Raw genomic sequence first — 143,122 nt, forward strand, 5'->3', positions numbered from 1 at the left:
AAAGCGTCAGCCAAATGCATAAAAAATGCAAATGCAAATGGACATTGTATTTTATATGTAACAATGATCAAATTGCAAAAACCCTACATTAAAAGTACTATAGTATACTATAGTTTTTACAATAGTAAGGTTCAAAACCACTAAACTGTAGTATATATAATATAAGTATTTACTATAGTAATGTTTAAAAAATACTGTGAATTTTACTAGTTTACTGTATTATTTTTTAATGTGGGTGTAGAGCACACTGTATCAGTGTAGCATATAATATTTTTGTTTATGGTATGGTTATAGTATGGTTTTGGTGTGTATTCAATCTGTTTTGTTTGCATAGCTCCCATTCTCTTCTTTTTGAAATGATTTGTCAGCGATAAATGAATAAATTGTAATCGGATTGAATGTTTGTATGTGCATATGGGTTTTAATTTTTTAACTATTAGGTTTCATGTAATTAAGTGATGACTTAACAGACTGATTCTTGTGGTTGTTGAAATTATGCCACCTGCTGGTGAAAGTGTGTGTAAATAAAACGGCAACTTGTTTGAAGTAAAATAGATGCACGCCTTTCTAAAGGAATGCAGTGGTCTTTAAATGTCATTGTTTTAAATGTGTTTGTTTCAAAGTGTTGCTGACGAAGCTTGATTAAGGCCTTATCAAACGCGAGCCAGAATGGGTGGCTGGATGCACACACACGGGTATGAATGTGCGTGTTGCTGGGGGAGGGAAGTAATTCTTCGGCCCTCGTTGTCATGGCAACGAAAAAAGGTGGAGCGTTCTTAACAGAGGGGTTGGATTGTTTGTAAGTTGAGGTCACGTGACGTGCCGCTGGGGTACGGGGGCACTTCCTGTTTTACTCTACTGAGACTTGAGCTGCTGTTGTCAGTTTCAACAAAATGGCTGCTGGAGCGCCGCGAACGAAAATCCAGTGAACGCTTCGTGTCAGCGCAGTATCATTTTAAATGGATGTATTGGAATTTCCATACCATCTATCCATCTGGAGCACTTGCTCGTGGACTCGTTTACATGCGTGTTAGCGAACTAAAAAAAGCATGCTGAAAATTTTCCCTTTACGCACTTTATACAGTATATATGTGACTTTCTTGATGTGAAAACGTCATTCATAGAAGCTCAAACTGCCCGTGTGCGCGCGCGTGTGTCTAAATCGCCGAAATGTTACAAATCATCAACGTGAAGCTTTCTAGCTGATGAGCAAAATCGTCCTTTTCACTGTTTGCACTGGCATTTTTAGAGATATTTTTGGCCTCCGGATAAATTCTTGCATATTGAGAGGTGAATTCCTCAACTGGAAAGTCAGGCTCGCCATTGCAGCTTTACTGCAAGAGTGACTGCGACTGAATACATCTGAACTGTATCAGTACGGGTATCGACAACATCCACCATGCAGCTCATGCATCCGATCTGAACAGCAGACTGCATTGGTTTCGTGTGCGAAATAAAGGTAAGATGTGACATTTTGAAACGGTTATAAATTTGGGTTTAATTTTAGCATGCATTGTCTTTATATGATGGTCTTTTGTGCTGTTTTGTTTCTGACGGTCTGTGACATTGAAAGGGTGCACAGACTGAGGAAAATAACTAAACCCTAACGTTTGTCACAAGATAACAGACGACAGTTTATGCGTCGGTGTTTCTATGTTATTGTTTTTGTCACGTTTATTCTGTTTTGATGGCTAGACATAGCTTGCGTGTGCAAATGTTTACCCCCCACCCCCCGACAAGAACATTGCCCCATTTACCAAACAGGCGCAAGTTTTGTGTATTTTAAGATTGCGGTGAGCAGGTTGAATGCTTTTAACGCCTGACAATGTGAGCGATATGCAGTCTGTAGAGATATCCTTACTGGATTTAAAGACCTGGCGCTTGAAAGACGTGTTCTGTATTTTAAGGGAGTCCCGTCATGTCCTTTGCATCTAGGAAGGCGCGTAAGATGCTCACAATGTTGTCTACTCGGTGCGATTTGAGACCCATTCCTAGTGTTTAATTCGGTGGTTGAAATTGATCAGATTGGTACTATGCCACATCCTGTCTTCATATCGAGCCTTATCTTAATTCTTTTCATCGGCAATGGCAGAAATAAAGTGGACGATATAGAGGAAACTCGATCATTAACTCTCTCCTTGAGCTTTTACGAGTTTTTATGTGGATGAAATCAGTGCAACTATAGCTTGTTAAAATCTGATGTAACTACTGTATATTTATAGATTGAACTAATTAATATGTTAATAATTAGTTAGCATATCTCATTTAAACATTGCCAGAAAGAACCAGATTTTTTCTATCATTAGCTAACAATCATATTTTTAATTGCCAGTTAATATAAAGTTTTAATGTAAGTTAGTCATAATGCAACTGTAACTGTAGCTGCTATAGTTTTAAAGCTTTTCGGCTATGCAGGATATTGGTAACCCGCTTACTTCTTGGGACGGCACCAGTGTCAGACGTCCTCTGCCCGTAACTGTTCATGTGGTGCAGTTGCTAATTTGGCAGGGAGAGCTTTTGCATCCCTCACTGGGTCAGGGGCCCCGTGCAAGACCTTTCAAAGGGCAGTGTGTTCTCTAGAAGTGAAAAAGAGGCCACTTAATGCTCAGATTACCATAAAACTTAGGTCACATTGCCCCTCTCAGCTCGTTCTGATGTATCCTTACTAGCATAAGCTGTGGCTGGGGATTTGCACCACGTGGTTTTATATTTAGGCGTATGTAGCTGTTGGTTATTGGATTGGACCGATTCTGGAGTGTGATCCTTTATGAAACTTGACCTCAGTTCCTGTATAGTAACCATAGTTGAATTTGTCAAGACCACAGTGACCACAAAAATGTGGATGTATCTAATTATATTATAACTATTAACTATGAGATTTTTTTTAAATAGCCAAAGAAATATTTGGAAAGCAAAAAATGAAGTAGATTGTCAAACATCACAAATGTATTCTACAAATTATATTCCGTAATATCACAAGTTAGATTATAGACTGCTATTGGTTGTAGTCTATATCAGTGGCCGGGGCCCCCAGGGGGGCAGCGAGATGGTGCCAGGGGGTCTCAGTTTTATAACATTTTATGAAATACATTAATTACACAGAATTCATGATAAATTAAACCTAAAAACAAGGCTACTAACCAAAAGCACTACTTTTTTATATATAATTTATATAAATAATAATAAGAATTTTTTTAGAACAGTTTTTTGTCACAAATTTTCTTTGGGGGGCCGCGAAGGAATGCACCGTACACAAGGGGGGCCGCACGCTGAAAAGGTTTTGGAACCACTGGTCTATATAATGAGACTAATCTATTATACACATTTGATTTTGACTGTCTTTAATAGATTGTTCTGTGCACACAAACAATGTTGATCTGATATTGAATGAGTCTCATGGTTCATCAATAGCACACATCATTTTATTTATTTGGACACAAGAAACTAACAACTTTCACTTCACTTAATTTAGATTAATGTTAATCTTTAATTGTCTGTGTCAACAAGATCTGCATCCCTCTGACCCTCATTAAACTGGTTTATCATGATAGATAATCATAATAGGGCCGGTTGTCCTCCTCAGGAATAAGATTAGGTTTTTATTTACTCATAGAAAGCTGTAATGAACTCTTTGTGTTTTGATTGTTTATGTATTGATTTTAAGTTTGCATTCCTCTCCTGTTAGATTTTTAGCCCTCGAATTGCGTTTTTGGCATAAGGTTTACATTCTTCTGGGGTTTGTTGTAAACTGTGGTCCAAAGGGCCACTCAGGCTGGTCTTGTAAAAGCAAGATTCCCATGCTGCCATGACACACTAAAGCCGTTCTCTGTCTGAATTCATTAACCTTTTTGAAAAAGCCATGATTTATTCTTGGATTGCCACATTTAACCTGATTGGTTGGATGCAAAATGCCTCTTAGTTGATGTAAAGGATAATAGTTCTTACTTGGGGGATATAGTCTATAACTTGATATAAGGTTCAGTAGTCATAAAGGTAAACATAAAGGTATTTGATGAGCTAATCTTGCTGCTTGTGCTTAATTCCTGCCTATCCTGCCTTTATCTAAAAAAAACTTTTTTACAAATTTGTTTAAACTGTCTTTATATACGAATACATAATTTAAATGTAAGTACTCTGAAAAAGAGAGTATAAAACTTGAGTGTCTGTAGACCTCTCACGGCTGTTTTAAGCACAGCTAATTATTTCCATTCGGGATGAAACAAATGATTGGCTTGCGCGACTATCACTCTCTCTCGCGACCATGACACCACCCCTGTTGCTACGGGATCTGCCCACACATGCGCACACCGATTGATTTGAACGTGCATGAGGCACTCTAGGAAGAGCAAAAGTAAGGCAGAGAAAGAGCATTCAGAACTCACAGTACCTGCATATCCAGTCAGCGCAGACAAACAAGGCAAAAAAAGGAATAAACGAAGAAATCAAACGAGAGTAAATATCGCGTGGCTTTTCCTCGAGTTGATGTTGCGGTAGCGGTATTGTCTCCGGAGTGTAGTCCTCATCAGAGTCAACAATGCTTTCATCACGGAAACGCTTACATGCAAAACATCTTCCACGAAATTCACCTTCATCACAGTGTAACTGATGGTAATAAAAAACATGTATCAATGCAATCTGTTTTTAGCTTTGTCTTATAAATATAACTAGCTCGTTTGTTACCGAATCAAACAAAATATATTTTAAACTTTTCCAGTATCAATATTAGGGGTGTGCATTGGCACTGCCCTCACAATTCGATTCAATTACGATTCACCAGGTAACGATTCGATTCGATTCTACGATGCATTGCGATGCATCAGAATTCTACTGTACACTACAAGGCAAGTGCAACTGTTCTCAACAAAAACGGAAGCTTAGCAGCTTCAAGACAATGACAATTATATACCTGAGATGAGAATTTACACACACGCGTAAGTCTTGTCTAGTTTCCCATTAACTTTGTAGAATCAGAAATGTGCCCATATGTCCACTTTCCATGGAAAAGGGTTCGTTTTTATTTACCCATCTATCACTGTCATCTCTTTCCGCCTCAGCCATCTTGATTGTTGTTGTTATGCCCCCGGAAGTAATTGAAACTTCACAACTTTATTGTCCACTCGAGGCCAGAAAATAAACAGTGACATAATCGATTATGGCACTTTGCTGCATCGATGCTGAATCGTGCATGTGCGCATTGCGATGCTTTGCCGAATCGATTATTGTTGACACCCCTAATCAATATGCTAGCTTGATAGTGAGTACTAAAAGCCATCCTATTTAATATTCATAGTGATAAAGTTGGTTGTATTATTACATGTGATTGTGACATGATGTTACTACATGCACCGCGCTCCTTCCTCTCTGCTCGTCTTGTAAATGCTTCTCCCAGCAGAGACGGTCGGCGTCACGCGTTCATGTGTTTTGGGGGCGTGGCTTAAGAAGAAACCCAGAAGGGATGAGGTGGAGTGAATGGAGAGGTCAACAGACACTCAATTTTTATACTCTCTTTTTCAGAGTACTTACATTTTACTTATGTATTGGTATATAAAGACAGTTTAAACAAATTTGTTAAAAAGTTTTTTAGATAATTCCTGCCTATACTGCCTTTAAAGGCAGAATAGGCAGGAATTATCTAAAAAAGCTTTTTTGCAAATTTGTTTAGACTGGCTTTGTGTATCAATACATAAGCAAAATGTAAGTACTCTGAAAAAGAGAGCACAAAAATCGAGTGTCTGTATACCTCTCTGCACTGTTTTAAACACAGCTAACTTTTCCATTCACTCCACCCCCTCCCTTCTGGGTTTCTTCTTAAGCCACGCCCCCAAAACACATGAACGCGCGAATTACCTCAGACAAGCGGAGAGGAAGGAGCGCGGTGCATGTAATAACATCAAGTCACAATCACATGTAATAATACACCTAACTTTATCACTAGGAATATAAACAGATTGCTTTTATAAACGGATGGCTTTTAGTACTCACTCAGCCAGTGTTTTGCATGGAAGAGTTTCTGTGATGAAAGCATTGTTGACTCTGACGAGGACTACACTCCGCAGACAATACTGCTACTGCATCATCGACTCGAGGAAAAGCCACGCGATATTTCCTCTCGTTTGATTGCTTCATTTATTCCTTTTTTGCCTTCGCTGACTGGATATGCAGGTACTGTAAGATGTGAATGCAGTTTCTGTGAGTTGTTAGTGCTATTTCTCTGCTGTACTATTGCTCTTCGTATTGCCTCGTGCACGTTCAAATCAATCGGGTGTGCGCATGTCTGGGCAGATCCCATAGCACCGGGTGGAGCCATGGTCGCGAGAGAGAGTGATATTTGAGCAAGCTAATCATATGTTTCGTCCCGGATGGAAATAATTAACTGTGTTTAACACAGTCGTGAGAGGTCTACAGACACTCGAGTTTTATACTCTCTTTTTTAGAGTACTTACATTTTAATTATGCATTTGTATATAAAGACAGTTTAGACAAACTTGTAAAAAAGTTTTTTAGATAATTCCTGCCTATACTGCCTTAAAGTAGCTCAAACAAAGCATACAAAGTATATCAATCTGGTATATTTATCACAAAGTTATGTGCCAGATTGTAAAAAGCCATCCATTCGGATGCCCGAAATTTGCATTGTTGATTGTGGTCTTATCCGAGGACAAAAGCTGTTGCCACACTTGTGTGATGTTTATGATTCTTAAAGTAAGAACTGATTGTTGTTTCAGACTTCAATAGATTTCCTTTTATCTATGTTCAGCCTAAACCACTATGAAGACCACAAGAATGAAAGGCCAAGTGCTGTTTTTAGTGTTTATTGTAATTTTGCTAAAGTTCAAACTCACGCTTTTTCCCCTTGGTGCATCAATAATAACCTTCGAACTGATCACTCTCCATTTAGCCCACGTTACATGAGTTTCCTCTTATGCTGAGTCCATTAGTCTGCTGAACTGTTGGATATTTTGCATTTTATTGAGACCAATGTGCAATTGCCAAAAGACCTGCGTGATTTGAGTATAATGACAGGGGTCTTTATGGAAGGCATTTGTGTGATCTATTAGGGCAATAAATTGTCAGTAGAGCTTGTGAAAGTGCTTTCATTAGTGACTTTGCAGGGAGATGAAAGTCATTGGGACCGCTGTGACAGCCGAGTCAATCCACCACAGCTATTTTTAGAGGCTGTTTGCCCGCTGCTAGCTAACAATATGAAAAATCACCTTTCACTCTTTTCATTGTCATTCAGAATGGCAAAAAGTTTTCTTGCGGTTGGATTGTAAATATGCCTGCGCGCATGTGGTCTGGAATTCACGCTTCACTGTTTTTCGCACAGTTTATATTCGCCCTCGGAAATGAAGTCAGACTTGAAAGTTTTTTCAACAGCGTGTTTTGTCTGCGTTAGCTGCTTGTCTAGAGGAGATTTTTGTTATCCAGCGGTTTACTGGCATGTCAGCCCTGGTCTTCTCAAATGGCTCGGAAGTATGGGTTCCTAAAGCACGATTGTGTCGGATGGAGGGGCTGCAGATTTCTTCCTCTGTGTGCTGCTGTTGCTAGCCAGCGGATTCCCGAGGGCTCGCAGCGCTCTTGTTTGTCTTGCAGCTCTGACATTTTTTGGCTTTGTGCCCAGAGAGCATCTAGCCCCCCTTCCACTGTACCTCCACAGTCTCTTCAGCTTGCTTCGTTTGGTCCCACCTCCTCCACCCACCACTGTTTCCTACTGTACGTCACACTGGCTGTTACTTGGATGGCATTGTATATAAATAAAGATTAAACCTGTAAAGAAAGCGGTTTTGTTGTGGGTTGTGCATCTGACACTTTCCTCTGTTTGTCAAAGGTATACATCTCCTGTACTGGGCCTGTAAGTTTGTGTTATTATTTATTGGTAGGTTTCAGAGTAATCTTGTGGGTGATGATATATTTTCGTTGTGTACATGCTTCTGTTAGTTGACAGTAGGGATGCTAAACAATTAATCGCGATTAATCGTTAGCAGAATAAAAGTTTTTGTTTACATCACATATGTGTGTAAACTGTGTATAATAAATATGTATATATATATAAATATGAACACATTCATGTATAATTTTAAGAAAAAAAAAGTATATATTAAGTATTTATATTTATATATAATATAAATTATACATAAATATACAAATGTATATACACATGTAAACATTTCTAAAACATATACATGCATGTGTGTACATTTATTTATACAAAGTTATTATACACAGTTCACACACATATATGATGTAGACAAAAACTTTTATTCTGCTAACGATTAATCGCGATTAATCGTTAAGCATCCCTAGTTGACAGCAACATATCTACTTGGGTGGAATGAAAATAAAAATTTATGATATTGTGATATTTTAATTTGCGATACTGTATCAATACTATAGCCAGAAATCAATACGTTTATGGACAGTCCATTCAGAAATCCGGTGCAATGTGAGGTTTCTGCCGATTTTCACCACTGACTTGGATACTAGTGGTTCATGATGTATTTGTTTATCTCTAGCTGTTGCCCACTTAAACCTAAAAAGTTTTATTAAACAAGGCAGAAAAGAATAAACAAAGGTTAAAGTTAAAGTTTTATTCCTAAACAAACTGACCATCTAAGTCCCAAGAACACCTTTTTTAAATATTCTTTTTTTATTAAAATAAACCTAAAAATACTACAAAACTATGTTCACTGATGACTTTTTAAACTGGACAATGTTGAATTATTTTTTTTAGCAAGGCCTGGTTTAAATGAGTGATTCTGGCTTATTTTGGCTGCAGGCAGAATGGCCTGTATTATGTAATGAATGAGTTGGTGGGATAAGTTCATCTATTTTAGGTTTGTTTGGTATTTCATCTAACACAAAAGGATGGGGTGGCTTTTTCAAATGTATTTATTTCTGTGGTCCAATCTTATTATATTATATAAACCAGACTTCATTTTAATCTTTAAAGCTTGAAACATTAACATTAAACATTAGCGTAAAAGCAAAGTAGGTAATGTTATCAATTTGTCAGGAATTATTATGTTTTATTTTTATTAGAGATCGACCGATATATCTGTTTTCCGATATTTCCCCCGATATTTGAGCATTTTCCGATGATCGGATATCGGGTTTGTAATATCGGATTGACCGATAAACGAGAGAATTAAGGATTGCGCGCGCTGGACGCATCTGAGGAAAGGAGCAGCAGCGTGCACAGCAAATATGACGGCAGAGTGACGCGACTTCATTAAAAGGACGTTGAGTATACTTACTTTGCATCTGAGGCATTTATAACACATCTTATTTGTGCATTAATGTATGTTATGTTAAATAAGTTGATATATTAAAAGCAATGTATGCAGTTTGTCCAAGAATAGAGACGAACTCACAAAATCACGTGCTGATCACTTACCGGGGTTGAAGGCTGAAGCTTTTAACAAGATTTACCCTAAGTTATATTAAAATTTACCAGATAAACATTATTTTGCTAAAATATCTATATAAATGTCTGTGGATATGAATTAATTATTTATTACCTCCGCAAGCGGTCACAGTTTGATACAGTTAATGCGTGAGTAAATGCATAGATAACAGCGCTGTCAACAGCCATTTCATAAGCTATAACAACAAAATATTAATTATTCTGACATCAAATAACATTACCAGTTAAGAAATTCAGTGATATATAAGCCGTTTTGTTTGTTACTTTACTGAATGTAGTATTCCAGTCAGTGATATTATTTGTAAAACCTCTTAGCTAACTACTTGTTTTACTGCTGAAGGCTACATGTTGCTGGTCAAAACAACCATATTATTCCAAAAAAGGCACTTAATCCACCTGTTTTACTCTATAAACTATGTATAACAAGCAGCCAACTCCGCTATACTTTTCTCTCTCTCCCGCTGCCAACCGCAGCTGCGAACTTTGGATCAGTCCATTTCTGACTAAATGATAGGGGTGTTTGGAATGGTCCATGTATTAGGAATATAGTTTCTACATTATTCATTAAATTAATATTATTCTTCACTCTTTCAGACCCCTCTATTTATTACTTTGTATGCAAAGAGGGAGTGATTGTGATGATGATTATTATTATAAGGGTTTGTTCAGTTCAGTAGTGTTGTAGTAATTATTATGTCAAAAACAGAAGTATAACAGTAAATAAAAATCGGTTCAGCATATCGGTTATCGGGCACATAAGCATCCAAATATTTGTTATTGGCATCGGTTTAAAAAAATTAGTATCGGTCGATCTCTAATTTTTATATTTGTTTTATATTGTTTTATATGCATACATATAAGTTAAATTCTGTTAAAAAATCTTTATTGATTTTCGTAAAGTAAACATTGGTTGTATTTATAATGTGTAATTCTTAAATAGAATGCATTTGTGCTATTTCCTTATTTCGTGTATAATTAATTCCTTTGCTGAATTTGGCTTTATTTTATGGGTAATGTGTAAGCAGTAAGGCACAAGAGACTGTGCTGTATCCTGAATAAGTCACGGCTTAAGGGCATTGTTAGGCACAATGCAGATACAAATACAAAAAAAATATGTATTAATGCAAGAAATAAAATCATAGAAAAAGCCTTCTTTCTGCTGGGAAAAAATAGTCCCTGACCGACTGTGAGTGTGAACAGCAACAGAATGTTTCACATATGTCCACGTTTCTATGGGTGCTGTGCACTGATTCCCAGAATAGTTGGGTGCAGCGGTTTAATTGTTAATAAAACACTGCTATTTGTCAGAATCAGGACAGGAACTAACATTATAGATTACCAAATGAGTGTTCTGCATTAAATCATAATCTTCAAATATCTGATAAATCATATAATCTCTGAAAAATAATATTTTTCAATCATCTTCATATTTCAATTAAATAAATAAACCAATGATAAAATAATTCATAATCTTAGAGCTTTGGTTTATGAATGCATTGCATTAGAAATGACGGCTTAATAACCGTTTCATTTCTATGACACCAATGCGTTCAACTATATGAATATTAAAACTTATCAAGCAAAAATATGAGTGGATGAATTTTCTATTAATGACCAGTGTTTGGGTAAGTAACGCGTATACGTAATAATATTACTTTTATGAAGTAACGAGTAAAGTAAGTTAACGCATTAGTTTTTAAATGTACACATTAATATTTGTTTAACTTTTTTAAAAATAGTAATGCGAGTTATTTTCAGTTTAATTTATTTGATAAAAAAATTATGTACTGAATTAAACTACACGTAGTGATGTAGAATTACACATTCTATGTGCGCGCACCAGTTTGAGTCAGAAACGGGTAGGCCAGAGCTTGACATTTTTGTGATGGAAATATGCAGAACCTCATAAAAAACACCTGAAAGGCCTGAAAGAGATAAAACCTTAGCCAAGTAAGAAAAAGTAGCGCAAAAGTAACGTAAGCATTACTTTCCATGAAAAGTAACTAAGTAATGCAATTAGATATTAAAATTGTAATGGATTACTTTTAAAAGTAACTTTCCCCAACACTGTTAATGACAGACTATTTTTTAAAACTATACTGTCCTTAATGTCCTTAACTCAACACATATTATTTTAGGAACAACACACTTTATGTTGTTTTAACACATATTACACATTGTGTTGTCCCTTTTATTTATTTAAACTCAAAATCAACACGAAATGACACATAATGTGTTAAAATAACACATAATGTGTTAAATAGGATAACACAAAACAATGTGTTAAAATTAACACATCATTTCTTAGAGTGTATAGACTAATGGAGAACATAAAGTCAACCCTTTGTTTGGGTGCAGCTAGTGCAGGTGCATTTAAATACCATATAGTGAAATCTGTGCTATGAAATGCATTAATCCTTAAAATTAGTGTAGGTATGACATTTAGTTGTTTTATTGTTTTTGTATAATGCCTTGGTATGATCTCGTGTAATGCTTTGTCTTATTGGGTGAAACTCTAATTTTACATATGCCTTGGCTTAGAGATACTTAGTCATTTAGCTGTGTTTAGCTGTATTTGATTTATACAGGGACCAAGATTACTGACAGCTTATGCTCTTTTATAGCCTTGGGACAAAACAGGAGACAGAAGAGGAGAACCATTTGATGGAAGAAAAGAAAAAGAAAAAGCAAGACGAAAAGAAAAAGAAGGAAGCTGCTCAGAAAAAGGTTAGCATTTTTTTTCTCCGACCCACAAGCATTCACTTTGAATGCTTTGCTTGCGTCCTTATAAAAGCTGCTTAACGGACACCTCACTGGGTCTGTCATAAGCCTCTGAGATCTTTACAGGCTCGTAACTGCGAATGTCAAACTGAAATGGCCTTTATAACGTCCAGCCAAGATCTGTGTAAACACAGCGTGTACAGGATAGATGTCTATCTGTAGCAGCTTTTATAGTCAATTGTCATTAAAATTAACAATCAATTATCTGGACAATCATTAAGTTTAATACTTCAGACAATGTGGAGTTGAAATAGTATATTAAACAGTATATAAGTCTAATATATAGTGTGGTGTTCTGTACAGTATTTAGTAGTGCAAAAGGTCATGGGTTCGAACCCAGTTAACACGCATACTGATTTAAAAACCGTTTACCTTGTAATGCACTTTAAGTCGCTTTGGATAAAAGCGATCTTCAAATGCATAAATATAAAATGTAAAAATACAATTAATTAATAAATAATTAACAAAATGAATATGTTGCTCACTCACATTTTAAACACTACCTGCATAAGTTGAACTGGGCATGCCATTTATGAGCATATCATTTATCATATAAGACTTTATTTATTTATTAAGATTTTCAATTCATTGTCAATATACAGTTGTTTTTGTAGAAGACTTTTCAGGGCCGAGAAATATCCATTGTCAAAAAAACTTTTTGTATGTATATCTCCATTTTAATTTTGTTTTTCCTTTACAGGCTGCTGAACAGAAAACCAAAGGTCAGTAATGATTCCCTTTCCATTATTTATTTCTTAAAGGTTTCTTGCATGCAAAAATTTTTACATACACTGTGCCAAAGCTTGTTGCGTATACTTGAGTTAAGAGTAAAGATGAGGAGTGAGTAAAGATATCAGTAAAGGTGAGTTGTCTGTCAACTTTGAATTGTCTAAAAGCCAAGCTATTACTTGAATCAGTATTTATGGCCACAGAAGTCAGTCAATAGACAAAATGAGCCAGTTTACTCTCCAGTGTAGATAACTGCACTTACTGTGTGACTGTGTATTCATCTTAGTTCAGCACAGTATGTGTCGCTGCAGGGGTGGGTGACATAATACCATTTGCTATAGTGCCAGTTTCAGCACATTGGATCAGTACCATTATTTGTGTGGTGTGTATGAATGACTGGCACAAAAAATATATAAAGGCAACAGTTGGGAGTGATGGTCCGACCATCTTTGGTGACTCCTGAAGGATTCAGAAGTTTGTGTTGGGGGTTCTCAATGAACGTTAACTTTAAAATTAACTTTAGGGACTCAATGTGTAGCAGCCTACCTTTCAAAAACTTCAGCAGTTGATTCAAGTTCAAATTGCTGTTTGTACTAAACATGTATAACTAAACGCGTCAGTCACTACTAAGAAATGTACCATTTTGTCAATAATTTGAAACTTTGCAATGCATTGTTTATGGTTGTTTTAATTCACCATTGGCAGGTGTGGCAAAAACTTATTTTGGACCTAGACTAACTTGGTGTCTAACGTCACTGAATGCTTTAAAAGCAAACCCAAGACACAAAGATTATAAAGAGAGCAAGTGAGTTGAAAACCCAGTTAAGACTCTGAGATCAGGGGGTGTGTGCTGACGTGGTTGGATCTGGACTCCTTGCTTACTGAGGAACGGGTTACGCCCTCTTCATTAAGATAGGCTGAGGTATGAGGCAGTAAACCTCAGACAGCAGAGTCTCCTTAAGAGTTGCAACAGAGCCGTCGTAGGGCAGATGGGAGAGGGCTTTATGTCATGTTAAGGATAGATGGTCATAAATCTCATTAGAGCATCTGCTAATGCTGGAGCTCTCAAACACCAGACTCTGGAGGGAATGCTGACCTGCTTTGTGCAGACATATTTTAGCGCTGAACACAAGAGGAACTTCCCTTGTAGAATATTCTGGAAAATTGAGATGCAAAGCTCTCTCTTTGTCTCTATTGCACTTTAATCCTTTGAATTTTTGTATCTTTCTATGAGTCAAACTGCAGGTTCTTTATTCTTTTTATTTAGATTCCCATTTTTTATCAGATAACTTTTTTATTTAGGCCACATCCACACGAAGCCAGTGCTCCCCCATCCGTTCATTTTTTAGCCAATATTTTTTCCTACGTAAACATGGAGTTGTCTCATGAAATGTTTATGGTGTTAACAAATGGAAGAAACAATTTCTTAAGAGGTGTGTCACAGTGTGGCATCGCAACAAGTTACATTTCAACTTTTTACATAGGGTTTTATATACAGATCAACATTCACGACAAGAAATGTGTGAAAACTGGAATAATCCAGAGATCAGGGAGCTCCTTACTCACTGTCTGTGCTAAAACGAAGGTCAATCGCCAGGTTCATAGAACAGCACGTGTCATGCGCAAGTTCATGATCAGATCAGATACGCACGTGGTTTCTCCAGAGAGAAATAGCGGATGATAAGTAAACTTATGTTTCAATGTATTTTCCGTTATGTCGAGTTCAGACTCTGCACGATTTTAGCCCTAATTTGACTGGCCGATAGGTTTTGAGAAATCGGCAGTAAAGGCAAGAAATCAGAGGCTCGTTCATGAGAGTTGTTTCCTTGCCACTTCTTGCGTGCTTTTGGTTGGGAAACGTAGTTTGCGGACCGGGACAATGTTGCCGGCGATTCTTCCTATGGTGAAGTCGAGGTCTGGGTATCGATTCAGATGTTTCAGATCGTTTCGATTTCCATTCACATGCTATCAAATCGATTCCGATTCTTGGGTCGGTTTTTATACTCGATTCAAATCAATGAATGTAGATTTAATACACATACTACATTTATAAAAAAGAACAGAAGTTTACAAGTGCATAAATAATAAAAAGAAATTAAAAGCCACAACACTATCGTCGTCGTCTTGCTTGCAAAATCTAAAATGCTTCCATACCTCTGACTTTTTATGTGAAAGTGGCATCGACGAAGCACCTGAACCGCCATTTTAAGCACTGAATAAATGAATGACAGGGCTCGCCTCTCGCTCCTTGATTACATCGTGCAAGGCAAAAAAGAGGGTGACATCTAATGGAGAAGACTATTAATTAAATTAACGTTAATCTTATGTTCAATGTTTCAGAAATAAATATGGAAAAAAATGATTTGTGGCCTTTGAGAATCGATTTTGAATCGATTAAAAATTTTAGTTTTTCTGCCCAGCCATAGTAAAGTCATGCAGTGTGAAACCCCCTGTTGCCGATCCATCGGCTTTATACAAAAGGGGTGAAATATACGGATTAGCTGTACACGAAGACACAAGGGTGTCGGTTTCAGATTTATCTACTCTTGATCCATCTCTTAGATTCCCGTTTTTATTTTCGATCGTACATATTTTATTATTGTTAGTTTGTTATTTTATTAATACTTATTTTTCAATTGTTTATTACTAGCGCAGGCTGAAAACTGACCAGATTTACATTTCACTCCAAGTTGACCCTCGTGTATAATTGGGTATGTGATGACGAACAAATTGAATTGAATTAATCTTTGTGTAATGGAGCTATTGCAGAGTTTGCCTAATTGTATCAAATTTGTTTTGGCTTTGGTTTTTGTCTCTCTATCCTCCCCTGAACCATACCTAAAGATGCATTCCATCCGCATCTAGTCCTTTCACGTTTAGCCTTTTAATCTAAATTTTTGTGCTTGAAAGTTTACGTTGTGGACCTGCAAAGCTGTGTTTTCAGTCATTGGCAAAGCCGTGCATATGATTTGCATGATAATTAAAATATTATTATTTAGCATTGTATATGGCATATGTGAATTAGCAGGTCACCTAAACAGCATCTGTATGGTAGGAGAAATGTGAAGGTCAACTCAAAAATGACTTCTGAGTGAGCAATGCAGAGAGCAGCAGGGGACTGTAAGACTACCCAGCTTTCCTTTTCAAAAGAGGCCCGGGAGGCCCTACACAGGGCTACAAACACACACAGGGCAGTGCTTTTGCTAAACCGAGGGAGTATTTCCGTGAAATGAGGGAAAAAGGGACAGACAGGGAAAAAAAATTTGATGGGAACCGACTGTAGGTCTCTGTAGCCGTGTAAATTGATGAAGGGAGCTATGGAGGTATGTGAAAGGAAGATCGAAAACCTGCTTGAGTTTCCTGTTAGCGCGAATCTCTTGGTTTTGGCCGCAGAGAACCTCAAAGGCCTGAGAAGGTTTTAAGACGACTGACAAAACAACCATCCCCCTCACCTCTCCTGTTCTTTCCTAGTCTCTTTCTGTTTCGCTTTCTTGCACATTCTCTTAAAGGGAAAGTTCACCCAAGTCTGTTCAGTATGTCTGTCAGGTGCAGTTCTGGATGGGTCCATTACCCAGCATGCCTTGGAAGCAAGCATTAGGCGGAATAGTTCACACAGGTTATTTGTTAATTAACACCTGTTCTGCTTTAAGGACGGCTCATTGCAGCACATTTCTAAGCCATATTTCGGAATTAGGACATTGTTAATTACTGCTAATGACTCAGGCTGGCTGTTTGTCCTTGAGATTCTTTGTTGGTAAAAACGAGTTTGATCCCCAGAGGATCTCTACAGGATTTTGCTGTAGAGCAGAACACGGGATGCTACTGTGTTTTGAGTCTTTACCTAGACAGCCTATCTGAGAGGGCAGACATGACCCACTGTGTGCATGCATGTGCGTGCAGAGGACCGAATGAAAGATGATTCATGGCCTAGTGGAACATGTTTTTCATTATAGTTTTTTTTTAAGGAGGTGCTCAACTCGCCTTTGAGAATTTTAGTACCTTTAGAAGAACATAGTTGTTTTTTAAGACATTTTATTTTCAGAACTTGTAAGTGTTATAAGCTGTGACCCTGGTGTCTTTTCATATCCCCTGGGTCCCAAATTGAAAGTCTTACTCTTACACCCACTGACACCTACGTCCGCATGTTACTATATTTTGGAAATAGCATTCTTTTAGAGCAAGGTATTTATATTGGCTTTCAAAAGAAATCGCTTTGTAATGTTTTGTGAGTCATTTTAATAACAGATTAGGTTTTTCTCATTAGTTAATTATACCAACACTTCATGTAAGGTTTGGTAAATTGCTGCCTCATATGCCCTCATCAACAGGAGCGGAAGAGACCAGATGGGTTTAGGATAGAAACAGAGTAGTATATTCTGAATGAATAGTGGTTAATTCCATTAATTTCATCCTGAACAGCAAAATCTAGATGAGCAATAACCCCTGAAGTAAAGGCGAGGCAGTCCTTGAAATATTGCATGATGGTGGGTGTAGCCATTAGAAGAGGTAATGAGGTCTGCTTTTCATGACTGAAAACTTTTCTGTCACTTTGTTTGCTATCAGCGACTTTCTATGCATAAAGCAAAAGTTTGATCTTTGTGAGACTTTTCAGCATTAAAGGGTGGTTATAGAGTTGTTTCCCCATGCTAAACATATGCAAAGTGTCAAAAAAGTAGTTTGATGTGTTACAGAGTCTTTCTGTGCCGAATGCACTTCGACAGAGTTCGTACAAGTTTCAGAAAGTTTTTTTCGAATACAGTTCCAGCTGACGTTTCAGGGGTACGCTATACGTATCACTTCTTTTTATGGGCACTCCCCCTGGGAAACCACGCCCACATGTCAATCAGCGAATAGAGCGAGAGTTGAGGACGCTAAGTTACAGGCATCACTGCTTATACCGCTTTGTTTTATATAAAACTCAACAATGGCACGAAAGAAAAAGTGTGTTTTTGGATGTAAGGAGAAGAAAGCCAGCCTTATGGAAACGATGAATATAGTTTATTATCCGGGGAAGCAGCAGAGTTTTGCGTGTGTGTTTGTTTAACGCTGGATTTCATTGAAAAGTCCCAACCGAGTCATGAGTTGCATGCGGTAATGCTGGCTACACACCACAAGATTTTTTACATCTTATAAGATTTTCAAAATGTGATAGATCACAAACATGAGGATAATTTTTTTTGATTTAACTGTTTTGCTCCTATTGTGTGTGGTGTGCCATGATGTATCAAATACAGCACACCATACACGAAAAGAGTCTCATCTGTGAACACATGAAATCTCGCGAGACTTTAGAATAAGCATGGCGGACGATATGCAGGAAGAAATTTCAATGATAGTATTTGGAATGATTTTCACAGAAAATTCAAGAAAAAAAAGAAAAGGGTTCTGGTGAAGTCGTGGAGACAGCAGGAAAATTGTCCAATTTCTGCTGTCCACATCCATTTTACTTTGTGCTGCACCGTGACTGCTTCCATTTTCCATCATCTTGCTTTCTGATTGGATATTGTTTCGTTTCACGTGATAATCTCAAGAGCCTACATTGATAAAAATTATTCATTGAATTTAATACATTTTTTTAAGGTAAGTGGTTGCAATCAATTTATTTAAGCTACATTTAAACAAAAGTTTTATATTTTATTTTACTTTACTAATCTTTTTTGTTTAAATGCAGCTTAAATAAATTGATTGCAACTACTTACCTTAAAAAAATTGATTAAATTCAATGAATCCTTTTTTTCAGTGTACAGGCGTTTGTCCTTGGGGTCCCCCCCACACATCAGGAGTTCTGATCGTAAAAATTAAAAATCATGGCTCTGATGTTCTTCAGATCAGATTCTGACACTCTTAACACACCTCCCACTTAGGGAAAATCTGATCAGATAATCTGTAGAACCATCAAGGTAATCGGGACACAGCTAGGATTGTCAGAAGGGGGTAAATCCCCAAAATCAGACCAATTATCTTTTGGTGTGTACCCAGCATTAGTAAGACTTCTGTGTTATGTAAGGAATAATTGACGATGGGCCATTGAATTATTAGAAAATAATGCACACCAAGGGGGTGTTACACCGCGGGTGTGCATTATTTTCAAATGGTTCAGGGGACCGGAGTCAATTATTCCGCTTATACCACGGTTACCACAAACATTGCTCTGGTGCCTATTTTTAAGCCATTTGACAAGTTAGGTGTGCGGTTTACAGAAAAATAATAAATAACACCCATGGAACATTTCTCGGCCAATCAGAATGCAGCATTCAACAGACCCGTGGTATAAGTTGGAAATAGGCATGTAAGTGCATATTATATAAACAATACGAACATGTAGTGAATCATAAGTTATCCAGTCAGTATTGTATAAAGTGTTGACTCATGACTCGCTCCTCCCGCCGTTCGAAACTCCTCCTGAATTTTTCGTACGTTATCGGAAAAGAATCTGTAAAGCTATTCTGTCTTTTATAAATCTGATAAAACTAAAAACTGTTTGGAGATTTGAAGGATGTAATACTACTCTATTGGTACTCCAGATTATCATCAGATATGCAAAAACAGCGTGTGTTATGGACGCTTTAAGGAACTTGTACAAATGTTGGCCGGTTCATATAAGTGAGTCAGCACAGCCCTGCAGGATAATCAGTGTTTCTCTGAAAGAAGTAGCAGGGCTCCCAGGAGATTCCATTCATTTGCATAGAGAACCAAACATGCTGTGGTTAAAGGGCTGTGCATTTAAGTTGCTAACTATTTCGTCCTACAAAACCTGATGCAAATGATGATTTAGGCTAATTTGCTTTTTCGTGACTAACGTCCAAAGAATTACACATTCCAGTGTGAACAATGTACCATCACCACCTACACGATTAGGAAAACTCGCCTTCATGCCATGTATTTGTTTTATTGGATTCTGAAATTATTCAACAAAAGGCGGTAAGTTCACAACTATAAATAACTTTTGCAACAATTAAAAATATATGTCATAAAGGCATCAACATAAAATTATATAAAAGTCAGATGAGAAGCTGTGAACATTGCCAAGGTTAAATATATGATGTTCAGATCATAACCATTACTCCCTGTCTAAAGAGCTATGGTTGACTAAGCACTGTTGTGTTTTCTCTTGCACAGCGATGCATTCCACTTACATCGCACGTCATTAAGGAAACAAAATATTTGTAGTGGCACTGAAAACATAAACAGAAGAGAGTAAGAGATGCTGCTGTTGTTGAACTGCTTACATGGTCAAATATAGGCTTTGGTGGGTTTCTGATTTAAAGAAAGTGTTTATTAGTGATGCATGTGTTTGAATTGCAGGAGGTGGTGCATGGAAAGAGAAAGAAAGAAAAAGCGAGAGCATGGGGAGAAGCGTTCTCTGACTGGGTCAGTATTTATAGCCTCCCTCAGGCTGTGCAGCCTACCGCCATCTTGTCTTTTCGCCTGCCTAGTGTGTGTATGCCGCGTATTCACACTAACTCAATCACTCTTTAAAGCTCGTCCTTATCAGCGAGCCGCCCTTGTGTGTGTGTTATTTGAAATGTGGCTGTGTCTTTCTGGGTAATAGCCCCTCCATGGCAGTAATGGGAAAATGAAAGGATGGTGGGCAAAGGCGAGAACAGCTTATAATAGAGCTGTCTGTCTTCATAACGTTACCGTATGAATGTCATAGTTTGGTGGAACGCGGAGCAGGTTAAGATAACCAGTTGTGTACCGGTAATGCAAGTCAGGTCAGGTGAGCCGAGCTCTGGAATCATAGGCTACACCTACTCATCTCTACATTTAATGGCACAGTTCGCTCTCTCTCACAAAATCAGCATCTGGACTAATTCCAACATTTGGTGTTAGACACTGCGGGTCAACGTGTGGTTCCCCTGCGTGTAGCCGTTAGCGGTGTATCAGACCTGATTAGAAGCTTTGCAAATTGTTTTGGTCTAAAAGTGGCCTCGGTCCAGATGTACCTCTGTAAAATAAGTGAGATCTTTATGACACAGTGGTTAATAAGTGGATCTGCATGGCCAATATACTTTAAAGGGACAGTAAGTAGGGGTTTAAGTGTTTTATTAATCAAAAATCAATGTCTTTATTCATAAATATGTCCTCGTTGGTGTCAAATGACCTCTGGCAGTGATCTAACTTTTTTTTGTAAGCTTAGAATTTCTTCTCTTTACTTACATTAAACGGGTAAGTCCAATGAGGCTTCCATATCGTTCCGCCATACTGATAAACTATAATAGCAGGGAGGGACAAAAAGCACTAGCCTACCAACACGTTTCCACAACGCTTTTTTATTTATAACACGTGAACCAGCTGAAACGGACAAGGAGATCAGTGATAACATAACGGCTACCGTAGTTGCAACACGCTTTTGTAAAAGCGAGGCGCTAGAGAGCACTATTCGTTTGAATGCAAAATACAATTTCACCACTAGATGGGGATAAACCCTACTTATTGTCCCTTTAACACAATTTGAAAAGATGTACAACATCTTGGTTATCAACCGATGCCAATTACTATGTCTGGCTGATATATTTGTCCATCACTAATGAGAAAATGTTTGTAGAGCAGTGCTACAGTCATGTTTTCATTTCTCTTATTTTTTATATATTTTTTAGGACCTTTTATGCCTTTATTTGGATAGGATTGTAGTAGAGAGTAGAAAGAAAAGTGTTGGGTGGATATAGGGGTGCGGGATCGGCAAAGGACCGTAGAGATGGGAATCAAACTCGGGTCGCCGTGAGCGCATTGACGCTATATCCAGACGCTATATCCAGACGTTTTCATTTCTCTTTACTGCGTCTTGGCTCATTTGCCTTAAAATATTAGTTAGTCCTATAAAGAAGTGTGTTTAATTGAGGGTGACTATGGTAAGGATTCATTTCTGTTCTCCGCTCATCCCATGAGGTGCGTCCCCAGTCGCTCCAGTTTTCATGTAGAGCAGTTCCCCTTTCACTCTTTTCATTTCTTTGCGAAAAACGCAGGCTTTAAATACAGCTGCATATTTAAACGCTGCTAATTAAGATCTCCAGATTTCTTTCATTCCTGCGAGGTTAAACATGGAAAACGATGAGATTAGCATGATAGGCAAGCATTATGGTGATTTTAAAGCAGTGAGTTTGTGGACTCGTTTTTGATTGTTATACTGTAGTTGGATCACAAATCACACTTTATCTGATGGCTTGGCTGTGTTGTATCGACCTCACCACAGGTTGGGTATTTTATGTGGCATGTTGGGTTTGCTTGCTGTAGATATAAAAATATGGTGTTTAATTACTATTTTGGGCCGTCATTGTTGTAAACCTGCTTGCAATGCAGATGTCATGAAGAAATTTTCTCTTACCTGTGCTCTGTTGTCTCTCTGTTTATTACATTTTGTCAGTCATATATGAGTTTGGCCGAGTTTATGATGTTTGTGTTGTGAGGAAGTGACAGATGCTCTGCTCTGATGGGAGGTGTGGAGAATAATAACAAGTGCACGGTGTGTGTCCCCATAGCAACAACCGTAATTTGGGACCCAGGGCTGCACAGGGCATCACAAGGTGTCTGTGTAAGTGTTACCCTGAGGAGATGTGCTCCAGAGGGCGTGGTGTGCACATGGGGTGCCATGTATTCACCTCTGTAGATGGCTGCTAATGTGTGCCATTGGGCGATGTTGAATTATATCAACCTTTAAAGTTTCTGTGGGGTCTAATTCACATCTCCTCATCACCGTGCCTTTCTTTCCTCTTGAAAATGGGGCCAAAAAGTGCTTTTGATCAAAATATACCCACTCAGCGTTTTTCTGTTTGAAGTTACAGTCCATCTCGGAAAGCCTGTCATTAGGACTTAGCAGCATGTGCAAGTGTATTTACAATGGGAGGTGCTTTCAGTGTGTTCTGTAATTAGGTTTAAGGTGTTTCCTCTGTACTTAGACTGAGCTCACGTCTTGTAATTTTAGTCTGCTGGGACGTGTTACACTATTCTTTTACCTGTAGTCTGTTTATCAGCTCGCTAAAGTCGAAGAGTTAATTCAGGATTTAATTTCTAAGCAGTCAATTACTTTCTTTGGGAAAGTGAGTGCAGGAGATCTGTTGTATAATGTGAGATGGGAATATTCTGCAGGCCAATATAGAAAATTGGTTTGTTTCTGATTAAATGCCTCTTAATTTGTTGAGCTGTTCAGCAAAAACTTTAATATGTAATATAGCAGATGTTTGTATTTTCTTTTCAAATCCCTCTAGAACAGTGCTTGGGTTTTTAGTGTTTTTTATTTTTTGGTAAAATCATATTTAAGAATGAATGAAACTTCGCCTCCCAACTCGAGTGGCATTTAGTTGCACAAATGTATTCATTGAAAAAGTATTTCAGATTGGTGGCATATTACCAAACATTATTTGAACTGGGACTGCTATTCTAGGTAGATGAAGTTGTTATGTGGATGAATCAGCTATTCTTCACTAAATCATTCTTTTATTTAGATTTTTTTTATTTAAAAAGTAATTTTGTATCTTTTAACCAGGTATGCCTCATAAGTCTTGAAAAGTGAAGCCTCTGGCTCTTTGATCGCCCCCTGGTGGCTAGCTGCAGTACAAGTCATAAACCCCGCCCTCTCCGTTCAAACGAATGTGACTCTGCTTTAAATAAAAAAGTATTTAAACTTCCAATAAAAGTTTCCGAAAAATGGTTTTGGTCCTTTCAGGTAGTTGATATCACGCTGATATATGTTCAAGTGTTCATATCTGTGATAAGTTTCATTTTAGCTAGTAATTTGACGCTATAGAAACATGGCGTGTTGTTATGATTGGCGTGGTTTAATTGGGCGGCTGAGCGTTTGGGCGGAAGTTTGATACCGCGGCTCTGCCTCTGGCTCCACGGATGATTCCTTCTGCGCATGCCTTGGCTCCAAACTGACGTTTTTACGTAACATGGCGGTGACCGCGGTCGGACATTTTTGGCTTTAATTCATGACATTGGAGGGAGGCGACGACACGTCGTCCATCTTTTTTTACAGTCTATGGCTTTATTAACATATTAGGCTTTGGTTATAGATACAAGATGAGTTGTAATATTAGTTTTATTTTTGATCAGCAAAGGTCAATTTTACTTATTTTTGTCTATTATTACACATCATAAGTCGTATAAACTCCTTGTGGCTTTTATTTTGATACTTTGTGTAATCTGTGTACTATTATGTCTTATATTTTCATTGCTGAGGAGCAAGACAATATTATATTCTGTGGTTATTAACCTTATACCACAAATGTGGTCGATATAGCTTAACTTGAAATACATCTGTAACATTCACATAACATTCACCACCTTCTGTCCGGGTCGTTGGCCTAGCAAGTCCCTTAATTCTTTCACTCATGAGAGTGTGTATTAGGCAACAAAGCTTTAAAATAAGCCCAGGCAAAGTGGTTGGCAATTAAAGCGTTTCAGTTCACACAGATCTCATAACGGCATAATTGGTCGAGGATTTGCGGTGTGTATCTGTGTCCAATGTTCAGAGAGCTGGATTTAGATACACTCTCTCTGTATTTCAACTCTCCCCCTCCCTTCCTCTACCATTCGAGGTCTTGTCGCATCTCCCTCCCCTTGCACTCTAAAACCGCCCCTCACAAATTCTGCACTATGATTGGAAGAGCTCTGGCTTCACAGTTTCCACAGAAGCTTCTAGAAAGCCCTTCATCAAAAGGCCCTGACTGCAGCCATTTCTCACAGCCCCAGGGTAGAAGTGTTAAAGGCAGAACGTGCAGGTAGTTCCGCTATAATCACAAGAAATTGGCTATCCATTTAGGGGTCCATATGCTTCCTGCAACACATCTATAACCAGCCATAACAATAGGCCGACTCAGACACGCAGATGAGAGAAGGGGGGGGGGGGGGGGGGGGGTTCTGTTGTGATTGGCCACCTCAATTTAATCAGGAGATTGACGTCAGCAGTTCCAGCTTAGCACTGCGACTGCGCTGGAGTGTCTGTGCTGCAAACATGCCATGAAGGAGAGCAAGGGGCCGTGAGTGGGGGAAAGATGTGTGTTTGAGGGAGAGAGAGAAAGGGAAAAATTGAAAAGACAGATTTATTTTTTCACCTAACGTTCAGGATTCGTCACATTGGGACTCTCCATTGCGTAATCAATAGTGTATGTGAGCGTTGTTATTGGCCAATATGAAAGAGGCAGTGGATTGTGAGGAATGCAGTTAACCTAATTACCGCAAACGTTGTTTGCCACATAATACATTCTTTCATAAAGACAACTTTGGTCTGTCTCCAAGTTAAATAAATCCACATTAAAAAATTGCGTACAATAATTTTAACTATTTTCCCGCCACCGTTTTTTTTTTAAGTTGCCAGCCACAAAAGTTTAATGCCTTTCAGAAAATGTTCTTAAAATATATAAACATACAATATATCAAATAAAAGAACAGATTCTGTGCTTTTGAACAAAAAAGTTTCATCCTTTCTTCATTTGTTTTCTTTTATCACCTCTCAAATATGGGTAGGTTTCTTTAAAAACACCAAAATTTGAGCAAAAATCTAAGATAATTCAATTTTTGTGAAGGACTTTGATATAGATCAGATGCAGAGCGATCGTCAAAAGTTACACGGACATACAGCTGTTTGCCCTAGGGCCATACTTGCAGGTTTTATAAGATGCGAAAGAGCGACACCTGGTTGATAATAGCGGTATTGCGGAATGCCGGAAATACTCGTCAATGGCAGGGAAGCATTTTCTCTTAAAGGTAGGGTATCACATTTTGAAAAATTCTAACTTTAGCCGCCTAGCAATGAAATCACGATCCTACCCTCCAGTCAAATCGCCATCCAAAGTCACGCCTCTTTCAAAACACATGAACACGCACAGATCAGACGGTCACATCTCATGTCTTATTCACCAGTGAGAAAACTTTGCAGTACAAAGTGAATAACATTTCCAAAATAATCAACATAAACAACGTGTTTACATTAGAATTAGTTTAAGCACACTTTCGGTTGTGTAGACGTAGTAACTATATCGTTACGCTAATCCGTAAACGAACACAAATTTCATCAAAGTAGAATATCTGAATCCATCTCAATACAAACATATCGCGTACTACCTACCTTACCAAAATAAACAGTGCAACGACCCTTTCAGACCTTTTGTCTCCTGCAGCTGTTTGCATCTTGTGGTAAAGCAGTTAAGTTACCGATGTTAATTTGGGTTCTTGCTCTAGCTGATCCAGACAGTTTTTGCTGTTGTTGTTATAAAACATGTTTCGTTTTGTAGCTCCTGTGCAGGTTGTCAATTCAGCATTCATTAATTCACAATAGATAATAAAAATAATACAAAACACTGTACTTTACTTGGTACAAAGTAAATACAACAGCATTTTTTTATTTGGGATATCTTAGTCTTAATTAGTACATTGCATCCAATATATGTGTTTGCTATGTTTTTGTGTGTGCACTACTTAACAGCATGCAAAATATGGTAGTATACTTACTAGCAAAGTGTAGTAAGTTATAAAATACTACATTATACTGCAATTTATTGTAAGTACACTACAGTATTTTTACAGTAATTAGTTTAGTGTACGCAGTGTTACTATTTATTTATTTGTGTGTGCTTAGCAGCATGCTAATGTGTATCTTTACTGAAATTTGTTGCGCTTTAAGGGTGCTTTCACACATACACTTTTTAGGTCGGCCCAAATGACGTGTCGATCCAAGTACGGTTCGTTTGGGTCAGTGTGAACACAACAGCCACGCACCCGTTTAGCCGCTCTAAACGGGTGGTCTCGGAGCGGCTCTCGACAAACTCTTGTGCGACCCATCTGTGGTGTGAATGCTGCTCGACCTCGGGCCGAGCCAAATACAGGAAGTTCTCCACATGTTTGAGCCACTGGGCTTCCGTTGTGACGTGAGCTGGGTGTTATATTGTGGGTTACCACAAACAAGGGTTGGTCCGTGACCGAGATTTGCTGTCTCCTGGACGTTTGAGCTGATGATTTTATAAATGCACGGCTGTCCTCCACACCAAAAAATAGTTATGGTTCCATGAGAAGGGCTTTTAATAGAACAGTTGCGCAATTTCACGTTAAAGCAAATCAACTTTGCAAAGACGTGCATCGTTTATTTCCATATCTTGCTAGCTTCACTCTTCCTGTCAGGCTGGTTGTCGTGGAAACATGGGGGGTGGTCATGATTGGTAAGAGCTGTCAAAGACCAATGACAGCGCTGACCGTTGTCACATGGTGTACGGTGCGTCGTTTCGAGTACGGTAAAAACACCATAATGTAAACACGGACCGCACTAACTTAAAAAATATACAATGTAATTTGGTGCGCACCAACATGTGTGAAAACGCCCTAAGTCTCCATGTTGAGTAATATAAGTGTGTTGCACTATGTGCTGGTTATGCTTTTTATTTAGTAACCAAGTTGTCATGGTTAGTATGCATCCGTAGAGATATCAGGACAGGTCACTAGGTTTTAGATCAAAGCTTCAAATGTTTCATATTAAGACTTTTACATGCATGACCAAAATGTATCTTTTATCTATTTTGCCCTTAGTCTCTTTGCCTAAACAATCGAAAGTTCCCTCTTCTGTTACAAAGCCAGACGGTGGTTTATCCCCCAGCAGAATAGGCATCTCCTCGTCTGTGAGTTAGGAGTATGTTACATAAGTCCAGCACTTATTCACTCAGACGTTTCTGCTCCCTCTGCTTCATCTTTGCCTCTGCTTCAGGCTGAGATCTGGCTCTCTGATGGCTAATTGTGTAACTGTTTGTACTTCCTCCACAACACACATGGGGTAACAGGGGTATTAAGCAGTTGAACCAAAAATACAAATTCTGTTCATTATTTACTCACTCTTATGTTGTTCCAAACCATTGCCTTTCTTCTGGGGAGCACACAGGATTTTGAAGTGTTGTACTGATTGCTGTTTTCTATTCTATTTTTGTGCTTCTTACAGCATAAACCTTGGACCTTATAAAAACGGTTCATACAGCCTGTATCAGAGCTATATGTGATAGCCCTCTTTATTATAGTTATTTTAAATTTCGCCTTTCCTTCCATGAATAAGTCATGATTTTAAAAGCTCATGAGGAGGATGAGAAAATGGTGACAGTGTTTTTTTTTTTTAGGTAAAGTGTTAGATATTCAGTATAAGTTGTATAAGTATTCAATTAATTTTCTACTCCAAGAGTTGCATGTGTTCGGACCAGCTGTAGTAGTTGTATGAAGCAAGCTCTTGTGTTCCACAAGACCCCATCGGTCCGAACCTGCTAATCCCTCCCGATCCCTCTCATAGGCTCCCCCTCTAAAGGCACTCTTTCTGTTTACTTTCATAATGGCATGTGCTAAAATTAACTTATCCTTCCCTCTCCCACCTCTCACTCTTTCTCTTTCTGTCTCTTGCTGTCTTTCATCTCTGTGTCCACAGTGCCAGACTCTGCCAAGCCCAGCCCCACCCCTCCTCCCCCCACCAACCCATCCGTGCCCTCAGCCAACAGCAGCAGTGGTGGCAATGGCAAGCGTGCATCCTCCAGCAACCAGCAGCAGCAGCCGGCAGCCCCACGCTACCCGCCCAGAGAGGTGCCCCCTCGTTTCCGTCAGCACGAACACAAGCAGCTACTGAAGCGGGGCCAACCTTTGCCCGCCGGGAGCCCGGCTCTCTCGCAGCCACCCTCCGCCAGTACTACACCTCAGTCCTTCTCCCAGAACCACACAGGTCAGCCTTACTTCTGCACATGAAAGCTTGCTGATTTGAAGTCTGCCCAAGAATACACTAGCGCCATAGTTTTGTGATTTGGGGTTTTAATATGTAATCTTGCAGGAGGTTGGTAGAGTTGATGGTATTTGGATGGGTGCATATTTGTCTTGATTTTGTCATTCACCATCCGACTAGTGAATTGTTGAGATTGACTAGTTCTGAAGCTGCAAAGTGCATCTGACATGTTTTCTTGTAAATGAGCTTTTTTATTTTTTTGCAAATCGTAAAGTGAAAGTATTTGATGAACAAATAATATGTGCCAAGAGACAGAGGTGGCGTTTAGAGGGTTTTGCATCTGAGCTCCTCAATTGTTTAATTTTGTTGGACTTGGATGGATTCTTTTATCAGAAACGACTTGCATTGCACAACACAGTGTGTGTTTCCTGGGTATTGAATCCATGACCCTTTTGTGCTACCAATACAATGTAGGGCTGGGAAACAATTATTCATGACTAATCGTTTGCAGAATAAAAGTTTTTGTTTACATCATGTAGTGTGTATAATAATTATGTATATATAAGTATATACACATGCATGTATAATTTTAAGAAAAAAAGTTATATATGAAATATTCATAATTATTTAAAATATAAATTATATTTCAATATAAAAATGTATATACACATGTAAATATTTCTTAAATATATATTTGCATCTGTGTGTATTGTGTGTATGTGGGTGATTCTCACGAAAACTTGGTTTTAAAAAGTCAAGCATGAAAATGTAAAAATTGCTTAAATGTACTTTTTTTCCCACCAGACATTGAAAAACAAAGTCTGGAGTAAATGGGAACATTAATTTAAACACTTTTACTTATCATTTAACACTTTTTGTAACATAATTTAAAAAATTAGTCCTAAAAAATCTCATTACCGCAACAGTCAGAAAACATCAACACTGACATATTTTCAAAATGACATGACAAACCTGAAAGAACATAATTTGAAGATTCTGCACATGCATTTAAAATCAAAGTATTATGCTTCTATTAATTAAATTAACATTTAATAAGCATCTGTTGAGGTAATGATAATCAAAATGCCGTGTAAGCATTCTGACAAGACAATATTTCAAATTAACTGTAAAAAAAGATCTTACCTGGTAGCCATCTTGAAGTAACTGGTCCATGTGCTTGGTCACTCAAAATCAAACTTTATTAAAATTCTGTATGTGTGCTTAAACTGTTCTCAAAAAGTGTTGCGGAGGATGAGAACATCAGGCATGGACACATCATTTTCCTAATTTTTCTTCATTATTATTATACATGAATATTCAGTAAATATTTCAGTAAAGTAGTCTAGCAAAACATCCATTAATTTTTTTTTCTTAATATTTTTGTGTTAATTTGATTAAATTACAACATAACGCATGTTCAAACACAGCCGGACACATTGCGGTAATGAGAATTTCAGCAGAAAAAGAGATAAAATTTCCAATTATAAATTCTTATGTTGAAATCACACATTGTGCAAGGTAGAACACAGTATTGTGTTAATTCTAATGCTTTTTAATGTTACTATATTACACATTTTAAAGCTAAAATCATTAGTACCGTGGTGTTTCAATGGTTTCGTGAGAATCACCCATATATATATATATATATATATATATGATGTAAACAAAAACTTTTATTCAGCAAACGATAAGTCGCGATTAATCGTTTCCCAGCCCTAATACAATGTTTTACCAGTTGAGCTACAGTAACAATATTTATATGTAATTTTGATCATTTTAGCTGCCATGATTTAATTAGCATGCTATACTGGAACTGTTAGTTTTAATCAAAAAAATTAATTTAATACCAACTGTCATCATCATTCATGCCTGTTTCGCTTGTTTTTTTATTATTGCTTCGTGAAAACATTTGACCATTTTGATGTTTCTCAGTCATTTTTAAGATGCAAGTGCATGTGCAAGTGTTTTTACTCAACCTTTTTGGTTTGTTTTTTTAAGCAAGGATGCACCCTTATAAGTGTGGCTCACGGGATGTGCCACGGGAAGTGCTGTTGTTCAGAAGTAATCGAAAAAAATCTGTTCTTATCTTTCATTTAATCGAATCTGAGTCTTTTTGTCATCATGCACTTGTGCTCATTCGTGTGTGTTTACATGCACATGCATGTTTTAAAGTCCTTGTTATGCAAGCTGGCATTTGTGCTACCGTAGATGAAGAAAACTAGATGCAGATAATTCACTTTGCTGAGTTGTGCTTTGCTACTTCCTGTGTTGCAGGCGTGTGGGTGTGCGAGAGGGTTGTAGTTTGTACGTGGACTTGGCAGAGTTGTTCGTGTGTCTGTGGTTTTTCCAATTGCAGTGGTGGAGCAAGAGAGAGAGAGAGAGTTTGAGAGGAAAAGGGAGAGATGGCAGACGATCAGCTTTGTGGGCAGAGGTGATTCAGAGCTTACAGTAAATGTGTGGGATTCAGAAAGGGGGTCCTCTGATTGGCGTGGCATCTATATGGACCAGCCTGCTCATGGGCCGTTCTTGCCTCCTCTGTATTGATTAGATCTCTAGGAATCCTGTGGTGCACACTGGAAGTCTCATGGAAAGCATGAAAGTTTCACTACGCTGTGGTATCTCACTAGATTGCATTTTGTGCATCATAGGCATGCTTGAGATGCAAAGGCTTTTCCCATCAGGAAGTATCAAAGCTACATTTCAACAGTATGTATAGAACGTTTGAGCAGTGCTTGCCTACGCAAAACCTGCTTCACCTTATTATTAACCTTTTTTTCTGAACACTTAATAAAGTCATAGCACAATTCAACCATTTAATTTAATGCTGTTCATGACATTCATTCATTTAAGCTGTTTATAATTAATTTATCAGTTCATAATTTATCATCTGTCTACTACATGCTTAGCTAAGTTTAATACTTATGGTTAGGCGTTTGTAGTACCATTACGGAATATGTGCAATAGAATATATTTGTTTTAACATGCAGGGCTAAATATGCTACCGATTTTAAAACAATGCAAAAATAAATATGCTATTGAATACACCTTTATTAGGTATTCAACATATTTAAAAGACCTGCAAGTGCATTTGAATTTAGTTGGTATAGTGCCACCTCAGAGATATTGTTTTGGCTGTGTTTCCAATCCCAGAATGCATTGCAATGAGGTCTTTTTTTAAACCTAAATACAAATATGTTTTTTACTGTGCTTCCTCCTCCACTTCTCTCCTTCTTGCTTTCTGTCCTTATCTCTTTCTTCTGTTATTTTTGTCTTTCTCACTCCTGGTTCAGTTTTGGGTATGTTTTGAGCGGGCACGTGAACTGAGCTGTGGTTCCGCTGGATGTTACTTAACACACATTGTGAGCCCAGCGAGTAATAAGAGCTCCTAGCTTTCTGTGTGTGTGTGTGTGTGTTTGTGTGTGTGTGTGTGTGTGTGTGTGTGTTTTACAGGAAGCTGCTGGAATGCCGCCGAATGGCCCACAGCTCTGCTTTAAGTCAGCAGCAGCACTGAGGCTGTATTCATTTAGCTGGTCTCTTTTGCTCCCTCCGTCTGTCCTACAATTGTCACATACATAATCTTATGTAACACAATCCATGAGACAGAAATTACAGTTTCATTTAAATACCCCTAATTTGCAGAGACTATAATAAGCAATTTGTAGGTCGATTTACCCTAAAGGTAATCAAAACATTGTTTTAGCATCCTCATCAACCCCACACAGTAACATTTACTTACCATTTGCGTGAGTTTACAGCTTTGTCTTTAACACCAGTTTGCCAATGGGAGCATTTGTGAAAACCAGTTTGTTTATGCATTAAACGGTAGATTTGTGTTATATAGTGCGGGACAGGGATTTTTAGATTGTTTTACAAATCACAGACCTGCACAGGGCTTGCAAATTTCAAAATACCTGGTAGCTCTTTGGGCAGGCACAATGAATGCAAATAGCCCGATTAAAAAATTACATTTTTTTTTAATGTAGAATATTGAGACATAAATAATAATCATATAAAATGTAGGGCTGTCAAAAGATTAATCGCGATTAATCGCATCCAAAATAAAAGTTTGTGTTTGCATGGCATATGTGTGGGTACTGTGTGTAGATATTATGTATATATAAATACACACACATTCATGTATATTTTTTAAAAATATTTGCATTTATATACAGTATATACATTTATATAATTTATATTATAAAGAAATATAAATATTTTATATAGAAATATAACCATTTTTTCTTAAATATATACATGATTGTGTGTGTTTTTATATATAAATAATGGTTGTACACGGTAAACACACATATGTTATGTAAACACAAACTTTTATTTTGGATGGGATTAATCGTGATTAATCTTTTGACAGCCCTAATAAAATGATCAAATTACAATCATCAATTCAAACATTTAGTTCTAATTTAACTTTAAAGTTTTTATAAACTCCAGATTCTGAAATATCAACTGAAGTCACAGATAAGAATATTCTACTTGATGGTTAGGGAATAGCACATGGTCCCTTAATTAGTTTTCACCACAAGCCAAATTTTGCCAACAATACAAAGCCAACGGCCACCGACCACAATGTTTGCTCTGCTATTCTTTTTGTTAGTTTTTATGCTGGAAAATCTGAATTTCCATGCCAGCCAACTGTTCCTGCTCTTCTCCACACTGGATCCACTCAACATTTAATAGTGGTTTTAATTAACTACAATGGGCTCATGAAAGAGAGCGTGCCTGTGATGTCAGAAAAACAAATCTCTGTATGCATGTTTCTGAATGTGTGCTTCTGTACGTAGTTTGTGAGTAACTGTTATGCAATCTATATCACATTTAAGCTTGCTACGGGAGATATCACTTTCCAGGTGAGGATAGTAATGACTGACAAGACGATGTTGGAGGTGCATCAATGAGAAATCACTACTGAACGCACCCTCTACAAGTTGAGCGATTGGAAAGTAAACGCAGGCGTGCATTCAAACCCAATTTTAAAACCTGTTGCACAAATTGAATGCACCATTATTACCCAACCAAATCTGTAAGAGAATGCAAAAGCATTGAAATATATTTTCCTCCCTAAGATAGACCAACAGGCAGGGCAGAGATAAATTTTGGTAGCCCGACAGGAATTCACAATAGCCCCGGGATGTCGGGCCAGTGATTTTGCGAGAGGAGAATTATCAAATTAATTGGACTTCTGTTTGCTTTAGTCTTCTCTTCCCAACACAGATTTGTGTGGATGATACCTATACTTAACATGACCAGGAAGTGAACAGGTTGAGCCTAAGGAATGATAATGTGGGTTTCCCCCTTTACATTGGAATGAAGTTTCTCACCTGCTCCTCTGGCTTAGGCTGTTATTAGCCAAAACAATTTTACTTTAACACAAAGAGAACATGCACACACGTTCTTACTTTAAAGGTGCTCTAAGCGAATCCGTGCGACTGTTGATGTTTGAACTGTTTTCAAACAAACGGAGCGTAGCTAACTCCTCCCCCTCCCCTCCCTTCTGTGCTTTCATGAGAGCGCACAACCCCCAACTCAAAATACTTCTTGTCGTTTATTGGCTGGAACACTTTGTTATGTTTCGTGTTATTAGGTTTGGCCACTGTGTTTTTATTGCCGTTTGTGGAGCCTGGGCTGTCTACAGAGATCGCGTTTTTTTACATTTTGATCAGTGGTCAGGCAGCAAGGAGATAGTGAGGAGATGTTTGCTGTATGTAACAAAAAATGTTTTATGGTCTTAAACACGTGAATTCCGATTTTAAAACAATGCAAAAATAAATATGCTATTGCAGTGGTTCCCATAAACCTATAGACGTTTCAGCAGTAACAACATAAACAAACAGCTTTCATGGAACAAACATAACTTCCGGTACACTTCCACAAAGAATCAATAACAACAGAGTCCTTTTAGAGTAGTTTATTTCTGATAACAAGCAAAATAAACAAAAAGTAGATTACCTTAGTTTAAATTATAGCTAAAGCTTATCACAAACTACACTGAGCTAACTTTACTGTGTAAAATGAATGTATTGATTGGCTGCCAAACCTCCCTTTACATAGCGGTGATCCATGATCGCCATCTCCCCTTGTCTTTAGGAAACCAAAACATTTTTTTTTTTTGACAAGGGTTTTCTTCCAGATTTCAGTTTAGCGACTAGCCAGACCATTAAACAAACAGAGACCGGGAGTTCCGTTCCGTTCAGATGCGTAACGCGCGTGTGTCCAATGAAGCATCTATCTTATTAAGAGTATGTGGCATTGAGCCGGTTAACCCTAAGTTCCAGATAAAAGTATTTAAAGTAGCCTTATACTTTGTAAACTTATTTTGAAGTTACCTATTAAAATGTATGTTGCTTGTTTGACTCCTGTTGTCATTTCAGTTTTTCTTGATTAGTTAGTCGAGTGCTTGTCAGCTGTTTGTGTCGCCCCCTGCTGTTGACTCCTGATGGTCCACTGTGGCTGCTTTTTCCTGACGTCATGTGTGGCTGTATGGTGTAGTATGTGAAGCTTGATTGTTGCATAAGACCCACGCTGGTCCCTCCACCCACTGTCTGACCAAGCCTCTTTACAGCTGACAAATAGCAATGTCAGCAAATCCCCCTGTTCTAAGCCCCAGACTTGCTCCTGTTTTTGTACAGGAAAGCATATGCATCTTTTAAAAGATATATTTGGCATATTGTGTTGTTTCGTGGGACCTATCCTATTCCTCCTTAGGGGCTGTTCGCACAACATTTCTGCATTAAAAAACGGCTGATGAATTGAATTAAAAAAGTACATTTGAAACTTGTCATAAAAATGCAGTGCTTATGGCATTAAATGCTGTAATAGTTTGTCTAGTGCATGTTTTTGTGGTCGATGGGCAAAAATCCATAATACAAATTACTAAAACATTTTGCTTCATAATACTGTATGGATATACTCATGCATGCCAAGAATCATTGCTTTATTACATTTTTTCACATGAATGTTTCTGACCACCATTCTGTGACCAAGTCTGTGAGAAAGGAAAACAAACTGTGCCGTTGTCAGTGAGCAGTCAATTATTTCTGTTCATCCAAAACCAAACGAAGAACAAGCTAAGAATATAAGTGCGAACTACCGATGTCCACCCCAGTGTTGACATACACCAGCTAGTTAAAAATAGATCATTTGGACGCGGGGAACGTGACCTGGCTTATGTGTACAAACCCTTCATCAACGTGACAGAAGGCTGTGATGGACTTAACACACTTAATGTGTTCAGAAGATTGATTTTAGATTGGCACATCCGATACACAGCAGTACTTTTCTGTCTTTCAGTATAAGGAGAAAACTGCTTAAAGTTTTAAAAACTTTTAATTGTATCTTTTAGAGGAAAACAAATCTAGTCATTATAACAAGGACGTCTTCTATCTTTAGAAGGAAGTCTGAGTGTTTCCAAGCCAGTGCTGTAGCATTAGACAGAATTCCTAGTTAGGTATCGCCTCCGAGAAAGTGAAAGTGCTGCCACGCTGTGTTTGAAGTGGTCAATATAAATTTAAAACAGTGGGACAAAAGAGAACTAGTTTGTCACACAGAGTACATTTCCATTCCCTGTTCTCCAGCTGAACCGTGCTGCTGGAATTTAGCACTTACACATTTAATATTCAACATGCTATTATTAGACACATACAAAACCAACAGCTTTTTAAGTCATTTGACTAGAAGCTGTCTATTTTATTTATATGTTTGCGGTTTTCCTGAAAGAGTCATTTGTAGACAAAGGAATAATTAATCAATAAGACTTTGATTACATCATTGCATAGTTGGCTGGGAAAAAAGCTGGCATTGAGTTCGATTATAATAGGAGTCTGTTCTCTTCGGATGTTAATGTATTGTGTATGGGAGGCACTGGGACCATTTGTAAACAATGCCCTGCTTGATGCCAAGAGCTGGTATGCTTTCGTAAGCGGTCGTTTCTCTTTTTCTCTCTCTACTACTGGAGCCATCCCTTGTTCTATCCCAGCATGCATTGCCTTCCGCCTATCTTCTGTATATTTGTCTCTCCCTCCCGTCTCCCTTTTCCACCATTAAAGCATGGGCACACTCAGCAGAGACATTTAGCCTTTGGCCACCTGCCCGCCTCCATGTGAGCCTCATTTGGTGTGTTTATCCTGTTTCGCATGTGGCCATTAAAGTGTTGTTTTCCTCCATACTCGGGAACCGCACCTCTGGTATGCAGAGCTACAACTGCACACACCCACTCCGCTTCTAATATTAAAACAAAAGCGTATACTTGCAAAATCAGGAGGTGTGTGCATGTTTCCTTACAGTGCAGCCCATGCTCGAAGTTGCTTTTGTGCATCTATTCAGCGAGCCCTATTGTGGGCAGCAGTGCTAATTGCAGCCTGAATGGTCGCCGCTAAATGTTTTGTGACATTTTGAAAGCATGAAAGACGAAAGGGGCACACGAGAGAAGGAATCCCCCCTTTTTGTTTAGTTTTTTCTCCCTTCTAATGGCGCAACGAAACACTCTCAGCTTTACCCTTCAGCTCCCATGCAGCCCATTTTCCCTCCCTCACAAGAGACGGAGAGAGTCTCCTCTCTCTGAATCAGGAATAGAGGTGGATATAAATAAAACCCTGCTGAGGGAACAGAGATCGGATCCTGCCGTAGCCGTGTGGGACGAATGGGGCGGCCGCTATGGGTTCTGAGCTGCAGTTCTTTGGCAGCGTTTCAAATATGAGTCTCAAAAGCCTCGCAAGCAGCAGACATATTGTAACAGGGATGGCCAGCGCTCTGCATGCAGACTAGCGCTTCTCTCAGGATGGTCGGGCGACATCTCTCCTCAGGTACTTTTCCACTTCCTCCGCAACCCCACCCCCTCTGACCCACGCGCTGATAACAGGCTTTTCCTTTCTGTTTGCTGTCTGCCGTTCTGCTTCTGTTTACTCTGCGCTCGCAGCATTCAAATGACTTTGAATAAAATGTAAAAGCCTAAAGCTATTGCATTGTGACTTGGAGATTACTGCAGGGCAGAGGTTTTCCAGACTCATCTGATAAGCGTGTTGTCTTTAGCGAGATACTTTAAGATGTTGACGGCAGCTCTGAGCTTTCTTGGCATCAGTTCAGATGTGATAAAATGGCGTCCTTTACTACGCAGTCTACAGAAGGACAGCATTTGTGTTGGGGAAACACTACACTCTCTCTCATGCACGCCCTCCTTTTTTTCTTAACTGTAGTTAAAAGTCTTTTTTGCATGGTTAGTGACTGAAAGGCTGGCTCACACAAACGCTGCCGCTTTGCTGAGGTTGGACACACACTGAGCCGTGCCTGCGCATGCAAAGCCACACTAAAACAAAAACAAGAGAGTTGAACAAGTGCCAGGAAGCTGGGCAGCATTTGCCAGCTAATTAGCACAACAGGATCCCTGTATCCGTATGTGGGCATTTGTACTGTTTTCGTTGTTGTTATCAATGTGTTGATAGAGATTTCGAATGAACATATTTCTATGAAAGTGAATTCTGCGGTTGTAATCTGTCAGGCCAGCAGAGGGAGATGGTTGTGGTTTGGGGAGCCGAGGCTTTGCGGTGAACCCAGTGGAAAATTATGGCTCCAGGCTAGTACATACATGTGATCCTGCAAATGCAGTAACTGGTGCATTTATATTCTTTTGAAGTTATGACCTTTCTCTCTTTCTCATGTTTTGGGGGAAAACAAATAAGGGGATCTTTTAAGTGCTATTTTACACGTTTCCTGAGAGGGATGGGTGCATTAAATAAATGAATGTTCACCCAAAAATGTAAATTCTCTCAATGTTTACTTACCCTCATTGAACTAAACCTGCACAAGTTTCTTTATTGTGTTGAACACAAAGGCAGATATTTTGATATGATAGGTAACCACAGAGTTGACAGTACTCATTGATTTTCATAGTAGGAAAACAAATACAATGGAAGTCAGAGGGTATCGTCAACTGTGTGCTTAGCATCATTTATCAGAATATCTTCTTTTGTGTTCAACAGATCAATATATGAGGTTGAGTAAATGATGACGTAATTAAACATTTTCTGTGAATTATCCCTTTAAGGCAGTTCATTGTTAATTGACTACCAATAAATTAATAGGAAAATGGTCCACACATTTTTTGCTGCTCTATTTTTATCTTTTACTATGGTGATATCATGCAAATGCTTCATTCTACTAAAGCACGGGGGGGGGGGGGGATTTGGGGCCTTGTTAATCAATGTTTACATGATCACTGTATTAAAAAATAACCATGAAGCAGTGTGTAAACCATTATCATTTTTTTGTAAGAATAAAATTTACATCAAGTACTTGTATTTATTTATTTATTTATTTATTTGGTGAGTAGCTGTTTTTGAGTAGTATGTTTTATTGTCAGTTTCCTTGTTTTTAAAAGCATGTCAATTACATTTCTAATTTAAAATAACAAGCATTACAGGCAAAGAAATTAATTGTGTGTCTCTCTCTCTTTTAACAGAGCTGCCCCAACAGAGTGGCCTGGCAGCCCAGTATGAGAATATACCCTCCAAACGCAGTGCCACTACAGCCTCTTCCAACAGCTGCAGCGGCTGGGATCCACTGATTATTGACGAGAGCGATACTGAGGCGTGGCCTTCCATTTCATGCAAAGAAAGCCACGGCCCTGCAGGATGCCAATTGGACACTGAAAGTGTCAGCGATATTAGCAGCACAAGCAGCATGAGCATGGCCACAGGATCTGGCCAGCAAGGCCATTTCTCCACCAATCACCCCAGCAAAGCCAATGTCAGCCACTCAGGAGGTCTGCTCTCCAGTCAGGGTGGGGTCAGCAGAGGCTGGGGCTCTGGCCCATCTCCTGCCAGTGGAGGAGAAGGGAAGAATGAAGTGTCCAGCACATCAGTGGGAGTCAGGGGTTGGGGCTCCTCCAACTTTAACTTGAACTTAAATCCCAATGCCAACCCCTCTGCCTGGCCAGTTCTGGGACATGAAGGGACCGGCATGGGTGGTGGCAGCTCTGGAGGAAACAACCCTCCTCCTTCTAATCTCTGTAGCCCACCGGGCAGTTTGCCCAGTCAGGGCTCTAGCAGCAGTGGCAGCATAAGTGGTGCCAATGGAAATTCTGCAGGTAATGGTGGTAGTGGCAATTGCAGCACCACATGGGGTAGCATTATGCCCAGTGACTCCTCAGAGTCACACTCCAGCCCATCCACGAATGTGTCTTTCAGCTCCGAACCTCAGAACCTTAACACTGATGGACCAAATCACACTAAGCAGGAGCCCAGAAGCCCTGGCCACTGCCTGCCTAACTGGGGGGTTGGCTCTGCAGGCATGGGCTCATTTGTTCAAACTCCAGGAGGAGCCTCACAGGTCAATGGTGAGGAAGAACCTGTTTGGGGTAATGGAGATGCCAAGTCTGTTAGTGGCTCAAAAGACTCTGGTTGGGACTCAGGGAGCAGCTGGGGACAGGGAGTGGCCTCAGGAACTGCTAGCTGGGGACAAGCTTCCTCAACTGGAGACTGGGGTAAGCACTCCAACAGTGAGGCCAAAGGATGGGATTCTTCTAGCTCTCCCACCCAAGAGCAGCAACTTAATTCTTGGGTTCGTGGGCCCAATGCCCCAGCTAGTGAGGGAAGCAGTGATAGCATGGAATGCTGTCCTCGCAGAAAGGACCGCTCATCAAGAGATGATGCTTCCCCTATTCTGCCTACCCCGGATATGGACCCCAGAGTTCTGTGCAACACAGGCTGGGGACAAACACCTGTACGCCAACACACTGCTTGGGAGACAGAAGAAGCTGCACGCTCCAACCGCAAGAATGACATTGGAACTGATGCCTGGGGCTCAACCTCAAATGCAGCCAATGCAGGACCAATACCAACTTCTGGCAATGCCAATATAAACTCTGCCAATGCGTCCAGACCTGACTCTGGGAGCAAGAATGAGGGCCCTTGCCCTAGTACTGGAGCTGCACCAGGCTGGGGTACAGCCATGCAACCACCCCAGGCTGGTTCTGGTTGGACGGATCCAGCCCACAACAAGAAACCCTCCAGTGGTCCTGGAAACTGGGGCAGTACCCCATCTGGTGGTCCGGGTGGCAACCTGCAGAAAAGTGGTCAGACTTGGGGTTCTGAGGAAAAATCTCCTACCTGGGAGGAGAGTCATGCTAAAATCAAACCACAGGGTTGGACTGAGGGTCACAAATCATCTCAAGGATGGGGCAATGGGCCTGTTGGAGAAAGTGGATCTGGAGGAGAATGGGGTGAACCTGCAGATGGGAAGAAAAATGGCCCATCCAACTCCTCCTGGGATGGAGAAGGATCAGGCTGGAATGAGGGCTCCAGATGGGGAAAACCTGCCCCAGCAGTAGGAGGAAACTGGGGAGATGCACAGCGCCCCAATGTGCCGCCACAAGGATGGAATAACAAGCCTCAGGAGGGCAACAATGGCAATAGTGGCAGTGGAAGCATGGGTTCTTGGGGAGGTCCAAGCTCTATTAAACAAAGTGGCCCTGGATGGGGTGGAGGAAATAATGGAAATGTTAAGCCCGATCACACTGGAGAGCCCACTGGATGGGAGGAGCCATCTCCACCCTCTATCCGTCGCAAGATGGAGATCGATGACGGTACCTCAGCTTGGGGTGACCCAAGTACACATAACAAGACAGTCAATCTCTGGGACAGAAATAACCCTGGCATGCAAGGCAAATCAGGCCCTGCCAATGCTAACAATGTACCCAACAACCATCATCATCATTCCCATCATAACCAGCCTCCCATGCAGACCCACGCTCATGGAGGGCCAAACTCTAATAATAACCACATTTCCCCTGATAACGTAGCCCCACATCAAACAGGGCCACCACACAACAGAACTGGGCTAATGAATCCAGGTAAGAAAACTATAAAACAACCTGGAACAGACTCTGCACCCTCTGCTGTCTTTCCCTCTGCCAAAGCTGTATTCAGCATGGCATCCTTTAATCTTTCCTCTGCCAAGAATTAAACAGACATTTAATACTGCTGCCTATTATTCCATTTTAGGTCACCTAATCCTAGAAAATAACATTTGTAGTTTATTTTTGTAGACATGTATACTACATAGTCTTAGACTTGTAAACAAGTTGCTTATATGACCAGTGATGCAGTTAAAGCTTATGGTAGATTTGTGCGTGTTACTCTACAGGATGGGGGGAGATGACAAATGTCCATTCAAAACCTGAACCCTCATGGGGAGAGCCAGCCGCCCCTGCAGTAAGTGTGGACAATGGCACTTCGGCATGGGGTAAACCTCCAGGTGGCTGTGGAGGCTGGAGTGATAATGGGCCTGAAGTCTATGGTAGAGGTAACGGACCTCCTGGACCTGCCCCCTGCAAACCTGGTTAGCTTTGTCATTTTTTTTTTAAAAAATTTATGTCGTTTTCCCCAATATAGCTTTACAGTTTTTAGAAAAAAATCTTAATTTATTTTGTTTATTCTTTATAGCTAAACCTGACTCTTGAAATGAACATAGCTATAGAAGCTGAAATGGTTGTTAAAAATTAACATTAAATCATATTCATGTTGCCATATTAAAATGCATACTATGCACATTTTCATAAGCAGACTGTGTGTGATATATAAAAGTTTATAATATTTAGTGATAAAAATGTTACTCTGAATTTACTTCAGTTGTTCTACATAGTTGTTTCAATGTAGCAGTTTGCTTCATTGGCTTATTTAGTACTTCGAAGAAAGCTCATGTTTTTACATTAAGGCAATGTTTCAGCAGTATTTATTCTGTGGTCAGATATTTCCCCCTTAAATATTAGTTTTATAACAATGGGTGCCGTTAGTATTGTAACATCATTGCCTGTATCTGACCCCACTGAGTAGTTGCCTGTTATCGTCACTAAGCTTCAAAATGTGTTACAACAGAGCCCCCTAATGTTAAAAAATATTCACTGCATGATTATACATAGTTTTTTCTCCTCAAATGATCAATTGCTAGTTTTGATGTGTATTTTTATGGACAATTCTCATAATCACATTTTTTTGTCATCCAGCCCCCAAATCTATGCAAGATGGTTGGGGAGGTGGTGAGGACATGGGTCTGTCTGCGGGGCATTGGGAGCAAGAAGAGGGAGATATGTGGAACAGCACTGCATCTCAGGAGAGCAACTCATCCTGCAACTCCTGGGGCAACCCACCCAAGAAGGGCCCACCAAAGGTACAAGAGCTAAGAACCAAAAATGCCTTATTTTGGCATCAGTCACACTGCCTGCAGCAGAAACAGCTAATCTGTTTTTTCCTCTCTGAAGGTTAAAGTCCCAAACAAACAGGATGATACCTGGATCATGAATCGTCTGATCAAGCAGCTAACTGACATGGGCTTTCCTGTGAGTACTGCTTGTTACTCATAAAATAGTATTTTGCTTTATACAGATAGTTGGTGGATAGATAATAGATGGTGTGCGTCTTCTTGAATTCTGCAGAGAGACCCTGCGGAGGAGGCTCTTAAGAGCAACAACATGAACTTGGATCAGGCTATGAGTAAGTGTTACGTTTGTTAAATATTCAGTCCCTTTGAAGTCTCTATGCTAAATTATTTTTTACTGTATATATAGCATATATATCAAACGTCTATAATTTCGTAGGCGCCCTGTTGGAGAAGAAGTCCGAACTAGATAAACGGGGGATGGGAATCTCTGACTACAACAACGGCCTAGTCAATAAACCAATGGGCTGCAGGCCTTCTGTCATCTCCAAAGAATCCTCTTCAGATCGTCCTCCTTTCATGGACAAGGTACTTGCTTCTCACCATAATACGCACAAGTAGAAATAGAAGAGTTCTAGAAGAATATGGTGGAAATTTTTTATTTTTTTATTCTTTCCTCATTAGGATGCTGGGCTAGTAGATGATGCCCAAACCTCACCGTTTATGCCTTCTCCGAGCCTGAAGCTCCCATTGGGTAGTGCTGCACTCCCTGGCCAAAGCCTTGGAGTTGCCATGCAAAACTTGAACAACAGACAGGTGAGCCTGATGTTTGTTCAATACTCAAATCTAATTTCCTAAATGTTAGTGATATACTGATACATAGGCCAGGGTTAATAATAAGATGTTTGGAAAAATTGTGAAATATCTTTAGCAAAAGGAAATTAACGAAGGAGTACAAAATCATAATACATTTTGTCATAATTCTTTTTAATATCCAAATCTTCCCTTAGCTGGTGGTCTGACATTTTTGGGTTTTCAGTGTGAGGTTGATTTCTTGTGTGTTTTGTTATAGATGCAGAGTGGAGTGTTTGGTAGCAGTGGAGCAGCACAAGCCCGGGCCCTGCAGCCGCAGCAGCCTCCTCCCCAGCCGACAGTGCCGCCTCTCAACTCCTCCCAGCCTAGTCTACGCGCTCAAGTGCCTCAGTTTCTCACCCCTCAGGTGAGCTTGCAAGCGTATGCTAGTGGTTTAGCACCTTGCTGCAAGTGCGGTGTTATCATGCCGAAAAAGTTTTTCACACCTGAGTATTCTGTGGGTAAATCTGTTTATGTCATGGTGTACTCTGACCGCTCTGTTCACTCGTTTACAGGTTCAAGCACAGCTTTTACAGTTTGCAGCAAAAAACATTGGTCTCAACCCTGCACTTTTAACCTCACCAATAAACCCTCAGCATATGACCCTGTTGAACCAACTTTATCAGCTGCAACTGGTGAGTGCTGATCTTTTGTTTGCTATGTATGTATACATTAGGGCTGTCAAAATTAACGCGTTAACGCAAATTTTTACATTTTAACACCACTAATTTTAACAATGCGCGATTAATGCAACACGCAATTTCTGTTTGACCCTTGGTCTCATAGTTGAATAAATTAAGACGCAGCCTTAGACAGTAAATTTGACCCGTGCTGTCTAAATGAGTCCAAGGTTTTCATAAAAATAAGAACATTAGGCTTTTGTCTAGCGAATCCAAAGCTCTAAGTGGTTGTTGAACTTCTAAAATGATCTTTATTTGTATGTTTTCTAAGAAGTGTTCTGTCCTAAATGCTTAACTAATACACAAAGGATGCGCGTCTTTGGTTTCGGTTTTAAAACATGCAGAAATTAGAAAATAATAGTGCAGGACTTGCTTGACGTTAAAATTATTAAGAGAGATAAAGTTTGGGACCTGATTTATGTTAAAAGCGTTCTTTCCTACCCTGACTGACAGATCTGAAGCGAGTGCACACAAACGTGCGAGTGCCTGACCCTGATTTATAGACATCTACACAGAATTAGTTTTAAAAATATCTGTTTTGCCAAGAATTCACGCAGATATAATCTGTTATGTCTTAAGTGAATGTTTTATTAACTATTGAGTAAAAATATCTGATGTGTAACATTATTAGGATATAAGATCCTTCCTTGCATTACAGTAGATCTTAAAACTGTCTGTCTTAATGTTGATCAAACAATAAAAGGAAACAGTTTATTATTGTTTTTGACTTTGTGTGTGCCGAATCTATTAGTTTTACCAGTGATTTTAAGGAATGTTTGTGGTAATTTTGGACTTTTCTCAAAATTAACTTTGCTGACTCTGTCAACTTCTGCACCCATTCAAACAAATCATGCATTTTTTTGAAGTCTTTTGACAAAGAATGTCTAAATATAAATAACACATTTTTGAAAATTTGCTCATCCGACTCAGTTTGCCAGCACGGCTCACAAATGATGCAACAACAAACAGAAATGTAGAAAGAAAAGGTCTTCTGAAAGCAACATTTATATACGAAACAATGGCTGATGGTTCTGTCGAAAATGTGAACAGGCTGGTGTAAACATACTTTTGCATAAAGCATCTATATTTGTCCACATCCTTGTTGATTAGAGTATCAAAAACTTAAAAGGTATTAAATAAAAGTAAATTTAGAACAAATATAAAAATGTGCGATTAATGATGTAACTCATTACAATCATGCGATTATTTTAATCTATTGACAGCCCTAGTATATATACATGTAACCCGTTTCTTACTCAGTCAATATTAACAGATATCAAGGTTATATTTTCACAGAGTGTTCTTTACATTATGTATGATGACTTTACATAGAAAACAGTAAATCACTAAAATTGCTTTAGCTGGGTTTTTTACATAGAGCGTCTCATTTATTTGTTTATCAGAGTGTCTTAAATTTCACTGATAATGCCTCATTGTAATGTTTTCTTGTCTGTATGATTTTGCAGGCGTACCAGCGTTTACAAATTCAGCAGCAGATGTTGCAGGCACAGCGCAGTGTTTCTGGCCCCATCCGACAGCAAGAGCAGCAAGTAAGCATTTAACCCTCTACTTACGAAAATACAGCAAAATCTGCTTTTAAATGCACTCGTTAACTTATTGAATATTTGTGTAAATATTAACAAATCATATTAAATATTCTTTAGATTCGGTAAACATGTAGTAATAAAAAAATACAAATATTTTCATAGCGTTTTTGTACTGAGGTACCATAGAGACAGAGCACAGCGCGTCATAAGCTGAAAACCACACTCACCGGGGGAAACCAATCCATCCGTCTCCATTGACATGGTATTGCGAGAGGCTGCCTCATTGTCATTTCTGGCTTATAACAAAAAACAGAATAATGCCTAAAAGCTGCTGTGTGACAGGATGTAAAGCTAACAAGCCAAAAAACCCAGAAATACATTTTTATAAGCTGTCAACCCAACAAAAAAACGAGCGTTTAAAGACACAAAAGTGGAAACAGGCAACGTTTCATATACTTATATTAGTAGAACTGCGTCCACTAGGGGGAAACGTAGTCGGCGATCCACTTTTTACTCCTTAAAGGCTGGGTTTTACGCCCTCGACAGCTTATAAAAACTTATTTCTGAGTTTTTTGGCTTGTTAGCTGTTCATCTTGTCACACAGCAGCTTTTAGGCATTATTCAGTTTTTGTTATAAGCCAGAAATGACAAGGAGGTGGCCTCTCGCAATACAAAGTCAATGGAGACGGTTGGATTGTTTTCCCCCCGGTGGGCGTGGTTTTCAAATTTGCATAACTGTGCTTTGTCTCTATTTCCATAGCTACCTAATTTGAACTGTTTACCTCACATTTATATGCATTGATGAGTTTGTCCTCCTGCAAGTTGCACGTACAATCAATAACATGCAGCAACAGATTCAGCAGCATCAGCGGCAGCTGGCTCAGGCTCTGCTGATGAAACAGCAGCAGCAACAGCAGCCGCCCCCCTCTCACCCGGGCCTGCATCCCAGCGCAGGCAAATCAGCTTTGGACACGTTTCCCGTCCATCCCCAAGCCTCCAGTCTCTCCGTTTCTGACCTTCAGACCAAAGAGCCGCAGTCTTCTCCGAACTCCTTCTCCCCCTACCCTATGTGTGAGTACCAGCACTGTCTCCCATTGCTCAGATTACTTTTTTGGCGTTTTGTCATGGCTTTGAATACGAGTTTAGTGTGTAAATGGTTTATAGGAAGACGGTTGTGCCTTCATGTTGAAAGTTCTATATATGATGTATAAGAGCCTTTTGTGTTTTTTGTCTCTGTAGCTGGATTGAACCATAACATGAATGTAAACTGCATGGACATGGGTGGCCTGTCTATTAAGGACCCTCCTCAGCCTCAGTCACGCCTATCACAGTGGACACACCCTAACCCCATGGAAAATCTCTCTGGCAACTCCTCTCCAATGGAGCCTAACTTCAACAAGCACGGTACAAACGAAGTAACATTACTATTATTAGCAAGCCTCGTTGGAATCAGCATATTTTTTTGTATGTTCTTGTGCAAGGATCAGTAAATCACTCTGTTTAGATGCGTTTAAAAATGTGTTACACAGATTTACATAGTATTGTAATGCCTAGACCATTAAATGAATGTACACATAAGTGCGTGCAAATGCATTTTTCTTGTGGGTCTTGTTGTCAGTAAACGGACGGTAAATATGTAGTAAAAATTTCACAGGTGCTTTCTCTGTAGGCCCCAGTCTTGGTCCCCCAAGTAAGCCTCAGCTGGATGACTCCTACAGTCCCTATCTGATTCCCAGCTCCGAGTCTCCCGCCAGTCCTCTGGCACATCATGATAGCTGGGGACAGGGCAAGAACACCAATGACAAGATCTCAAATGGGACCAATGTCAACTGGCCTCCAGGTAATTAACCTGTGTCTCCGCAATCTCTTTGTACAAATTTGTTATGCAAAACGAGTGAATCATACATGATTTGGTTCTTTTGAAATCCCTCAGAGTTCTGTCCTGGAGTTCCCTGGAAAGGACTGCAAAATATCGACCCTGAGACCGACCCCAATGTGACCCCAGGGAGTGTCCCCAGTGGACCTACCATCAATACCAACATTCAGGATGTTAACCGCTATCTGCTCAGAGACCGAAGTGGAGGTAGGAGGACTGATCACTTTTTCCTAAAAGATAAATATGTGCATCTGTTTTCAGTTAACTTCCTGTCAGGTGGCTGTGGATTCAAAAGACTTTCCCAAACTATGTATGTTTTTTAATATCATGTTTAAACATCTTGCATTATTGCTTCTGTTTAGACTACGGCCATATACTCTGCTTTTTAAGCGTCCCACAACATCCGCGTAGCAATAATTTTACTTTTAAAGCGACATTTCACTTTTTTTGAAAACAGCTCCCCTAGAGTTGAACATTTGATTCTTGCCGTTTTGGAGTCCGTTCGGCTGATCTCTGGGTCTGTTGCTGGCACTTTTAGCGTAGCTTAGCACAATTCATTGAATCTGATTAGACCATTAGCATCGCGGTAAAAATAACCAAAGAGTTTTGATATTTTCCCTATTTAAAACTTGACTCTTCTTTAGTTACATTGTGTACTAAGAAAAGTTGCAATTTTCTAGGCAGATATGGCTAGTACCTATACTCTCAAACTGGCGTAATAATCAAGGACTTTGCTGCTGTAACATGTCTGCAGCAGGCGTAGTGATATTACGCACTGCGCGAAAATAGTCCCCTTGGTGACTTTCAGTGGCAGGGGACTAATCGGATTCAATGGATTGTGCTGGGCTATGCTGGGATTGCTGGCACCGGACCCGGAGATCGTCTGGATGGATTCCAAAACGGTGAGAATCGAAACCCTAGGGGAGCTGTAAAATGAGCATATTTTCAAAAAAAGTGGAATGTCCCTTTAAGAACGTCAGCCTACTAACTAGTTTATTTATTTTGTATTATTTTTCTTACCTGTAGAACTTTAAGATATTAAGTTTTTTGTTACATTTATAATTTCCACTTGAATTCTTGCCTGCTTTGTTTGGGACGCAACATAGGTTCCACCCCAACTTCCACACAGAGCGAGGCTCTGCCTCCCTCCAGCGATTGGCCAGTCAATAGCTCTTTCGGTCTGTCCTCCACCGAGGCAGACAACACAGGTACAACTACCAGAATCCCCTTCTGCCCTCAACCCTCCCTGTGTCCCACTTTTTCTAAAAGACCTACTGTTCAACCTCTGCCTAGCATGGGACCTAGAACGGTGGTTGCATTCCTACGTATCTAGTGGGCTCTTTTCCCCCATAAAGAGCTTTTTTTCACCTACATTTGTCCATACATTCCCTCAGTGGTGTTAGTCAGACACTGTCCCTGTGTGCAGCATGGTCACAAACTGTGATTTTGTGAGATGGAAGTGGTGAGAGGGCTGTGTTCTTCTGTGGGTGGGGCATGAACCCTTATGACAACAAGTATGGCCCCCTCTCTGTCCTGTCTGAAGTGACGTCTAGTTCTCTGAATTAGACACAGGAAATATGATGCGTGTTACCATTGTCTCCATTTTATCCTTCCTGCCTCTTTGACACACATTCAATGTTATTGATCCACAGGCAAACTCTCTGACATGAAGTCCACTTGGTCACCGGGGCCCATCTCACACACCCAGGCTTCTCTATCTCACGAGCTTTGGAAAGTCCCTCAAGGACCCCGAAACACGACGGCTCCCACGCGGCCACCCCCGGGCCTGACCAACACCAAGCCCTCGTCCACGTGGGGCGGAAACACCCTGGGCCTGGTGGCCGGATGGAGCGGCTCTTACTCCTCAGGTGCCACTGACCTTTCTCCATCCGAATAGTGCAGTATGGATATCTGTGCGTTTAGTTATTCTTAGGGTTGGGTGTGGGCGTACGGAGACGGCAGTTGAATCGTCAGTTTACTTTCTGTGTGGGTGTGAACGCTATCAAAGCGTTGAGGTCGGGATGAAGCGATTGGAGCATTTCCAGGTGCAGGTTCTGGCACTGCAACCAACGAATGCAGTGTGTTGTGGTTTTTATTCTCTCACATATGTTGTGTGTTAGTCAGCAAACCCACGCTGTTGTTTAATCACACTTTCTTGATATTTAACTGAAGCTCTGTAGAAATGTTTATGTAGAAATTGCCCCAAAAATGTAAATATAAATAAGAGATGACATGGTTAGGGATTTTAACTGACAGTTATTTGTCTAATAAATTATGACATTTATGACGATTAATTGCCTGTTTTAGGACTTTGGCGGTTATGAAGATTAATTGTCTGTTTTATTGCTTTGACAATTAATTCTCATACATTTTTTGTTTGTTCATAAAATAATTTTCACACATTGTTTTAATACACATAACACATATTTAAAAGTTATCTGATGCTGTCTCGTAAATACAGGCGCTGCAGCTCCCCCTTGTGTTTTTTAGAGAGATGTGCAATCATTGCGGTGATCTGAGATGATCACGATGAGATGATTATTTAATAATTGTGACAGCCCTAATATAAATAAGATGTATGAACAGGATGAAATAAACTTTCATAGAGAGAGAGACCTTTTTTATTTAAAGTATTTCAAAGATTTGTTTACAAGACTCTCTATCTTCGAGTAGGAACCACGTGGAGTACAGACAGCTCCAACAGAAGCACTAGCTGGTTGGTCCTGAGAAACCTCACCCCACAGGTATCATCATGGCAGCTTGTTATTTATTTAGTTGTTTCTTTTTTTACTGTATATTGTGTTATATCTTTGCTGTCTGTTTTGTTTGTTTAGATTGATGGTTCAACGCTGCGGACACTGTGCATGCAACATGGCCCACTTATCACATTCCATCTTAACCTAACGCAGGGCAATGCAGTTGTGCGCTACAGTTCAAAAGAGGAAGCTGCCAAAGCTCAGAAGTCCCTACACATGTATGTATAGATTCCGCGATAATAACTATACTTACACAGTATAAAGATCAGTTTTGATCGCTGCTTTCCTTTTCTTGTTTTCAGGTGTGTTCTGGGAAACACCACTATCTTGGCGGAGTTCGCTGGAGAAGAGGAAGTGAACCGCTTCTTTGCACAGGGTCAGTCCCTTACGCCCACCACAAGCTGGCAGGCCAACACCGGCACCAATCAAACGCGGCTGGGTGGCGGAGGGACGGCGGCCACGCACCCTATCGGCCACTGGAACAGCAGCGGCCTGGGCGGAGGAGCGGGCGGCACAGGGTCCGGCGGCAAGGCGAGCAATGAGCTGCTGTGGGGGGGCGTACAGCATTACTCCAGCCTCTGGGGGCCGCCCAGCGCCGAAGACGGTAGGGTTGTCGGCAGCCCCACCCCAATCAACACGCTGCTTCCTGGAGACCTGCTGAGCGGAGAGTCCATGTGAGAGTGCCAAGCACTTCGAAGAAGCGAAACCCCTCCCCCCTGAAACTTTCACGAGCAAAAACCAAGCAAATCATTTGGCGATAATCAACGTCAGTGGAACTGTGAACCAAGAGACACTCGCGTAAAGGCTGCTGACCTTCTTCCGCTTCGATTTTTTTGTGTTGCGTCGTTTTATCACGGTGTTATTTTGATCACGAGGCTTGGGTTGCAGTATTCTATAGACTTCTTAAGAAGAACGGTGACTAAAAGAAAGAGAAGTGAACCTTTACTAAGACTTTTCTCTAATGACTGATACCAGTGTGAAAGTGTGTTTTACTACAGCTGATGAGACAAGCTGCCATATTTTTCAATTCCAGTGGCACGAGCACATCCCATCAGCCTAATCACAGCATATCACCACTCCCCCTCCCCCCCTCCACGAAGAAACGTGCATCATTCCAAACAACTCCCTTTTTCTTGGACTGGATCCATGGCTTTTTCAGTGATCGTTTGTATTGTACGGATTATTTGACAGCACTAAACTTTAGCCTTAACTGCTGTTCGGTCCCCACTCCACTCGCACCCGAGACTTACTGAAGAAATTCATCGGAGAATTGCACATTTTCTCATTTTCTGAGCCAGCCGAGCGAAAACAGACCGTCATGCGAACGATCTCAAACAGCAAAGATGTATTTGTCCTTCCTGTTTCCCTCAGTTGCCTTCCTGTCCTCATTACTCTTTCAAGGACAGACAGGTACAGTATGTGGCCCCACTGCACATCCGAGGCATAAAGATCTTCTTACGCTGAGAAAGGACAGTTGAGGGCATGTGCGCGTGTGCTAAATATGTAAACCACTGCTCATAAAAACCGTACAGGAAATCCTTTTCCAGTGCGCCATGTGGAATCGATGGACTACTTTCTTGAATTTTCCTAAATGACCTCTTCAAGAACATAAGCCCTCATTGTTGTTTGTCTGACGTGCAATATATGCCACAGACTCTTCCGTCCAGCTCTACACAGTCAACTGTTGCTGATGAAACGGTAGGAGCTTGTTTTGGGGAATTAAAGACTCGCGTCCTCTTGCGTGGGATTCGACAGAAGAGAAGCTTCTGGGTGCGTAAGCCCATAGGGATAAAACATTCACAAGCACTTCCTCTACACACTCAAGGACAGTGTGACTACAGGGGCACAGGGGATTCAAACCAAATAAGAGGTGTTTCTTGTAACCCAGTAGACAAAGTGCATTTTTTGTTGTTGTTGTTGTATTTGGTACAAAAGTATGGAACAAAGACACGGGGTGGTTTATTCATAGCACTTAGCAAGAGCTTCAAGCTCCGATTTCAATGCCAACAAAATTACACATGGATGTGTGAAAACTGACAAAAAAAAGAGCAACGATGAAAAGCAATCTACAGAACTTCTCCAGGCTCCTTTTTGAACTCTAAATGGATTTTGACATTTATTTTCTTGTCTTTCCAATGGACTCTGACGTTAAAAAAAAATGGTAGCAAATCGAAGGGATGTCTGATGAGGAAAAAAACACCAAGACTGAAGCGTTCATGTTTTTTTCTTCGAGATGATATATAGATCTATATATCAAAGTAAATATCACTGTTACAGTACTCCAAAATCATTAGCCTTCTCGTCTGGAGCTTGACGTGTTGTAATGTTTCTAATGGATTCTGTGGGGCCGCCTGCCCTGGTGGCCCCGCCTACCTGTATGATAAGTGTGGCCATTGAGTGCCTATCTGCTGTGGCGCCTCCGGTGCCCACGCTCTGACTTTGATCCGCTGTGCCAGGCCGGCGCACCAGATGCCAGAACGGACCTGCCGCTCGGCCGGAGCAGCGGCTCCTTTAGACCTGGCCAATCAGTACGTACTACTGCGCCAGCACACGACCTCGTCTCGACTTCACTCTCATAAACTCTCCCTCTCATGCAAAGATCACTTTAGCTGGAAGTGGACAGGTTCGTTTTATGTACCATGTTACGGTTATCGAGGTTTTTCCCTCCTGGAATTGCCAGTGTTGTTATTTTAATTTCGTCAACATTGCTGTTGTTAATGTTGTTGTTTGCTGTCGTTGTTGATGTTATTGTTATTTTGCGCTTTTTTCGTTCGTTTGTTCGTGTGTGTCAATGCAGTGGTCTCTACGGTAGCTGCTCTCACCAGCCCCTTTTGCTGCGCGTATGCAGAAACACTCTGAATAAGAGGCAAACCTCAGTGTAAACGGCGACGGCTAATGTCGCCGATGGCAATTGATAGCGAATCACTCGGAAGCATTACGATGGGTATAGACTGAACAAAGTGGCATAATGAAGTGTAGATTCTAGCTGGAACGGTGCTCAGTTTGACTTCTACTTCTCCATCGTAGCCCATCTCTTTGCACTTTCCTTCTCTGTTTCAGCCCTGCTAGGCCGCGTTCACACTGGTGCTTATGACAAAGGGCAGGCAGAGTACACTACTTTACCTGGTCGCCTCCTCTGACAGTAATAAAAGCAAACGATAACGGAGACTCGGCTCTCTACTTCTATGCAAAGACCGACCGAGAAGTGCAGTTTCAAAGCCTCCAGCTCCAAACTGTAGTTCTCTCCAAGCCCACTCTTCAACTTCAGCAGTTCATTCTGAGCAGGCAGCTTCCTCGCAGTGTGGCCTGCAGTAAGAAACCAGCCCACTTGTTAAATCAGGCCCTCACTGTTTACTCTCTGAATGATCTCGTACATATTACATACATATATATGCAGTCTCAGGGCAACCTCAGAGAACCCCAAAGTGATTTCTCTTTAAAAGGGGGCGGAGTTGTGTAAGCATTCATTGGGCTTCAGTGACGCTCCCAATCCTTGAAATCGAAGTGGATGAGTTGACTTGGAGAAGGAAAAAGTCCCTACTGTAACATTAAGCTAGTCTAGATATAAGTCGACTTGAATTATTGCATTAATCAGATATCTTATCAGACTGGGGCTCTTTAAACCGTTTTGGATGTAGACTTTATCAATAGTTGTTTTTATAAAGAGCACATGGAGATGGAGAGGTAGAACTCAAGTTGGCACCAAGTCAGACGGGTAGCACCTTGTCCCAGGTATTAAGTGTTCAACTGGGAGGACTGCTGAGAATAAACAGGGAATCCAGAATGTTTAGGTGCACTGTAGATGGTTCACATTGGGTACATCTTTCTTTAAACCAAAAAAAACAAAGGTTTTTGTCTCATTATTAAATATAAGAGGTAACTTTAATTCTGTAGTACACTCTTGACTGAAGTGCTTCTCTTTGCAAGCCTTTTACGCCCAAATGGGGCAAACAGATGACTCTGGGGTTGCTGTATTGATGGTATTAAATTCTGTCCTGTTTTCCGAAATACTAAGGGAACAGTGCAGAGTTATTATTATTATTATTTTGTTTCATTTTTACAGGTCCGGGTCCATACGGACCTTTTGTATCACACGGCCTGTGGCACATGCCAGTTGATACCAAGTCTTAAAAGAGGAAAATCCCTTTCTGGAAGATATTTCATTTTCCTTTTTTACTCGAGTGACACTAGCAACAATCACTATTGCCTGTTTTTGAAGATATATGAATATATATATTTTTAACTGCCTTTCTCTAAGCTGTTCTCGAGACCACAGATTGAAAAAAGAACGTCCAAAACATGTTAAAATGACTGGCGGGTTAGCCTGCGAGCCAACAAGTGCCCAGTCCTCCACTGTGGGCATGCTGGGTCTTTGTATGTAGGACTGATGATGATGATGATGATGTACCCCAACTCTATGAGAGAGAGGCTCAAATGCAAGTTGTGTAGATAACAAGGCTGCTTCAAACATACAAAATAACAGGGCCTGGTGAGCTCTAAAGGAGATAAATCCTCTTTCTTAGGGCCCTGGCTTGAATATGCACATGCTGGTTGATATACATGTACATCTGAAATCCTGTGTATGTATATAACTGGTTATCTTTCTCCATTTACCTTTCGTTTGTTTTTCAAGTGACCCATAACCACCATTTCTTTCTCTCCATGAATTACCTAGATGATAAAAAGCATAAACATATCAAAATTATACAAATGAAAAAATACAAATACTTGAATCAAAGAAGCGCCAATAATGTAATGTGAAAATTTTTTGTAATAATTTTGTCATTCATACACTTCCAAGCTTTTTGATAACATCGGTTCAAACTGAACGAAAAAAAAAATATTAGAAAAAAACACAAAATGAAAAAAAAACTTAAGATAAAAAAAACGCAAAATGACATCGTTTGTATGTGTGTGTTTGCACAAGATTGCGTGTACTGTATGACAAATGAATGGATCTCAGTATAGATTGCTTGTATGAGTGCCGAAGGGTTCAAACCAATGTATGCTTGTGATTTTACAGTGGAATTGTTTGCGCCTTTGTTTTATTTTTTTGAAGCATTTTAGAGGTTTTTGTCTCTCTTTTGTTGGCTAGTCAAAACTATATTCGGACGTGTATTGTTATTGTATTTGTTCTTAGCTTTGTTATTAGAGTTGCACTGAGTGTCCGCTTCCCCTCATTCAGCTAATCGTACAACATGATATTAAAGTACTAAGGGGACAAGGTGACAATTCATGTGTTAATGTTTACTCAAGGACTTATTGAGAAAAATAACAAGTGTGTTTTTTTTAATCTGTAATACGATTATCTACCTTATAGTGGCTTTTATTGTGGAATAATCCATGATAAAGAAATGGATTATTATGAGTATTGCACCATTTTTGTTTTAAAGATTATAAACAGAAAAAAATGCAAAATACTAACAAAAAAATGATATAAATATAAACAGTGGGAAAAATCTTTTTTTTTTCTTCGAAGAACTGTGGCCATAGTTTGATGTAGAGGGACTTGTAACTCTCCATGTTGCACCATGGAGAGCTGGATAGACATCTGAACAAGAGTTTATTACAAGACTCATTTCAGAGGTGCCTACCTTTATGGTTTGCTTTGTTTTATTTCAGTTCTACTTTTGTCTTCTTTGTGCAAGGCCACCAACAGTTTACAAGCATTTCATGTTTTTCTGAAGTTCAAGGAAGAGAAAATCACATTGAGAATCCTAAAGGACATACTTCCATCAGATAAATAACAAAAACACTTTACGAAATGAAGATTATTGTGCTACTTGCTGAACTCTGGGATTGATCAGTGTTGTCGTATTTTTTTTTTTTACTTATGTTGGCAATGTTACTTCATAGATGATTAAAGCCTGTACTTTCTTGTTTTTAAAGCTACAAAAAAAAACATTTCCTTTGTTGAAAAAGAAAAGAGATAATTGTTCACTATCTTGCACACACAAAAAGTGGATCATGTCTCAGGAAGGCAAGGGTTCCAGAGTACCAACTCCACGCCATTTAATGTTTGTTTTTAGAGAAAGAGGATTACAGAAAAAAATAAGCACTGAAGGTTATGGATTTCAGAAGAAGAAAAATACCTTTGTTTCTAAATCCGTAGCAGTTACGTATTTACCAAATAATGAACTCTTAATGGACTTTAAAAAAGGAGTGCTTTATATATAAATCTATATATTGAAATTGCTTTACATTTTAAACAAAATGATCAATGATTTTGATTGTTCAAAAGACCGTGAAAGAACATACGAATGCTGTATGTTTTAATCTTTATTGTATTTTCTTAACATGAGGTCCCTTCCTGTTGAAATCAGGACCATTGTGCATTACTATTTCTTTCCTCTTTGTCGTTCTGTCTCTTGTGGCGGGTATTACACACAATGAAAATTAAAAAGGGGGTTGGGGGGCATGGTTTCTGTATCGATTTGAATGATTTAAACCGAATTAAAGGCTGGTTTATACGGATTATGATCTATGCACAAGGGGGGTGGGGTTCTTAAAGCTTCTGTGACCCATCTCTCATTGGGATCAGAGGAACTATTTGTCCTTTAATTGTGCTGACGCTGTCGTTTCCCTCCTCCATCTTCTTTCCCATTTTTCGTGTATCTTACATACAAGTACATCGCCATGCTGTGTATTCCTAAACCAATGAGCGTCTCATTCTGAAGCACTGTGGGGTTTTTATTGTAGCCCATGACTTTTAAGGTTGTCTGTGTTCTTAACGTGTGAATGAGCGCGCGAGTGCGTTACTTGGATGCGTGTGGGCAGAACTATCGGGTTGCTTTTGCCTTTTGATTTTAAATGTTACGAAATATGTCTGTACTGAGATTTTAAGAAGTCAGTGGCTTTTAATGTTTTTTCTCTTTCTCTCTATTTCTCCTCATAGAATGTGATTGTTGATGACATGCACCGAAAAAATGTTTTGAACTATGGAGCTTCTTTCAAACAATTAATAAATGCATTTTTGTTCTTGGTTGTAATGACTGTGGTGTGGTTATTGTTTGGGAGAGGTGTTATATTGAGGTGTGGAGGGTATGTTGAAACAATGAGTTACACCCACTTCCAGAAGTGTGAACGGTGTTATACATAAAACTAGTTAATAAAACAACATCAGAACATTTTTTTGTATAATAATGTGAAATTATTTGAAAATCAATATTTTTACTTTATTATCTCAAACTGGAGGAATATAGGCTTTGAACAAACCAGAAAAAAGGGTTTCATCACTTCCGCTTGTCAAAGAAAACTAAGCAGTATGAACTCATCTATAAACTTTTAACCCGTTAACTGGCGCTGTCCCGTGAGCAGGACACCCAAGTTTACTTTAATATTTTTCATGTAAATTTTAAATTTATCATGACAAACTATTGTTGGAAAGGTCTAAGGGGCCAGTCACACCAAAAGCGCTATAAACGCTTGCAAACGCAAGGCGCGACGCACTGCCTTTTTAAAAAAAAGAGCAGTGCGACGCGGCTTTTCATATTGCTAAGCAACCACCGAGTCAGCTGTCTTGTCAATCAAATATGACAGCTCTTTTGCTGTTAACTGTCATATTAGCAGAAACTTTAAAAAGAGGAGGCTTGCTCTGACCTTGTTTGAGGGTCAGAGGTGCACAAACACGCAGGAGAGAGTGAGCGAGTGGAGTCCGGTTCTTCAAAGTAACTGTAAACTTCCCTCACCACAACGTAAGGCCCGCCTCTCCCTTCATTCGATTGGACAATGGAAAGATGCGAATGACGTCGGGCGCTTCTCCGCTCTCAGTGCTCCTTCAAAAACGCTTGCGCGGCAGGCGGCAAAAAAACGCAAGGCGCTCGGCGCGCATAAACAGCGCACAAACGCTGCCAATAGAATATCATTCAAAAAAGGCGCCTGCAACTGCCATAAACGCTTTTGGTGTGACTGGCCCCTAAGAATGTAGTTTTCATGTTTCAAAACCTTTTAGCAGTAATAATAATGCAGTAACTGTCATTTATTAATTTGTGACAAGAGTATGCAGCAAACCAACACAAACCTCAGTTTTTTGATAATTTTATGTTGTAAAAAAGTATACGTTCCTGGGAACGTAATAATTTTATGTGTTAAAAATAATACTATATTGCATTTTTTTTAAATGTAAACTGCTATGAAACAAATATATATTTCACCTCCAGACACTTCCGTAAAAAACGTTAAAGCGTCGTCTTTAAAACAAGACCATAATTAGGCTTCTAGACCCAAAAAATGCCATTTATATTAATTTGAAGGTGTACATCACCTTTTCACCACCCCCACCCCCCACTCAAAAAGGACTGCCCAGTTAATGGGTTAAGGTATTCAGCTACATTTTGATGTGTTGCATTTATTCAGTTTTAGTATCCAAATGTCAGTGAAAATAAAAAAATAAAACTTTAAAATATTAATCTGTATATGTGATGGACATGCGTTTCCTTCATTAAAGACATCTTGAGTACAACATCTGTTTTTTAACTGACTTGTTGCACAAAACTACAATTTATGTCCATGAACAGCTTTTTATTTGTAAAGGTGATAATTAAGAAAGAAGATGGTGACAAATTACAGCCAGATTAAATTTTATAAAAGCATTTTTACAGTGCTTATGTAATATCCATCTTTACATGAAAGTCTGTAAATACTACAATGACTAGGACCACAATAATTACACTGTTAGAATAAAGGTACAAAAGCTGTCACTGGGATGATACCCATTAAAAGGTCCTATTATGTACCTGCGAGTTATCTACATGCGTGACCAATATGCATCCTTTAGGTACAAAAGGTACCGCCCAAGTGACAGCTTTTGTGCTTTATTTTCTGGTGTACACCATAGATTTGTTGATACTGAATAGCTGAGATATTGTTTAGCTCAAAATTGAATAGACCATTAAACTGATATGTCAGATCTTTGGGTTTTTTCAACTTGATTTGTCGTCTTCAGCGATGCATTATGATTCTTCAGTATATTCTTCATATTGACCCAGACGGAAGCTGCTGCTACTTCGCCTGTGGACCTGAGGAGGGACCTGATGGAGGTTTGCTCGCATACCTTTTGCTGACATGTCTTCGTAAACTGGATTTGTACATTGAAGTTTTTGTTGTGCATTCAAGTTTTTCTGAGAAAAAGAAAATTTAAGAATGTGTTTAAATGCACTGAAGCATGTTTGTTAGGCTCTGACCAACATTATAATATATGTTAAATTAAATTTCCAGCTGTGATGATAAATGATCTTACGTAATACGCTCCAGATAATGCGATGGTTGACAGCAGAAGCAAACACACTGCTAGTGAGATGATGTAGATTAACAGTGAATGCGTCTCACAGGAGCACAGATCACCTGAACCAGACACAGAGACTACATGCTCACTTTTCTATTACAATAGCAAAAACTCTTTTTTATGAGATTTGTTGATATTTTTTAACCCTGCTGTGACATTCAGAAATACAGTTCTTTATTTCTTTTGTAGCAGACACCCTGTTTATTGAACAATAGCAAGTGCATAGCTAGGTCAGGAGAAGTGCAAGAGAACATTCAAATGTCAATGTTATCCTAAGAAATGCGTGGGTTACAATAAAGGAAGTTTGTAATGTTTGGCATGGAGAGCTCACCTCTATCCATAAATATTGAGACAACCTAACTTTATGTTGACGCTTAAGAAATTAAGACAAGTTTGTCGTCATTCAGAATGTTCCATAACAGTTCATCATTTATCAAAACCTTAATTTGTGTTTGACAGAAGAAAGAAACTCATAGAGGTTTAGAACAATAATGGCAGTCTGCTTATTATTAAAGTATTGGAAATGATACAGGATAAAACAACTGTTTTGTCATGTCTATAACTGTGTCATGATAATGTGTGGTCTTAAATTCATGGCTGGAACTGGGCGGATGGAGTCTGGGAGTGAATTTCACGGAACAGAACAGTTCCACCTCAAACTGGTTAATTTTTTGAAATGGTAAATTATATTTAAACAACTTTTAGCATTTAGAAGTGACTCCCCATTATTATTATTTTTAACTACTATTTCATAATGCATCAAGCTTGTCATATGATACTTAACAGTGACAGTGGCAATATGACTGATGTATCCATTTCATTTTAGATTATTCCTCTTATTAAAAATATCCATAAAAAAATTTCCTTAACCCGGGGACACATTTATTGTTATATAGTTAAAAGTGTGTGTGCCTTAAATACAAGAAAACATACTTGGGAGGAAACATAAATTGTAATGTTATGTAAAACCTATTTAAAATGTTCTGATTACTTAAGGAGTAAAAGAAAGACATTGGCACTTAAAGGGAACATATCATGAAAATCTGATCATGTTTAAGTGCTATAATTCAACCCAATCTCACAGCAAGTCGTGTGTCACAAAATATTTAAGTAATTTATTCGTGTTCATGGACAAAATTTTCTGGGTTTTTTTCATGCCATTGAGCACGAATGTCCTCCTTTGTCTCAGCCAACACAAAACTTCCACAAATAGTTTCTTTTTGGTGTCATTTTATGTCGTGTTTTTTTCTTATGTTTCTTTACCATTGTCGCTTGGGGTTGGTGTTAGAATCACTTTTTGTTACATTTCAGACATCCTAACACAAACCCCAACCCCAAGCGAAAATAGTTTAAAATCAGAAGAAAAACCTGTACAAATACATAAAATTACACCCTAACCCATATCTAACCTCAACCCCAAGTAACAATGATTGAAAAATAGGAAAAACAATGAGGAAAACAATGCATAAAAGTCGTGCCACAAACACAAAAAACCATCTATAGAAATTCGTGTTGACTGAGACGGAAAAAACATTCGTGCTAAACGCACAAAAAAGCGGAAAATTGTGTCCATAACACGAATAAATTAATCAAAAATTATAACACGACTTGCCGTGAGATTGTTGTATAATTGGGTCCCCAGTGCTTTTATCAATCTAGAAAATGTGAAAAAGAACAATCCATTAACTTAGTTTTGGTAAACCATTCTCTGCAAGCATGTGAAAAAATAGGTCATTGAAATTTGGCTCCCCTTGTGATGTCAGAAGGGGATAATACCACCCCTTAATCTGCACTATCCAACCATGACACAGCCATTTCTGTAGTGCAGAGATCAACTCAATTGCATGTTAAAGGACACACCTAAAAACGGTACATTTTTGCTGTGGCAATTTTAACTTGCTGTAATAAATATGATATTTTGAGCTAGAACTTCACATGCGTACTCTGGGGACACCAAAGATTTATTTGAAATCTTTAAAAAAAAAAAAGTCTTGTGAAATGTCCCCTTTGATATAATGAATAATAAAGTTTTTGTTTGAACTAACCCTTTAAAGACACATTTAATGCTCAGTGTAACATAAGTCTGAAACTCAATTATTCAAACATTTATAAAATTAATCGATGACCACTAACCTCCTGGTTTTACAAGAAGAAAGACATTCACGTTATCCAATGGCTGGTCATGTTGATTTTCTGGGAGGAACTCACAGACGTAAAGGCCCGTGTCGGTATATCTTAAATTCAAGAGTGTCACATTTACAGTGTGTGAGTCTTGCTGATGTCCAGTGATCTTGACGCGTCTCTCAGTCTCTTGCTTTATGTCTCGATCTTCAGTGATGTTTAATATCTCTTCTGAACATGAAAACCTTCGTATGTAAAAACGTGATGGTCTTGATTTTCTTTGTTGTGCCATACACATGATATCCGCCGATTCCCCCTCAAGCTTTTGAATGTACTGAAAATCTTGAGATGCTGTAAAATAATATGCCGTTATTTATTTTGTATCGCCTACTGTATGTGTACTATACATAAAGCAACATGTTGATTTGTTTAAATATGAGAGCCGCTAAACACCCCCTCATCAAATGTTCATCAAATACATTCCCTTCATTAGACCCTTTTACTGTTTGTACACAATGATGACGTTGCAGCGTATGCGCGCGCATTTAGGCAACGGAAGTACCGGTATGACAAGAATCAGCAGTGAAGCAACACAGACAAAGTTAGTTATTTTAAAAAGTTGACTTTATCAACTTTTTCAAGACAGATACCAGATCCGTGTACTATAGTGGAGTGGATAGAAGACGTTAGCAGATGGCCAAAAATAAAGTTGCCAGATACCGTACATATATGTATATATTAGTATATTATATTAGTGCAACCAAACGCAACAACCATACATTAATGCTGGGAAACTGTTTTAATAAACTTTCTGAGTTGCTAACACGTTAGAACCACTGGGAACAACACCACTTCTGTTGCCAGAATGCGTGCGCAGGCTATTTGATCACGTGAGCTGCGGACTCTTGCCATTCAGAAATACCCGTTTCATCCTAATATGTATTTACTTATTATTATTACAAACATTATGGACATTTTGTTATTATTATTATTATTATAGTTAGTATTGATACTATTAAATATCTCTATGGTGATATTTACAATAGTATTGGGATTATATTTTATTTTGTATAAGGACAGTAACGATTTAATGAATAACACTAAATACACATAATTAAAATATATGTATGCGTTTTAATTATGAATAACTAAACATATACCCAACATTTCGTCCTCAAGTGCAGGAAAGATGAATAATGAGGACGTGAATCACATTTAACTTGGGCCTGAACGTAATCCGTTTGTGGCAGCCACATGGACAACAGCACCACCTAATGGGTGCTTCAGTTTCTTCATTTTTAAACTTTGCCTTGCATAATTTCCAATCGTTTCCAGTTGCGTCTTTAGTGATTTTGCGATTGTTTACCAATTTATTTATTTAGAAGTGGAATTTTTTACCAAAAAACTTGCATACACTCACATAGATTATCTTAAACCAGGACTTTGTTAAACTAGGATATTTAACGTCTTAAGACCCGAGTTTTGGTTTGTCTTTTTTCAGATTTCTACCAGCTATTTTCGGGTTAGGAAGAACCAATAAATATAACCACCAAATTGTTTTCGAAGTACATGAAGCAGTGTATTTGTCAATGTTTGTGTACAACAGGTTCCAGTTACACAGAATTAAGTATTATGGTGCAAAAAAAAAAATAATAATGTCCACATGTGTCTTAGGAGGCCAAGTCATTTTTAAAAGCATACTTTTTAAATAAGCATTACTGGTGTGCATCTTGAGAGACGACAACTCTCGCACTGAAATATATTAAGATACGTCACAGGAAGTCGTTTTTGATCAAGACAACACTTTAAGTAAGTGTTAAGCCCTGTCTGGGAAACCAAGCAAGAGGGTTTTGCAACTAAATACAGTTAAATTTGTTAAATTACAATAAAATTACTAAAGTGACATTTGTGAAAACAACGCATTTCATTTTCATTAACCTATTCATTGCCAGTAACATGAAATTACGAAGCCTAAACATAAGAAACTAAAAAAAGGTAATTTACAAGAAATTTACAGATGCATTTTCGTTTGAATTTTTTATGTACAAGTCAGACAAGATGCTATATGCTAGGCTCAACCTACAAAACTTGTTGGCCATAATTTTTGCATACCTTAAAACAAAACAAAACAAATTCTAATGCAAATTGTTAGATTATATTCAATGAGAAATGTGATTGGCATATTGTGACCGTTTGTACTTCAGTTCATCCTAAAAAGCAGATGCTATACATGCAAGCACGTTTAAAAAAACATTCATATTAACTTACCAAAAATGTGTTCCAATAAAATCCCAAGACACATTAAGGCTCTCATGATGTTTAAACGGGTTTATAATCTCCACGCAGGTGTTTAGTCTGCTATTTCTAGTACAAAGACTGTGATACTTCTCATTGGTACTGAACTTCACCTTAACACAGGAAACTCGTCAGACAGACACAATAGTCACACTTATCCATCACAGTAGTAATAAGGTGCAGTGTTTAAGATATAGATTTACTGACTAACAATACCACTGATCATTTTAGGCAGACTGAAGTCCACATCTCCATAATTCATACTCCTAGATGTTTTTCCTATTGTAGTTATTATAACCACGTTTCTAACTATTGATTTTATTATCAATATTTACAATAATATATAGAAAAAAGTCTTTGCATTTACAGACAGACTTTGTAGCAGCCACAAAAAGGAGGAAAAACATTATGAAGTAAAGGATCACACTACAATTTTGTATTTGTTAAAACTTTTATTGACTTTGTCTGTGCTGCACTCTACTGGCAAATAAAGAAATATTAAATTGCTTACATTTGCATCGTTTTCCTCTTAAAAGGTGACTCAAGGAATGACAAAAAATAATCAGAAAAACCTGGACGAAGACCAGTCAGAAAATCAGCTGACACAAAGCTAGAAGAAAAATCACATACCTTTTTTTAACCAAATCACCACATACAAACAGTGGGTGAATACATATTTAATCTCAAGTAAACTAACCTGTACAAAGAGTCCTGAAAACCTTATTAGAATCCAAGGTTAAGAACAGTAAAAGCTAGACAGACAAAAGAAACAGATGGGACAAGAGCACATAATAGCAACAAACAGGCAGCACTTGCGATGTTTGAGGAAATGCTTATCCTAATCTGAAATAAACCTCTCTGTGGTTTCACACGAACTGTGGATGAGGATCTTTCAGATAAACAAAGAAAGTAGAGTCCACCAACCTCCGCAAAACTCATCATTGAAGGGAAATCTGAGCTGTATCTTCCAATAAGCAGAAGAATTTGTAAAATAAGTTAAAGAATTAATCAAATAGTATTTAGCAGGAAATTTTAGTATGCTGTTTAAAAAGCAGCATAGGAACAAGTTAAACAATACTGCAGTTATTTTTAACTTGCTCATGCCTGTGGACAGCATCTGAAACATGCTGTCGATTACCACAAACTACACTTTAACTTACTTTCAGTTTGTAAAAATGAAAGAGAAACAACGCACCTACATTACAAGTGAAGCCGGGCAGCAAAGCAACCTGTAGGATTTGACAAGAACAATGTTCATAAGGACTGCTGATACAGAAACTCTTTTTGGTACTTCAGATCGAGCTGGAGGTGTCCAATTTGGAGGGATTGTTTATTAGTTGCGGTTAAGTGCAAGTCAATTTTTATGGGGGAGTATACAAAACACATCTCACGTTACATTGCATAGATCAGTTAGCAGTTGCACCACACCAGTATCATAAGGGAACATGAAACTTTTTTTAAAGCAGTTACAGTGTTGCCTGCATGACTGGATCCCTATAATGTGGTAATCGATAGCATGATTAATATGTCAAGTTAAAAATAAATAACCCGGTTGTGTATATCTAACATGTTAGGTAAAACTACTTATTAGAGTTAGTTAAGCGAAATCCCCTGAATTTAACAAAATCGAGGGGCATCACCAAACCTGCCTAAAGTTTGGGGACACTTGTATCCAACAGCCACAAGGCTGTGAGGCCCCTCGAGTACAGAAAATATAGATAGAGAAAATGTGAGACTTGCCTCAGCCTGTGCAGGGCAACACTGAGACTCTGCCTCAGCAAATCCCATGGCATTGCTACAAGGAGAAGAGAAATCCTCAGTTTAGGAAAACAACCACAGTGAACTACACTCACTTCCTCACCCATTACCTTCTGAAAATCACAGTCAAATATGCCTTAATGTGGACAGAAATAATTTATTAGAGAGTTTCTGCCACACTTTCTGTTTTACTATTAGCGTTGTTTTTTCTGGTGTTCAGTAATTATAGTAATTCTCCTAATACCTTGGGTATTAACTTCATGACTGGATAGGTCTAATGAGGCGGGTTAAGTATCTGAACACCAAATAACCTTTAATGATGTATACAAGTTAAGGCATTTTGAGTGTTGACTTTAAATCCAAAGATTTCACAATGAGATGTTTTTGCATCTTTGTCCAATATTTGTGGTTTTACTGGGGATGAAGTGTTAAGATATTACCGTATGTAAAAAAAAAAAACTTAGTTTCTTTGAAACAATTTATAAGAATTAATTCCTTGTGATATTACCCCTTAAAATTTATTAAAGGCATAGTTCACCCAAAAATGAAAACCCTGTCGTCATCACCCACTCGCACTTATGTTGTTACCGTTAGGGCTGGGTATCGATTCAGATGTTCCAGATCAATTCGATTTCGATTCACAAGCTATCAAATCGATTCGATTTCGATTCTCGATTCAATTTTCGATTCCGCTTTTTATACTGGATTCTCGATTCAACTCAATGAATATAGATTTAATACAAATACTATATTAATAAAAAAGAACAGTGAACAGCAGTTTACAAGTGGGTAATTGATAAAAAGAAATTAAAAGCCACAACACTATTGTCGCTGTCTTGCTTGCGAAATCTAAAATACTTCCATACCTCTGACTTTTTATGTGAAGGTGGCATCACCGTTGATGAAGCACCTGAAACGGTCATTTTAAGCACTAAATGAATGAATGACAGGCTCACCTCTCGCTCCTTGGTAACATCGCGCAAGGCAAAAAAGAGAATGACATCTAGTAAAGACGACTAGTAATTCGATTAACGTTAATCTTACGTTCAAATGTTTGTAGAAATAAATATGAAATAAAAAAATAGATTATGCTCTTTGAGAATCGATTTTGAATCGACCACATTTAAAAAAAAAAAAAGATTAATCGAAAAATAAATTTTTTTTGCCCAGCCCTAGTTACCGTATAAATTTATTTTTTCTGATGAACACAAAGGAAGATATAACCAAATCAATCAAAAGCACCATTGACTTCCAAAGTATTATTTTTCATACTACGCAAGTCAATGGGGCTTCAGATTGAAAATGTATACAGATAAGTGTGAGTAAATAAGGACGACAAAACCTTCATTTTTGGGTGAACCATGCCTTTGACTTGATTATAAAAGAACCCAGATGGCAGTTACATCAAACACAGCTGCCGGCATTTCCGTTAAAGGACAAGTTCGGTATTTTACATTTTTTTCAGATTGTTTATGATGAAACAGAAAGGCCCCGACTGAAATCTCGACACACGATGCTGCCCCGAGAATCCTCGGGCATCCGTTGTTCTACCCCCCACCTCCACAATGGGTGCACAGGTGCACTGGAACAATCCCTCCCAAAATGCACCAAACCCTCATCCACAAAGACGTGAAACCCACCGAGTGGCCAGGGGTGCCCACCGACACGCTCACACAAAAATCGCTGCAAAAGATGCCCTCCAACAGGTGTTTTAGCATTCGTTGTAAACTTGTGGACCTATTTTTCCAAACGCCTCACACCCGTATATTCTTCCGTTGAGAGCTTGAATAATAGACACTACAGCCCAGTTGGTGGCGATAATCCACCTTTGCCAATTGCAAGAATAGAAACAAAGTTCCCGGCGCAGAGTAATACTGACCTCACAGCACATCTAATACAAGTCAATGGAGTTGGACAAAAACTACGATAAAACCTGTTGGAATGCGTCTTTTGCAGCGATTTTTGTTTTAGCACATCAGTGAACACCCCCGACCACTCGGTGAGCCCCACGCCCCTGCAAACGAAAGTCCAATGCACTCCAGGAAGGATTGCTCCAGTGCACCCACGCAGCCACTGCAGAGGTGGGAGGCGAAACAACAAACACCCGAAAACTCTCGGGGCACCACCACACGTCGAAACTTCAGTCAAAACCGCTCTATTTCATCACAAACAATCCGAAAACAGGGCTTTAAGTGTAAAATACCGAACTTGTCCTTCAACTATTATTCTCGCTTCCTTATACCCATAAAAACAATCCAGCACACGGCAAACACACAGCTTTCATTCCACGCACACATACAGTAACATTCATCATGCGAGTCATTCGTAGTACAAACCTTGTGGGGTTGTCCTGCACTTGCTCACGAAAAAACAGCCATTAGATTTCAAGACAGTTTATTACAATTCATTATAGAACAATACAGATAGCATTCACAGGAGTTCTTTATGTTATTTGCCCTATAGAGAGAGAACACTGTAAATGTAGACGAGCAGACATACAAAAATACACCCAACAGTCACATCTATCTGAAGCCCTCACCAAGCAAAGCTGGGGACATGAAGTCCAACAGCACCTATGGGTGCTGCGAAGGCTTCACACTTTTAGTACAGTAGTATATTTACAGTGACTTGCCTTGATAAAGGTGCTGTACGAAACTCCAGCCGCTTCAAATTAATACGAACCATATTTACTACACTTCTAAAAACCTAAACAAAACATGAGAAAAAAGCCAAAGCTGTATGATCTGCAACCAAGTGTAGGTGTCTAAATAAAAAACTTTGAGCAAAATCAAAGTCCCATGCGTTACAGAGTTTATCCATCTCCTCTCACTGCACAAGAACTATTACGGTTTTAGCAACTGATCTGGATTGAAAAGCACGCCACTAGATGGTAAAATGGTTGAATCACCAAACCTAATGTAGACCAGTGCTGACGCTTCAATATCGGCCCCCGGGAGACATTACGGGAGGTCTCATGCCTAGGGCGGGCCGAGGGGGAGCGGCCTGGTAAGGAGGTACCATGGGCGGCGCTTGCCCATAGGGAGGCATCCCTCCAGGGACATATCCAGACACACCTTGGGGCGGAGCCCCATATGGCCCTGTGAAAAAAAGAAATTGGTCATGTTTAAAACCAGAAACTCCATAAACTAGTCTATTTTACATTACTCATAGTCTCCAATAAATACAATACAATACATATTTGCTTGTTAAAGGGACATTCCACTCCCATTAGGGATGCTCATATCAGTTAATTTTCCTGACCGACAAACGTAGCTTCTAAACCGAACATTAACCGTTAACTTATAAGATTTTAATATGAAATTGTCATTGAGTAAAAATACAGTTGACGGTTGTCTGTGAACTAGTAAAAACAAAACATTTAATTTGAACCTGCAAACAGCAGCGACAGATCAACAACAGAACCAGGATTCATACATTCAGATATTCACGCAACATTACCTTATTAAAAAGCACGCGATCGGTCCAGTGGATTAATATCCAAAGGGCAGATTGTCTCCGTTTCATCTACCACAGTGGTCATTTCTAAAGCAGGACGCTTTTCAGAAAGTTTTGGTTTTGCGTCGTCTTTCTCCGTTTTTGCAAAAAGAGCTAGATGTTTATGGTTAGGGTCAGAGGCCATCAGCGAACGTCTGTCCGGATGTGCGCGAGACGGACCGCGTCATCTTGCGCGGAGACGCGCTTCCAAACACGCATACAAATGATTTCTCATACAAATTATTACTTTATCAGACCGTTAGGGCAGCAATCATTTGTGTCATTTACAGGACATTCACAAATTAAAGATAGAAAAGTGGCGAAATGTCTGTCGGCTCATGACGACACGCACCATGTATTAACAATTTTTTTTTATTTTAACTGATAATGTTAATCGGTCATAAATTCTAACTTTCGGTTAACGGTTAAACGGTCAATGTGAACATCCCTAACTCCCATAAAGTTAAACATTTGATTTTTTTTGTTTTGGAATCCATTCAGCTGATCTCTGGGTCTGGCGCTACCACTTTATCATAGCTTAGCACAATCCATTGAATCTGATTAGACCATTAGCATTGCACTAAAAAATAACCAAAGAGTTTCGATATTTTTCCTATTTAAAACTTGACTCTTCTGTAGTTACATCATGTATGAAGACCGACAGAAAATTAAAAGTTGCGATTTTCTAGGCCGATATGGCTAGGAACTAAACTCTCAAAATAATCAAGGACCTTGCTGCAGTAACATGGCTGCAGCAGGCATACTGATATACTGAAAATAGTCCCCTGCTATTAGAAGAAACCAAGAGGACTATTTTTGGGCAGTGCGTAATATCACTACGCCTGCTGCAGCCATGTTACATACGCACAACCGGCGCAACGTCATAGAATGTCTCTGAACAGGTTTACGCCCACTTTTGGGGGAAATCGCACTAGACGCTCCATTGGCTTCCATTGAAAAAAGCGGAACAAAGCAACCTTCGTACACAGCCGGCAGGCGTAAATAACTTATGAAATCACTCAGCTTAAACATGTTGAGTAATTATCTGTCCACCCTGCCTGCCATAGAGCGCGAAAGATAAATTAACATATTTAATTTGGTCAATATAAAAACATGTCTCTTTCATTCTCCCAGCATCAAATTTGTGTAACAACGCTCCCTATTGGCCAGAGGTGTCTTACCCGGACATTTACTCGTACCTCATCGAGTCAACAGGGAAGCAAGTGAATGATTTCGTATTTGAAAGTTACTTCGTATTTATTTATTATGTCTTTATATTTAGAGTAATGACTTCCGTCCAGCCATACAACTAACTGGCTTAGCGATATTTCCAGCAATCACTGGATGGCGATGTTACACAAAATTTGACGCTGTGAGAATGAAAGGGACATGTTTTTATATTGACCAAATTAAATGTGTTAATGTACCTTTCGCGCTCTATGGCAGGCAGGATGGACAGATAAATACTCAACATGTTTAATCTGAGTGATTTCATAAGTTATTTACGCCTGCCGGCTGTGTAAAAACGTTGCTTTGTTCCGCTACCCTGAATGGAAGCCAATGGAAGCGCTGCTTTTTATCCCCCGAAAAGGGGCGGTGACGAAATTTACAGTCAAGTTCCCAGATGTGCCGGTAGTCCGTATCAGCAAGGTCATTCATTATTACGCCAGTTTGAGAGTATAGTTCCTAGCCATATCGGCCTAGAAAATCGCAACTTTTAATTTTCTGTCTGTCTTAGTACACAATGTAACTTGCAGAGGAGTTAAGTTTTAAATAGGAAAAATATCAAAACTCTGGTTATTTTTTAGTGCGATGCTAACAGTCTAATCAGATTCAATGGATTGTGCTAAGCTATGCTAACAGTGCTAGCGCCAGACCCGGAGATCAGCTGAATGGATTCGAAAACGGTAAAAATCAAATGTTTAACTCTAGGGAAGCTGGAAAATGAGCAATTTTAAAAAAAAATGGTATGTCCCCTTAATTCTGTTGAACAGCACCGCTTCTGGGTCAAAGCGCTTTATCAAATGCTTAAGCAAACAACAAACAATTCTAATATTTACTCACATTGCGCTTTAAAACTTTCTTAAACCACTTAAAACCTCTATTGACCAGACAGTGGTTTGTCTTTATGAAATCGCTTAAAGGGGACATTTCACAAGACTTTAAGATGTCAAATAAATCTGTGGTGTCCCCAGAGTACATATGTAAAGTTTTAGCTCACAATACCACATAGATAATTTATTATAGCAAGTTAAAATTGCCACTTTGTAGGTGTGTGCAAAAATGTGCCGTTTTGGGTGTGTCTTTTAACATGCCAAAGAGCTTATCTCTGTACTAAATGGCAGGGGCATGGTTTGATAGTGCAGATTAAGGGGTGGCATTATCCCCTTCTGATATCACCAGGGGAGCCAAATTTCGATGACCAATTTTTTCACATGCTTGTGGAGAATGGTTTATCAAAACTAAATTACTGAGTTGTTCTTATTCACATTTTCTAGGTTGATAAAAGCACTGGGGACCCAATTATAGCACTTAAACATGGAAAAAGTCAAATTTTCATGGTAGGTCCCCTTTAAATATTGAAATCCGAGATGCTGTGAGCCTGGCGAATGCAGTGTTGGGTGTACCAGGGTTTAAATTGGGCCGGGGCCGTCCGGGGCTAAGCTCCGGCACATAGGCTGAAGGTCTCGCTCTGCTCGTGCCAGTGTACCCGCTGTGCTTGTGCGTGTGTACTCGCTGCGCTGGTGCGTGTGCACCGACGCAAAGGGAATAATGTGTTTCCATTCATTATGGGGCATACTCACCAACGCAAGTTCAACGATTTGCGCGAGTAGGTTACATACAAAGTCAATGCAAAGATGCAATCAGAGGCGTCCTCGCACGGGGCAATACAAATGACGCGAATTGGGCGGCGCAATTGCCGCGGAAACACGCGCTTTTCCTTTTAAACGCGTCTTCGCGCAAGTTATGCAACTCGAGCGAAAAAACTCATGAACTTCAAGAACGCGCTTTCACACAGGATCATTTGACATTGTAGAGACAAGAGAGAGAGAGAGAGAGCGTGAGAGAGGTAATAATGGTGCCCACGTCGAGGAAACTTAATAGAAGACTAGAAACGTGTTAAGGACTAAAGTATGTATGTCACTCATCTAATTACAGTATGTTAACCGGATAACACTGCTTATAACTCATTGTATAGTTTAATACATTTATGTATTTTGATTACACAAATCAAACCTTACGATTGTTTTAGCTGCTGACCAGCATAGGGAATCTCTATTGCTAATTTATTAGACATGTTGATGATACAGTACTGTGTGTTGTACCTTTTCTTGTTAATTTAATCTTTTTGGGTAGCCTATCTTATGCATATAGAATTATTCAAGGAGGTTGATTCCTTTTACTTCATTTAAAGTTTGATCAATTGTGCATAATGACATGTGCAACAAATGGATATAGGGTGTCAAACTCATAGATTTGCATAATTTAAAATTCAGACACTATATAAAATATTTGTGGTCAATCTCTGGCACAGATTTAAAGTTGAAACTTATCAAATCCTATCAGAGGTCCAGAATGTCATTAAAACACACCAGTGGCTTTGCTGTCATCAGTATTAAACATGTTACCCCTTAAAGTACCCTCCCCGCAGAGCCCCCCCACATAACAAATCCCAATTTAACCCCTGGGTGTAACTAGTTACTAAGTAATTAGTTACTGTAATTTAATTACTTTTCCCTTGAAAAAGTAAAGTAAGGGATTACTCTTACTTTTCTTGTAATCTAATTACAGTTACTTCTGATGTAACTAAATACTGTGTATGGACTCTAAAGCAATTATGTGAATACTATAATACAATAGTGGATTTAACATGGTTTAAGTTTACGATTCTCACTATTAACTGGTTGATTATTAGCATTAATATTATTGAGATGCTGGCTGTTTATTAACACGTAATAGCACATATTAATGCCCGATTCTGCAAAACCTTATTATACGTCCTTAACCCTCCCCATTTTTACCAATACTTAAAATTAACAACTTCTTTAGTATTAATAAGCAGTAGTTGGAATATATTGAGGCAAAAGTAGTTAATAGTTAATATAGAGAATTGGACCCTAAAGTGGGACCAGAATAATTAATATATTTTATATATTATTTCTTCAAGCTATTTCAAGCCTATCCTTGTATGATGTACTAAATAGGATTTAGAAAGTAATTAGTAATAAGTAATTAAATACTTTTTGGAGAGAGTAATTTGTAAAGTAATCTAATTACATGATTGAAGATGTAATTAGTAACTAGTAATTTATTACTTTTTTTGAGTAACTTACCCAACACTGGGCGAATGTAGTGTACTGCGAGAATTTACAAAAATGATTAAAATGAGTAAACGGTGCTCATAAAGGCTTGGACCCAGAAATGGTACTCCTTATGTCATGACTTAACAAGTGGATAAAAAAACAATACCTTGCATGGGATGCCTAACACCTGGCTGTTGCGCAGGAATGCCCTGCTGAGGTGTCAACACGCTTCCCATTGCTGCGACTGGTGGGGAAGACACATGAGCCTGTCCCGTGCTAGGGATCTTACACTGGTAGCGAGGCAGCTGGGCACGCAATTCCTCCTGTCAAACACATAATGCAAAGCAGACAGGATGGTTAGATAAACACAGGGGCACTTAACAGTTTGAAAAAGAAACACTGGTATATCAAACAGAGAAAAGCAGTCACTTAGCTGTTATTCCAGACAAAATTACTTTGAACAAGTTAACCATAGTAACAAACACTTACCAGTGACACATCTTCATCAGGGTGGATCAACTTACTGGTTGCACTAGTGGTGGTGAGGGCGGCCGGCTTACTTGTGATTGGGGTGCCTGGTTTGGCCACGGTGCTGCTAGTGTTAGCAGGAGAAGAGGAGGACTGAGTATAGGCTGGGAATGTGGGTTTGGGGACAACAGAAGGAGGGGCAGAGGAGCTCGTCGCTGCGCCTGTAACAGCCTGCTGAACCTGTAGAAGGACAACAGTGCAGATTAGCCACATTCAGTGAAACCCGATGGTACACATAACGGCTACTGTTAAAGGAGCATTTCACCAATATAAACATTAATCTTTACTGAAAGTGTGTCATATTTGTAGTCGAAATGTAACATGCATTTAGAATTTGGTGCCTATTTGACCGAGAAAAAGGGTGTTTGTAGTTTCACCCCCTCAACAAAGATATTGGACTTCCTTCTTTCAATGATGCAAAATGATGATTTTTACATCATTGAAAGAAGGAAGTGCAACACTGAAATCTGTATTTTTCCTGTCTCAGCTGCAACTGAGGAAATGATGCACGACCATTCAAAAACATGACTGGGGTTCTAACTATACAAAGCTTAATGCAAATGGGTGAAGTGTCCCTTTAAGTGCATCTTAACTACTCGTCGCAACAAAAGCAAAAACTGCATACAGTGGCCCTCAAAAATATTTTGCGATCCAAGACATACACAAGAAAATGTAGGAATTTCTTCACATTCATATTTTTTAAAATCAAGCAAAGCTGCATTAATATTAATGACACAGCAAAGACACACATAGCAAAAGATTTCACAAAACAAAGTTTGCTAAGTATTAAGTTTACAAAATTAAATATTAAAATGTATTTGGACACTCTCTGACTGTCAAAAGTTAATGTGATGCTTGTTAATGTGAACTAGTCTTCCTGCGGTTAACTAGCTTAACTAAAAACTATGAGAATCAACTTTGTACATCTACTAAGCTTAAATTAGTAAGATGCAAAATGGTGTAGCATCAAAGTGTCCAAATACAGTCTGGGGCCACTGTATATTTATTTGAACTAATGAACAGGAAAAAAAACACTGGATTTAAAGGAGAGAAAAAAAGCAATCTATCACTTCTCTGCCTCAAATCTTTTTTCCTACAGCACTACAGCAGCCGATCTAGAGCCAGGTCAATTATACTAATGGAGGCAGCTTGAGCTCTGTCTGCTGTTGCATGCCATTAATACTTCTATCAATCAGCGAGCTGCTGCGTACTTGGGACAGCGGTTTAGAGGATGCTGACAAAGTGTCCAGACTGGAGGAGGCTGAGCTTGTGCTTGGAGCTCGAGTCCCCATCTGCAGCATGAAGAAAGAGCACAGAGTAAAGAACCTCAGCTGTTTAATCTGCGAAGGACTGCTGCTCACCAAAGCTCTCATAAACTATATTAAGCCTAGGAGGAGCAGCAGTTCTGAAGCCCTGAGAAGAACAACGTCAGTAGCATGAAGTGATATTTTTAAGACGATTGTTTCTTTTTTCGAAGTTGTAACACGACAGCTGGCCAAAATAAGGGAGGGAAGGAGGGGCTACCTGTCCCGCACTGGGAAAGAGTGGTTTGGAGACACCCGGCTGTGGTGCGGGCACTGTGACGGCAGGCACTGCTGGCCTGGTGGCGGTGGGAGGGGCCTGAGCCATGTGGGGCATGCCAGGGTGAGGGCCCATTGGAGGTGGTATTCCTGACCAGAACAATGACAAATAATCAACAAACAATAACCGGTTATATCATAACAGTAAACTTGAAGTTTAGGTACCTGGTGGCATGCCTGGCATCATGGGTGGCATTCCATGTGCGGGTGGCATCATTCCACCCATTGGCATCATGCTGTTGATTACAATGTAGCAAAGGATAATTAACACTGGGCAAGCTAAAGAATAAAAAGATTTGACTTTGATGAATTACATAAAGGCCTGGTCCACACGGACACAGGTATTTTTATAACCGTGACTTTCTTTTTTTGCGCGGTTCGGCTGTTCGTCCACACGAAAACGCAGTATCAGGGCACATAAACCAAAGATTTTTGAAAACCCCTGCCAGGGTGAGGATTTTAAGAAACGCGGTTGCAGTGTTGTCGTGTAGACAGTAAAACCAGGGTTTTTGCCTTGCGATGTTTTGTTAGGCTTCTGATTGGCCAAGGTGGCTTAACAATTTGGGTTATATCGCCACTTGCTGGTGTGGTATGCTCTTGAAAGCGGTTGATAGCGTGTTTTTGCCTTTTCAAATTTCTTTTAAACTGAGCATGTGTGGACAGGATTTTTTGGGAGGAAAAAACCGTGCATACCCGTGTCCGTGTGGACTAGGCCAAAGATACAGACACTATAAACACTTACCCTGGATGCATTCCTGGCATAACAGGGGGCATGCCTGGCATCATCGGGGGAACACCAGGCATCATTGGGGGCATTCCTGTACAAGCAGCCAATAAGAGACATAATAAATATACAAGGCCTAACATCAAATCCCTTTTCTTTACATGGGATATTCTGTATTGTTACTAGGGCTAATAAATGGCAGGTACATATATATAACATTTCTTAAATGTATACATGCATGTGCGTGTATTTAAAAATATATATACACACATAATAATTACATACAGTACAAATTATGCAAATACAAACTTTCATTTTGCATGCGATTAATCGTTTGACAGACCTAATTGCTGTAATAAAACTGAACCCATCACGTGTGAATAAAAGGCAGAAACAATGCCGTAAGGGGCATGTCATTGTGAGGATGCACGTCATACAACAACAAGTTATTGATCAGACACGTGGGTTCAAACACCAACACGGAGATCATTTAACAGCATATTAGGACTGCACATCAAGCACTAGTTATTGATCTTATCATAAACAAAAATGAACATGTGGGGTTTTTATTGAGAGAAATCGCAGATACGCATACGTGCATGATTGCAAACACAACATACTTCACGTGTCTATACTGTATCTTTATGGGATGTGTGTGAAGTAGAACGCATGCACAGATTCTAGAAAATTATTGGCAGTTTAAATGAAACAAATGCGTGACCTATACATACAAACTACAAAAATTATTTGTGGACTCTTGCTTATGTGTAAAAACAGAACTATCCTTCTCGCTTAAATATGCAAAGGTTTGTAATTTCTTATAAACGAACTAAATGCATTATGAAAAGTTAATGTTAATTTAAGTAATTTAATTCAATGTACTAACTGTTATACAGCACACCTGAGTAGCTTCCAGGTGGCATTCCCGGTGCTGGGACAGGGGCCATTCCCGGCTGTGTCATAGGCGTGTAAGCGGCCTGAGGCTGCGCTGATGCTGCTGGTTGTTGGAAGGAGGGTCCAGCCTCTTCATCATCATCGTCGTCGTCCGAGTCATCTTGGTTCTGTTTTTTCTTTTGATCTGTTACACAAAGCATGGAAATAAAGTTACGTTGTGTTCTGCTTGGACTCCAAAAAAACAAGAGAGAAGTAACACAGAGCACTTTAATGTGATACCTTGTGATTTTTGTTCAAGGACACGTCTCCTCTCATCCATGTCTTTTTCGGGAATACCCTCCATTCCATAGATCTCCAATTCTATGTCAGTTCTTCCAGGTATCGCATTGGGGACACCATCAATAGTTTCTTTGTGAACCTTAAGCAAACAAAAAAGAACGCTGGATGTAAACTAAACTGAATTTGAGACAATGTACACATCATAAATGACAACATCGTACCTGCATACAGTGGATGGCCAGACCAGGACCAGTATATAACTTCTTGTGACATATGTGGCATTTAAAGTGTTTGGCTTTCTGGTGCTGAATGAGAATCTTTTCATCGTCAAAGTCCCTGTTACAATACCTGCATTTGCAGTTAAAGTCAAATATACTCAGCGAGAAATAACAATAACGTAGAAAATCAACTTGACAACGATGTAACTTACCACAACAATGCAGAAGAAACAATTAACGTTAATTGATTATCAAACTTAATTGTTTTTTACTACAACTTGCAAATATTACGATATTATCTACTAAAAATGTTTAATAATTGTGCAATAACATGGTAGTGAAAATACTAGCAAGTAAATGAAAAATAAATTCGTTTATCTGCATGATTAATCAACACCACAAGTTCAACCGAGCAACCATCGCTATTTATAACATAAATCAAATAACGCTAAGTGTGCTGTGCCACAAAACCTACAAATATATAAACCGTATCGGTATCCAAAAACGTGGTCTTGGTGAGCAGCTTAGCAGGTGTTTGAAACACGGCCTTTATATCAGAGAAACACGCGAACAATGCATTAGCCAACCGTTAACAGGAAGTGAGCAAATTCCTTACAATAAACCAACTAACTGAAACATTAACAGCACAAGCGTTTATCAAAAAGGATACCAACACCATGGCTTCATCTGCTTCTTCTTTTTTCTGCCCATGATTTAAATTTTTTACCAGCCGATTAGCAAACAGCACAACGAGACACTACGCAAACATTAGCAGACATAAAATGGCGTATAAAGGAAATGACGGCTCCCTTTTCATGACATACCACAAGATGAAATACCGCCACCAACTGGACCGGATGTGCAAGTGCACAGACTGTACGCATATAGAAAATGCTTGGGAATTATTTGCTTCACGACAGCCAAAATGATAATGTGTTTACGTTTGTAACATTAGTAAGAAGCTCGATTAAAGATGTGCAATTATTATTAGTGTAGCCCCATATATGTGCCATGTGTTAGAAAGGCAGTATTATGAATAGGCTTTGCTTTATGGTAGCCGTCTGATGGCATTTGTGTGAGAAATTATTAATAAATTTAAGACGACATGTTTTACAGTATAGCATTTTATTGTATCATATAAGCTTACATCTGACCTTTGTAAACAGTATTTTGAGAGCATCAAGTTTCGTTTGAGAAAATAATTATAAGAGGAACTGACAGTAAAATATTACTTTTTAGGAAACAGGACAGAATTGTTAGTAATCATCACATTTTAATATGTAAATAAAACTTGTTGCCACTGGCTCAAAAGTAGCATGCACTTCTTTTAAAGTGATACAGTATGTCAAGGCACACTATTGCGATGCAATCAATAAAGAAACTATATATCTAAATGTGACAATTCAAGATGGCAATTATATCAGAGGGTTTATGTCCCCACACAACTACATTCAAACTGTATTTTTAATCAAGACCATTTGTTGTATTCAAAATTAAAAATGCAGACTTTTAAAGATAAGTTTGTCTTTTAAGAATGTCATGGGCTTAGATCTGGGTACTGCAATCACTTTCTTTTTCCGTTACCTCCTAATTTGGGATTTGTTTGGGAGTGTAAGGTTTCTCAAGATCTCCCAAAAGTTTCTAGCAGTTAAATCATCATTAAATGCAATTAGCTGCAACATTTATACTCTCTTAATTGAAAATAACAGTTAAAATAGTGCAAATATAGATCCTTGGAATATTTTAATTTTGTATTTTTAACATTCAGCAATGTCAACAGTGATACTGAATAAATACAGAAATATGATATACATACATTCTTGTAATAAAACATATCCTACATGTATTCATGTTTAATGTCACATAAACATAAATTTCTTGTTAGCTTACTTTAAATATAACAGTGTTTGCATATTTCTCTCAAAGGAAATACCTGTACATTGACATGCAGATCATCATTGATAACATGCATTATGGTTTAAGCACCTTTGTTTAGAGATTTATAAATTAATTTAATGCATTGTACTACATTCACCACATTTTATAAACACAAAGTAAAGAAACTAAATAATCTGCAGTGTTCTTCTAATACTTGTGTTGTTCAAGACAATATTATCATTACTAACCGTATTCTGCCCCCTAACAATGAGAATGATAAAAATTTGAAAAGGCTAAAATGGCAGCAAAGCAGCAGTGATGTCAATAACCAAGTCAGTTTAGACATAGGTTTAGACATTTAAGATATAAGTTCAATATTTCTGAAAAGTGCAAATCCCTTAATCACTAATTGTATATAATATGCTTATCTCTGACTGACCTGAAGAAAATTTTTAAAATAAGAAAAATCCCTCCTAAAATTGACTTTTGTCAGACAGAAATAATTTCTTAAGATATTCTGTGATCTATTGTACACATTAAACACCTTATATTTGGTGAATTTAATGAGATGAACTTTGGTTATCATTTAAAAAAAGCTTATACTCCAAAATACTGTAATGATATTCCACCCATCACTTCCTATTTGACAAAAGTTATATATGAAATTAACTAATATGTATTTCAGTTCATTACCTGGCAATCCCTGTACATAACCATAACCATAGGTTTTGTGTTCTTTCCAGATAAGAAACAGCAGATATGCCTAAACAATGTTCAATAAACCTGAAATCTCCAAGCTGCCAGTCAGAGAAACACAGAAATGACGATGGCTTAACACAATCTTATTAAAGATTGACCAAGGAAGAATGTGTACAGTGTAGTTTTAGGTCACTCACTGTAAATCCTCTTACTGCATTCTCTAGGGTCGTCCTTGCGTCCCTCTGGATCTCTTTTACTTCTAAACCAGCTTATTAGTTTCACCATCCTTTTTTACACTGATTCTGTCATAGTTTATGATCCCAGAACTCCCAGTGCTTTCTTCATATGCTCATAAACTACATAAGAGATGCTAACAGCAGGAATGACTTTGAGGAAATTGGGAGCAATCCCTCTGTAAAGTCCGGGAACGCCTTCGTGGGACACAATATGCTTGAACTGGCCAACCATGGTCAGCTGGGGAACGCCATCAGTTAAGGCTACCAATAAGAAATAAAACATATTATGTTTGGGTATGTCTTGGTTGCATGCAAAAGATTTGAAATGATATCTCACTCACCCTGGGCCTGCATGCGTGTGCGGATGAGAGCCAGAGGGTAACTGGCCAGCTGTCCACATGTGCTGGACACGGTGCCACATCCAAGCAGCACCAGAACCCCAGGGTCAGCTGAGCCCATGCAGTACCGCTGTAGCCAGGCATTTTTTAAAGTCTGACAGAAGAAGACCAAAAGACCTTATTGTAAAGGTAGATCAAAGATAAGGTTTATGCACTAAAACATTTTATGGCCATACCTCATAGACAGCCAGATCAATACCAGCATATGGGATAATGCCAAGTGTGTTGGGCACATAGCCTTTGTAAAAGGCCCGCACCCCTTCCTTATACAGTATCTGCTTGGCACAGTCTGCCATACCCGTATATTGTTTAGTCTTTCTGAGTGTCAGACGAGTCTTTAACACCTGGAAAAGACTGAGAAAACTTTAAAAGGGGGTGAGGGTCAAACTAAATACATTTGGCTTTAAGTGTGATCATTAAATAAACATCAGATGTTCAAGAAAAAGTCTTGTCTTACATACTTAAGCTTATCAGAAATAGAAAGACAATCTGTTCACTGTGAAAGAAATTCACTGTATAACATTTAGAAGAAAATGAGTCATCAAGCAATTAAAAGCTAGGTTCAGCTTCCCCTTTTACACGATTCTCTAGTGTCCTATGTATTTGTCTGCTCAGATCTCAGTAAGACTGATGGGACAGTAATATCTTTCTCTCTCACCTCCATAGGGTAGATGATGGTCTGAGCAGTTGCTCCTGCCAGTGAGCCTGCAATGAATCGCTCCTGAACCCTCAAAGGTCCACGCTCTTTACTGCCTCTGATCAGGCATTTGATCTACACAAAAGAAAAATGCTTGCTCAGAGATAATCAGTGCCAAAAGTATTTGCAGCTCAGACAAATCTAGTCTTGTTACCTGCTCATATGCCATGAATTTGATCGCTGTCTCTGGGGCAATTTTAAGCACGTTAATCCCGTTTCCTCTCCAGAGGGACCTAAAGCCCCCCTCCTTCACCATCCCCTGCAGGCCTCCTAACAGACCGACCCCACTAGAGCCATGGACCTATGGAAACCCACTCACTTAAATACATAAAATTTCCAACCTGCTTAAAAGACATCAATATAATATAAATATAATCATTGATGATTAACCATAAATTAATCATTTATTTACTTATATAGCATTTACTTTTAGAGATTTATTGGTTGGTTTACTCTTTTCTCAGTGCACCTTATTCTTTCTGAGTACTTCTTAAAATACAAAAAGCTTGAGATATACTGCATTTCCGAGAAACACTACAAATGTATTCATGGTAGATTAAATTCAACCTGAAGAAAAACTTTAAGGCGGTCAAGAGGGGCTGTTCCTGTTCGGGATACTGCTCCGGCCATTGCCCCGGCAGCCAACTGCCTCCACACCACACCTGAGCGTCTCTCTTTCTCTGAAAACTCATCCGGCACGGTCAGCTGTTCCCCAATGTCCAACATCTAAGACATTCATTATATCATGCCGTCAAAAGACATACAATATAAAGCATACAGTTATGAAACCTGAAATAGTTTTAAGCAAACCAGAGAGTGTTTCCAGTAATGGGCGATGTCCTCTATGTTGTGCAAAGGGTTAAACAAGAAGTGGTCCCGCCACTCGCTCCAGTTAATGGTCATTGTGCCGTCTCTGTCCATGCTAACACAAAAAACATGAATGAAGAATGTGACTCAAACTATGTGTGAGTCAACGCATAGGGGCTTTATAGAAACATCTCAGACTCGATTGAAAGCACAACCGGAGGCGGGAAATGAATGAGTCCATGACATTGACTAAAGTTAAAGATTTCTAACCTTTGCAGTATTGTGGAGGCCTGCTCAGTGGATACATTCACACCGAGGCTGCGCAAGCAGAGCTGAATTTCTGCAACGTCTATGCGACCTGATGTTAGAAAAAAACACATTCAATTCATAATGCAGGAAAGCAATGATACATCATTTCTACGTAAATTGCTTCGAAGGGGGGTAACAAAAAACTTAATTCATCTCACACATATTTTGGCTATTGAAAAAGTGAAACAACATGTGGGCACTCGCTATTATAGCATAGCTAAATGTGCTAAACGTGACCTTTATTAAAGGTGCAGTGGGTACATTTTAGAGGCATCTGGTGGTGAGGTTGCGAATTGCAACCAACGACTTAGTCCGCTGCTTTTGAAATAAATGCATAAAGAAGCTACGATAGCCACCACCGGACAAACATTTAATCATCGGAGACAACTTAGTAAAAAGGTTTGTCCGTTAAGGGCTTCTGTAGAAACATGGCGGCACAAAATGGTGACTTCCATGTAAGGGGACCCTCGGTGTATGTAGATAAAAACGTCTCATTCTAAGGTTATAAAAACATAACGGTTCATTTTACAAGGTCTTTATACACCACTGATAATATGGTTTTGTATATTATTTAGCATTTCTTTCAAGAGATCCTTCTAAAAATTACACGCTGCACCTTTAAGTATTATAAAGATAAATTGATGGTCAAACAAGCATGCAGAGTTTTTTCTGTATAAAAAATATAATACAGACCATCTTTGTTGTGATCCAGGCTGCTGAACATGAGTCTCAGGTTTTTCTCATGCTTGCGAAGATACTGCGTGAACTCTGTAAAGTCCAGCTGGCCGTCATCATTGCTGTCACTCTCACGTACAATCTGGGCAAGTACATGTACATTTATTTATTTAGCAGATGCATTTATCCAAAGTGACTTACAAATAGGAAAGCATTTAAGGTGCCATTAAACACTGTAGTCTGCAAAGCTATGTCTAAAGGTCGGAATAGGAGAAGCACAGTGGCTCTGTGGGTAGCACTGTTGCCTCACACCCTAAAGGTCCACGATTTGAGCCTTGGCTGAGTCAGGAGTCAGTGTCAGTATGGGTTTAGTCCTGATGCTTCGGTTTGCCAGGTGAATTGTAAATATCAACTTATGTATGAATTAGCCTGTGTGTAGATTAACTGGTTTTCACCACGAATATAGCTATAGATGCTGAAAAATGACATTAGAAAATAAATAAACAAATAGGGATAAAGCTCTAAACATAGCTTTGTTTATGCTTATTATAATCTTACAGGCACTTTATGGACCATTCACTTTATTTTATAAATAGAGAAAAGACTTTGAAGGGAAAAGCATAGGGAACCCATATAAGTAAGAACCTGACAAAAAAACATAAATTGCAAGTCTTCACACCCTTGCAGTGAAACAGCAGTCACTGGTGCTCATATATTTCTGCAGGTTGTTTATGGCATATGATTGCTCAACATGTTTCTAAAACAGTACACAAGCAAACAGGCTGGAGGGTTGTCAATATTGCAAAGTGGTAAGAGAAGTCTAACTCCTAAATAAATTAAACAGGATCACTTGTCATGGGTCAGAGACACAGACAGTTTCGGTCTTACTAAAATCTTTTGATCAGACAGCCAGTTATTAAAGGCATTCAAGTCCCCACCCACATATAGTGTAGGATACTTTACAAAAGTATATTTTATGCATACAGGTATGCCTTAGTATTTATTATAGTTGATCTATCCACATAGCTATTACTACATAATACTGTTTACATTAACAAAGTGTCTTACTATAATATACCATTTACAATGGTTTACTCTAGTAAATATTAAAGTATATTTGCCTGCTTAGTTTTCCGTTCTTTCATACATGCAGCTCCACCACCAGAAATTAATGTTTTAAAAGTACACAACAATACGTTATTAGCACCATGACAAGCGCACTGTATTATGAATCAGTGTACCTCGTCCACCTCGCTGCGTTTGATCCCCCTGGCATTTAATCCAGTGCGGAGCTCATTCACATCGATTCTTCCATCTTTATTTCGATCTAGTTGATCAAACAGTTGTGCCCATCGTTTCTCTTGCTCGGCATCTGACACACCGTTTTCTTGACAACGAGCCCGTGTCCAACCAGAGGGGAACCGAGCTCCCGCTTCGCCCATATGAAGCACTTTCTGCGATTTGTTCTTGATAATTCTGACAGTCTCATGCAGCAGCAGGGTCAACCTTCCCAATCCCAAATGAGCGCTTCCTCAGCAAATATGACTATGAGAGTTTGTAAAGTAAGGTAAGTTCATAAAACCGCTGTCTCTAAATATAAAGCTAATCTAGTATTTAGTGTTTCTCTTAACGATCATTTAAGAAGTAACCGCGTGTCGCACGTAGATATAACCGACGCGCGTGTTCTACGGTAGTCTGTCGCGATTAAAGCAGAGTTAATCCAGTAAGTATTAAACCTCTGGCACTCTGACTACAATAATAATCCCTGTATCTGTCCCACTGGTGAAACTGCAGCTCATTCATACGAACTGTATTCGTCTCGCATCACGCCACGCGCTGGCGCTGGTTTCTATGCGCATCACATCGAGAGCGCGCCCGCACTACTGCATTGTAGCGCGACACAGACTACTGTACTGATCTACTGTACATCTCAGTGAGACGTTTTTTTTAACAGATGACACATTCGCCTTCTCTGTGGCATCAACGTGACATCAACACTTTATTTAAAAACAGATAGGCCAATTAAATTTATAAGCATGTATGACAGAGACTTTGCATTTAATTGGTTTTTTTTTTAAATAAATAGCATCCTAAAAAGCAAACCACATTCTTATACGATGAACATAACCGTTGCTTTTTATTTAACACGATTTTGGACGCTTTTTATTGTGTCGACACCTGTAGTGTGATGCTTCGAGGTTTATGGAAACTAGAGTCAGCACTTGTGGGATATAGTGGAATAGATTAGAGTGACTAATGTAAAGGATTTTGTGACGATATAGGTGCCTCACAAAACCGCTTGTATCATGCTTATGTTATGTATGTGTTGCTGTATTCTAATTAGCAGTATTGCATTAGCAGCACAAAGGTTGTGGGGTCGATTCCATGGAACATACTGATAAAATGCATACCTGGAATCCACTATAAGTTACTTTGTAGCCTATAAAAGCATCTGTGATGCATAAATGTAGTGTTAATAGGTTACGCTTATTGTTTGTTATGCAGACTCCATGAGGGATCCAGTGCAGAGCCGGTTTGCAGTCTTGGATACTTTTTATGCAACCATCCATTCTCTGGACCTGCTTGTCCTGGAGCCATTCTCAGTATTATGGGTCACAGGAAGGGTACACCCTGAAGAGATGGCCAGTGATTACACGTTATGTGGTACATAAATACATTTTAACAGTTATATGCGTTTATATATGGTAGTGGATCACTAATATAAATATATATTACTGTTTTATGTTAGCAGTGAGACATACAGCTCTGGTTACCTGAACAAATCTTGTTCAGGTAACACAACAGTCCACCACTCTTAAAAAAATGACCCCTCATGGTCAAAGCATCATATAACTGAACTTTAAAGGCGGAGTCCACGATGTTTGAAAGCCAATGTTGATATTTGAAATTACCTAAACAAACACGCCCCTACCCCAATAGAATCTGGACCTTCTGTTGATAGACCTGCCCTACACATACGCAACCCGGCAAGGAATTTCGTTATATAGTCACGTATTTTTTTGATTCTTTTTTCGTGCTATTATCACGAAATTTCGTGTTTTTTCGTAGTTGTATAACGAATTCCTGTTTTCGTGTGATTATCACGTATTGGTTACTCGACTGTTTTGTCCTATTTTCTTACCATTGTCGCGGCGGTTTAGGGGTAGTTTTACAGAAAATGACATCACTAACCCAAACCAACTCTAACCCTAACGCCAGGCGACATATAAAAAAATAAATCAGGAAAAATAGTATAGATCAATATATTAAGTGACATTCTAATGCAAGCACCAAATCTAACCCTAAACCGAAGCGACAATGGTTTAAAAATAGGAAAAAACAGTCGAGCAACCAATACGTGATAATCACATGAAAACAGGAATTCGTTATACGACTACGAAAAAACACGAAATTTCGTGATAATAGCACGAAAAAAGAATAAAAAAAATACGTGACTATATCACGAAACTTTGTGAGACTGGGTAGCAGCTTACTGCACTGTAAGCCCGGATAAGTTGAATATACTTAAAAAAATGAAGCAAACTTGTTGCCCTAAAAACTTTAAGTAATGATTACTTAAACATATAAACTGTTTTAACAACAATTTTAAAGGCGGAGTCCATGATGTTTGAAAGCCAATGTTGATATTTGAAATCACCTAAACAAACACGCCCCTACCCCAATAGAATCTGGACCTTCTGTTGATAGACCCGCCCCACACATACGCAAACCGGCATTTGATTTGATTTGATTGGCTATAAGTGTGTTTTGGTAGTCGGCCCGTCTCCTTCTCCAAACCGTTTTTCAAACATCGTGGACTCCGCCTTTAAGTTGAATAGACTTCTTCCAATATCCCTGCACTCTTAACCCAGATTAGTTGACATTACTAGAAATTTGTGAGGAAACCCCTTGCATATAACTTTAGTTTTTATCACTTTATATTACATTTGATGTTATAAATGGTGTTATAACACAGAATTGATGACTGATTTTAAGTCAGTCATTGAATAAACATGATTCTCCACAGAAACACACACAATGTGTTTTTGACATGCATTGTCAGTACTGTGGAGAGAAATACAATAAAGTGTTCTGAACAGGGTTCATGTATGGAAACACTGATCACCTGAATGGTGACTTTACAAAATTATAATTTACAACAAAACAACATCAATAATATAAGAGCTTAAACATATATGACATTTTATTAACAAATATTTAAGTAGTGAAAGTCTTATCAGTTTTTATTCTGTGAAAAAGCAGAAAATAATCAAAGTATTCAGGCGCAAAGGATTATGGGTATTCCTCACAACATGAACTAATAATTTTAAGTTCATTCTACTTGAATGTTTTAGTTTAATGGATTTTGTAAGCTTAAAAGTTAAATCAACTAAACTTTTTTAAGCTTTGGCTTCAAAACAGAAAATATTAAGTGATGTTTATTTGATTGTTTAAGTAAAGACAATATCAGGGTTAAGAGTGTGCTATAAGTGTGTTTTGGTAGTCGGCCCGTCTCCTTTTCCAAAGCGTTTTTCAAACATCGTGGACTCCGCCTTTAAGTCTTTGGAAGGAACAATGAATCAGTCATAGCAGGGCTTTGATACTGCACAAAAGGAAAGTTATTATGTGGTGTATCTGTGAGATACTGAGCTCTTGTTTAGAAATGTTTTAGATGATTATGGTGTTGTAAGCATAGATGTAGGCTGTGCCCACCCAGTGGTTTAGACTTTCACTCTTGGCACAACCCACACTGTGGTTTTCTGGGAAATATAAATTTTCTTCATCACACATCTAACTCCCACAGAAAACCATTAGAGGGACTTCATGCTGTATGTAGTAATATTTTCCTTGTTATGGTTATACCATCAATGCCATGGTGCCAGGCATGCTGGACTACGATAAGCAGAGTATTTCACACTCCAGGTCCAATTAAAAGACCAATGCACCATAAAAGTATCCCATAGTGCTTTGCAACAGTCTAGCTGGCACAGATTGTGCTTTTCATCCAAGCACGTATATTAGGACAACCTCCACTACACTGAATATCACCACCCGTAGGAAGAGTAAAAAACACTGTGCCTTCTTACTGAGTATTGTGTGATAATCATTTGTAATCCATTCATGAATCCCATTACAGTTATGCACTGGGCTTGCTTTCAATTCATTCTCTGTGTAGCAAACAAACATTCATTAGTTTTACGCTGACTCTGCTAATTTGGATAATTTGTTAATACCAATATACATCATACATTAATATACTTACCTGTATATATGTACAGTATTATATTTAGTAAAGTATTAATATGTAACACTTTCTGAAGAAAAGATACAAAAGCTGTCACCGAGATGGTACCCTTTCAAAAGATACATATTGGTGCCTCACAGGTACATATCCTATTCATGTCCTAATTTGTACCAGTAGTGTACAGATATGTACAGGTAAGAAACTGCAATTTTTAAATCAGTAGTTTTTGAAGGGGTACTGCCCCAATGACAGCCTTTGTACATTTAATTCTGAGAGTATTGCCAGTCCCTCATATCCTGCACACTGTAAGTTGAAATGGATTAAAAGGGACCTATGTTTAAATTTGTTTAGGATCTAATAAATACTAACGCCTAAAACATGATACTTTAATATCATGTCATAAATGCACACATGATATAGACTACTTACAATCATCTACAAAGTACAAGATGTCAAACTTGAAAACCTTTAAAAAAATCCTTGGCCCATAGTGCTGCAGTTGCTCTGTGTATGGCTTGAAAGATTGATTAAAGCCTTTCAGTATGATTAACATCATTGTAAGGGCACTCAGCGCTTTTATGGTTTTCACCACACATCATAACTGAAAGGGAATGAACAAATGAAATAATGACAATTTTGCTTGCACAATATTTACCACTCAGGGCTAATGGAAAAGTTTGCTAAATCCAATGAGATTACAGGGCTTGTGCCAAATTGTTCAGAATTTTTACAAAGAACATTAGAATGTACATTGTAATCCATGTAGGGTGGTAATAGCTATTACATTACAATGCCACAAGGGGGATCTATCAGTTTAGTTTAGTACTACACTGAATGAAATAAGTTAAGATGTCTGATTTTAATTTCTTCATTGTGAGCTTCATTGTGATCTGCAGGATTCTCTAATGTTAAAGGTGCCAAAGAATGCATTGATACAATATATTACATACATTAGGGACTTGAAAAAAATAAGTTAATTATAGCAATAAATTCTGAAAAAAAGAATAGTATGCTACTAGAAAAAGATGTCTTAAAGGGATAGTTCACCAAAAAATGAAAATTCTTTCATCATTTATTCACTCTCATGTTATTACAAACCCACATAAATGTATTTATTCTGATAAACACAAAGGAAGATATTTTGAGAAATGTTTGTAACAGTTCGTGGACCCCATTCACTTCCATAGTATCAAAAAAGAATACTATGGAAGTAAATGGGGTCCACAAACGGTTTGGTTACAAACATTTCTCAAAATATTTGTGTTCATCAAAACAAAGTAATGTATACAGGTTGGTAACAAAAAGGGTGAGTAAATGATGGGTGAACTATCCCTTTAATTTTTTTATTGGTTGATAGATTAATCACCAAGACTTGAGAGAATCATTTTATTAAGTCAAAAATGTTAACCATTAATGTGATGTAAATAATATGAAACCACAATGTGAAGATGTGACTATGTAAACAAAATATTCTAAACATCTAAACACACACTTTGGCTCCAAGAAGAGCATTACATTTTTATAATATTCAAACTGTATTCACTACTTATTATGTAGCCTACACTTCACCCCTTCATCACCAACAAATCAAAATCACCTGGCCCTTTATACAGCACATAAACTCTCTCTCACTCTCTCTGCTCATAAACTGAGTTATGATCATATTGAGTCAAACATTAAACTAGCAACCAGAGTATGTATGTATGCTTGTCATATTGCTGACAGAAAATGTGCGGTTTAAAGGAACACGCCCAGATTTTGGGAATTTAGCTTATTCACCGTATCCCCCAGAGTTAGATAAGTCCATACATATCTTTCTCATCTCCGTGCGTGCTGTAGGCAAAGGCGAAGCACTGCTACTTGGGCGGAGTGATTTGCTCGCAGCACCCGAGAAGCCCCTGGTGAGGAGCAGAGAGTTCGCTCAGAGTTGTGCAAATCACTCCGCCCAAGTAGCAGCGCTGCGCCCTCCGAGAACACAGTTCCCAGTATGTATACTGTTAAAAGAGGGCAGCGTCCCACATGACCCCGTTACCTGAACACGGTGTGACTATACAAATCAACACAAAAATAGGAAAATGTTCGCGGTATTTTGTCACTTATTCGGAGCAGTTTGCTAGCTGGAGCCATTCACTTCCAGACTTTGTGCTAAGCTAAGCTAGCGGGGGCTGCGTCAGACAGAGTTACAGCACGCACGGAGATGAGAAAGGTATGGACTTATCTAACTCTGGGGGATACGGTGAATGAGCTAAATTCCCAAAATCTTGGCGTGTTCCTTTGAAGTGTTTAAACTGGTTTTCATGGTAAACAGAATGTTCTAATCTACATTAAATATTTTGCTTACAGTCTGAAATTACTTAGCAACAGTGTTTGTTAACATTAGCTCAGTCAATGTTAGGTTAATATCAACAGGTGTAGACAGATTCTGTCTGACAGAAAATATGATTGTCCTGAGCTGAGCTAATTTACTGAATCAACCAAACTCACATCTCCTTTCTTTCTTTTTTCATCCACGATGACATTAAAGTCATCTGTTGCTGCTTCTGGCGTTTCATCGTTGACTGTGCCGCAACCGCAAATGTCTGCTCATTAGCTTTCAGTGAGCTATTTTTAAATTGTGCACGCGGCATGCTCATCAACATAGGCAGACTCTCTTTGTTTTGCTCTTTTATGCTCTTTTTTTTTTTTGTCCCCAGAATGAAATGGTCTACTTTATTTGAAAGGGTCATGAATAATAATGTTGAGCTCTGCCCTGATTGGCTGTTTCTCAGAATGGCTTTCAGTAGCTCTATGTTTGCAAACAGACCTTATGAGCCTGTATCAGATGAAGATACAGATTTTGAGAAATAATCAATTATCCGAAGACTGGAAATGGATGTTTCTGAGTGGTAAGTTTGTGTTTTTTCAGTATGGACCTGCAAAACTGTAACGTCAATAGTAGAACTAAAAGCTAGCATTTAGCATTAGCAAAAAGTGCCAAATCAGCAGTCAAAACTGTTCTTAGGATTGTAACAACATTGTAATTAACTTAATATGTAATTTAATGTTAGAGGCATACATCTCGACTGTAACATCACAGTCGGTGTTATGTTGATATTCATCTATGTTTAGGTAAATACAGTTTTACATTCTACGGCACCTTTAAAACAATGCTGATCTTTTCTCCTCATGTAGGCTCTGTAATTCGCTGCGGGCCTAGTATAAACAGTGCTTCATCCGAACCGAAGAGCTCCCGGAAGCAAATGATAATGATGAAACCTGATTTTATCAGTTCAGAGTGAGACAGCATAAACTCTGAAAGCTGTCGAAGTTAAAATCATGGCAAGATAAGGATGCTGTATTATATAACATTGCTGGTTAAGGCTTAAAGTGGAACTAATGGAGCAGAGAGGGATGTGTGAAAGATAATGAACCGGGAAGAGAAAGATCCTCTTCGATTATCAGCATAGTTTTGCATAGTCGCCCCAACATGCATGTACAGACGGGCTGAGGATGTTATTCCTTTCATCCGAAGTGTTCTCAGAGGGGAGCGGGAAGATGAAAAGGCCTAAGGGAGCCTGTGAAGCTGATCTAGAGCATCAGTGAGGAAACAGAGGCCTGCTGATTACCATGCTGCTGTCTTTTTCTCTCTCTCATTATCTCCATTCTCACTGAACAGCCCTCGGCCCTCAAAGCTTCTCAGCATGGTTGAAAAGACTGAACCACACCACAGTCTCCATACTGCCAGATCTTGGTTTTCACAATGGCTGCATGTACATCCATAGATCAGGTGCTTATGTATCTGAATACACTTGATCTTAGATTGTTTCATCGAGGTTGTGATCTCTAAGACAGCAACAGCTAAATCTCAATACGTATTTTTTACACTAACCACTAGGTGGCGATAAAGAACCGGAAAGCTGTAAATGTTCACCCTTGGATGCCTTCGCTTTGATGTGTAATTTCATTCTGTGAAGGGAAAAAGGAGGACCAAGAACCAGACAAACCATTAACTTGACTTATGACCTTCATTATTGACTGTATTACTTTGCATGCTGCTGAAACAATCCATCAACAATGCTTGGCATCTGGCTTTGCTGTGTCTGCTGAAGATACAATGGCTGCTTGGTCATACGACCGCACAGGATTCAGAACTGTGACCCACATCTACAACAAACCGATGCCTCAGGCAGGCACAGATGCTCCAAGACGCCCAGCCAAAAGCTAGGGGAGAGAGAGGGGACAGGAGAGGATCAGAGGATGAAAGGGAGGTGGGACATGTGTGCGGACCGTGACAAACAGGTGGTATCTCGGCTGTCAGGTAGTATGCTTGGCCATATCCATGTCTTCAGTCTGCTAAGCTTGAACAGCAGACAGTTTAAAATGTCTTTGTATGCTCAGCATCTTTAGCATTTACTGCAAATATGAGATATACAACAGCATACATGAATTTAGAAACGATGAGACATCAGTCGTATTTAACGTTACAGAATCATTAAAGCATAAAAAATCTGCATATCATGAATGTAACTAAATCATCATTCGCTTATTAACCTTTATACAACATAGTAATTCAGTTTCTTTAACCAGCTAAACGTCACACTTCACAAATCACAGTCTATAGTGTGTGACCCAGCCCAGTTAAAGATCAATAGCTAATTCACTCCCAGTCTTTAGAAATGTTTAATCTATAGTAAACTATAAATCAAAACTGACCTAGAGAGATCAAATTTATAGTTGAATGCTTTTCATTGTGAACTACATTGTGTTATTCATTCGTAAGCTAGGATGTCATCAGATATTACAAGAGATTTTGCATATTAAAAGAAGTAGGGTCCCATGTAGCCACATGAACAAATCCAACTCCATTGAATTCATTTACAACCTTTGTGACGTTAATAAAGAAGCATAGTACATTATACAGTAAATCGCTGTATAACAAAGACTGTTATTGACTGGTGACCTTTATTCGGTCTTTTAAACCTAACACTGATGTTTGTGACATTTCATAGAGTCTTGAAGACCACAATGACTGCATTTAATCAGTGTAAATAGACTGTGGTTGGTGGGTGTTGGCTAAGTTCTCTGTCGCTTTAATTTAAATTTTAAATAAAAAAAAAAACCCGTAAAACTTGGTGCTAAATAGCACTAGAAGTTCTTAATCATAGGGGAACCATTTTTAGATCTGGTTCTGCACAATAGGGTTCTACACATGTGCTACATAAATGCTAAATGGCACTTAAAATGGTTCCCCTGTGATTAAGAGCCAGTGAACCACTTTTAGTGTTATTTAGCACTGTTTGTTTTTATAGCGATGTTTCTTGGAGTTGGATTCAGACCCAAAATAGTGCAAAAATAATTAAGCCTAATGAGAGTTTGTGTATAAATCAGTCAAAGCGTAGCCCTATAAGATTTAGGTAGATGGTAAGGCTGAGACAGCAAGCTTGTTGAGAGCATGAACTCATTCTGCTTATTGAATCTTGTCTGGCAACATAAATACATTATTAGACTGCAAGGCTGAAGCATTTATGATATAAATCTTAAATAGTAGAAGTGTAAAATATATTATATAAAATCAGTATATAGCTAAAGTTTTTCCTTCTCTTTCTCTTCTTTGACCTTCTTCTCTTAACGGGACACTCTTTTTTGAAAATATGCTCATTTTCCAGCTCCCCTAGAGTTAAATGTATTATTTTTACCTTTTTGGAATCTATTCAGTCGATCTCTGGGTCTCGCGCTAACACTTTTAGCATAGCTTAGCACAATCCATTGAATCTGATTAGACTATTAGCATCACGTTAAAAAATAACCAAAGACTTTTGATATTTTTCCTATTTAAAACTTGACTCTTCTGTAGTTACATTGTTTACTAAGACAGACAGAAAATTAGAAGTTGTGGTTTTCTGGGCCGATGTGGCTGGGAGCTATGCGCTCATTCTGGCGTAATAATCAGGACTTTGCTGCCGTAACATGGCTGCGGAGGGTGCAGTGATGTTGTGCACTGCCCGATAATAGTCCCCTTGATTACTTTCAATAGACGGTTTCAGCAGTAACAACATAAACAAGCGGCTGTCGTAGTCCACACGTAACTTCCGGTAAACTCCGCTAAGAATAAATAACAACAAAGTTCTTTAAACGTAGTTTATTTATATAACAAGCAAAAAAACAGCACATAGATTACCTAGGAAACCAAAACATTTGTTATTTTTGACGAGGCATTTGTTCAAGAGATCAGTTTAGCAACTAGTCAGACCATTAAAAAACGAAACCGGAAGTAAAGTTCGGATCCAGACATGTATCGCGTCAGCACACGTGCGTCCAATGAAACCGTCTGTAGCAGGGGACTATTTTCAGGCACTGCATAATATCATTGCGCCTGCTGCAGCCATGTACAGCAGCAAAGTCCTTGATTATTACGCCAGTTTGAGAGTATAGTTCCTAGCCATATCTGCCTAAAAAATCACAACTTTTGATTTTCCGTCTGTCTCAGTACACGAAGTAACTACAGAAGAGTCAAGTTTTAAACAGGAAAAATATTAAAATTCTTTGTTATTTTTTTTAGGTGCGATGCTAATGGTCTAATCAGATTCAATGGATTGTGCTAAGCTTTGCTAAAAGTGCTAGCGCCAGACCCGGAGATCAGCTGAACGGATTCCAAAACGGTAAGAATCAAATGTTTAACTCTACGAGAGCTGGAAAATAAACATATTTTCAAAAAAGTGGAGTGTCCCTGTAAAGATCCAGTGCATTATTGTGATGATCACTATTGCACACTAAAGCCTGCAGATAAAAACGTATTTAGATCTAAACCCTAAATACTCGCATGCTTTTTTTAACAAGACAGAAACCGGCAAACATGTAATTTTCTCTCAAGGAGATGATAAGTAGTTGCTTTTCAGCATGCAGGCCCCCTCTCCCCCACTGCATGCCACAGAGGCTTTAATTTCCCCAGTAATGATAGGGAAAGGTGACATGCAAACAGTGAAGCTCCTGAAAGAAGACGCTCGGTGTAAGACTAATCGTCTATAGGTAAACACCTGCAGGTGTTGTTCGAGACTGGTTCATTATACTAAGCATTACTGAAACTGAGATTTAAAAGGAGCATATAGAGTCGAATAACATGTAAGGTTGATTAATGGGTTGAAAATTATTTGTGATGCAGAAGTTACACTACATCTTTACATTTTAATTTGATGCACAAGGAAATGTTACTTAAACAAGTTTATTTTTAACAAAGAACGCTATTGTTGCAGAACTCACCTGTTTGTTCCTTTTAAAGGAAAACAACACAATTTTCAATATTTTACTATGTTCTTACCTCAACTTAGACGAATTAATATAATACATACCTATCTTTGTTCATGCGTGCACTTATCTTTGTACAGCGCATTGTGAATGTGCTGGCATTTGGCCTGGCCCCATTCATTCCTTGGGATCCAGACAGGGATGAGTTTGGAAGGCACCAGACACTTCCATGTTTTAAGTTTTATAGACTGTTACATGAGTAGTTACACGAGTAAGTATGGTGGCACAAAATAAAACGTGGCGATTTTTTTAAGCGACTACTTACTGCGTCTGAGGTCGAAGTGATGCAAACTAAGTGCTCTTCCGCCATACAATATAGTTCTCATTTTTATCCGCTTAAAAATTGCTGCTTGACAATCACTTCACTTTACTTCACTTGTTACTAATGCAATTTGTGTCTAATCCCAAAGCCATTACAAGGAAAAATCACAAATGAAACTTCTTCAATTGCATCTTTAGAGAGTGATTCAGTGGAGATCATGCTGTAAAGCTTTAAACATTTATATTTGGGCTTATTTTTAATTCTACAAAAGGATTTGATATTTAATTGAAACATAAATGACACCTTCATTATGTCTCCTGAGCTAAAAAAGAGCAACATCTGAGCAATAAAGTGTTCATTTGGAAATTGCTATGAATGTTTCCTTTGTGCTGTACTTGTATGCACAGCTCTGCGTGTTGAGATGACCCCACAAGCTGACAGTGGTATGAATTATGACAGCGTGCCTTGGATGGATGGTCTGCGCTGTGCTGTGATGCAGGTCTCTTGTGCGTGTGTAGACTGGGGATGACCAAATGACTGTTCATCATCAGCGTAGACAGAAGTTGCAACCCTGCAGGCCTGCCCAGATCACTGTCTACATTTCTCTTTTTCTCTCTCTCTCTCTCTCTCTCTTTGGCACTGTCACCCTCGGTAAAGCCAGGGCTCTGTTGCCATGATAATGAATACAAATCTATCATCTGACTGTGTGCAGTTGTGCTCCAGTGTGTCGCTCAGAATAGCAGAAGCTTCATGTCAGAGCAGAAAAGGCACTTAAATGGTTTCCAGTCTTCCTTTATAAAAAACTGCTTTGTGTGTTTGCACAGTTTGAAGAGAGACCTGCTTTTTGTCCTCTCTACTCCAAAACTTTCATGTGGTGCTCAGTCACTATGAAACCATCTTATGAATGTTTATTGTTTCCTGCTTTACTGTCTATTCACAGTTGACATGATGGCTCTAATTTTAGACAGTCCCTTGTCGCAGACATATGTTTCTATATGCGGTTGCAGACAAGATTAGTGTCCAGGATTCACAGGATGCTTAAATTTCACGGGTCCTGTACCCTTATTGCCCCTCTCACTGGTTTACTCCAGGTCATCTGTATGCATTCATTGTGTTGAAACTAAACACATTTTTTAAAGATAACAAACTCAGTTTGCACCTCTGTAGTTTGGTAAAATTCTGCCATTTATTTATGACAGTGTTTTTACTCTAATGGTCTTCTGTTGTGTGTAATGTTAAGTGCTGGTTTGTGTTCAGCTGCTACCAACAAGTGGCTCACCAGAAAAGTATCTTATGACAGGAGTGCTATGCTTTTGGCCCTGTTTGAGATATAGATGTGTGTGATGACAAGACAAAGTGCTACTGACCTTCCCTCACCCTTCTTTTAAAGTGGCTAATGCTCACACAAAGATAGCAACAACATCAGAGAAGACAAAAATCATAATGTTATGAATAATGGACCCTGCTAAAAAGCCCTATGAAATTCCAATGCTATGGATGTGACATTTGCAGAACTTGAAATACAAACTCTTAGATGTATTTATTACCAATATATTGAATCATCTGTTTAAATTTTCCTAAACCATTCATGATAGAGTCCAGACATCAGAAAAGTTTTTTTTTTTTTTAGGAATTTTTTTGAATTAAAAAAAACAAACTAGTAGCAATAATACCAAACAAATAGATAAGGCATGGCTCTTTAACAGACATAAAACATTTATTTTATGTTAATTTTAGTGTGTGCATTTATGAGGAAGAAACAAGGTTATGGATGTAATATTTTTCCATTATGGATGTGCCAGTTTTGAAAGTTGCACTTACCTAAGGAAAGAAACATGATCTCATGGCAAGTCATGTTATAGTCACAAAAAATTTGATTAATTTATTCATGTCCATGGCCTTGAGCATGAATGTATTTTTCCCCAACCCCAAACGACAATGGTGAGAAAATAGGAAAAAACAACGAGAAAACAATACATAAAATGCCACAAAAAAGAAAGTCGTGCCAAGGACACAAAAAACTATTTTTAAAAATGTGTGTGACTGACACGAAAAAGAAATTTGTGCTCAACGCACAAAAAAAGCTGAATTTCGTGCCATGGACACAAAAAATGTAATCAAATTTTTTGTGACTATTACATGAGATCTGTTTGCGAAAATAATGTAAAGAATGCTATAAAAAAATTTAACAGACACCTTGCATGGGTATTTAAACCACAAAATATTGACATTTGAGCTATCAGTATGGTTAAAACTGTGTAAAATCCTTAAGGTTGAACTTTGCATGATATTGTCCAACAGCTTGATTTAGCATAAGCTGGTTTGCTGGTCTTATTTGGACTAAACTATTTTCATCTATTTATTCAGAGAATGACATGGCAATAGCAGAGAACAGAAATGGTACAATTAAGTCTGTGACCAAAACCAGTCTTGCGTTTTACGGGTACAATAGCCAACAATGCATTGTATGTGTCAAAATTATAATTTTTCTTTTATCTATTTATATCAAAAATCATTAGGATAATATATAAATATTATGTTCCATGAAGATATTTGGTAAATCTCCTTCCATAAACATATCAAAATGTATTTTTGTTAGCATTTGCTAATTACTTATTTTGGCATTTTTTTCTTAATATTTAGATTTTTTTACCCTCAGATTTCAGATTTTCAAATAGTTGTACCTCAGCCAAATATTTTTCTATCCTAACAAACCATACATCTATATATATATTTTTTGTGCTTTCAGATTATGTACATCTAATTAATAAAAAAATACTCTTATGACTGGTTTTGTGGTCCAAGGTAACATACTAGAGATAAAAAGAAGATTTAAAGAAAACCAAACTATGTATTTGACAGAATAAATGTGTAAGTCTACGATTTTTCTATCTGGTTATGCAGATATTGTTTTTGAGGACGGTGAAGAGGCATGATGTTGATAGGAGTGGTCAGCAAAAAATCACAGCACAGTCTGACAGCTGACTTCACCAATCAGTCTCTCTTACCCTGCTTTATTTGGACCAATCAGGTCAATCCAAATATTGACCTCACACTGTAATTGGCTAACAGTCTTAGTGGCCAACACAATAAACTGGGTCATAAACTGGAACATGTCTTATATCTGTACATGCGCTCTGATATAAAAGAGCATGGAGTATACATATTTTCCCCCAGGATCACTGTGATTGAAGTGTTTCCCTCTTTCTCATAGATTTAGTTTACTAATACTTCAAAGCTACCAAACTTACACAAAACAAAGTTCTTGTTCACAATGTCTGCAATGAAATCCAAAAAAACCCACATGGGTTAATTTGTTAAAGTCTGCTCTACATGTACCCAACCTTTCTTACAAGGGAATTTATAAGGTACTTGATAAAGTTCCTCAGGTGCATCTTTATTCACTTTTCAAATTCATTGTAATTCATTCTTTTTTTAGCATGATATGAATAATATGAAAATGCTTTGTATGATGAAAGTCATGACAGTTTCCCTGGTGATCTACTTCGGAGACTTCACCATTTTGAGCTACATACACACGGTGCCTGCCCTGAGGTGCTGTGGGGAGTGTATTTTTGTCTGTGCAGGTCACACTGGTCGGTGAGCTGCATGACAGGTCTGGTTTGGTGGCTCGGGGGTCTTCCTTTGACCCTGTGACATACAGGACATCTTTTCCTCGAAGGCATGGTGTATGGCCAGGCCCAATCAGTAAGGCTGGGGCCACCAAACTGACACCAAGAAATATGAATTATTGTTACATTTAAATGAACCCTTAGTGCAATTTTTTAGTAAAACAGTGAATACTCACCAACAGTGGCGGCGGGAGACTTCTTTTTTTGAGGGCGCATGATGCGAAGTTCGTCACAACATATATGTAGCCCGTCATGTGTGTGGTTCGTAATTTCAAAATATGTGCTCTGCGTGTCGAGTGATCCTATGTGCATCACGTGTCTTGTCAAAATAAGTGCCTGCTGCAGACGCGTCTAAAGGGTTTATGATAAAAGAGATGCTTGCGTTTGCCAGATACTCGCATAATCTCATGCGTAATCAGAGATTAATGTTAAGGGAGTGTCTGGCGTGTATTTTATGAACGTGAGCGTCTCTTTTATCATAAACGGTTTTGACGTGTGTGTAGCGGGCACTGGTTTTGACAGGGCACGTGATGCACATGGTTCACGTGACGCAACAAACACATATTTTAAAAACACGAGCAACACACATGACACTCCGAACACATATTTTGAATTTGCGCCCCTCGAAAGAGCCGTCACCAGCCGCCACTGCTCACCAAAAGTATAGCTTCCTTTCACTTTAATGAGACATCTGCACTTGTTTGTCCATCACAAGCTCTGGGAGACATAAAAATGATCAAAAGTTTGTCCCAAGATGTTACTGGGGCAGTACCCTTTAAAAAGGCCCTATGTACCATTTAGGTATAATATAAAGTTATGCCATGGTGTACTTTTTGCAAGGGTACTACCCCAGTGACAGCTAGGGACAATTTTTTAGACCTTTTTTTCGGACAGTGTAGAGAAATTTTCTCAATAAAGACCCAGCTTGGAATTGACATCAATTTAGTTTAATGGATTTAACAAAGCAAAATGAAAATCATTCCGTATTATATACGTTATCATTCCGTATTATATAAAAGTTTTAAAATCACATTGTATGTGATAAAGGCAACAATCGATTCCCATTTCTCATTTCACATCATGTTTATTGACCATCAGTGATGCACCTGTATTAAGTCACATATCCAATTATGATGAAAAACATTAGCAGGCCTTACATTTCACAGAGTGATGGCAGTAGGGCCGGTAGTTCTCATTCATCGTCCGGCGAGTCGAAAAGACAAAACCCACCGACAGCAATGAATGTGAATCAGGACCCGGATCTATGACAGTAGATGCAGGATGGAGTCTCTCGCTCCATTGACCAGCTGGGAAAGCTTCAGTCACCACAGCAGCCATCTTGGCCCAGCTCAGGAACAAAATGGACTCGCTGGCAGTCACAAGGCCAGTGTGGTTGGAGTGTGTTCGAGTGGCAGGGTACACTCAACACTCGATGGTTTCTCTGACTTGCAAACTCACCGACAGCGTTGAATGTTCACTGTAACTCGCTCCGGTTAAGGCGCAGGTTTCGAACACTGTTGAGAAAAACACTTAGAGGTTACCTCCTACATGCATTTTCAAATAACTAGTTATCAACTTATTCCTGTGACATCGTCATTCTTGCTGTGGTCTGAAGTTCTCACGTGAGCACATGGACTGAAGATCCGGTCATACGCACGTTGGGATCTGCGTGAAGTATAGCATGAGCTCTGTGGGGTCTATTATCTGATTGCGGGGGGAAGGGAATGGAAGCAAAGAGCGAGCGGGAACGGGGGGTCGCCGTCCGGAGAGAAAGAGAAAAATGAAAGGGGGAAGGAGGAATGGAAGGAGAGGGCAGAGGAGTGGAGGTGGTGAGTGCATGTCTGGGCAAGGGGGTGTTGATCGATTCCAGGTTCAGCATTTCCAGACAGACTGAATGGCAAAGGTCAAAGGGTCTCATTTCCTATGAAAGAGGGGCTGTCTGAAACGCGCCTCGTCCGTTTGTCGGTTCCATGCGTTCTAAACATTCTCACGTACGCATGTGCAAACAGACGACTAGGGTGCAAACAAGTTTAGCATGCAAACTTTAGGAGGTGTGACATAACTATGCCGCATTGAAAACTAATGTGAGAGGGATGAGAAGAAGCTTGGTTGGCCTTTAACAACTATTGCGCAACATTCCCACATGCACAAATCGAGCCAGTGATCTGTTTTTGAAGGTTTGACCATATTAGTAGGAAAAGTGTTTGTCCAGCCATCGCAATGATCGGTTTGCGAGATGTGGAAAATAGGGGGGAAGGGTCTGGAAGAAAAAATAAGGCTGCCATGACAGATCCCTTCCCCCACTTGGGACTTGAACTCATGACCCTCTGGTGAATGAGTTCATAGGAGGCACAGACAGTTTTGTAGACCTTGTAAGTTTTCGGAGAAACTTTTAAAAGGGCACCCACTTCTTGGTGTTTAATAAGTTAGCATAACAACTATACAAGATGCTTACAGACGCTGACCTCACGATTCTTTTGAAGAAATAAAGTTTGTCTTCGGTAAGTTGGTATACGTGTGTGAAGTTTACATCTCTGTTTGATCATTTCAAGTAAGTTAAATACTTGGCCTGCCATTATCGTGCTGGTCACTGCTGCTGGTTTGGTTTTAGGTGCGAGAGGATTATTGATGAAGATGTCTGCAGTAATGTGGACGGCCCTTCCCCCTCGTCTGGGTGACTGGGTGTATGTCTACCTGCTCCAGACTAAATCAATAGTTTAATCCAATTGCCGTTCACTTCCATAGGGATTGATATCACCTCAAACACTTACATACATACACACACAAACCATTAGGAGACTATCATGTGAAATACATACTTGCACACTCTAGTCTCCAGCCTTTCTAACAAGTTAGCAGTTGAAAATTAAATTAGGTATTTATATTTTGAACAAAAATAAAAAAGCATGTCCCCCGGTCTAAAACAAGCATGCAAAGCTAACACTCGTGCATGTCTTTGTAGATAACATCACATTAAAATCTCCTGCAGTGATGTCTGACCGTATCAGCAACACTTGTCACATTTGTCAAATCACATTTGTATCACGTTCTAATAGCTGTCTCTTGCATGACAATGCATCCTAATGGAAAAAATCAAATCTCCTCCGAGCACTAAAAGTCCTCTTGCGTGCCCTCAAACAGTCAGAGTAAATCACAGGGTATTCGTTTAGGGAGGTGGCAGTGGTTTTGAAAAGAAAAACACACTTACCATAGTGACTCTCAAAGAAAGCTTAGATGCATACACCCAGTCTGGATTCAGTCTCTCTCTTTCTCTCTCTCTGCTCTTCTCCATACATCGGGCTCGGTTGTTCCACCCCAGCATTCCTTCACCACAATCTATCCCTCGCTTCCCCCTCTCCGTGTTTTTCTTTCTTCTATTTTAAAACTCCTCTTGCTCCCTCTACTCACCTTCAACAGTAACATCTCTTTGTGAATTGTGCGCCTCCTCTTCTTCCGCCGCCCGTGCTCCTCATTTTTCACGTCCCGGTGTCTTACTCTCGCTGTGTCTCTGTCCTCTAGCTGCTGTTAACTTAACTGCAGACGGTCTGGTGTTTCTCTCTCTCTGTGTGTGTGAGTGTGTGTGTGTGTGTGTGTGAGAGAGAGAGAGAGAGAGAGAGAGAGAGAGAGAGAGAGAGAGAGTGTGTGTGTGTGTGTGTGTGTGTGTGTGTGTGTGTGTGTGTGTGTGTGTGTGTGTGTGTGGAGTGCAAACCGGGACACACAGCCTGTGTCAGTTTGAATGAAAATTGTGAATGCTCTCTGCTTCCTTCTCTCTCTCTCTCTCTCTCTCTCTCTCTCACTGTTTGCTTCGTTCCCGCCCCCGACATCTACACCCCACACTCTTGTGCACTCTTTGTCTCTCACCCTCTTTTGGGTATTTTTTCTCATCTTCAAACATTTTCACACTCTAGACAGACATTTATATTTTTATACTTTGACTCTCCGTGTCTCTCTCATCTTTCTCTCTCTCACACATTTAAACACACATTCATGCTTTCCTCGCTGTGTGCCAGACATTTAACCCTTTGCTTTCTGTGAGCCACTACCCTAAAAATAGTTTGTGCAGCTTTGTTCTTTACACCCCAGTGTAAAGTAACGTAAGTTTTGATTCTTCTCACGTTGCTCATATTTTATGTGGCACTTAAGAAAGTGCTCATGGTAACTTAACAAAGGTTTTTAAAATGTTTACGCAAGCTTTCAAGCTTATTTTTAAAGAGTTTGCAAAGTCAAATAGTTTGCAATTATTAACTCACCACATTGTTGTAAATGTATATGATTTTTGGAATGACATTTTAACGAATGCATTGTTTCTTTTCAATAGAAAAACACCATAAGAGTATTACGAAAAGGGGTTAGACATATTAAATCTTTTGAGGCACAAATGACAACTTTGGGTGAGAACTGCATTTCATCTATAAAATCTAACTTAGATTAAGTTTACATTAAAAGGTAACTCGTAACCCAGTAAGCGCACACGTGTCTCCAAGATGTCTGCCGAAGTGTGCATCATCTGGAAAGCATCACATTTTAATTATTGTGTACAAACTTCTTAAAACAGGCAGATTCTAATTCCAGAAAGACATCTGCCAAATGCCCTTATAAAAAAACACATTTCAGACACATTGCAGATGAGCAAACATCTAAAAATGAAATCTTTCAAATGAAAACAAGTAGTCTTAAGGCGACGTACACTTGCTACCAGTGAAAAACAAATCACATATAGTATTTTTCCCTGCAGATAGACCACTAAACTCAGACCACTTTTAGTAGCTGCATTAACGGATCCAGTGTCTGGTTGTGCTGATGGGCCTTTAACCTCTTCCTCCCCCTCATTTTCTCCATCCATAGTTACATATTGATCAGACATAATGGGAGGGGGTGGTGGAGTTATGGTCACTGGGGTCAGCTCTGTGGCTAGACTCCCTAACCCCTACAAATGACCCCCACTCCTCTCCCATCTTGTCCTCGCCGACCCCAAGCCCCCCTTTCTTCTCCACGGGATGACCACTGATCAGTCTCAGCCACCGTATCCATCTGACATTGGCAGCAGAGGATGGATAGAGTGACAGTCAATAGTCAATAGAGGACAGGTTGAGGAAGGTGGGGGTGGCTTTGTGTTGATGAAAGGCTGGATCGAAGAACGAATGTGGAAGAAGGTAAAATAGTACACGCTAGTCACCATCTACTGATCGTTGTATCTTTCAAAATATGAAAAGGTTGATTCTTGCATTGTTTTCTGTATGATGAAAATGAATGAGCCTGACAGTTCTGAATTCTGTTGAATTCAATGTAACATCTGCTTTTCTGAAAGTCTTATAGATTAGGAACACATGAGGGTGAATAAACAATGAGTGATACATTTTTGCTTTGAGGTGAATTAAATCTCTTGTTTGTAAATAAAAACCTTTAAATCAAAAAATACTGGTTTGACCATCTCCCTAATCATTTACCTTTGGAAAAATGGCAACACTACACAAAACCATGGTGGGCTTCCGCTCCATTGCTTGCATCTGTCTAGTTATCTCAGATCAGTGAGCTTGAAGGCAATAAGACAGGCTAGGGACAGCGCTTTAAAAGCATTGGGACTCAGTGGCGTGTTTGAGAGTGGATCTTGCAGGCAGAAGTACAATGTTAGCAAAGCTCCTCCATTTTAGCAATCAAGCAACGCATGGGTCCCTGTGGACCCTCTGATGGTCAGAGTGCTTCAGTACATTATGAGGATCGAGGCACATCAGATACCGCTGCTTGAGGCTAAAGCAACATCCTCTGACCAGCTGAAAATCTTTAGTGATTGGATAACAGTGGCGTGATAATGCTAATTGACCATTTCTATATACAACAGACTCATGACTGCAGAAACACAGAAGTTGCAGTGGTATTTTTATGATTTTAGACGGTTCAGCCTTTGACTGAGGCAAGCCAGTCATTAATACTCATCTCAAGTGACATGCAGTATTTCTGTCAGAGAAAGAGAGATAGAGAGAGAGTGTGTAAATGCACTCTAATGACATTATTATTTCTACATTGACCCTGCCATTTATGTAGTGAGGTTAAGTTTCAAAGATAAGACCCTTTAGCCCGCACACATTCATTAGCGCATCTTAAGTGCTTTACATCATTAAGTGCATACAATGCTTTACTTTCATCATTTTTCCTTTTACTGAGAATACGTTCTGGTCTAACTGAAAAGGTTAAGTCGCATTTACTACAGCATAACACAGCTGCAACCTCACAGCGTTCACATTCTTATTGCAAGAAACCTGCACGGTCAGAATGAACAATCCTCTCCAGGAGCGAAGATACCAATCAGAAAAAACAGCCGAATGCAGCTCCACGAACCAGCAAATCAATACCAACCACCTTAAGAAGGACTGCACCGGGAGAAAGTGAGAGACTAATAGAGGAAGACAAGACAGAGCGAGGAAGAGTAAAGAGATTAATCTGAAGGAGGATTTCCCCTGAAAATGAATCAAAGTTCCCCACTGACATAGTAGGTCAATCAGAGGTAATGCGATTAATGGAAATAATTAGCTCTGGTAGCCTTTATAAGAGGCAGCAATGGCATCAATGGTTACTTAAAAAAGCCAATACCCTTCTATTCAGAGAAGAAAAATTATCAGTTTGGCACACCTGCACCATTGAGATTGCACATTCAGTGTTTCTTTATACGTGGTCACCAGTCAACAGTAGAGCTGTGACTAATCATTTGCGTGTGTGTAATGTGTATAATAATTATGTATATATAACACTTGCATGTATATATTTAAAACATATTTGCATGTGTATATACATTTTTAATATTTACATATAATTTATATATATATATAAAGAGTTTATTATTATGTTATCATGTTATTCTTTTGTTTTATGGTGCTACTTAGCTGTATTTTTTAAGTTATGATGGTTTAAATCAAAACAAACCAAGTGCAGTTGAATTGAAATTAATTGGAATGCACAACCAAAAAACAAGATTTCTGAACAATTAAAAAAACGGTGGTTATCTCGTTTTGCAACGAAACTCTTCATATATATATATATATATATATTTATTTATTATATCAATATATTTTCCTTAAACATATATACGTTGATGTACTGTGTATAATAATTATGTAAAAACAAAACTTTTATTCTGCAAACGATTAGTCACAACTAATTTTTAGGCAGCCCTACCAAACATTAAAAAAAATCCTGGGTTGTCCAGCACTGGGACAAAAAGGGACGAACCCAGGAGACTGGGATATAAATAACATGCTGGGTTGTTTTAGCCAATTGTTGGGTCAATTATGAACATTTTCTGTGTTAATTTTACTCAATGGGGTAGGTTTGTGCCTTTTTAAACCTTTTTTGAACCAATGCTTGGTTAATGTACCAGACACAACACCCTAATGATTAACGTTTTCTTTTCATTCACACATTGCACATTTTGACTCACACTAACAGAAAAATGATTCCTTGCGATTCCTTGTCACAGGTGAAAATTCTTATTTAAAAATGTAACATAAAAGACACAAAATTGAGAACAAGTAATGTCAGTTTTAAACAGTGTTCTGCTATTTACCACTATGCCTTTAAATTTCACTGCAATTGTTTAGTTCTCAATAATATTCAACACTTATTTCATACATTAAGCAGAAAAAGTAAGACATAAGACATTCTACACGGTGCTTTCCTGACATTTAATTTAATTTACATTTTTTCGTCAACACAGCTGATTCTTGCAAGCACGATTTTTGGATTCATATGAGGGGTGTAGTACTACAGTTCACATTTTCAGTGTCCTCTATGTTGTATTGTTCATCTGCTTTCTTTCAACAGACGTGTCCACCTGCTTCTGTACACTATCTGACACGCCGCTCTCATCCTCCATCACCACCGCCTTCAATGAATCTTGATGCAGTTTTTCATTTTTCTCAGTTATCTGGGGTGATGGTGGAACTGTAGCCACCAGAGCAGGAGGCAGATGTCTAAACTCCTCCTCGTTAATATCATAATCCTTCATTTTATGATGAAGCACCCACCAACGTCCCACAAAGCCCACATCCAGTACCCGTTTGGGCAACTCCGCCCATGGCACAGACATTACAGAACACTGTGCTTCGTACAGACTGGAGACAGGGTCGTTGTCTGCGTAATAAGTCAAAGAGGCAAAGCCCACACTGGCGTAGCGCAGTCTGCCCTCGTTTCGCAGCTTCATCAGGCTCTGGACGTGCCCATCTGAGGTGCCATTGCGTATCCATGGTGACAGGAGAGCCAGACGGTTGGATGTTTCTAGAAGGCTGGTCTCGAAAGAAGCATCATCGGGGTTGGTACAATAACAGGCATAGAATCCTCCAAGCAGACCTATGTAGACAGATGCTTTGAGGGGTCGCTCCCGTGCCCCCAACACCACCTCACGGCAAGCCTCCTTATAATCGCTTAAAAGACCACGGCACCACGCACCTAAAAACAGTGACAACATATTGATAAATGGTCAGCAACTAAACATATACATTGATCACATTAGATTATCAATTACATTGCATTAAAGCTGTTCACCCCCCCCCCCAATCACCAAATAGGTACTATGTCTCCCAAAGGTTTTTATTTACACTTCTACTCCACATCCACTTTTAAGGGCCCCAAAGCAAAACAATAAATAAATAAAAAATAGAGGGACTTGTAGACATTTACTACATAATGTCTGTTTGTATTTTGGACCATTGTGTATTGTGTAAAGTTATGTGCATATAAAAGATGCTTGAAATTTAAAAAAGAAATAAAGTAAAATTAGTGAATAAATGTCAGGCTAAGTAAAAGCACATAAATAAATATGAATAAGACCACATAAACTCACATGACAGCTTTATTAAATAAACTAAGGCAAGAGGTCAGTAAACGTAAATAAAAAATATTGCGCTCCAGTAACGTTGGAAGCAAAATCTTACCTGCACGACTATTTATTAGTCTCTGCCACCTCGTGCCCTTGGTTGTCACTGTAACATTAGCTGCTGTGGAGCACCATCTCTTCAGCAAGCACGAGGCGGCCATGTTAGCACATGAACTCGTGAAAAAAATGATAGTTCATAGTTCACGAGGGAATCATCACAGGAAGAACTTTCAGCAAGCGGACAGTTTTCAAACCTGGCTTATTGAAATAACGTCAGCTGATGAAACTGAGGAGCCAAGATGGTGAAAAGCACGGTACCTAAAGTATTATCATTCCGGTGGGGAAACACAATGTTGGCTTTTCGTTCCACCATGGTTTCGTACGACTTCATACGGCGCTGCGCATATTGTTAGACACGTGGTAATAAAGTATCGCGAGAGCGTTTCAAAAGCTCTGCTTTCGAGTCAGCCTCGCGGTACTTTGATGTCACATACCGCTCGATTCTCACCGGATTTCGTGGTTACCTATAGTGAAGTTCAACATTTTATTTGCAAATGTTTACTTCAGTTGATATGTATATTAAAAATATGTAACATTAACAGCAAACATGAAATGTTATATTTCATTAAAATAGATAGTACTTACTGATATTCATAAGGGATTAATCATGTAACAATTATACAATTTTAGTTCCGGCTTTGGTCCGGTCACGTGTTCGTGTTTTGACGCGCCGGAACCGTGCAGGTGACGTGGAGTATGGAGAAGATAACGCTAAATCCGTGTGTATTAAGACTGTATCAAATCTTTCCTAACTGTAATTGGGTCTGTTAAAACGTCTAGAATCTCAGTTTGTCTAAAGGAACGAGTTAAAATAGAATTCGTGCTACCGAAACAAGACTGTCAGAGAGTTTTCAAAGAGTCAACATTGACGTACTGCATCGTATTGTACCGCCAGGTAAGTGAATTAGCTGTTAGTCTGCTTGTGGGAATAATGTAATTTTGTTTATTTCGAGATTTAATGAGATCCACGCAGAAGACTAAGAATAAATGTTACTACAGTAACCATAGTTTAGTCATGGTATTTGTAGTTAAATTATAATGACCACAGATGTACCATTGTCTCACAGTTTACCATGATGTTTGTAGTAAAGCTAATATATAATACATAATAATTTTGCAGGCACCTAACTATAATAAACCAATGACTGTTAATGATGATCTGCTGAATTTTTTGATGTCTTTCATATGATTACCTCGTTTATTTTACTTTCCCCACAGACAGTATTCATATGAGATCTGTTTGAGAGCTCATCTGTGATCTTCAGTCATGGCTAGTCCAGATGATTTAAAGTTTCAGGGTAAGTACACCTGTAAAACGTGTTTGTTTCTGCTTTAAAGGGTTAGTTCACCCAAAAATTGTTTCATTATTTACTCATCCTCATGTTGTTACAAACCTGTATATTTTTTGTTTTGATGAACACGGAGAAAGATATTTTAAAGAATTTTTGTAACCAAACTGTTCATGAGCCCCATTCGCCCCAGAGTATTCTTTTTACTACAATGGAAGTGAATGGGGCTCATAATCGGTTTGGTTAGACATTCCTCATATTATCTTCCTTTGTATAGGGTGACCATACGTGCCATTCTTCTAGGACGCGTCCTGGCCAGGATTTCGAATGCGTCTTCCGGAAGTCGTATTTGTTGACTGCATACGTCATAGAGGAATATTATTATTATTATTACGGAAAAGCAACCGTTACATTTTAAGATAAGAATAAAACTACGATTGTGTGTCTTATGTTTTTAACTGAATGGCATGTGCGGTCAACAAATACGACTTCTGGAAGACGCACCGTAATCTTGGCCAGGACGCGAAGTATCCCTTTAATTAGCATTCTGTGTCATTACAGAGTTCGAGGTGGCCACAGATCTACTGTTAACAAATCCGGGAGCATCAACCCTCAGTATCTCCAGCCCTGGGGTTGCATCCTCCTCTGGAGATGTCAAACTCGATCTGTCAGACGATGAAGCGAATCAGCAAGAGAGCTCAGAGGTGAGCTGCAAAAGGACAACAAATGAAACTTAGTCATTTTAAGTCTATTTAATGCTGGACTTTATACAGTTTGTTCATTATCCTCAGAGTTGCTTGGAGGTGAAAAACCAACTGGTGGTTTTTGGACTTTTGAATACTATCAGTCGTTCTTCAATATAGATACAGTGCAGGTACACAAACATTTGGTTTCTTATTTTAACAAATCTATAAATATAAAAAAAAAACAAATATTACATTTGTTTGGTAAATAAGTTAGAACGACTACTACTGTGGTGGCCCAAATGATGTCATTTATGTATTTATTTTAGGTGCTGGATAGGATAAAAGGCTCTGTTATACCTTTGCCAGGAAGAAACTTTATCAAACACCACATTCGAAGTAACCCTGACTTATATGGTAATGTGCCTGCCTTACTATTTACAGTAACTTATCTCATACACCACCTCATCAAAACATATTTTAAAACTTGAATTTTCCTTTGGTGGATAATAATGACTCTCAGACAGATCATGTGTCTTACGAGTCATGTTTTCTCTCTTTTGTCAGGTCCATTCTGGATCTGTGTGACTCTAGTGTTCTCAGTGGCAATCATGGGAAACCTCTCCACCTTTCTGAGCGAGAAAGGGAACCCAGAGTATCACTACAGACCGCAGTTCCACAGAGGTAAGAGGGCAGTCAAACTTAAGCCCTGTCCAGGAAACCGCCCCTAGAAGTTTAATTCATTTATACAAGTAAAACTTAAGAAATGTACACTCTCGTATGTAGCAACACTTATTCTTCCCATCACATAAATGCTTTTTTCCATTTTAGTCTCAATTGCAGCAGTAACCGTGTTCCTTTATGCGTGGCTGGTACCTCTCGGAGTTTGGGGCTTCTTAACGTGGCGTCAAAGTGTTGAGAGGCAGATCAGTGGATATACATTTTTAGAGACAGTGTGTGTCTATGGATATTCTCTCTTCATATATATTCCTACTTCGGTAAGTTTTGAATTAATACTTCAAAAACACATATCAAACTTAATTTTCATGTCAGACCAACAAGTCATACTCTCTCCGTTTTAAGATATTATGGACCATTCCCTTCAATTGGCTCCAGTGGCTTTTGATTTTGGTTGCCTTGGTGATCTCAGGCTCGGTGTTGGTCATCACTTTTTGGCCGGCGGTTCGTGATGACACTAAACTAACAGCTTTTGCTACTATGGCAGTTATAGTGTTCCTTCATGCACTCCTGGCTGTCGGCTTTAAGGTAAGAGAAACATTTCGGATTCAGTACACCTTGATTAATATTCATGATATGGCGTGGTCATGACTTAGCTAGCGTCTATATCTATTACCATAGATATGTACACTAGATGTCGCCTTGGCTACGGCAGTTCATTGGACCAAATGCGTCAAACAGAGTCGCCATCTTGAAACAGGGGAACCCTGCATCAGCATCAGTGTAGGCAATGTTGTAACGGAAATAAAATCACCATAAATCGTCATGAATGCGATTTTCTTGGTTTTCTTTTGGTTCGTTTTAACAGTCAGACATGTATTTAGCACTGAGATATTATGAAGATCTACTTTTTCTAACTGCAATGCATAGTGCTAGTAGGCCTAACATCCATACGCAGCACAAAAGTCGGGCATCGTCCATGAATTCGAAGTACAGGCGGTGATAGTAGCATTACCTAGCTACGTCCTATGACAAGACCCCTGTTTCAAGATGGCGGGGGTTTTGACGCATGCTTAGAACCCCAAGGCAACATCTAGTGTACATATTTATGATGTATTACAGCAAAGCACCCATAGCAGTGTTTTGTTAGTTTACATGACTATTATCCCCAATCAATTTAATCATCCACAAGCAAGGCTGGGCAAGTGAGTCTATTACGGTCTCAAGCTATGGTTATTAAGATGCATTCTTTCTTGGCAAAGATATGTCTTGTGGTAATTGAAACACATGCGGTCAATACAATAAATGTGCCATTTAAGCCCAGTCTCTTTATGAACAAGTATAAACACTTCATCCTTTCAACTCACTTTTTAAAGAAACACTACACCATACGTTTTCTTCTTTTGTTTTAGATGTACTTCTTCCAAACGGCAACGTACACAGGAACATTACATCCCGAGCAACACATTACTCCAGCCTCGAATCAAACGACACATACTGTGGGAATGTCTAACTGACCTACGGTACTGAGTTTTTAGACTCAAAGGAGATAGGAAAGCATGATGAATGTGTTGCATTTATGTTGACTGAGCAATGAAGGAGTTCCTGCGATTGGTGTGCTAACATATGCATTCCCAGCAAACAGACGTAAAGTGTTACCAGTCGGTAACTAACCATTTAGATGAAATAACTTCTGTCAGATTAAGTAATATTATATTAATTTAAATGTATATAATTTAAATACACTTTGATTTGAGTTTGTAAGGCTTTTCTTTTAAGTAGTGTTACCTACTATTATCTTCCTAAAGTGTTATTTACTTGCATTACATCCATTTGTTATCTTAAAGAGCAATTTGAAAAGATTTCAATGAATCCTTTTGTTTTGAAACATGTTATTTTCAAAAAATAAAATGATCTGACATTACTGTGAAGGGATGTGTGATGTAAGATTTGCCTTATAACCTCTGACTTTCATAGTTGTGTAAATTGAAAGAGGTTTTTGTATTATTTTCCTGGTCCATTTTGTGTTTGATGACACTGTGGAATAAAGTGATACTTGTCAGGGTAAACAGCTTATTTTTTTTGACTGATCATTCATTATGTAGTACACAATTTGAAAAACTGCCTCACAAAATTCATTCTGTAAGTAAAAATCACAATTTTGTCAGCTACCCCAAAATGCTGCCATTATCGTGTTGTTTCACACCTGTATGAGTTCTTTTGAATTATAATTGGCCAAGTTGCTCTTTTTCTGCCAATAAAAATGTCCTTTTAGCTTTTTGTGAAAAACATGCTAAACTGATTTATTATTAGTAGCACTCATTAATAATGATGATTTTCAGCTACTGGTGTCTCAAATTAAGATACTGCATGGCTTGAATATAGTTCACAAGCTTTATTATGTTACATTTATTGTTTGAGGTCACTTGTCTACTTTCGCAGTATAGAAAAATAACATTTTTGGTAAAACAACTGAAGATAAAAAGACATACAGGTGTTAAACAACAGGAGGTAAGTAAATGATAAAAATGTCATTTCTGAGTAAACCACCCCTATACAATGTCTTTACTTCTTGGAAAGCAGACAATAAATGTTTAGTAATAGACATGTCTAAGTATTACCCATCTATGTGCTCAGTTTACAAAGCAGGAACACATGACACTAAAATAAAAAAAACAAAACGCCACTGTAAGTTGACACACTTCTGGGACTTCTCCAACATTTAATTTGCTCCTTTTCATGTCGGTTGCTTTTTTGTGAAAGAAAAAGTTAATTCTACAAACTAGCAGACATGGTTGTTTTCTCATGATTGCTGCTAAATCAAACGAAAAACTGAAAATGTGTGACTGGAAGCGATGCCTATGCATAAAACTCGAAAGTCTTTGGGGCTATCGTACACCCGGTGTGGGAGGGGAAGGATTAAGGGAGGGAAGGAAAAGAAGAGGAGAGTTAGAGCTAGTCAATAGTCACTCATCTCTTCCTTCCCTTGACAAGTCTCACAACACACGGAGGTTGACGAGAAAGGATTTGGGGTGATGTAAACTAAGATACAGCAATTCCAAACAGTTTCCTGCTGAAGCGGTCGGTGCGTGTCCAGAGACCTTACTGTTTATATCCTTCTGTATTCCTTCCCCCAGAGCCGAATGTCCTTCCCAGCATTCCACAATCCTCCTTAACTGGTAGCAGAGGAAATCTGTGTGTCCTTATTAATTGGCTGACTAAATTCATATGCAGTCAACCTTTAAAGGGAGTCAGATTTTGGGGCAGGGGACTGACAGAAGAGGTCTTTATAAACCATGCCTGAGTCACCTCGGATAACAACAAGCGACACGCATACAATCGGGGACTACACTACATTAAAACACACTAAATGAACACAGTCAGAAATGGAATGGAAAGTAAGACAATCTCTATCTATGCTATGGTCGTCTACAGGCAGGTTCCACCGGTATTGAGCTACTAGCCGAAACAAACTTTCCAGCATGAGTCCATCTCTCTTGATGACATCTAGGTGTGGCGAAGTGGCCGTCTAAAGCCCATGCTGAATGAACGGAGATGCGATGGCCAGTTGATGTCATGGGAGACGTGAAAGCCGACAGTAAAGTGTCTCGATTTACATCCAGTCACTGATAGCGTTTGTGCGAATAAAAGGTGGGAGTTTGTGTATTAACGGGGAACGTGTGCACGTCTGTAAAGCATTTATAAAAAAAGTCTTGTCCCGTTGTCAGCGCTTTGACCAATTCCTTATCCACTCGGTCTTGAGTCTGTATTGTGCTTTACAGCATGCTTGCAAACAAGTGCTGCCTCCTGGTGGCTGGTTGTGGAGCAGACGCCATGTGTTGCTGGCGGTGGAGAGGGCATAGATAAGTAACAATTACACACCTCAGACTTCTCGACTGGCCGGTGCGCGCTGACGTTACAGGGCTGCGGGACGGATATGTACAAATAAAACCCCAGTGAGAGTAAGAGAGTTTAGAATATATATATATACGTATACATGTATATATCTATATATATAAAGAGAGAGCGAGAGAGAGGATAAAGTGATGGTCAGAGACTGGTGCACTGGTTTTGGTATTTTAAATTTGGCTGCGGTCGGTTCGTAAAGGAAGGGGGTGGGAGGGGTCTGGACATGCAGAGGCCGTCTGTTGGCCTTAGCTCCCGTAGTGCATGGTGTTGCTGGGGATGGCCATTGGAGATGCCATGGAGATAGCTGGGCCGCCCATGGTGAACTGGTTGGTGACAGGGTAATGAGGACTGCTGCTGCTGGGACCCTGCTGAGCAGTTGTGGCCCCTGTGGAGAGAAAAAGGATATTAGATGCATGAAATGTCCATAACTATTCAGACCAGATCTAGTATACAGCAGTGGCCAAAGTCTGCATTTTTTTGCCACCATGAAACAAGGTATGACAGAAAAAAGTGCATCCCTGAAGAAGACTCGTATGACAAAATGTATTTAATGGTGCAGTGTGTAATTTTAAGAAGGATCTTTTGACAGAAATGCTAAATAATATACAGAACTATATTATCAGGGGTGTATAAAGACCTTTCATAAGGAACCATTATGTGTTTATTCCCTTAGAACGAGACCTTTTTATCTACATACACAGAGGGTCCCCTTACATGGAAGTTGCCATTTTGTGCTGCCATTTTTCTACAGAAGCCATTAACAGACATTTTTTTTGTCTCTGACGATGATATGTTTATCTGGTGGCGGCTACCGTACCTTCTCCATGCGTTTCAAAAGCGAGGGGTGAGCCGTGGGCTAAGCCGTTGGTTGCAATTTGCAACCTCACCACTAGATGCTGCTAAAATTTACACACTGCATCTTTTAGTTTGTTTAGTGGAAAAAATAGCAATTCCAAAAAAAAAACAGCATTAAATTGGAGTTTGTGCATATCAAGGACTTTAGAGCGTGACGTAAATACATGAGAGATTACACTATAAAAACTGATGTGAATAGTTTTTCTTGAAAGCAGTTTAAAAAGGACATCTCAAGACTTTTAAAAAGATGTCAAATAAATCTTTGGTGTCCCCAGAGTACATATGTAAAGTTTTAGCTCAAAATATCATATAGATAATTTATTATAGGATGTTAAAATTGCCACTTTGTAGGTGTGAGCAAAAATGTGTCCCTTTGGGTGTGTCCTTTAAAATGCAAATTATCTGATCTCTGTACTAAATGACAGTGCTGTAGTTGGATAGTGCAGATTAAGGGGAGGTATTATCCCCTTCTGACATCACAAGGGGAGCCAAATTTCAATTACCTATTTTTTCACATGCTTTACCAAAACTTAGTTACTGGATTGAGCTTTTTCACATTTCCTAGGTTGATAGAAGCCCTGGGGACCCAATTATAGCACTTAAACATGGAAAATGTCAAATTGTCATGGTATGTCCCATTTAACTTACCCTGGACGATTCCTGTGCTCATGATGGATCCCATCCTGGAGTGAGTGTGGTTCACAATCCCCGTGTTCACTGATTGAAGAAAAGAAACCCGCTTTAATTTACAGTGAACATATGCACAAAAAAATTACGTTTGTGATAAAACTATACAGAATTGTATTAATTTAGACTTAACTAATGCGTATATTAAATGGGTCATGTGATATGTATTTGATGCATTAATCTGAATGCTTAATGTGGAAGTTGCTTAGTTTTTACTATATGGTGTTTTAAGGTAAAATGGTGTTTTACAGTTTTGAATTCTGATGTATCCATATTACTTTATATCTAAAACTCAAAAGGACACCTTAAATATCATTCAGTATTTTCTATTTCCATTTAACTCTCAAGTCAAAACTGTCTTATAAACTAGTCAGACAAACAAGCAATAAGTTGATCAGTCTTACTTTTCAGATTCAAATTAGACCAATCTACCTTTATAATGTAACTGAATTAAAGGTTCTGGCCAGTTTTGAAGAAAAAAATTACAGACTTGAAAGACTAGTCCTAAGCAGTTTATGTAACCAGCCACTGATGTCACTAGGGCTATGTATCGGCAAAAATTCAGGATAGGTATCCCAATACGAAGGCCACAATACGATGCACATCACATCACTGGTCAGTTTTTTATTTTTTATCAGAATTTAGTAACATTGTTATCCATATATTATGCATTAAATAACAAGTGTCGTAACTGTTGTGTTTTTGCCATTTATTTATTACCTTTTGAATGAACATGCTGGTTCCAAAACTTTATTTGCATAATAATTAGCTACCTTGAAAAGTATGTTCGAATCGGTACAGAAGGTGCTGTATCGACGCGCACATCATCAAAATGACAATGTGTCGCCATATCGATATTTTAAACACAGCACTTGATTTCACAGTAATACATGCGTGTATGTGTGAGTGTAAATATCCATACGTGCATGCGTATCTGTACCAAGGGGGATGAGATTGTTGTGGGAGACTGTTGAGCCACTGCCACCAATGACAGTGCTGAGGTCATAGGCTGTAGGCATCCCTGAGAGAGAGACAAAGAAAGAAAGAGAGAGAGAGATAGAGAGAAAGAATGAGTAGACAGTACTTTGTTTGTTTGTGGGTTCTTCAAGCAGCTCATTTATCCATCCCAAACATACAGAATGTGTGATTTATCATTCAATTGTGTTAGAGACACAACTGATTTAAATGTAAGTTCATGCAGCATTTTAAAGGGTGTCAGGCAAAATTTGGCAATATGTTTCCAAGTGATGTACACGTGTACCAGACACAGCCATGCCTTGGCTCATGCTGTAGGTTCCCCCAGTATTCCACATGTTCTCAGAAGGAGAGGTATAGTGTGACCCAGGAGGTGGGGTGGGTGTGGTGCCCGTGTACCTACAAAATACAAGACGGCATAAGCACTGGGGATGCACCGGAATTTCGGCCGCCGAAAATTTCAGACGAAAATGGCATTGTCGGCTGAAAAAACGACCGAAAAAATACGGCGCACCGTTTCTCAGATTTTATCACAGCGCTACACAACAAAAGCACGAATGTGACAGCTGTGTGCAAATAATTAAAATGACACACAAATTCTGTGTGATGCTTCACTGCCTGTGATCACCCTTTAATGTGTCTCTAGCGTCGGAGATCACGCGCAATAACACACACACGTCAAGTTCTGAAATGCAGCAGGTTATCAAATCTAGTTGTTAATGTTCATCGGGTTTGTCAGTAACTGATGATGAAGTGCAGAGTTTTCAGTATCTCATGCTGGGCTGTTATGTGGCAGGTGCTGATGTCACTGTTTTGCTTATGTCAACAGGCTTCAGAGGCCTAAAATGATTGTGTATCTTCATTAAACGTAGTATTAACAAGGCTGCTGAGTTGGTGCATTACTTTACAACTGTTTTGCATATAATAACTTTCATCATTTAACATCATTTAGACAAAAGCTGTTCAAGTTGACTTTTTTGCATGATGAATATTTCAAAAAAAGTGATTATTTTATTGGTTTGTAGTCCAACTCAGATTTATTAAATTAATGAAACTAAAAAGTCTGCTATTAACACAATTATACAAAAACTTTTTGTAAAAACATATATATTTTCAAGTCATTTTCGGTTTTCGGCCAAGTGCATCCAGAATTTTCAGTAACGGCCGAGATTTTTAAATATTTCGGTGCTCACTAATAAGCACCCTTTGACTTCTATGGCTACATCCTCCTAACAGTTTCCTATGTTCCTAATTCATCCACTCACCGGAAAAAGGGGTTCTTGAGATCAAGTAGATTACTGGACTTGGAGCCTGTCTGGTCCACTTGAGCAACAACACTAATGTCATAGCTTTGTCTGTGAGAGAAGGGAAAAACAATTACATTTTAGAAAAGGCAAGTACCACCCTGAAGATGAACAGAAATTGTTTTATTTCATCACCTTTTGTTGGCGATTAATACAGCGGTGCCTGACATTGTGTCTCCAGCCTTAGCGAAGAGAGGCGACTGAAGCAGACAACGAACCTGATACCAGTGAGTGAGGGGTTCTGTGGGAGCTGTAGAGAGCCACACAGTCATCCTATACGGGTAGAGACAGACAAACAACATCATTTATACAATATTCTATTTGCTCCAATCAAAAGACATTCATATGAACCAATGAGTTTGCTCCATTCAAAAGGCATTATAGAAAAATGTTGAATTATATGTAAACGCCCACTCACATAATTGCAAATATTGTTGGCCGTTTAAAGTTATTATGTAAACACGACACACAAAGACAGGTGGAGATAGGGCTGTCACGATTATGAAAATTTGGCTGATGGTTAATTGTCTAGTAGATTGTGACGATTATGACGGTTAACCTGTTTAGGGCTTTGATGATTATGATGATTGTCTGTTTTATTGCTTTGACATTTAATTCTCATAATTTATTGTTTGTTCTTTAAATAATTTTCACACATTGTTGTGATTATTTAAATTAAATATTTTGCTTATCTGGCAGTAAATAATAAACGGCCTATACCAGAACAGGCCTTAAATAGTAGCCAATCATACTAAGGTCATATAAGTACTGGACCATGTCTGTAGTGTCTGTAAAAAAAAATCCTTACAGATCCTTAAGATTAGCATCCTTCACTTCCCTAAATTTGGAATTGCTGTTTTGGAAATTAATGTTTTATGTGGCAGTTCATACTGCTTAAAGTTTTGCATAATTACTTTAAATGCTGTTTTTTCCACTGTATTGAATGGCTTTGCAATTTATCTCGTTACACTGTCAGTTAAGAAGCGCCATCTGATACAATCTCTCTTTTACAGGTGCTGCAGCTCCCCCTTGTGTTTTTTAGAAAGATGTGCAATCATTGCAGTGATCTGAAATCATCACACTGAGGTCAACCAATCGCGATGAGACGATTATTTAATCATTGTGACAACCCTAGGTGGAGATGAGCCACTTATTCTAGTTTTACTGAAATGACAGAACAAACTGCACACGAAAACTCGAAGATGTTCATGTTAAGGGAAAACACCACTGTTTTTCGGTATTTTACTATGTTCTTGCCTAAACTTAGACGAATTAATACATACCTATCTTTTTTAATGCGTGCACTTTTAATCGTTGTACGGCACGTCGTGAATGTGTTAGCATTTAGCCTAGCCCCATTCATTCCTATGGCTCCAAACAAGGATAAATTTAGAAGCCACCAAACACTTCCATGTTTTCCCTATTTAAAGACTGTTACATGAGTAGTTACACGAGTAAGTATTGTGGCACAAAATAAAACTTTTGTTTGGAGCTATAGGAATGGATGGGGCTAGGCTATATGCTAACACATTCACGACGCGCTGTACAAAGATTAAAAGTGCATGCATTGAAAAAATATAGGTATGTATTAATTCATTTTAGTTGAGGTAAGAACATAGTAAAATATTGAAAAATGGTGTTGTTTACCTTTAAATTCATGACCCAAGAATTAAGATTAAAATGCTTAATTTAAAACTTACTAAACATTATTAAAAAATAAAAAAAACCCCACAAAAACTGCTTCAGGGTTCAAGGGATGTAAGTTTTTTTTTAAAGCAACTCAAGTATGAAAAGAAGGGAATTTTTTCCACTTACACTGATCCTATAAATGCCACATCAAACCAGAAAGCCAGTCCATGCACAAGTCCTGAATGCATCATGTGGAATTTGAAGGGAATTTCTATCCTGGGAAGAAAAAAAAGAGAAACAAATATATATGACTAAGATTTAGACTTCCTGTTCTTGTCACGTTCATTGTTGACTACAAAATAAATAATGAATTTAGTTAAATCATACTTGTAAAGATCCTCTTCTTTAGCTTCTAAAAAGTTGACTGTATATTTCACTGATTTGGCCATCAGGATCCTGATATCGAAAGTGTCCTGAGAGAAATGACAAAAGACAGAACACTTAGTTTGCATGTTGAAGATGAAGCATTCAAATGAAAAGAAATGGTTAAATGTAAAGCCTCTTGTCAAGGAGCGAGTAACAAACTCAGTCCTAGCTCAGAGGCTTTCCTGCCTTGGCTTGAACACCTGAAGGATGCTACATCAGCACCCTCTAGAGTCAAACCAGTGTAACTGCAGGTCACTGTCCCAGCAGTGTAACACTATTACAGGCACGACAAATGCCTGCACAGCTGACTACTGCTGGATAAATAGTAACTCACAAAGTGTAAACCTGAAACTCTCTCTCTATATCTATATATATAGTAAATTAGCCTATCAAGCCCAGGAAAAGTAGATAAACATTTAGCCCTACCATTTGTAGAGTCCGTTTAATGTGTTAAAAAACCTTCCTTCACGGATGAACATTCATAATGTTCCTCTCTTGCCACACACAAACAGCACGGCTCAGAAAGCCAGACCGCAAAATATAACCTTTCAGAACTGGCATACAGGCAAGCATACATACCTTACATACAGCCTCCTGTGTTACACTTCAACTAAAACTAATCCAAGGACCATGTTGCCCTTTCCCTTTTTACCATAAACACCCTCACTGTTCTCATTTGGGCTCCACGTGTCTCGTGTACTGATATGCAACTTAACTATGTAACGCAATCCTGTACGCATTTACCCCTGAGCAGCACTCGTCCTTCCTACATAAGTAGACAAATCTCCAGTTACCTACTTCTCTTCCTTTATTCAATACTTTAAAGCAAGGGTTTTCAAACCTTTACAAATCCAAAGACCACCATCACACCTAGACTCTTAGCTAACACAGACACCCAGTTAACATGGACTGAAAGCTTTTTCTTGGTAATAGACTAAAAAGTTTTATTAAAACATTGCATTGAAATATATGTAAATGTGAATATGTATATATGTATATATAGTGGCATTTGGCAGATATTTTTATCCACAGTGGCTTACAGTGCATTACAAAGTAGCCTATACATTTTATCAGTATGTATCCCCTGGGGATCAAACCCATGACCTTTCATTGCTAAAAACCTATGTATTTAACTCTCTAGCTCATGTACTTTCAAACCTTGGCTAATGCAAAAAGCCACAATCACACACACCCAGTCAAGCAGTTATTTAATTCCCTCCTTTTTCATACCACAATAGGCTGTCTGAAGTATTCATCGACTGCAGCTCCTCTCAGCGCAGACAGATCCACACCATGAAAAGATGGCTGATACCTGAAGAACAGGAAAATGACGTTCTGTCAGTATCATCTTAAAGAAATCAGATGAATTATTTCTATGGGCGGTTTCCCGGAGAGTGCTTGTCTTAGTCCTAAACTAAAATGCATGTTTGAGCTGCCTTGATTTAATAACACTGTGCATTGACATATCCTAACATATAGCAGCACTGTTGGTTTGCCTCAAGATGTAAACCTGAAATGTTTTTTGTAGTGATGCACCGATTGCAATTTTCTTGACTGATTTTGATTTTTCTGTAGGTGTGACCTGCCGATACCGACTTGTATCACTTATCCAAATATCAGTTGTGAAAATAATTGCTGCTTCGAGATCGGCTTGCATGTCTGATAAGTAGAGATGGGCAGGGTGAGTTTATTTAATAATAATTTTTTTTGTGGTTATGGCGCCACTTGGAGATCTGACTGTTTAGCGTTACAAGTGCATGTGGTCCACAGTAAAGACTGGGGGCGTGTTTGACGTAGTTTTGCGCAGACCAAACAGCGTATGACATTGGTACCATGATTCAAAAGCAAACGGAGAAGCCTTCTCCCAAAGCACTAGCCATGGGCCGGTATAAGATTCTGGCGGTTTGATAACCTTAAGCAAAAAAAAAACATGGTTTTACGGTGTTGCGGTATTGCCATTCCAACCTAAAGTGTGTTCTTTTTAAATGCCAGGTAAAAAAAAAATCAAGCCTTGAAAATTATAATATGCTTTCAAAAAATATATATATTTTCGTAATGTATATTAAATGTAAACATCAAATTAATTATGTGAAACCCAGCTCATACCTTGGAAACGATATCACAGAACATTTTAGCGTTTTTGAAACCTTGGTATACCTTAAAACCTACAAAGCACACCCATGATAGCACCCCGGCCCGTTCCGCGCAACGCTCCAAACCTCAAATCTTGATGGAACATAAATATATTATACAACGTGCATCTATTTGCAAAACATGCTAGACTTAAACTAAGTTATGTACTGGACAAAGTTTAACTACCGTTGTGGATGCGCACCATCATAACAGCATGTCAGTTAAAGCATAAGGATTCATAACATCTTTTGCTATTATTTTAGCATTTAGCTGTGTCATGCTCTCACCTTTTCTCAGGCAAGATGTTATGTTCGTATGGCTCTCTGGTATCTCTTGACATTTGACTGACCTGCCGATCATGTGTAAAATCTGCCAATTAAGATCTCTACCCGGTCGATCGGTGCATCTCTAGTTTTTTGTAAGGTTTGCTTGGAAAACTACTTGAATGTCCTAAACCCTGTTTGGGAAACTGCCCCCACTGTCTTAATAACTTTTAGTTTTTTACCCTGAGATACTATTATTTGACATCTAGTAAATGACTGCCTGCTTATTTACTCGCATTGTTGTATACATTTGCCATTCCTTGAATTTCACACTGTGCTTAGCCCAAGTGCTCACCAGAAATTGGCCTTAGTGAACTGCTCCATGTAAAGCTGCTCGTCTGTGAAAGGGGCGAGGTGAACGTCTCCAATGGTGGGGAACATTTTGCCTGCAAACACAGCAGAGGTTGTGATAAGTCGCAGAAAACATGTACGATCGGCGCTTTTTATTGAATAAATGCTTCTTTTTGCTTACCGTTGGGCTTGAGGAATTTTTTGGCATGTAGGTAACTTTCCAGCATTCTTTCATTAAACAGCATGTAGCCCATGGGTTCAGAGATGATAATGTCCACCTGCTCAGGTAAAGAAACCTCCTCCACTTTTCCAGGAATGACCACAACACGCTCTGAAAGCCGGTTACTATTCACAAGAACCTGTGGATGCACGATTCATCAATATCAGCACTGGTTTGACTTAACCGAGGCCAAGTGTCGTCTTAAAACCTGCAAATTTGTTTTAAGGCTCATGGTCACCTTACGTGAATACATCTCGAGGTGGTTACCCGGACAGGGATTATCTTAAAGGATTAGTCAATTTTCTTAAAAAAATCCAGATAATTTACTCACCACCATGTCATCCAAAATGTTGATGTCTTTCTTTGTTCAGTCAAGAAGAAATTATGTTTTTTGAGGAAAACATTCCAGGATTTCTCATTTTAATGGACCCCAAAACTTATTAGTTTTAATGCAGTTTAAAATTGCAGTTTCAAAGGACTCTAAACAATCTCAAACGAGGCATAATGGCCTTATCTAGTGAAACGATTGTTATTTTTGGAAAGAAAAATAAAAAAAAGCACTTTTAAACCACAACTTCTCGTCTTCCTCCGGTCCTGTGACTCGCCAGCGCAACCTCACGTAATTGCGTAATGATATCGAAAGATCACATGTTACATATGTAAAAGGCACATTTGCGGATCATTTTAAACAATAAACTGACACAAAGACATTATTTATTATCATTCCACATACAACAATGTCGGAACGGTCCTCTTTCTACACACTTGTAAACACTGGGGTGTAGTTACGCATACGTCATCATGAAGTGAATGGCGTATTAAGTGAGGTCGCGCTGGCGAATCACAAGACCGGAGGAAGACGTTGTGGTTTAAAAGTGCATATTTTTTATTTTTCTTGCCAAAAATGGCAATCGTTTCCCTAGATAAAACCCCTATGAGTTCGTTTAGAGTCCTTTGAAACTGCAATTTTAAACGCATTAAAACTGTTAAGTATTGGGGTCCATTAAAGTCCATTAAAATGAGAAAAATCCTGGAATGTTTTCCTTAAAAAACATAATTTCTTCTCGACTGAACAAAGAAAGACATCAACAATTTGGATGACATGGTGGTGAGTAAATTATCTGGATTTTTTTAAGAAAATTTACTAATCCTTTAAGCCAGGACTAGGCATTAGTTCTTCAGTACATCCACGCCCTCGCGCAGGTTATCAGGTTAATTAGGAAATATAACTAGTTTTAACAAATGTGCCTTATTAAAAACATTACTTGTCTGCATTTTGAGGCAAAACAGAGGGCACTGAGGTATTTTAAGATGTTTTCAGTTTGGACAGCTCTTACATTTATTTTAGTCTAGGACTAGTCTAATTCCTGTCCGGGAAACCGCCCCCATATGTGTCAAGTTTATGTTAATAGAGGAGCAATACACAAGACTGCAAAGTTGAACACATCCTTCAGATTCTAGTGCTGTGTCCAAAATTGTGTACTGTGACAGTACATACTGAATATAGTATGTGCAATACAAATACATTCGGACACACTGCATCAACCATATTTTTTATTGTCATATGACCCGTATGTCCTCTGACCTATGATGTAATCACAACAACCCCAACCATAATTCACTTATTAATTTTTTAACAAATACCTTTACAAGGAATACATTTCTTGGTACATAAATCACTTAAAGAGCCACCCCATTCATTGTTTTCAGGTATTTACATTACATTCACTTTTGGCAGCTTCTCAGCTTGAGTGGCCTTACAGAATAGTAAAGTGTCTATCGAAAGGACTCGCATACTGATTTTTGTCTACTAGATGGTATTTTCAGATCCAGTGTATTTGTTTATTAGGTCATACCTCTGCATGTTGAGCCATTGTGCTGGCCTCCACAGCATAGACTTTACGGGCACCAGCCTGAGCTGCGAAAAATGACAGAATCCCAGAGCCACAACCTACATCCAACACCACCTAAAAAAAAAAGAGAACAAAAGTTGCTAGATCTGCAATAAAATAACCACATCCAAATAACTTCAATAGTGATACAGTGAGAACAGACTTCCCTAAAAATGTCAAGGGTGCTTTTGTGTCAGATTGTTTCAAGTAAACCAGATATTTTTAGAATAATTAAAGCTAACAGTAAAGGTCATAGACTAAATTAATGAGCTTTCTAAAAGAACAAGAAAAGCTTTAAAAGAGAGCAACTATGCAACTTTTTGACACCATGTTATGTCATTTGAATATGCATGTGAAAAATAATTTAGGAAAACAGCAGCAGTACTTTGTCCTTGAAGTCAGTATGGTTTTGGAGGATGGCCCGTTGATATGTTCCAGTTCGGACGTAATCCTGCATCATGTTTTGTTGCTGAGAGAGGTAGCCATAAAACTGAAACAAAAATGAAATACTGTATGAGTGCCACATGATAATATACCACTTTTGTTGACAGTTGAGATAAATATTCCTATTAGAATTACATGATGCATCAAATAACTAATGAATCAAATAATAGCATTTATTACTTTTTCATACTATTTGTAATGTACTAAACTGTTCAATTGACAGCCTTTCGAGCATAAATTCCTCCTTAGGATGGAATTGACTTATCAAGTGATTTGTTGCATGCTTTGGATATAAATGTCAAACACACCTGGAAATACTGTACAGCCGAGGACTCCTCGGTCCTCTCACTAAAGACCGAGTGTTCGCCCCTGTGTCCACGACAATTCTTCAGAAGATTATAAAACGACAAGAAATCTGTCCAACATAAAATCAATGCCACATTAGGAGATGAGACTCTCTTCATTCTTTTTTCCTGCCATGAGTGACATGCAGCAGGCTAAACTTGTGCTTATCTCAATTCATTTGCGTGAACAAATAGCACAAGACGAGTTTTTACCTGCTGGAGATGCAAACTGCAGGAGAACACTGTTACAGCCCAGAGTAATGATGAAGGATTGCTTCCCAACACGACTGCATTCTGTCTCTTGCGAAACTGAACACTTAAACACGCACGTATCCTCATCTGTTGAGGAAAACACACACAGAGACAGATGTTTGTATAGGCATTTAACATTAATAAAATGTATTTATTAATATGCATACGAATAATGACAATGGTCATGTCTCCCGCTGATGTTTTTATCTGAATTCAGTCAACTAAAAGCTAATTCGCACTGTGAATTGGCCTTTAATCTTTAACCCATTATGCAAATCACACTACACCATTCAATGATTTCTGCATTACATGTTGCTGTGTTTAGGAGGGGAGGTGGCACCAAGCAATGGTCATGCCAGGATTATGGATTTTGTAATTTTGTTTCCCAGCTTTCCACAGATTATGCTGGTATTCATTTATATAATTGGGTTGAAAAACAGTACAATCCCCAAATAAAGCTTAAAATGCGACACAGAGGGCATGACTGAAGGATTGAGAGGCCGAGATCTCAAATAGGATGATTGATTGGAATTTAATGTTTACAAATAAAAAGCTTTGCTCTTTGAGCTACTGAAAAGCACCAAAACGAAACTGTTTACACCAGGGGCTTTCAAACTGTGGGTCGGGACCCACTTGTAGGTCACACAGTGGGATGAAATGGGTCATGTAAAGTCACTTGGTTATTGTGGTGAATGATACAAAACAGTTTCATCCTATTAACCACTAAGCAATGGTTGGCACTGCTTATTTCTCATCCTTATTTCTTATATTTTCATTTGAAATATAAAGTGGGTCTTTGCCCTGAACCAAAATAAAATTTTACAGCAATAAAAGTGAAAGAAAAGTGTTAGAAAACTAAAGGGAACTAGCATACCACTGGCAAAACATATGTCTGGAAGAAGCTGAATTACTTCCTTAATGAAGATCATAAATAAGAAGCGTTTATGAGCTCTCTTTTACATGTGCTTAAAATAATGCACAGTACTATGCGTTTAACCAGTATGTTTTACAATTAAGCCCTCAGCATTGGTAAGAAAAACGAAGGGCTTGAACTTGGATTGAGCAATAAAACTTTTCAAAAAAGAAAAGAAAACAAAAGCCCAAGCAATGCAGTTGGGTGTGAATGTTTGTCACGCATCTGTTTCAGTAAAGACATTCATCTCATCCGCGGGGCATGAGCAGCATGAGGTCGAGACAAAAGCCCGTGAGTCTGAATGAACATGCGGGACACTGGGGAGATGGAGGCGGGGGACCCGGTATTGTTCCCCGCAGAACAAAGATGAATGGCCAAACGGTTCTGGCATACAAAAAGCACCGCGTAATTTCATTTTACCCTCTTCTGATAATATAGTATTTCATAGTATGATGTAGTAAAGTGAAGATGTGGCGCAGAACAGTGAGGCTGTGCGCAATTCATCAAGTCAACTCAGCATCCATTCAGCCCACCAACCGATGGACATTAAAAAGGTTTAATTCAACGTAGAATTCAAAGCCTACACAAAGAAAACGTGCAGAGGCTACTTCTAGCTCACTTTTTGAGCATTTCCGAAGACATGAAAGTAAGACTTGAGGTTCAGACTGCGGCTAACTTTATAGGCGCCAATCCACATCGTTTTCACAGTCCTGTTATAAAAGTCTATCCATAAAGTAAAACAATCCCACGCACATGATCTTTATCTACAAACCAGACTGAAAAACACCAAGCTCATTCAGTGTTGAATAATCATTCCTGTTCATGATAGTTAGCTGGATGGCAGCGATCCATAAACAGCTCAACACAATACGAAATGTTTACGGATGCTAACAGGCTACGATCAACGTGGTTTGTGCGGTGCGTGATCAAACCAAACCTCTGCCATCAAACAATTTCACGTGTTTCAAACATCATGCACGGGACTGAATAAAAGCGAAATTTAAGAAACTGACTTAAAATGTGTTGATCCGGTATTCACGCACGCAAGGGCAGCTCAACATGTACACATGCCGCACGCGCATCACTCACATTTGGCTAAGCTAGCGTATACAGCTCCGCTGAGGCCGGGGTACGAAGCATTTAAAAGCCCGTATCTACTTACTGTTTGATAGGCTTATCAGAGCCGCGTCCTGGGTTGTTTTGATCTCCAGCCGCAGAGGCTGCTGCTCTGAATGTCGTTGTATGTCTCCATTGGCGTCTCCGATGGAGAGGAGGCGCACGCCTGAGAACACGGACACCGCCATCTTCGATCTGAGGAGAGGCAAACAGGCAGCTCGCAGCGGCTCAGATCTCCACTGGAGTCTGTGGGCAAGATAGGCCTGACTAACTACTGCCTCCACATGGCCACAGCTTTACTTTCCAGCTTGTTCCGATTTCACACATAAGCCAACTAAGAAAAATACGATAACCACAGCAGGAAAAGTGTGTATAAGTGTAATATTTTGGTAATAAAACAGTCTTTTAAAGTATACTATTGTATTCTGTAGTACTATAATGAATTGATACAGTGTAATAAATAGCATAATTTTTTTACTGTGGTGAAGTTTAGAAACACTACAGTATATAGATTATACTTGGACATTAAAAAAAGCTTAAAGGTGCAGTGTGTAACTTTTAGAGGGATCTCTTGACAGAAATGCAAAATAATATACAAAACTATATTATCAGGGGTGTATAAAGACCTTTCATAATGAACTGTTATGTGTTTATTACCTTAGAATGAGACGTTTTTTATCTACATACACTGAGGGTCTCCTTACATGGAAGTCGCCATTTTGTGCTGCCTTGTTTCTACAGAAGCCCTTACTGGACAAACTTTTTTACTAAGTTGTCTCCGACGATGATATGTTTGTTCGGTGCCGGCTACTGTAGCTTCTCTATGTGTTTCAAAAGCGAGGGGTGAGCAGTGGACTGAGCCGTTTGTTGTAATTCACAACTTGCCACTAGATGCCGCTAAAATGTACACACTGCACCTTTAAGTATACCACAATATTTTTATGTGAGTCATCTTTAGTAAAATCACTAATACATTTTATGCAATTATAAAAGGTACATTTACAAAAAAAACAAACAGTAACATATAATGATTTTTTTTAGTAACATTAAGCAGTGTTTCCTCAACTGGGTGCCTCAAGACGTCAAATGATTTAAAATAAGACAAAACAAGCCAAGATATTAGTGTTGCATCTTAAAGCTCTACAATATTTTATTGGGTAGAAATTGTGAGCGGGGTCCAAAAAGGTTCTTCTAAAGCTATACAACTTTAAACTTTAAAATAGTATTTAATTAACAATGTTTTTTTTTTTAAATACATTTAGTTACTGTGGTACATTGTAAAGCAAGGTAGAGTTTGCCATCATAATATCTTAGCTTACTGCAAAATTGTAGATGTTGCTCTTGTAAGCACTTCTGTAAAATGTTAAACTCAATCCCTGCATGAGGTAAACAGGGTAAAAAGTTATCCAGGCAGTCATGCAACATACAGCTGACAGTAATCAAACCCTTACACAGAAGGGACATTTGCATGAATGTCCAGTGGTTGACTCATATAAAATGAGCTAAACACACATGCACAGTTAGAGTAGATGCAAAAACAGACCAGCTGGTATGCTTTTAATCATTTGGATTTCTTGTACAAACAGAAAAGACACAACACGAACGCATTTCACCGACAAATACAAACACACAGGTATAATTATATTTCTTATGTTAACACTAACATTTAAGAAACTCCAAAATGATGCAAAACCATATACCTAGGGAATCAAGAAAATACATTTGAATGTAAGTACCTCAGCAGTGTTTAGATATAACAGAAAGACAGCATTAATCTTTTATCAAAAAGAACCTGAGATTCAAGATATCTTTTTCCTTCAATACAGCTAACTGGTTATACAGTTAAATATCTTAATTACATAAGATTCATGGTAACAACAGTTCATGTATAAGCCTAACTGCATCAGTACAAAAACAAGGTGTTTCAGTGTTTCTTCACAAACAAGACCACATATTTCAGTGTAAGAAAGATATTTATATTGACATGGCAAACCTGTTGCATAATTGTGGTCACTTCATAAAAAAACGAGACCCCAAAAAGAACCAAACTGGGCACTCTAAACTCTCCCTGTGTCTAAGTTGGACTACCATGCTTATTATTGTTTGGCCATTACCTTAATTAAGGTTATATACATTTAAATGGTTTTCTTCATTAATCATATTTTTACATGTGTGTGACTTCAAATAAAACATTTTAGTGTAACTTGCACGTGTAGTGTTAAAGTAGTGATTCAGCCGTGCTATAGATAGCACCAAGAAAATAGGACTTGGGAAAAAATTCTGCCTTCTAGTGTAAAAATGTAAAAAAGGAATGTTCAGAAGATTCTCCTGATCTCTCTTCATCTTGCCTCCTTGGGGAAAGAGAGAGAGATTTTTATATTTCTGTTAATGATAAACAAATTGTATCACTGAAATTATTGTTAGTACCTCAGAACAGTGCACAAGATTTAGGGGGGCGGAATGGGTTGTCACTGGATGGCACTCCCATAAGTAAAGGATCCCTATTGGCATTTTGAATACAGAATGCTTTAAGGTCGGCTGCAGCTTGAGAAACCTAGATTGAAGGAGAAATGACATATTATAAGAAAATTTCAAAATTCCAATGTTAGTGAAATCTATCCTTCAAACTAAACATTGGGCTTATAGCTTTTGTGTAAACAAGTGAACACACTTCCTGCTGTTTTGATGTTTAGAATTACATAACACATGACATATGCTTGACATTTGACATTTTTTTCCATTGTGAAATATCCCTGAAAACTATTCACTGGAAACCTTCACCAAAAACCTGCAAATTCGCTGATATTTATTAATTCTCGTGTCATCCCAGATGACTTCCTTTATCCAGTTGCACACAAACAAATACATTTCTATTAGAATGCTGCGATATTATCTTCTTAAAGGGAATAAAATGACAAAGCATAAAAAGCACATATTAAAGTAAACCAAATGACTCTACTAGTGGGTTAATATATCTCTAAAGTGAAATAATGGAATTTAAGGGAATTGTTTAATATTTGAAGCTTATACGTTTAAGCAAAACCGAAATATAAACACACAGAAACACACATTATCAAATATCTATAGTTCTCGCATATCTCATGACTAGTGAAAGTTAAGACTAGTTGTAATATGCATGTTTCGTCACAAGATGCAAGGAGAACCAATGAGATTTAATGTTACCGACGTGCTGCCATATTATTTTAACTTTTGCAAAATAAGCTTAAATATTTATACTTTTCTCTCACAAACCTTTTTCTCTCTCAAAAAGACATAATTTATACCACAAGAGTCATTTGGATTACTTTAATGATAAATATATGTGTTTTTTGAAGCTTAAAAATGAAAGCATGTTATAGTTTGTGTTCAACTTAAGTAATCAAATCATTAGGCTTGTTCAACTTCATATGGCTCGCATGAACGTACAAGCGGATGACGTCAAAGTACCGCGAGAGCGATTCAGAGCGACTTCTATGTATCATTACTCGAATCGCTCTCGCGGTACCTTGGCGTCCAACAACCCCATATATATATCTGGTATGGCAGAAAAACGGGTACTTGACTTGTTTGGGTTACTAGTACTTTAAAATGCGACAACTTGCCTCGCTCTCCCCATGACACTACAGTACTTGCATTTATACACATGCGCAGATAAAAAAGGTTTGTAGAGCGCTCTGTTGTTTATTTCAGAAAGCATCACGCGATCTTTATTTAATCCATGGTTAATTTCAGAACAAATAAAGCCTTGTGTTTTTAAAGATATCGGTTTGGGGGCAGTGGTAATTTGTGGCTACTAATACGGATTTAGATTTTTCGACCAACAATTGCGCCACTGTGTTTCTCGATCAACAAAGAGCTTTACTGTTGCCTTCACAGAGTTTTCAAATCTAGTTAGACTGCAGCACGAGGAACAGTTTTGAGATTTTGTACGGTGGCATAACTGTAATACACAAAAACAAATTAAAAAACGTCTGCTACGTTTGATCAATTTACACACAAGCTGTCACTAGGGAAGGCGTAGCCTTGAAACAGCTGAGAAAATCGACGGTGATTGAAGTTTTCACGCCAGGCAGGCCACGATGTAAGCTGTCATTGAAACCAAACAGCTGTAATACATGACACAACATTTGTATCAAGTATTTTTTAATAGATTACATGCTTAAAATATGGTTTAAAGAATACACGGGTAGTCCCAAGAATCAAACTTTGCAGAGAGTAACTTTCAGCGGTGAACAAGAAACAAGTCTGTCAAGTCACACCCTGTTCGCTCTTCATAAACATTTCCAATCTGTTTCCTTAAAAACTCACCTTAATCCTGCGGATGCTTGCTTCGAGTCGCAGCTGTTTGACGGTTTTCTGTAAAGCCACCAAGCTGCTGTTTGCGCTGTTATTTGACATGTCTACTGACAGAAAGACGAAAGTTTCAACAATGTCAAAACGAGAGTGACTTCGGCAGTAACTGGCTCAACGGCGCCCCTATCGGCAAACATGTGCGAAGCTTCATAAAGCTGCAGCGCAACTTGTCCTTACAACGAACAAACATAACAATTAATAGTATTAACAATTAACATTAAATAATGTAATGAAATAAAACATATGTAAGAATAATATTCATGAGGATATCTCTTAATCAATAACACGCATACTGTTTTTTTTTAGTTTCTTTCAATAAGCTATTAACATGTATACAAAGACATTAAGTTCACCCAAAATTGAAAAACTGTTTTCATTTTCTTATCCTCATGTTGTTCTGAACCTTTATGATTTTTTTAGCTGCATGCTTAGCATCATTAATCAAAATATTTTATTTTGTGTTCATCAAAAAAAAAAAAAAAAAAAAAAAAATCATACAGGTTTAGAACATGATGATGAAGAAGATGATTTTTGGGCGAACTATCCCTTTAAATGTAGCATACATAACAGTAAATTTAATTAAATTAGTGTTAATGCTAAATATAGCATTAATTTTAAATTATTAAATAAACAATCAATTTAGAATATGCTTTTATCCAAAGCAACACATAAGGAAGCATTCAATATCTACTTTCTACAAGAGCTAACAATGTGCATAGTTTACAAAGCTACGTTGACAAGTAGGAGACTAAGATCAGAACAGAACTAAAGAAAATCTTTTTTTATATATAATGCTAACATTACACTACTTTTGGAAACATTTTGCTTTTCCACAGCGCCATCTAGTGCTCATGCGCAGTCTCGCATGGGATTTCGTCATATGACTGGAGTAACTTCACATCCGGGTGAACACAGGGGTCGTGTGAGGGTTGCTTATCAGAAACATGTTATTGCAAGTGAGTATAAAACTGCGCTCTGAAAATAAATATGAATGTACAAAATTGTACTAATTATGTAAGTCAAAACAACTCCCGAGTAACGTTAGTTTTTGAAGTAAGTTAGTAATGACATTTCCCGATTAAAACACCTGTTCTGTGTAACTGTTTACAGCTCTTTTCCTAGTATTTTTTTCTGTTATATTACATGATCTTATTTTTTTTGCTCAAGGTTATTTTAAGAAATAAGCTTTTTTTTAGGTGTAACAGTAATGACAAGGTCTAGCTACTAAGTTACCATATCCAACTAACGTTACCTTGCACAAAATGGCAGAGATCCGTTTTTTTTTACAATTGGTCATTATTTTTTATAGAGAGTTTTACAATGTGGTGTTTCTACACTCAAAGGGATTCGCTCCATTCATCAGACTTCATTATTGAGAAGTCCACTCATACCTATCGTTGTGGAGCAGACGGCAAGTTTATACGTTTATCTAAATATTTTGCTTGATTTCGACCTTGATACAAATCTTTTATATACACTAGTCAACATTTGAAGTGGATCAAAACCTTTCTTAAAAATTGTCTTAAAACCAATACCGTTCTTGTCTTAGGACAACTTTGATGGACGTTTTTGATCCACTTCAAATGTTGATTACTATATTTTATATCAGCGTTAGATTTATGTATTTAAATGATTAATGTAAAAGTAATGAACTCTGACAGCTTTGCAACACATGGTCTGTTTCAGGGACGAGGAGAGCGCGCGTATGACATCTACTCAAGGCTACTCAGAGAGAGAATCATCTGTGTTATGGGTCCTGTAAGTAAATTGCTAAGACAGACCCACAGTAGTATTGTTTTAAAAAATACATTTCTTTAGTTTTCTTCTCATTCTGTTAAAATGTTTTTTTTTATCTAGATCGATGACACAGTGGCCTCTCTGGTTATTGCTCAACTACTTTTTCTCCAGTCAGAGAGCAATAACAAACCTATTCACATGTACATCAACAGCCCTGGTGAGAGTAACATAATTCTATTGACGGATACAAGTTTGTATATATATATATATATATATATATATATATATATATATATATATATATATATATATATATATATATATATATATATATCATAAATAAAAAAAAGTATTTATTTAGCAAAAGCTGTAAAATAGTATTCATCTATATTCTTCAGAGAATGACTTTCAAAACACACTGGTGCTGTTTTTGCATGCTTTTTCTGTCTATATATACTATTTCCTTTCTTGCATATTGCAGGGGGTGTAGTTACAGCTGGACTTGCGATCTATGACACCATGCAGTATATCTTAAATCCCATCTCTACCTGGTGTGTGGGCCAGGCTGCCAGTATGGGCAGTCTGCTGTTGGCATCAGGAACTGCAGGCATGAGGCATTCACTGCCCAATGCCAGAATAATGGTGCACCAGCCTTCTGGAGGTGCAAGGGTGAGTATAAATTTAAAGAACTTCTGGGAAGAGAATTACAAGGTTGCAAAAAATTTAAACACTAATTTATTTATAAATACAGGGGCAGGCAACAGATATTGCCATCCAGGCAGAGGAAATCCTCAAGCTGAAAAGACAGATCAACGTCATCTATTCGAAACACACAGGGCAGCTTTTGGAGACTATAGGTAATTGTGCTATTGCATGCAGGGCTTTCTTTATTGATCAAGTTTGTGATTATGCCTAAAGTCTCAATCTAATTATGAGATAAGGAGCATCAAAGTTTGATTTCACATTGATTTTGTTAAACTTTAACATGGCCATACTCAGTCAGTATTAAAGATATTAAACGGGGTACCCACGGGTCCATGAAATCCTTGAAAGTTTGTGAATCTGGAGGGAAAAATTCAAGGCTCTGGGATGTTTTTAAAAATATATAAGGTTATATTTTCACATTTTACATGATATATAACGATTTTATGTAAAAAAACAGCCAATCACACAAAATGACTAGCTAGTTTTCAGTATCACTTTTTTATGTTGTCCTCATATAGAGGGTGTGATGGAGAGAGACAGGTACATGAGTCCGATGGAAGCTCAGGATTTCGGGATCATCGACAAGGTCCTGGTTCATCCTCCACAGGCTGGGCAAGACGAGCCAGAACTTGTTCAGAAAGAACCTGCCAGCCCTGCGAGCACATCCGCCTCCCCTCAATCACAAGCCTCGGAGCCAGGAAAGCCTGGCAGCACCCCCACCTCCTCCCACAAACCTGAACCCTGAAATAGACTCCATGCAGGAGCAAACTACCATGTAACTAGTTCAGCATCTCTTTTGGGAGATGCCTTGGAGGATTGTCACCAGCTCACACATCTGAAACCTGTGACATTCTTTTTTGTATTTGACATTTTTATTAAGTAATGTCAGTAAGCATAGGCTTGAGAAGCAGTACCAGAATCTGGACCACCTTACAGATGCAAATGTGGAGGAGCATGGATGCCCTCATATTTCTATACTGCACAAAAACATATTTTTAGCAAGACATAAGGTAACTGGTACACCAACTGGATAGGAACACAATATTGTGCAGGGTTTGATGTCTGGGTATTTAGAATGTTTGCGCCACAAATATGCTATAATATGTGCTTGCCAGTATAAAATAATTTGAAGCAAGACATTTTATAGCTATTGTTCAAATAAATCACATGAAAATTGATTTCCCTTTCTAGAAATATTTGTATCTAAATAATGAAATATAGGCCTGGTTTCACAAACAAGGCTTAGCATAAGCCAGGGCTATGCCTTAAAGCAACACTATGTAATTTTTTACCTTTAAAGAATGTCTCTAAAATTATTTCAGTGATAGAACAGCTTTTAACTGGAAAAATTATACTGTTGCTGCAACCTGAGCAGCCTCCTAGCTGCTACAAGCACACTCTGAAAGTGGCGGTGGAGGGTAGAGCACACAGCCCCACCCCTCCCCCTGCCTGCAGAAGAGTGTCTGATACCAGGCACTGTTGCGCTTTTCAACCACATGGGGGAGCTGTAAGTCATTTTTACATGGAAACTACATAGTGTTGCTTTAATTAAAGGGGACATTTCACAAGACACCTATAAGATGTAAAATAAATCTTTGGTGTCTCCAGAGTACATATGTAAAGTTTTAGCTCCAAATACCATATAGATTACTAATACTTATTATAACATATTAAAACTTCCACTTTGTAGATGTGAGCAAAAATGTGCTGTTTTTGGGTATCCTTTTAAATGCAAATGAGCTGATCTCTGCACTAAATGGCAGTGCTGTGGTTGGAAAGTGCAGATTTAGGGGTGGTATTATCCCCTTCTGACATCACAAGGGGAGCTAGATTTCAATGACCTATTTTTACATGCTTGCAGAAAATGCTTTACCAAAACTAAGTTACTGGGTTGATCTTTTTCGCATTTTTTAGGTTAACACAAGCACCGGGGACCCAATTATAGCACTTAAAGATGCAGTGTGTAATCTCTTGACAGAAATGCAAAATAATATACAAAACTATATTATCAGGGGTGTATAAAGACCTTTCATAATGAACCGTTATGTGTTTATTACCTTAGAATGAGATGTTTTTATCTACATACAAAGAGGGTCCCCTTACATGGAAGTCGCCATTTTTCTACAGAAGCCCTTAACGGACAATTTTTTTACTAAGTTGTCTCTGACGATGACATGTTTGTCTGGTGGCAGTTACCGTAGCTTCTCTATGTGTTTCAAAAGCAAGGGGTGAGCAGTGGACTAAGCCTTTGGTTGCAATTTGCATCCTCACCACTAGATCCTGCTAAAATTCACACACTGCACCTTTAAACATGGAAAAAGTCAGATTTTCATGAAATGTCCCCTTTAAATTAGGTTGATAGAAAAATGCCTTACACGTTCTGGTGTGCATCTTGAGACAAAACCAATGACACTGACACATTTTTAAAATTAGTCTGAAAAATAAATTCTTTTCAGCTCAAGCATTCTTTTTAATTTGGGACTGTCTTGTTATATGCCAAGTTTGTAGTTTACAATTTTTAAAGTAGATTTGGCAAAGTTAAGTTTATCTAGCACACACATACAATGCTTCTTTACATGTCCACCAACAGATAATACAATGCTTCTTTACATGTCCACCAACAGATAACACTAAGCTCTTATGATCAGTATTGCAAAATAAGTAGAACATACAAATTATGTGTATATAAAGTATCCATACATAACACTTTCAAGTATCACAAAAGCCCACTATTTACTGTAGTTTAGATAACTTGTAGGATCCATTTTCTGACCTTCTGAACGGAAGTTCCTTTGGACTTACCATGTATATATTTTAATATATTTTAACAGCAAATTATACATCATTATAACAATGAAATATGACATATTGTACTTGTACATCTACATCTTATCTCAATGCTGACCTCTAGTGAAAATTTGAAATAAATGAACAGAGTAAATCTTTATATATCTATGTATAACTGGAAATCTTAAACTAAGTATTATTGACCAAATGTTGTACCGACCCTAAGTAACTGTCATGGTTTTTATACTGGTGCATTAGACAAATCTAGGAAATGGCTGGCCCCTCACATAATGGTGCACTCCGTCCATCCCTTTTTTTTGGTAGTGGTGGCCCAGCGCAACCAGCTAAGATTGCTATCTTTGTAGGGGGGATAGCGCAGCACGTTGATGCGTTCCAGTCCCCAGCCCCTCAGCATGCAGCCGCGCTTGTGACTGAACGTCTCAAAACCCCAGCGGCCGTGGTAGCTGCCCATCCCGCTGGCACCTGCGTCAACAAGCACTTGTTAGAAACATTTCCCGGATTTAATGCGTTTTTTAATGCATTTCCACACTTACCCACTCCTCCAAATGGTAAACCAGGAAGGGACATGTGAACGATTCCATCATTGGAACAGAAGCCTCCACTGCTGGTTCTCTCCAGAACTGTGGTCACAATCTTAAAAGGAAAAAATACGCATCTATATAACCATTACTTTACACGTACACTACACTATTACTCTGAATAGCTTTTGTTTTACCCTCTATACCTGAGACTCATCAGAGAACACATAAAGTGCAAGCGGCTTTTCTCTTTCATTGATGAAATCAATCCCTTTTTCGAGAGACTTTATGGTCAGTATAGGAAGGATGGGGCCAAAAATCTCCTCTTGCATTAAAGCATCAGACTCCTGCACATCCACGACAACAGTGGGGGCTATAGCCAAAAAGAGATGTTGATAGAATTTAATCTCTGCTTTTATCCATCAGTCTGGCACTGTGTAGTAATCACACCCGGTTTACTCACCAATGTACTTCTTATCCCTGTCACTCTCTCCTCCAATCGCCACCTTTCCCTTAGACTTATTTAGCAGCTCAACCAATCGGTTCCAGTGTCTGTCTGTCACAATACGGCCCAGATCTTCGCTTTTTTCGGGCTCAGATCCATAGAAGATCTCCAGGGCCTCTTTGATAAAAGGTAGCAACGCTTCCCTTGTCTCAGCAGTGCATAATACATAGTCTGGAGCCACACAGCTTTGCCCTAGGTTGAAAAACTTGGCCCACACCAGCCTTTTAGCAGCAGCTTTCATGTCTATCCGCCCATGTATCAAACATGGGCACTTGCCACCAAGCTCCAGAGTTACTGGAGTGAGGTGCACTGCAGCTGCTTGGAGTATGCAACGGGCCACATTCTGAGAGCCTGAAGAAGCGAGGAGTAATAATTTAAAAAAATGCAACTTTTATTTTTGGTCCCTGATAACAATAAAACCTCCTACCTGTGTAGAAGATATGATCAAATCTATTCTCCAGCAATGACTTGGTCTCCTCTGGTCCTCCACAAACGACAGCATAACAGTCCTACAAGACAAAAAACAAGCATATTCGCAAGAGAAGAATTGCAGACAAATCCCTTGCAGCCTATGTAATAAAACCATGAGATCATTTGATTCTTCCAAAGAATTACCTTGGACAGATACTTAGGAATGAGTTCAGAAATAAGTTTTTCAGTTGATTTACTTATTTCGGACGGTTTCAGTACCGCACAGTTACCTGACAAAAAGACATTAGGTAAAACGTACAGCAGATGTGTCACAAGGGCTGAATGGCTATAGAAATGTTTATGGTACCTGCAGCAATGGCACCTATCAGAGGTAACAAAATAAGCTGAAGAGGATAGTTCCACGCTCCAATAATCAAAACAACACCAAATGGCTCCCGGCGTACAAAACAGTCATCTAGCTTTGTTGCCTGAAACACAAATACATCCTTTATAGCTCATCTGCAGTCATAACTCCAATACCTGTATATGTTAATGATGCAACAAAAAATATATTGTGAATATATGATGTGTTGTGTAAATCTTACCAAGTTTTTGTCCACATAAGAAGGCTGCATCCAGGTGTGCAAGTTACTGATTGTGAGGCAAAGGTCATTCACAACTATTTCAATCTCCGAGAGCACTGCCTCAAACTTCGGCTGTCAGACAGATGAAAATATTGCAGTTTTAAACGTGTGTGTCAAATTTAAGATAAGTAAGTTACTGTGCATGTTAATACCTTGGCAAGATCTTGATGTAGTGCTTCTAAGATCTGTGCTTCATTGTCTTCAAGCATCAACAGCATGGCCTTTAGCTGAGTTAACCGGAAATGGGCCGGGAGAGTCACTCCGGAGCGGAAAGCACCACGCAGCCTCTCCACCACTTCTTTATGGCTCTCCATTGTGAAAACACCTGTGTTTGCCTGTGGGGGTATATTGAGAACAAGTGCATTTCAGAATTTCTGTACAGATTAAACTTTAAGATGTTAAGAAATCATTGAGAAGCCTGTTAGTCCTTTCATATAAAATAGGGATTGTTAGACCAGTGTTTACCAAACTGATGGTTCGCAGGGGAATTGACAGAGTTTATTTCAATAAAGAAAAAAGAAAATTACCAGATGAGGGGCCAAAACATATACTTTTAAAGTACTAAAAACAATAACTATGTTAAAATACTAGTGATTAAAACGTATTAAAAATAAATATTTTTGAAATAAAACATTAAAATGTGCTATTAAATTATTAAAATATTTACTCAAAATCTCATTGGGTACTTCAAGTAAACAATTTAGGTCAAAGGGATTCGCCTGACAATAAAATGTTATTCCTCAAGGGGGCGCGAGGAGCCCATAAATCATATTGTCAAAATGTCTAATGGACATTTAAATATCAGTATGTTTATTGCCTTAATAAAAAAAAATTGGTTAAAAAAACCCGTTAAATCGTTTAAACATGTTAATGTTCCGAATTGGCAGTTCACTATTTTAAAGTATTTTAACAAATCTTTGTTACGGTCCAATTGCAGTTGTGCTCTGGAAAATAATTTTTATTTAAATGTATCTGATACATTGAAACGTTAAAAGGATTTACATTTTAAACACCTAGTAAATAGTTAAAATTATAAGAATTATATTATTTACACGACAAATGATTTCGGAGTGATACAACTTCCGGGGTGCGAAGCCTCGCCCATCTCTATGATTGACATTTATAATAAACTACAAATCAACACGTCGTCTTCACAGAATGTTTTCGAAGAGTTAAACGTGACTATTAAAAACGTTCAGCTTTTCCTTGAGTAAAACAGTTTATTTTCACGAGCACAAGGAAGTGGGGAGCTTGGTATGACGCATAATAAATGTCTCAACTACGCATATTAGTTTACAGAGTTAACAGAGTTTTTGTTTACCTTTCGCTTATAAGCAAATCTCTTAACAGGGCACTATGAAACGGGAATTGAAGAACAGCTTCGTGAAACAAACACAACGCATGCTTTCAAAACATTTGTTTACCAAAGATCGGCTGTTTATCCAAGTGCTACTGATACAAGTAATAGAGATTTTACACAGCCAAAATAATCTTTTAACTTACCTTGAGAGAATAAAGCAACTTACAGCTCTGTGTATTTCACTGTAGCACGTGAAGAGAAAAAGTAGTTCCGGGTTTTTCTTTTTTATTCAGCAAATTCAAGTTTGTCTGGTTTGTCATTAGCTCAGACTGCTGCAGCTCGAAAAACCTGATATTGCATTAACTTAATAACGAAACATTTAAAGACAGCGCGATGAATAAATACAAAAAATGCATGTAAAAACAGCATGAAAATACAAGATAAAGTGAGGAATCTGCAGCTTCTCAGAACAAAAGTTCACCACAACCTTTGCAGGGATTTATAAAAAAAAAAAAATCTAAAACCTAAAGAAAACTCGTTTCTTACGTCAGGCCATGCAGACAGCTGTCTATTAAATAAAACATTAATTTATTGTGTAGACAGCTGGTATCAAAATAAAATATATTGGGATGGTTTCCAGGACAGGGATTAGACAAAAAAAATTTTTAAGAGCTGTCCAAACTGACAACAACTTAGACAGACATATCTTAAAATACATCAGTACTCTTTGTTTTGCCTCGAAATGCACACAAGTAATGTTTTTAGTAATG

The 143,122-nt window shown here is 38.6% G+C and overlaps 9 protein-coding genes, 1 long non-coding RNA gene and 1 other non-coding gene across 35 annotated transcripts; 4 read left to right on the plus strand and 7 right to left on the minus strand.

Moving 5' to 3' along the window:
* Positions 1-823: 823 nt before the first annotated feature.
* On the plus strand, positions 824-57,473 carry tnrc6c1 (trinucleotide repeat containing adaptor 6C1). 7 transcript variants are annotated; one of them, XM_073857208.1, is made up of 23 exons: positions 824-1,459; positions 12,049-12,151; positions 12,906-12,927; positions 28,326-28,613; positions 39,079-41,469; positions 41,763-41,957; positions 42,622-42,785; positions 42,877-42,954; positions 43,051-43,108; positions 43,213-43,361; positions 43,458-43,589; positions 43,846-43,992; positions 44,141-44,260; positions 45,772-45,851; positions 46,670-46,923; positions 47,092-47,256; positions 47,507-47,692; positions 47,786-47,935; positions 48,835-48,936; positions 49,381-49,596; positions 50,402-50,472; positions 50,563-50,702; positions 50,787-57,473. In XM_073857208.1, the coding sequence occupies exons 2-23, from the start codon at positions 12,089-12,091 to the stop codon at positions 51,160-51,162; spliced, it is 5,547 nt and encodes a 1,848-aa protein (XP_073713309.1). In that variant the 5' UTR covers positions 824-1,459; positions 12,049-12,088; the 3' UTR covers positions 51,163-57,473. The 7 variants fall into 7 exon arrangements, with proteins under 7 accessions (XP_073713309.1, XP_073713310.1, XP_073713314.1 ...); XM_073857209.1 differs by having other exon boundaries at positions 47,522-47,692; XM_073857213.1 differs by lacking the exon at positions 28,326-28,613.
* A 2,249-nt stretch (positions 57,474-59,722) lies between these two features.
* znf207a (zinc finger protein 207, a) lies at positions 59,723-78,788 on the minus strand. 13 transcript variants are annotated; one of them, XR_012359205.1, is made up of 17 exons: positions 78,634-78,788; positions 77,967-78,093; positions 77,746-77,884; positions 77,459-77,650; positions 76,591-76,666; positions 76,014-76,084; positions 75,793-75,938; positions 75,480-75,560; positions 74,230-74,448; positions 73,907-74,063; positions 68,574-69,039; positions 65,924-65,978; positions 64,881-64,935; positions 64,695-64,793; positions 64,157-64,296; positions 61,901-62,239; positions 59,723-59,826 (listed from the first exon to the last, which is right to left on the minus strand). XR_012359205.1 is itself a non-coding variant. In XM_055193462.2 (12 exons), the coding sequence occupies exons 1-11, from the start codon at positions 78,672-78,674 to the stop codon at positions 68,879-68,881; spliced, it is 1,410 nt and encodes a 469-aa protein (XP_055049437.2). In that variant the 5' UTR covers positions 78,675-78,788; the 3' UTR covers positions 68,319-68,647; positions 68,855-68,878. The 13 variants fall into 13 exon arrangements, 5 of the variants coding, with proteins under 5 accessions (XP_055049437.2, XP_055049439.2, XP_055049436.2 ...); XR_012359207.1 differs by having other exon boundaries at positions 64,695-65,978; positions 68,574-68,647; positions 68,855-69,039; XR_012359204.1 differs by having other exon boundaries at positions 64,695-64,935.
* Positions 78,789-79,079: 291 nt separating this feature from the next.
* slc25a23b (solute carrier family 25 member 23b) lies at positions 79,080-85,104 on the minus strand. The gene is made up of 10 exons (XM_055193460.2): positions 84,904-85,104; positions 83,681-83,804; positions 82,949-83,036; positions 82,682-82,793; positions 82,439-82,597; positions 82,026-82,172; positions 81,833-81,946; positions 81,351-81,518; positions 81,118-81,268; positions 79,080-81,037 (listed from the first exon to the last, which is right to left on the minus strand). Exons 1-10 carry the CDS (start codon positions 85,102-85,104, stop codon positions 80,853-80,855), a joined length of 1,449 nt encoding a protein of 482 aa, XP_055049435.1. The 3' UTR covers positions 79,080-80,852.
* On the plus strand, positions 85,087-86,351 carry LOC141351050 (uncharacterized). The gene is made up of 2 exons (XR_012359208.1): positions 85,087-85,229; positions 86,168-86,351. It is a non-coding gene; the product is annotated as an uncharacterized lncRNA (long non-coding RNA).
* A 21,114-nt stretch (positions 86,352-107,465) lies between these two features.
* On the minus strand, positions 107,466-109,270 carry timm29 (translocase of inner mitochondrial membrane 29). The gene is made up of 2 exons (XM_055193494.2): positions 109,007-109,270; positions 107,466-108,521 (listed from the first exon to the last, which is right to left on the minus strand). The coding sequence occupies exons 1-2, from the start codon at positions 109,107-109,109 to the stop codon at positions 107,863-107,865; spliced, it is 762 nt and encodes a 253-aa protein (XP_055049469.2). The 5' UTR covers positions 109,110-109,270; the 3' UTR covers positions 107,466-107,862.
* A 377-nt stretch (positions 109,271-109,647) lies between these two features.
* Positions 109,648-113,727, plus strand: yipf2 (Yip1 domain family, member 2). 2 transcript variants are annotated; one of them, XM_055193486.2, is made up of 9 exons: positions 109,648-109,903; positions 110,227-110,306; positions 110,859-111,001; positions 111,091-111,171; positions 111,310-111,397; positions 111,548-111,664; positions 111,812-111,978; positions 112,064-112,246; positions 113,071-113,727. In XM_055193486.2, the coding sequence occupies exons 2-9, from the start codon at positions 110,276-110,278 to the stop codon at positions 113,173-113,175; spliced, it is 915 nt and encodes a 304-aa protein (XP_055049461.2). In that variant the 5' UTR covers positions 109,648-109,903; positions 110,227-110,275; the 3' UTR covers positions 113,176-113,727. The 2 variants fall into 2 exon arrangements, with proteins under 2 accessions (XP_055049461.2, XP_055049464.2); XM_055193489.2 differs by having other exon boundaries at positions 110,231-110,306.
* A 311-nt stretch (positions 113,728-114,038) lies between these two features.
* On the minus strand, positions 114,039-129,684 carry carm1 (coactivator-associated arginine methyltransferase 1). Of its 4 annotated transcripts, none has more exons than XM_055193480.2 (16): positions 129,418-129,684; positions 127,304-127,429; positions 127,055-127,161; positions 126,688-126,792; positions 126,267-126,377; positions 124,372-124,549; positions 124,195-124,285; positions 122,674-122,755; positions 121,405-121,490; positions 121,204-121,293; positions 119,524-119,661; positions 119,350-119,439; positions 118,386-118,483; positions 118,050-118,130; positions 117,071-117,139; positions 114,039-115,952 (listed from the first exon to the last, which is right to left on the minus strand). In XM_055193480.2, exons 1-16 carry the CDS (start codon positions 129,557-129,559, stop codon positions 115,813-115,815), a joined length of 1,734 nt encoding a protein of 577 aa, XP_055049455.1. In that variant the 5' UTR covers positions 129,560-129,684; the 3' UTR covers positions 114,039-115,812. The 4 variants fall into 4 exon arrangements, with proteins under 4 accessions (XP_055049455.1, XP_055049443.1, XP_055049447.1 ...); XM_055193468.2 differs by having other exon boundaries at positions 118,032-118,130; XM_055193472.2 differs by having other exon boundaries at positions 118,371-118,483.
* LOC129436978 (small nucleolar RNA SNORA74) lies at positions 121,567-121,762 on the minus strand. Its single transcript, XR_008642035.1, has one exon. It is a non-coding gene; the product is annotated as a small nucleolar RNA SNORA74 (small nucleolar RNA).
* Positions 129,685-130,891: 1,207 nt separating the features above from the next.
* On the minus strand, positions 130,892-133,853 carry LOC129434874 (guanine nucleotide-binding protein G(I)/G(S)/G(O) subunit gamma-5). The gene is made up of 3 exons (XM_055193497.2): positions 133,680-133,853; positions 131,799-131,925; positions 130,892-131,722 (listed from the first exon to the last, which is right to left on the minus strand). The coding sequence occupies exons 1-2, from the start codon at positions 133,767-133,769 to the stop codon at positions 131,800-131,802; spliced, it is 216 nt and encodes a 71-aa protein (XP_055049472.1). The 5' UTR covers positions 133,770-133,853; the 3' UTR covers positions 130,892-131,722; position 131,799.
* Positions 133,854-134,560: 707 nt separating this feature from the next.
* Positions 134,561-137,344, plus strand: clpp (caseinolytic mitochondrial matrix peptidase proteolytic subunit). The gene is made up of 7 exons (XM_055193491.2): positions 134,561-134,680; positions 135,034-135,135; positions 135,411-135,482; positions 135,582-135,678; positions 135,943-136,130; positions 136,213-136,318; positions 136,685-137,344. The coding sequence occupies exons 1-7, from the start codon at positions 134,669-134,671 to the stop codon at positions 136,909-136,911; spliced, it is 804 nt and encodes a 267-aa protein (XP_055049466.2). The 5' UTR covers positions 134,561-134,668; the 3' UTR covers positions 136,912-137,344.
* A 1,242-nt stretch (positions 137,345-138,586) lies between these two features.
* Positions 138,587-142,793, minus strand: aldh3b1 (aldehyde dehydrogenase 3 family, member B1). Of its 3 annotated transcripts, XR_008640984.2 has the most exons (11): positions 142,556-142,791; positions 141,205-141,387; positions 141,014-141,124; positions 140,776-140,896; positions 140,613-140,698; positions 140,425-140,506; positions 139,956-140,348; positions 139,699-139,865; positions 139,508-139,607; positions 138,949-139,436; positions 138,587-138,917 (listed from the first exon to the last, which is right to left on the minus strand). XR_008640984.2 is itself a non-coding variant. In XM_055193482.2 (10 exons), the coding sequence occupies exons 2-10, from the start codon at positions 141,364-141,366 to the stop codon at positions 139,237-139,239; spliced, it is 1,422 nt and encodes a 473-aa protein (XP_055049457.1). In that variant the 5' UTR covers positions 141,367-141,387; positions 142,579-142,793; the 3' UTR covers positions 138,587-139,236. The 3 variants fall into 3 exon arrangements, 2 of the variants coding, with proteins under 2 accessions (XP_055049457.1, XP_055049456.1); XM_055193482.2 differs by having other exon boundaries at positions 138,587-139,436; positions 142,579-142,793; XM_055193481.2 differs by having other exon boundaries at positions 138,587-139,436.
* Positions 142,794-143,122: the final 329 nt, after the last annotated feature.

The sequence above is a fragment of the Misgurnus anguillicaudatus genome, chromosome 19 (genome assembly GCF_027580225.2).
Source record: "Misgurnus anguillicaudatus chromosome 19, ASM2758022v2, whole genome shotgun sequence".
In the NCBI taxonomy this organism is placed as follows: Eukaryota; Metazoa; Chordata; class Actinopteri; order Cypriniformes; family Cobitidae; genus Misgurnus; species Misgurnus anguillicaudatus.

Excerpts from the sequence above, each read along its gene's own strand:
- clpp (XM_055193491.2), top strand. Across the intron at positions 135,136-135,410 it reads CTATCGTTGTGGAGCAGACG|GGACGAGGAGAGCGCGCGTA; the intron begins GCAAGTTTATAC and ends GGTCTGTTTCAG. Across the intron at positions 135,483-135,581 it reads TCATCTGTGTTATGGGTCCT|ATCGATGACACAGTGGCCTC; the intron begins GTAAGTAAATTG and ends TTTTTTATCTAG.
- znf207a (XM_055193462.2), bottom strand. The coding sequence starts at position 78,674 with ATGGGCAGAAAAAAGAAGAAGCAGATGAAGCCATGGTGTTG. Across the intron at positions 77,885-77,966 it reads TGGCCATCCACTGTATGCAG|GTTCACAAAGAAACTATTGA; the intron begins GTACGATGTTGT and ends TGTTTGCTTAAG. Across the intron at positions 69,040-73,906 it reads TGTTAGGCATCCCATGCAAG|GGCCATATGGGGCTCCGCCC; the intron begins GTATTGTTTTTT and ends TTTTTTTCACAG.
- slc25a23b (XM_055193460.2), bottom strand. The coding sequence starts at position 85,104 with ATGGGCGAAGCGGGAGCTCGGTTCCCCTCTGGTTGGACACGGGCTCGT. Across the intron at positions 83,805-84,903 it reads AACGCAGCGAGGTGGACGAG|ATTGTACGTGAGAGTGACAG; the intron begins GTACACTGATTC and ends GTACTTGCCCAG. Across the intron at positions 81,269-81,350 it reads TTGATCTGGCTGTCTATGAG|ACTTTAAAAAATGCCTGGCT; the intron begins GTATGGCCATAA and ends TTCTTCTGTCAG.
- timm29 (XM_055193494.2), bottom strand. The coding sequence starts at position 109,109 with ATGGCCGCCTCGTGCTTGCTGAAGAGATGGTGCTCCACAGCAGCTAAT. Across the intron at positions 108,522-109,006 it reads ACTAATAAATAGTCGTGCAG|GTGCGTGGTGCCGTGGTCTT; the intron begins GTAAGATTTTGC and ends CACTGTTTTTAG.
- LOC129434874 (XM_055193497.2), bottom strand. The coding sequence starts at position 133,769 with ATGTCAAATAACAGCGCAAACAGCAGCTTGGTGGCTTTACAGAAAACC. Across the intron at positions 131,926-133,679 it reads CAAGCATCCGCAGGATTAAG|GTTTCTCAAGCTGCAGCCGA; the intron begins GTGAGTTTTTAA and ends CCTTCAATCTAG.
- tnrc6c1 (XM_073857208.1), top strand. The coding sequence starts at position 12,089 with ATGGAAGAAAAGAAAAAGAAAAAGCAAGACGAAAAGAAAAAGAAGGAA. Across the intron at positions 12,152-12,905 it reads AGGAAGCTGCTCAGAAAAAG|GCTGCTGAACAGAAAACCAA; the intron begins GTTAGCATTTTT and ends TTTCCTTTACAG. Across the intron at positions 45,852-46,669 it reads CCCATCCGACAGCAAGAGCA|GCAAGTTGCACGTACAATCA; the intron begins GCAAGTAAGCAT and ends GTTTGTCCTCCT.
- carm1 (XM_055193467.2), bottom strand. The coding sequence starts at position 129,559 with ATGGCGGTGTCCGTGTTCTCAGGCGTGCGCCTCCTCTCCATCGGAGAC. Across the intron at positions 119,440-119,523 it reads GTATTAATCGCCAACAAAAG|ACAAAGCTATGACATTAGTG; the intron begins GTGATGAAATAA and ends CTTCTCTCACAG. Across the intron at positions 118,484-119,349 it reads CTCAAGAACCCCTTTTTCCG|GTACACGGGCACCACACCCA; the intron begins GTGAGTGGATGA and ends TGTATTTTGTAG.
- yipf2 (XM_055193486.2), top strand. The coding sequence starts at position 110,276 with ATGGCTAGTCCAGATGATTTAAAGTTTCAGG. Across the intron at positions 110,307-110,858 it reads AGATGATTTAAAGTTTCAGG|AGTTCGAGGTGGCCACAGAT; the intron begins GTAAGTACACCT and ends GTGTCATTACAG. Across the intron at positions 111,665-111,811 it reads CAGACCGCAGTTCCACAGAG|TCTCAATTGCAGCAGTAACC; the intron begins GTAAGAGGGCAG and ends TTTCCATTTTAG.
- aldh3b1 (XM_055193482.2), bottom strand. The coding sequence starts at position 141,366 with ATGGAGAGCCATAAAGAAGTGGTGGAGAGGCTGCGTGGTGCTTTCCGC. Across the intron at positions 139,866-139,955 it reads CAGGGATAAGAAGTACATTG|CCCCCACTGTTGTCGTGGAT; the intron begins GTGAGTAAACCG and ends TTTTGGCTATAG. Across the intron at positions 139,608-139,698 it reads TGTTCTCTGATGAGTCTCAG|ATTGTGACCACAGTTCTGGA; the intron begins GTATAGAGGGTA and ends TTTCCTTTTAAG.